We start from the raw sequence: 144,179 nt of genomic DNA on the forward strand, positions 1-144,179 counted from the left end.
GGTATGCTCAGTCTTTGTGATCCTCTCCGAAACATCCTTTCCTCAATATATAACCAAAGAGAAGGACTAAAAAAGAAAATGTTTTCTTTAAAGGAAAACCATGGGTTGAGGATATTGAGACTAAGAGAAATAAACCTTAAATGGAAGCTGAAGACCTTCTACTTCAAATGGAAAGGGAAAATAGCAAATATAAATGCTCTTCACAGAAGGATTCCACTAACTCTTTCCTCACCTTATATCCAGGAATTTGTCTCATGGGAATTTGGCAAGTCTGTATATATGTTCCAAACTGGAAAAGGGTACATCGGAAATTACATTTTTGTATTCAGTTTTGCTCATATTTTCATGTGGGTAGTTTAAGAAATGTTTTCACTTGGTTCCTGTAGTTCATTAAGAAATCACATGCAAGAAGTGAAAAGATATATGACTTTTAGGTGATAAGATTCCTAAGGACTCAACTAACACCACAAGTAAATTCAGATTATCCAGTCTACATATCAAATCAGAGATGCTACTCACATGCAGGAGAAGATCATAAAGTTACAGGCCTTCTTATGGGATAAACACTGCCTAGATATTAAGAAGTGCCTGTGGGTATTGCCAATTTTGCTACAACCACAAAATAAATCTTTCTCAGTAAATGTGAAAAAGGAGTAGGTAGTTGATGATTCTCTCTGTAGTGCGTTAAGGCTAAAATAAAAGAACAACATTGTTTGAGGAGAGTTCAAATAGCTTAGGGAGAGACATTATTTTCAGTTCAGTTCAGTCGCTCAGTCGTGTCCGACTCTTTGTGAACCCATGAACTGCAGCACACCAGGCCTCCCTGTCCATCACCAACTGTGAGAGTTTACTCAAACTCATGGCCATTGAATCAGTGATTCCATCCAACCATCTCATCCTCTGTCATCCCCTTCTCCTCCTGCCCTCAGGGTCTTTTCAAATGAGTCAGCTCTTTGCATCAGGTGGCCAAAGTACTGGAGTTTCAGCTTCAGCATCAGTCTTTCCAATGAACACTCAAGACCCGTCTCCTTTAGGATGGACTGATCGGATGTCCTTGCAGTCCAAGGGGCTCTCAAGAGTCTTCTCCAACATCACAGTTCAAAAGCATCAATTCTTCGGTGCTCAGCTTTCTTTATAGTCCAAAACTCTCATCCGTTCATGACTATTGGAAAAACCATAGCCTTGACTAGATGGGCCTTTGCTGACAAAGTAATGTCTCTGCTTTTCAATATGCTGTCTAGGTTGGTCATAACTTTCCTTCCAAGGAGTAAGCGTCTTTTAATTTCATGGCTGTAGTCACCATCTGCAGTGATTTTGGAGCCCAGAAAAATAAAGTCAGCCACTGTTTCCACTGTTTCCCCATCTATTTGCCATGAAGTGATGTGACCAGATGCCATGATCTCAGTTTTCTGAATGTTGAGCTTTAAGCCAACTTTTTCACTCTCCTCTTTCACTTTCAAGAGGCCCTTTAGGTCTTCTTCACTTTCTGCCATAAGGGTGGTGTCATCTGCATATCTGAGGTTATTGATATTTCTCCCGGCAATCTTGATTCCACATTGTGCTTCATTTTAATATTGGTTAATTGATCACATGTGAAAAAAATATCTTCACATTGATAATTTTCTAATGTTACAGGTCCTGACTAAACATCTCCTAATGTAATTCCTTTACTTTTCTTTTAGAATTGCAAATGGGAATGAGAAAAAATATTTGGATAATATAATAAGATTTATGTAATGATATAAGAAAAATGATAATAAGGAATATGTGGAAATTATTCTGCTGTAACAGGTTAAAAGCATACATTTTAACAAGATTGAACTTTTGCATTAAGGTAATAAAGTGTCACCCAAATTAAAGTGATATAAAAGGCAGCAAGAAGGCCCCTTCCATCCAGATAAAATTGCTCCACTATTAGAATTGCTCTGATACATGAAATTCCAGTGTTATCAGTCCTTTCCTTTCTTATAATGTCTTGCTTGTAGTTTTTACCACAAATTTTCCTCAGGACAGGTAGCAAAACCCTCACATGATTTTTCTGATGACACATGAAGAAATAGTTATCGATAAGAATCGATAAAACAGGAAAATCAATTTATAGCAACCTAATTCACTTACTTGAAATTTTCTCTAGGGCTTTTAGACAGGGATAGTCATAAGAAAGTTATCTCATCACGGAAAACTCCAGCACTTTTGAACAGATATTTTTATATCAAATTTGCCTCTTTGATTATCACTATGTCCAAGGGTATGGACATGGCCACAAAGGAAAAATGGGCAAGGCCAAGAAAAGATTAGAATCTTAATTTCCTGATATGTGTCATGATGGCAGTTAGAGGAACAGGGTGTGAATGTCAGGGTTGGGTTTCCAGGGAAGCTGACTTGACATAGAAGTTGTCATTGGGGAAGTTTCCTAGGGGGTGCTTTAGGGATCAACATCCATGGTAGGCAGAATAAAGATACAGAATTGGGTAAAGAGGAAGCCTGAACTATACTGCAGTACCAGAAAGTCCTCTGCCAGCCCTGCAGTGACCTCTGGACCTGAGATGACCCTGGACCAGACCCTGGACTCTGGACCAGAGTTGTCTGGATTTGGGTTTGGGGCCTGTGGATATAGGCTATTCCTGGAATGGGGTTTGACCTTGGGTCAAGTTCTCTTCAGCTGAGTTAAGCTTTCTGAAAGGGGTTACAAACCAAGGACTGCCAGTCAAAAACCTTTCCAGCATCTGGGGCAGAAATTCTTCAGTCCTGATGGCGATCTGCGTGGCAAAATACAGCTTCTACAACAAAAATGTGCTGCTTTCTTCACGTTTAGACACGTTATTGATTGATGACCCTAGACCGAAATGTCACTTTCACTCTTTTATGTTTTCCATACCATCTATACTTCAATAGGCTCCTCTGTTTTCCTGTTCCTTTCCTCCTCCCCAAGTCTACCTACTGCCATTTTAAATGTGTTTATTCATTGTTATCTTGTGTGCCAAATACTTGCCTAAACCATTTGAAAGTATATAGGGAAGATAAAATCATTTTTAAAGGACAATAATATCCTGTTCATATTTTCTCTTTGTGGCTTGCAATGTGCTTTTTTTTATCCTAAATAAGACCGTAGGATGTCACTGTATCCTGAGTATTCATTTCAGTTATCCTCATCTTACGTTCAGAAACATATCTGCATGTTTCTACATAACTGTAGCCATAATCCTGCTACTATTTAGTAGTTAATGGGAGTATTCAAGTATCCGCTCCTTATGACAGAACTGTGAGTGCTTACTTCATTATGCTGTTTTAGAGAGAAATACATGCTGTTTACTCATTACTGAATGTAAATAGAACTGGTAAGCTTTCTTTCAACAAACCCCTGTCTTGGATTGTCTGAGAAAACATAATATCCAGAATGTAATACAAGAACTTTTCATTTTATATGTAACTGACTCACTGATACTCTGAAAAACATGAAGTTTTACTGTGAGAAATTTTAAAACAGTAAATATCAAAAACTGAATTCTCATTTTCAGTATTGTGTATCAGAATTTTAGAGGTGCATGAGTAATTAAACAGTCAATTCTATTACAGATTTATCACAGATTCTTTGGTTGACTGTCATGATCTGTAACACAGTTATAAAACTGTATTTCAAAGACCACTCCCTGGTGAGTTTTCCTGATGGAACACTGATTCTGACAAGTTCTTGATGCATATTCTGAAAACACTGTTTTTCAACTTCCCCTGACACTATCATTTTTATAAGAATGACTCACTCAATCTTACTATTCAGAACTCAATCTTATATGAGTTCACCAGACTCAATTCTAAACTATGTCATCCCTCCATTATATTGTGACATGGGCTCCTGCATACCCCTCACATCCCAGGTGAATATTAAGAATATAAGCTAGTTATTGGTATAGTTGCTTCTGTTTGTCCTGTCTGCAGAGCTGTAAGCTACATCAAGAACTAAGTGTGACACTCACCCACTGTAGCCCCAGGGCCCAGGAAAGGGCCAGGCATATAGGAGGCAGTTCTTAGTACCTATAGGATGACTACATGAATGTCAGCTAACTTCTCAATGCGGGGTTTATCAAATCCATATTCACTAAAATTTTGAAAATAAATTACAACTCTTGCCCTTATTCTTCAAGAAATGGATAACATTCATATGATATCTACACTTTCTGTATTTAATCAGTTGTTATTCTTTTCTTCCCTTCACCTAACAACTACTTATTTGATACATATTTGCCAAACTCTGGGTATATAATGGTGAGAGAAACAGACTACCCTCAGTCTCAAGGATATCATAGCCCACGGGGAGAACCAACAGTAATCAAGTATTTACATAAACATCCCTGCCCAGAGTATTATGAGCATCAAGCAAACACACTCACAAAAACTATTAGGGAACCAAGAGTGTGTAAACAGCACATGAACTTAACTGGAAAAAAGCATCTGAGCTGGGATTTGAAGGTGAATTAAGGTATAGGGGTAATGTCTACCCAAGCATTTTGTTGTATATAGGTCTTGGAGCAAACACCACTGTTACCAGCTGATGATGATGGATCAGATTGGGAGGGTCAGGTGAAGATCAGTCACCCAGTCTCTGAAACTTACAGGAAAATGACCTAGTGATGTGTAGACTGCTATGGGTTGTGCCCTTTCAGAAGGACCCTGCTCCTTCTTTATGCTTCCAGGTTATGAGGTTAGCATGAGAGTGGTTTGTTCCTGAGAGAGAAGACGACAAAATAATCTCAGAACAATTGAGTTGAAGTACGTAACTCAGATGGAGAAGCATCTGCCTGCAGCGCAGGAGACCCAGTTTCAATCCCTGGTTTGGGAAGACCCCCTGTAGAAGGATGTGGCAACCCACCTCAGTATTCTTGCCTGGAGAATTTCATGGACAGAGGAGCCTGGCGGTCTGCAGTCCATGGGGCTGCAAAGAGTTGGACACGACTGAGCTAACACACACACACACACACACATGTGTTCCATGGAATGCTGGAAATGCTATCCGCCAGCATATTGAGTCCCCAGTCATGTAAGAAATTGAGTTCAGATAAACCAGCTTCAGAGAGGAAGAACCTTATCTGCAAGGTAGCTTGTGGCCAAGCAAACCAGGTACATCACCAGAGTTGATCATTAAACAATCCTGCTTTCCTCAAGGCAGAGGTAAGGGGTAGCAGACTATAAGGCAGGAAAAAGGACAGGTACCTGAAGATGTAAAAGAAGTCTGGGGTAGCTGGAGCAGAGATCATCAGAGAGTTCTTAATTATGCTTCATACAAAAGGCCACATGAAGTTATTTTGGGCTCCGAAATCACTGCAGACAGTGACTGCAGCCACGAGATTAAAAGACTCTTGTTCCCTGGAAGAAAAGCCGTGACAAACTAAGATGCATATTACAAAGCAGAGACATCACTTTGCCGACAAAGGTCCATGTGGTCAAAGCTGTGGTTTTCCCAGCAGTCATGTACAGATGTGAGAGTTAACCATAAGGAAGGCTGAGCACCAAAGAACTGATGATTTTGAACTGTAGTGCTGGAGAAGACTCTTGAGAGTCCCTTGGACAGCACAGAGATCAAACCAGTCAATCCTAAAGGAAATCAACCTGAATATTCACTGGAAGGACTGATGCTGAGGCTCCAATACTTTAGTCACCTGATGTGAAGAGCCGACAGCTGCAGGGAGCATGCTCAGCCATATTTATACCTTCAGAGAGGTAAGCCAGGGATTTCTGGATCACTTACAAAAGTAGATGTGTTCTCAATTGTATTCTTGATTAAAGGCTGGTGTGCATTATAAACATTGACCATCACATAAAGGAAATAGTTCTGGAACATCCCACCGTGACGTGCTTCTGTTTCTTCTCACTCTGTTATAGTTTCACTGTGACCCTGCCACTGATTCAGCCCTCTTCTCTCCATCCCTGGACATAGCCTGAGGCTTTTTTCTCCAGCTTTTTATTTCAATCTCTAATGCCCAGCTTCCCCAGATATTCATACTGCTCCTGGTAGACATTATATAACTTGGATGACAAATACTTTTCATCCTGAGTACTGAACTTTATAGATCAGTAAGGGATCCCTGGAGTACTGTGGTGAAGCATCATTTATCTGTGTTGTAAGCTACCGTGGGACTGATAGCAAAATGCACTGATGTTCATTATGATGTTAGCTACACATGGTAAACAGGGTGGGAAAGGAATGACAATTTCTTCTGGATAAGTTCCATCATATGTAGAGAGGAATTAACATGGGCTTTGGCATTAGACCTAAAATTCTGCTTTATGGAATGATGGGTGGAAAAATTCTTAAAAGCTCTTAGGTTGAGGAAACCTAAAAAACATTTTATTACATATAAAATAAGTCTTAGAAGCACCATGTAGCTAACAAGAGAATGAAAGATCTTTGAGAAGACGAAAATCTGCTTGGTAAATGAATAAAGCCTGTGGTGATGCTTTTGCACAGTGGGAATTAGCTGATTCAGAGGAGGTAGTGAGGAGTCATTGTATCATTTATTAGGACAATCTCTCAAACAGGGAGATACTGCCTCAAGTCCCTGGACTACTTCAAATAGCACAAATTACAGATTTTATCCAGTATCAAGTTGTACTAATAATGTCATAAATATAGGAAGACAGCAGAGCAGGAAGTAGCAACACAGGCCTGCAGGTTCTTTCTCAACACACTGGTGTGCTCTCTCAATAGATCGGATTAATTAATATCTGAGGTCTCCACGTTACAGATGTGATAATATCTTTTACACATAAGAGAACAGTCTTAGTGGCAGTATGTCACTGTTTTATACAAGAAGTCCCCTACATACCAATGAGGAATGAGTTCCACTCTGAGAGTGCATCTGAAAGTCTAATTTGTAAGCCCAACAAAGTTAGCCTAGGTACCCAACTAGCATCATCAACTACATAGTATTGTACTGTAATAGGCTGATACTACTTTTCACACAAGTAATACATAACAAACACACACACACACTAAAGAAAACATTTTTAATCTTACAGTATGGTACCTTGAAAAGTATAGTAGCACTGCATAATAGCTGGCATACAGGGGCTGGCATCAAAACAGGAAAGACGAGTTATTGACTAGAGGAGGGAGAGAAGGTGGGAGATGATAGAGCTGAAGGATCATCAGCAACAGGAGACGGAGGGCAAGCTGCAGCTACACTCGTGCCTAACCTAGACAGCATGTTAAAAAGCAGAGACGTTACTTTGCCAACAAAGGTCCGTCTGGTCAAGGCTATGGTTTTTCCAGTGGTCATGTATGGATGTGAGAGTGGACTGTGAAGAAAGCTGAGCACTGAAAAATTAATGCTTTTGAACTGTGGTGTTGGAGAAGACTCTTGAGAGTCCTTTGGACTGCAAGGAGATCCAACCAGTCCATCCTAAAGGAGATCAGTCCTGGGTGTTCATTGGAAGGACTGATGCTGAAGCTGAAACTCCAGCACTTTGGCCACCTCATGCGAAGAGTTGACTCATTGGAAGAGACCCTGATGCTGGGAGGGATTGGGGGCAGGAGGAGAAGGGGATGACAGAGGATGAGATGGCTGGATGGAATCACCGACTCGATGGACAGGAGTTTGGGTAAACTCCGGGAGTTGGTGATGGACAGGGAGGCCTGGAGTGCTGCGGTTCATGGAGTCGCAAAGAGTCGGACACGACTGAGCGACTGAACTGAACTGACTGAATGTTGATGGCACAGGCTCTGGTGACTTGCTGGATTCAGTTCTATCTACCCTCTTAAAAAAATGATCTGATGCTGTCTAGGTGTAACTCTTTTCTTGTCACCGATGGCATTCTAGGCTTGAAGTTAAGATCCTGTTCTACTTTATGCTATCCAGTACTACAAAGCACACCAAAGCACAACCCTTGAGGAGAACACACGTAGGTGACCATGTACGCCAGACACACGAACTCACTTATGTGACTGGACATGTGAACTCACGTTCACACCTATGAAAGATTGCAACTTGAAGGTTGGTATGTAGGGGGCTTACTCTACTGTGATCGTACACATTACTTGGCATTTTTCATGACCCATAAATGTACAGATTCCTTATGTGTTTGCCATAAATAACCTAGACAGACCAGTTACATAGTATAGAACTAGAACAGAAATGCCATTAGTGTAGGTGTTTGCCAGGAGGACTATTATTAGCATATTTTAAACATTTATCTGGGTCAGTTTCCTTTTCCCGTTCCCGGGAGCAACTTCTTAGTAAAGGGAGAAACTAGATTCCAAGCCAGCTGCTAACCATTTCCTTCCCATATTCTAACATTTCTTATAGGTGGTAACATAATTAGAAATGTTTCTCTGCTCCAAGATAATAAAATTATCTCTTTTTTTTCATTTAAACATTTGTGCCATCTGCAAATCGTTTTTCATATAAAAGGTTGAATCTAAATGTATTAGACTTGCATACTACTCAAGTATTCTAATATTACTGTGTGTGTTAGTCACTCACTTGTGTCTGACTCTTTGCTACCCCATGGACTGTAGTCTGCCAGGCTCTTCTCTCCAGGGAATTCTCTAGGCAAGAATACTGGAGTGGGTTTCCATTCTAATATTATTAGCTGCATACTAATTTGCAGATAAAAATTCATTATCATCTGTCCCCTATAAAAAAATATAACACCTAGTACACATTCAGGATTAAAGCATTATGCTTTACTTCTAGAAAAACTTGAATTTTCTGAAATTCTGAAATTTTTAATTTGCTTTAGTGATTAATAAAGAATTTTTGTCTTAATGATATAGTATGGCTTTTTTTCATTTCTAAAAATTATTTAAATAAGATATCTTCTTAATATTTATCTTAAAGGACAAGTCCCAATGTTGCTTGCTAGGATTTTTAATATTTCTCCTCATAGTAGGTCAATTTTAATAGTATAAGCCATTTAATCTTCTTTTCCAGTATGTGCTTGTTGTGTCACTTTATTTTTCCTTTTTAGAAGTGAAGTCGCTCAGTCGTGTCCGACTTTTTGCGACCCCATGGACTGGAGCCTACAAGGTTTCTCCATCCGTGGTATTTTCCAGGCAAGAGTACTGGAGTGGGTTGCCATTTCAAATCCAAATTATATTTGAGTTTAGCTTTTGCTTATATTTTTACATTCTTTCTTCTTTTATACAACTGATATTTTCCTAAGGCTCTGACTCTGCCTCAATTATCTATTATCTATTGTATACAAATATCAGATATTTTGAGATTAAATAGCTGGAGTGGGAATAGTAGTCAGAGAATTGCATCTCATCCTATAAATTTCAAACTTAACTCATACTTTAACTCTCATTCTAGACATAGAGTGAAGGTTGCTCAGTTGTGCCCAACTCTTTGTGAGCCCATGAACTGTACAGTCCACAGAATTCTCCAGGCCAGAATACTGGAGTGAGTAGCTGTTTCTTTCTCCTGGGGATCTTCCCAACCCAGGGGTCAAACCCAGGTCTCCCACATTGCAAGCGAATTCTTTACCATCTGAGCCACCAGACATAAAAGGGGTGGGCAAAATGGGAATTCAAAGCAACTCTCGATTTACTTAATGACCTTATATTTAATTCATTGTAGTAAAAAGCACTTCAGTATGGCTTTTTCCTTTTTAAATGATCAAATCACATTACTTACAGTGCATATAATCAGATTGCTTACACTGATATTATTCCTTAAGTTCCTCTCTATCCCCTATTAGAGTAAAGAAATGAAGGAGTGAGAGAGATAAGAGAAATAGATTAGGGAAAGAAGTTAATATTTGGTGAAAAATAGGTAGGGTTGTCTAATAAATGTTAAATAAGTCTAATAAATAATAGAAATATGGGTACGATATTGAACAATAATTATTTTTAATTTAAAAGGATATGAAGAATGGCTTTATAGATTGGATGAAAATTATAAAATATAATAATTCTCAGATACTTGAATATTCATTTTTCAAATTAGATGTTGACCCTAATCTTTTTGAAAAACTTGAAAAAACAATTACATATCATGATGTCTATAATAACACATATTTTTATTTTTAATTATTGAGGACATATCCATGTGCTCAAACAACTACAAAAGTCAGTTACAATTTAAATACTTCTTTTCATTTTAAAGAAATCATCTACATTTCTAAGTTCTAATAGCTGTATTTACAGAAGGAGTTATTCCTTCCATTTGGAGGTTATATGGAAGTGTCAAGACAGGTATAAGAAACAGTAGGAATTCCCAGAAAATTTTTTCATTTGCTTTTCCTTTAAATTATAAAATGATTAAAATGAACTGAATATGGGAGAATAATGAAATTCAAAGTTATGTCTACATCACCTTGAAAGTGTTTCACACTAAGTTGCAGGCATCATTATATTTCAACAATAAATACTTCTACAATTTCAACAATAAATACTTCTCTCAAAAATGAGATCTCCTTTACATAATCGTGAAATGATTATCAGGTTTAACAAAAGAAGCAATAATTCTCCAATTATATCTAATATCCAATCTGTATTCATATCTTCTCAATGTTCTCCAATATCATTTACAGCTGGGTGAATAGATAATTACCTATTCAATGGCATGATTTTGGTTGTCATGGGTCTTAAAGCTTTCTAAATCTTAAAAGAGTCTTCCCTTTGAGGAATCAGTGCCTTGCTGAAGAGACAGGATATTTGTTCTGTAGATATTTCTTACCTTCTGTGTTGATCTGATTGTCTTTTCACTGTAGCATTTGACATTTCAACCACCTTTTATTACTGGAAAAATAGATGTTGTACTTAAAGGCTTAAGTAGATTTAGGTTAAGATAATGTTGGCAAGATGACTTAAGAGATGCTGCTGTATACCATAGATTGCATCACATTAGGAATCCCATCACACTGTCTTGCCCGAATGTTAGTGATGCTGAGATTCATCTCTGACTTGAAATAGTGACAGTTATTGCTCTCAATACAAATGTACGTTCATTCTTTCTATAGCCCATAGCCTGAAGGATTATACTTAGACATCTTGAGTTTGCCATCAATAGTTTGCCTAATGTTTTATGGATGCATTGAAGATCCTACCCATCTCAATATTTTAAGGTCAAAAAAAAATTTTGGAAAATTAGAAATATATTATCACTCTATATTCACTGCTGTTCTTCAGTAAAGAAGATATTTTTCTCATTTATTGCATGATTTTAACTGCAAAAATACTTCCTATAATAAAGTCAAGATTAATGCATGATTTTCCCCTTATTAATTTTCAGAGAGAGTGGGTCATGCCTAACAATGGCAATTAAATATTTATTGTTGCTGTCTGCTCACCTTTCACTTCCTCTTTTTGAACATTATTATAGACATGACTTTTCATGTATTTAGTGTGTTTCAAGGTAGTGAATTATTCCTCTAGTAGTTTTTAAATTGGCCATACGCTGGCTGCTACGTCTCTTTAGCATCATATGTTTGTTCATTTGCTTTTTGCCTTTCTCATAACAATATGTTTCTGGCCCTTCTCACATATTCCTTATTGAGAACTCCAGGCTGCTAGTTCTCCAAGAAGTCCTGACCCTTCTTTGTAAAAAATGTGGTTTATTGACATTTAGGGATGAGGGTTTATTGTCAATGAGTATTACTGCTTCTAAACTCTTTTGATACAGTAGGAAATTTGAAAAATAACTTCCAGTTTGAATTTACCATTTCAGGGTTTTAATTTTTATTATTTTGTTGTATATGTATATCTATTTTCATACACATCAGAAATTTCATTTTAAAAACTTTAGTATGATGATTTGTTGTTTATACAACATACAGAGAAGAGTTTCAAATGACTATACAAATACTACATTAAGAGTAGGACTACTGAGAGAAACATATTTCAGCATATCTTCAAGCACTGTATTTACTTACATTATCATCTGTTTATTTAAATTTTTGGATCTAGACACATTATTAAAGCATATATTTTCAAAAGTGTGCTTGCTTAAAATATAAACTATAAATCATCTAGTTAAACTATTTCTAAAACTTCATAGTCACAGATATATTTTTCTGAATCACTTTTCAACTCAGCCACCAAAGTCTGTATTCCGTTCTATACTGTCCTGTTAGTCAACAAATTGTCAGTAAAGCAGCATTTCTTTATACACTGCATGTGCTAATCTGGATTTTTCTTCCAAGTGGCTAGTACCTATTTTGGTACCTTATTGTTTAAATAAACTAAATCTTTTTATTCAAATTGAGCAGAAAGTTTTTGACAAGCTGATGCCCACAGTTTAAAAAGAGAGCCCTGATGAATATATGAATTGGTCCCATTACTCTATTAGAGCTCTAGAAGTCTTCAACTATGCACTAAACTCAACAATTACTTGCCTTCAGTTGTACTATTTGGTGTGCACCCCCACATGTTCATTACCACCTCCACATATCACTCTATTCAGATAATAAAAACAAAAACCATTAACAGGTAAGTAGGTAAAGATAATAAGGGTATGACCAACTCCTGATCCAACAGAAAGATATCATTATGTGAAGAATACAGTCTGATTTCAGAGAGGTAAGAAAAAAAATGCTTACTTTGAAATATGAGATAAGAAATCACCAAATGTCATCCATATAAGAATGAATAAAAGGATCTCTTTTCTCATGTTCGTTGTCAAACTGATTTCTATGACCTTGAGAGATAAGTAAACATGTTTAGTGCTGTTTCAATTTGATTTTATCTTATCAATAGTAAATCTGAGCATTGTTTTCATGTGTTTGAAGACTATTATCATTTCTACAAAAAACCCAGAAACTGGGCAGAAGACCTAAACAGATATTTCTCCAAAGAAGACAAACAGATGGCCAATAAACACATGAAATGATGCTCAACATTGCTCATTAATAGACAAATGCAAATCAAAACTACAATTAAGTATTACCTCATACTAGTCAGAATGGTCATCATCAAAAAAAAAAAAACAAAAAACTACAAACAATTAAATATTAGAGAGGATGTGGAGAAAAGGGAGCCCTACTGCACTTTCGGTAGGAATGCAAATTGATACAGCCTCTATGGAGAACATTATGGAGATTCCTTTAAAAACTACCGTACGACCCAGAAATCCCACTACTGGGCATACACTCTGAGAAAACCACAACTCAAAAAGACACATGTACCCCATTGTTTATTGCAGCACTATTTACAATGGCCAAGATATGAAAGCAATCTAGATGTCCATCGACAGATGAATGGATAAAGAAGATGTGGTACAGTGGAATGTATACACAATGGAATATTACTCAGCCATCAAAAGGAACAAATATGAACCAGCTGAACTGAGGTAGATGAACTCAGAACCTATTATAGTGAAGGAAAACAAACATTATATATTAACACATATATATGGAATTTGGAAAAATGAGCCTATTTACAGGAAAAGAATGGAGACAGAGACATGGAGAACAGGCTTGTGGACACAGTGGGGGAAGGAGAGGGTGGGGTGAGTTGAGAAAGTAGCATTGACATAAACAAACTACCATGTGTAAAATAGCTAGCTAGCAGGAAGCTGTCATATAACACAGGGAGCCCAGCCGGGTGCTCTGTGACAACCTAGAGGGGTGGGATGTGGGGGGGTGGGAAGGAAGCTCAAGGGGGAGCTTCCTTATACATGTGTATAATGGGCTTCATATATGTGTGTGTGTGTGTGTGTCTGTGTGTGTATGTGTGTGTGTGTATATAAAATGTGTGTGTGTGTCCATCTGTGTGTATAGTGATGACTGATTTCTGTTGCTATATGGCAGAAACCAATACAACATTGTAAAGCAGTTGTATCCTCCAATTAAAAATTTTTTATAGTAAAGACTTTTTGGCATTTCTTTAATGATAAATAAAATTTTTTATGTATGTCTTTGTATCATGCACTTGAACTATTTTTTGGTAATTGATTTCAAAGAGATTTTAATGAGTTTGTGAGATTAACCTCTTGCCTGTCATATAAGTAATAATTATTTTCCCACAATTTCATCTTTTGATCTGCTTATGACATTTTTTCTATAAAGATCTTTTAATTTTACAATCAAAGCGATTACCATCTTCTTGTACTGCTTCTTAAATTTGAATGCTAAAAATGTTTTTCCACTTTTAAGGTTATAAAAGTGAACCAATGTTGTTCTAATAATGGCATGATTTATATTGATATATCTAAATCTCTGACCCATGTGGAAATGATGACAAAGTAAAATGTGACATAACAGTTTACAAGTAGCTACCCAGTTGATCTAACAGCATTTATTAAAAAATGTACTTTTTTCTCTCGTTGATGTGAAATACCATGTCTACTGCATATTGATTCCCTTATGTACTGGATTTTCTATATGGATTTTATATTTATCTCCACTAATCTTCCCATATGTCTGAACCAAATATAGTAATTTTATTTCTGAAGCTTTATCTTATGTTTTAGTATGTGGTAATAGCTTTTGTATTGACTCTTTTTGGTTTTCCTTCTTTATAAAATAGAAATCTCTTAACAGAGTTAGTTTTACCTCTTTATACTTGTTCTACATCTAATTTCTGTCTCCGGTCTAATCTCATTGACTATCTCCAGTACGTTTAATTTTGTATATTTCAAATATTACAAAATACATGAGTCCATATTAAACAAGCCTACAGATTGATAAATTAATATAACCCACCTATTTAATCACCACTCATGTAGTAAGAATGTTTCACACATCCTCTGGTTGATATTAATGTACCCACATGGGCTTTCTACTGACCAATTTTTGTATTAAAAGTTTCATATAGAATACTGTATATTTCATGTCTTGAGTTTCTATTTGACTGTTTCTTATAACATCTACTTTGTTCCTCATTATGGTCATGCTTTCCTTTTGATGTTTGAATATATAAAGCATACATATAAACATTTTAAAGATCACGTCTGCAAATTCCAACATCTTTGAGACTCCAAAAGGACATGATTTCCTATGTCTTGATATGTCTAGTAATTTTTCATTTGATGCTGGACTTGGTGATGTTACATTATTCAATGCCTGGACCCTGTTGTCTCACTTTAAAGACTGAAGTCTTTGCTCTGGTAGGTAGTTACTGACAAATGAGCTTGATAATTTTGGGACTTGTTTTCAGGCTTTAAAAAGGGATGATCTAGAGCAGACTTGTTCATTAGTGAGTTCAACCTCTTTACTATGGTGAAATTCTGGAGTCTCCACTGAATACTCTGTGCATTCAACAAAGTCTACTTTGACTGGTGAAACTCAAGCTGCCACCTTTCTGAGACTCTTCATAATTATTGGCTTCCTCAGAAAGTTTTCTTTCTCTGGGAGTATTTCTTTGCTTGCACCTCTGGAGCTGTACCATATAAGCATACATACTGATGTTCATACAAAGCCCGAAGTGGTCTCCTATGCAGATTTTTAACACTCTATCTTTGCAAGATTCTCTCCTCTCTCATTCTGACGTGCAAATTCCAGTCACTTTAGGCTCACCAAACTCAAATCTGTTGGATTCTCTTTGAGGTCCCTCTCCTGTTTACTGTCCAGAAATTGCCTGAAGGAAAAAATTCAGAGCAATTGTAGAGCTGACCTCATTTCTCTGTCCCCTCTTTCCTCAAAAATAATAGCCCTCTGCTGCCCAATGTCCAATACCTGAGAAAAATTATATTATGTATGTTTTGCAGTTTTTAAATTATTTATGGTAGAATGGTCATTCTAGACTTGTTATTTCAAAATTCTTAGAAGCAGATCTCTAATGAACATTTTTTGTTGTTTTATAGCAACATATTTCCTGATTCTTTATTGCTCTGTACTGTTTCAAATTCAGCAATAAACTCTGAGATAAAAGCCTAGCAGAAAAACTAGCTGACTTCTGTGAGAATGTGTTTTCCCTGAATCTTGCTACATTTTTGCGTATGTTGTAATTTCATTTTTATTGTTGATGCTTGAGTGTGTTTTTCCTGTACTATCCTTTAGAGATTTATTCTGGTTGGAGGGAGCAAGAGTTTCTACGGTTTTCCATGTTTCCTTAAAGAACGTTTTCTGTTTCTATAAAATAGAATATTTCACTAATACACTTCACTTTTTGTTGTTGTTGTTACTTTCTCTATTTTATTTTAGACAGGCCCTCACTGCTGTGCTGTGCTTAGGTGCTCAGTTGTATCCAACTCTTTGTGACCCCACGGACTGTAGCCCACCAGGCTCCTCTGTCCACGGGGATTCTCCAGGCAAGAATACTGGAACGGGGTGCCATGCCCTCCTCCAGGGGATCTTCCCAACCCAGGGGTCGAACCCAGGTCTCCTGCATTGCAAATGGATTCTTTTACCATCTGAGGCACCAGGGAAGCCGAAGAATACTGAAGTGGGTAGCCTCTCTCTTCTTCAGGGGATCTTCCCGATGCAGGAATTGAACCAGGGTCTCCTGCATTGCAGGTGGGTTCTTACCAGCTGAGCTATCAGGGAAGCCAACAAGGACGCTTAGTTCTAGTTATTTTCTTTCACTGTTTTAAAAAGCAAAGACTTCCTTATCCATTTGTCTGCTGATGGGCATCTAGGTTGTTTCCATGTCCTGTCTATTATAAACAGTGCTGCGATGAACATTGGGGTGTACGTGTCTCTTTCAGATCTGGTTTCCTCAGTGTGTATGCCCAGAAGTGGGATTGCTGGGTCATATGGCAGTTCTATTTCCAGTTTTTTAAGAAATCTCCACACTGTTCTCCATCGTGGCTGTACTAGTTTGCATTCCCACCAACAGTGTAAGAGGGTTCCCTTTTCTCCACACCCTCTCCAGCATTTATTGCTTGTAGACTTTTGGATAGCAGCCATTCTGACTGGCGTGTAATGGTACCTCATTGAGCTTTTGATTTGCATTTCTCTGATAATGAGTGATGTTGAGCATCTTTTCATGTGTTTTTTAGCCATCTGTATGTCTTCTTTGGAGAAATGTCTGTTTAGTTCTTTGGCCCATTTTTTGATTGGGTCATTTATTTTTCTGGAATGGAATATTACTCAGCCATTAAAAAGAATTCATTTGAATCAGTTCTAGTGAGATGGATGAAACTGGAGCCCATTATACAGAGTGAAGTAAGCTAGAAAGATAAAGATCAATACAGTATACTAACGCATATATGTGGAATTTAGAAAGATGGTAACGATAACCCTATATGCAAAACAGAAAAAGAGACACAGATGTACAGAACAGACTTTTGGACTCTGTGGGAGAAGGCGAGGGTGGGATGTTTCAAAAGAACAGCATCAAAACATGTATATTATCTAGGGTGAAACAGATCACCAGCCCAGGTTGGATGCATGAGACAAGTGCTCGGGCCTGGTGCACTGGGAAGACCCAGAGGGATCGGGTAGAGAGGGAGGTGGGAGGGGGGATTGGGATGGGGAATACATGTAAATCCATGGCTGATTCATGTCAATGTATGACAAAAACCACTAGAATATTGTAAAGTAATTAACCTCCAACTAATAAAAATAAATGGAAAAAAAAAAAAAAAGCAAAGACTTCCCAAGGGAAATCCACTGTGTCAACACATTTTTCTTTTCATTTGTCCACTGTGATTGCTCTGAAGTATGTTTTCTCAGAGACAGGCAGATGAGTTCCCATTGTGAATGGGGTCTTCTTCCTCTGGGGAGAAACCTTTGCTGGAGTTATCTGGACTCTCCTACTCTTAAGATCTGGCAGCTCTCTAATTCTCCTGTGCATCTACCTTCAGAAATATGGCACCTCTGTGGGTACTGGTCCTGATTCTGCTGATCACAGGTATTTATTTTTTCCCTTAAATGTAAGTTGAGGTTTACACTTTTCTCGTTCGTCTAGTTACTGCATACAGATGAGCTTCCCAGGTGGTGCTACTGGTAAAGAACCTGCCTGTCAATGCAGGAGATGTAACTAAGTAAGAGATGTGGGTACATTTGTCTAGTTACTGCATACAGGTAGGTTTATGTATATTTTTTAATTTTTTTTGCATAGTATGACTTTTGGAAGGGTGTGAGGATAATTTGATCTAGGCTAACGTCTTTATTCTAGAACAAACCAGAAGACCCACTCCATAGAATCTAATGTGGCCACAGAAAAAACTAGGCCTCAGTAAGGATAGGTGGGTTCTAAGAGACTCAACATAGTATATTGATATGGCTTAAGCTTGAGTTTGCCTGGATAGGTGGGGTAGAGGAGAAAGCTGGTTAGAGAAGACCAACAGATTCTCCCATGGGAGTGCAATAACATCAAATATGATGTAGCTCCATTTATAAGCTCCAATCATATATCTATAGTTGGTATCCAGCAAGGATATGGCATTAGGTGTAAGGCTGGAGTCATATAAAGAGATTATACTAGGTTCCTTGGAAGAATAGGATGCAGTGATCAAGGAAGAAGTTTAGTTCTGTAAAATAAGTCAAGATAGAAAATTGAAGAAATAGAAGGAAAAAATAGGTACTTAATGTGTTATACATGTTTGGTACTCTAGCAAAAGAGACTGGAATAGGGTGTACTTTTAAAGTATTCCCTGGCACCCTGTATACTAGTTTTGTTTAACAAAGCATTTCAATTCCTAGACATTAAGCAATGAGGTTGAAGGTCTTCAGCCTGTATCTCTATTCCTGAACCTTGTGCATGACTGATCTGCAGACAGGAAACACTTCTATTGCTATTAATGTGAAACTACTGATTTTTGAATATTTGTATGTCTAAAGGTTGTAACTGTACTAACACTACACATAAAGAAGGTATGAGAAACATAGTGTACCCAGTACCAAACCACTGGTAAATGCCCCCTCGTGTGTGCCTCTAAGGCTGCTGCGGCTGCGGCTGCTGCTGAGTCGCTCAGTCGTGTCCGACTCTGTGCGACCCCATAGACGGCAGCCCACCAGGCTCCCCCGTCCCTGGGATTCTCCAGGCAAGAACGCTGGAGTGGGTTGCCATTTCCTTCTCCAATGCATGGAAGTGAAAAGTGAAAGTGAAGTCGCTCAGTCGTGTCCGACTCTTCGCGACCCCATGGACTGCAGCCTACCAGGCTCCTCCGTCCATGGGATTTTCCAGGCAAGAGGACTGGAGTGGGGTGCCATTGCCTTCTCCAGACTCTAAAGATAATGCCCTTAATTTCTACATTTGACTCTCTCCAGGCAGACAATAGCAATTGTTTTTTAGTCCTACAAGCCAGTACTATGGAATTACCAAGGTGACATAAATTCTTAAGAGTGACCATGCGTCCTCTTCTCAGAAAGGTTTTTTTTCCTTTTAATGGTGGTACACCATGATGGCAATCATAGAAAAATTTTTTAAAAGTCTGAAATGAAATACATTGACACAGGAAAAGGCAGAGTTTGGGGAGATAAGATGAATCAAGAAAGCAGAAACATAAATTAGATAGTAGGTTTATGAACGTGCTTTTCCTTTAAAATAGAGATAAATACAATAGAAATATATTTTAGTGTTGTATATGAATTTGTTTTTAAAACTTCCATTTTTACAACCAAATAGTTTATACCTTTCAATAAACTAAACAGTTAACTGTCCCTTTTCTGCTTCTAGGCACTTCTGGAGTTTGGAATTTGGCACCACATGGTTTCATAGGTAGTATCCTCAATAAAGTTCACATGATGTTTTCATAAGTTGCTACTATTTGGTAATAAAAATTAATCTTATTTTATTTGGAAGGTATGTGTTGAAATTTAACATTGTATTTTAAACTGCCCACATTCTCCTTCACTTCTAGTTCAGCTAAACTAAGGAAAGTCAGAGCAGCGATCACATTAAATTTAAGCAGGAAAAGAATGTACTACTTTTAGATATAACCATACAGATTCCTATCAGTAATTAGCTATTAATTTTTGAGTGTTTATATCTACAGTTTCTTTATACAAAATGTGTTTGGTACTCAACAACAAAATTACGCCTAAGTGGTAACTGTTTTATAAAAAGCAAAGAAACATAGCTTTGGTAAATATGAAAAAATAAATGCATGTAAATAAGGCAATTTTCTCTTTTCCAAAATGATTATCTTAAACATCTATTGTTTGACATAATAGAGTCTCTTAGCTAATAGCAGTATAATGCAGGTTTAATGGATGTCATTTTTCAGGCATTTAGATTTTTAATTGCTTTCCTTTCAGCCTCATTAGCACAATGGCAACTCTTTAGTCATTTCAATTTTAGGTAAAAAATAAAATTTTTTTCTGCAACTTTTTTTCTGGTTTCAAGAAAATGTGCTATTAAATAAACATGTCACAGAAATTCAGGTTATCTATACATAGCAACAAATTTAAGAGTGGCTGAAATAGGCATCCATCATTTGGCTTTTCTAACACTTCTTGCCCATAATCTAATAAAATTAATACTGTTTTACTCCAGAAATTACCTCTTTTGTAGCTCCATCTCTTCCAGAGAGCGTGTCTATCATAATGTCTGGGTCAGCCCCGTAATTCTACTAAAGGTGTGGTTGTCAAAGGTCATGACATCCAGAAAAATAATCAAAGCAGTCCAGAAACTTAGCCCCTGAGGTATTAGGACTATATAAGTGTTATCTGGTTGACAGCCATCTTCTCTAACTGTATATAAGACTCTCTCTCTACACAGAAATATGCAAACAGTTTTTGGAAATAGGGTGAATATTACATTGTTTGGCATGTTAACTGTGCCACATTTTTACTTAGGTTGTTAACTGCTGTACTTCCCAGTTACGTGTCACTATAGCTCTGATTTTGACTTTGGTAACTAGCTCTGGTTAGTTTTCAGGCACAGTGAGTCAAAATAAATTTTCATTAATTCAATCATTTCAGTGAAGTAGCTCAAGAAATCATAATGTGCAGTAGTGGAATCACTGACTAATAGCCTCAAGATGTCAAGGTTGGACGAAAGGCTCCTGTGACTGAGTACACACCGCAGATTTCTCAGGAAGTGACAACATTACAGAAAGTTGGTGAACATATGTCTGAATTCCTCTGCTCTCCTCTGATTATAAAGTATTGCTAGGTTGATCCTTTGAAAGAAAATTCATCAACTTACTGACCAATGAACTCATTCAAAAAAATTGCATGCAAGAAAAAGACAAATTGCTTATTTGTATAAATTACTTCCTAGCTAATTCCTCCTAAATGGATGTTATCTTCAGGTCCCAGAGGCCATCATTGCAGATGTTAAAAAAAAAAAAAAAAAAACACCTCTTTGGGAGCCATAGAAAATTGCTTTATAGGCTGCTGCCATAGCTTTCAACTTGGAAAGCTGTTGTCCTGAAAAGCAAATGTGACTTTCCATAAGAGCTGTTTCATTATACAGAGTCTGCAAGAAGTAAACCGGCATAAATCCAGGTGAGAAGACAAGGCAAAAAAGAAAGAATAAACCTTAAAGCTATGAGCTATAGTTAGCAAACTTCATAGAAGACAGGGAATAATTCAATCCAGGGCAAACTGAAGAATATTTAAGACAGTGTGGCAATGGTAAATATGACAAAAATAAGTATATATAAATTTAAAAATTTAATCTTTCCCAAACTTACAGTTTATCTTTTGCAAGTGGTAAGGATAAATTAATGAAAAATTTAACATCTCTAACAACAACTATTAACCAATTTTATATTACCACAAACAACTGAAATCTTTTTGAAGTAGACTGAATAAAGTATAATAAATGGGACAATTTTAGAAAGTCAACTATTGATGAGTAACCTAGTGTTACTAGGTTTATCTTTTCATTAAAAATTTTTCCTTTTAAAAAAATGTCTATATGTGATACAGTTTATGTTTATAACAGTGAATTAAATTATATAATTCTAAGTAGAAATATTGCTGGGAGAAATATCAACTTTAGATTTGCATATGAAACTACCCTGATGGCAGAAAGCAAAGAGGAACTAAAGAGCCTCTTGATGAAAGTGAAAGAAAGAGGAGAGTGGGAAAAGCTGGCTTAAAACTCATTAAAAAACTAAGTTTGTGGCATCTGGTCCCATCACTTCTTGACAAATAGAAGGGGTAAAAGCAGAAACTGTGGCAGGTTTTGTTTTCTTGAATTACAAAATTACTGCAGAGAGTGGCTGCAATCATGAAATTAAAAGATGCTTGCTCCTTTTAAAAGAAGAAAAGCTATGACAAACCTAAACAGCATATTTAAAAGCAGAGACATCACTTTGTCCACAAAGGTCCATATAGTCAAAGCTATGGTTTTTCCAGTAGTCATGTACAGATGAGTTGAACCATAAAGAAAGCTGAGTGCTGAATGGATGATCTTGAATTCTGGTGCTGGAGAAGACCCTTGAGATTCTCTGGGACAACAAGGAGATCAAACCAGTCAATCCTAAAGGAAATCAATTCTGAATACTCATTGGAGGGACCAATGTTGAAGCTATAATACTTGGGCCACCTAACGTGAAGAGCTGACTCACAGGAAAAGAGCCTGGTGCTGGGAAATCCTGAGGGCAGGAAGAGAACGGGGTGACAGAGAATGAGATGGTTGGGTGGTATCCCCAACTCAATGGACATGAGTTTGAGCAAACTCTGGGAGATAGTGAAGGACAGGGAAGCCTGGCATTCTACAGTCTATGGGGTTGCAAAGAGTCAGACATAACTTAGTGACAGAACAATGACAAAATAGAAACATAAACACATTATAAAATATATGGCAAATATCTATGGTTTTCCTTATGTTTTTCAAGAATAAACCAACCCTATCCCTTTTGACAGTGCCAAACACACTTCCTACTTAGAGTGCCAGTTTTAGAAAACACTGCAAGTATTTTCTCCTTTCTTTATGGAGAACTAGATAGGCCTTTTGTCAGCTCTGAGACCCAGATATGTCTTTCTCAAGAACCTGGGAGCCGACTCTTCGAAATGTAAATATCAAAAGATACCACCTCTATACCCCAGTTTCTGTGAGAGAGTAGGAACCTCATCTTTGCTTCAAGTTCCAAAGCTACTTTCTGTCATAAAGATATGAGATGTTATTTTTCTTCTGTATTAAGCCAATAAGCTAATATAGATGGTCATTCCAAATATTAGGTAAAGTCAGGATGAGCTACATGTGACAAATGATGCTGTCAAGTCCTCTTACTCAAGGACTAGTTGTATATCTTGAACATAAATATTTAATGTGTCTTCTCTGCTGGGCTGTATAAGGAAGTGAGATTCCTTTGTTTTTGCATCAGTAAAGTGGGTGCCAGTGATAGGCATTACATTGTGGTTTAATGCTTATTCCATAATACAAGTGGTTTCTATCTCCTCTGTGGATGGCTTTCTGGTTTGGAGTAGTGTTTTCAATTAAATTTCCCAACAGTGCATACACACACACATCTTGTATTTAGTATGTTTACAAATTAGCCTTGCATTCCTTTTAATTATTTAAATCCTTAATATGAACAACTCTTTTCAATACTTCTATTTGCTCTGATATAATTTAGGGAAATTCTCCTTGATGCTTTCTAAACTAAGACCTTTATGTCATCTTCATCCTGATGATACCTGGGGAACCTTCCAGAAGCAGAGCACTATGGCTAGTCATACAGGGTTAAGTCATGTGTTGGCTCGTTATGCAGTCTGTTTATCAAATTATAAGCTTGGCAAGGCTTTAACCTTGTTCACTCACTCCACCGTTATATGTCTTTGCCAAAGAATGATGAGAATCATCTGCCTCAACCTCTTTTAGATGTTTGCTTTTTAAGGTTGTATACTTTTAAAACTGTTTTGTCTTGCTACTGGTGAATTCTTTGCTTACCTTTAATATTTTTAATCATTTGGTTATGTGATGAGAGATAGATATTAGTGATACTACCTCTTTTTCCTGTCATCATTTTGGTGTCTCTCTGTAATTTATTGTGTTCTCTATACTTTCTACATGAAGATTAAGGAGAGAAAATAATTTCTTCTCCTGGATTACACTAATTCCTTAAAAGAAAAAACCAAAACAAGCAAACAAACAAACAAAGAAAACTCTGCTTTTTCTCTCTGATAGAGCTGAGCCAACTCAACAGAAGAACAAGTGTCAATCAGACAGATGATGTATTTTATGCAAATTCCTCATCCCTGAACTGGCTGTTACTCCTTTTAAATGAGGCCATTTCTTCAGCAAATAAAATACTCCTTGTTACATTGTGCTGTGCTTATTTGCTCAGTCATGTTTGACTCTTTGTGACCCCATGGACCATAGCTTGCCATGCTCCTCTGTCCATGGGGATTCTCCAGGCAGGATACTGGAGTGGATTGCCATGCCCTCCTCCCTTGTTACATTGGCCCCTAATTCTCCTATAATTATGTACAATGAGACCACATCCTTTTATGGGGGCACATTCCGTAGTCTCTAGTGGTGCCTAGATCAGCACACATCACTGCGTGTAATGGAGAGACTGGGGGTGTGGGTTGGGGAATGTGTATACTAATTGTAGGCCTTTCACAGTAAATTTTTCCTTATGTCCACATTTTCTGTCTACGCCCTTTACATGACAAAGATCAAACACCTTAATTTAAAAAACAACACAAGTACACATTTTTAAAAACAATGTCCTCACTATGCTTAATGTCCTATGCTACAAGTAATTATAGAGCCTGACAGCACATAGCTATCATTCTACACATCAACAGGTAAGAGGTACCATACAACTTCAGAGAGAAAAGATTACTTAAAGTCAAAGGAGGAATCATTTCAAAACTTTTGAAACCAACCTTATTTACTTCAAAGATATTCTGCATTGTCAATATCTTATTCTGGGCTGGTTGGTGATTTCAAAAAAAAAAAAAAAAGTAAAATAATTGGTCCTTTGGAGAAAGTCAAGACCAAATCATTTGTAAAGAAGTACTTTTCTTCATATCTGACATTTATGACTTGAGCTAGGGAGCCAGAGTCCCCAACTATTAGTTCCAAAGTTACAAATGGATATTTGGAGGTATATATTTCTGTATATCTAGAAGATTACAGATACCAAGGAAACATTTCATGCAAAGATGGGCACAATAAAGGATAGAAATGGTTTGGACCTAACAGAAGCAGAAGATATTAAGAAGAGGAGGCAAGAATACACAGAAGAACTATACAAAAAAACATCTTCATGACCCAGATAAATATGAGATATGATCACTTACCTAGAGCCAGATATCCTGGAGTGTGAAGTCAAGTGGGCATTAGCAAGTATCACTATGAACAAAGCTAGTGGAGGTGAAGGAATTCCAGTTGAACTATTTCAAATCCTAAAAGATGATGCTCTGCTACACTCAATATGCCAGCAAATTTGGAAAACTCAGCAGTGGCCACAGGACTGGAAAAGGTCAGTTTTCATTCCAATCCCAGAGAAGCAATGCCAAAGAATAATCAAAATACCACACAATTGCACTCATTTCACAAGATAGCAAGGTAATGCTCAAAATCCTTCAAGCTAGGCTTCAACAATACATGAACCGAGAACTTCCAGATGTAAAAGCTGGATTTAGAAAATACAGCGGAACCAAAGATCAAGTTGCAAACATCCGCTGGGTCATAGAAAAATCAAGGAATTCCAGCAAACCATCTATTTTCTGCTTTATTGACTATCCTAAAGCCTTTGACTGTATACATCACATCAAGCTGTGGAAAATTCTTAAAGAAATGGGAATACAGACCACCTTACCTGCTTCCTGATAAATCTGTATGCCAGTCAAAAAATAACAGTTAGAACCAGACATGGAACAATGGACTGGTTCCAAATTGGGAAAGCAGTACATCAAGGCTGTATATTGTCACCCTGCTTATTTAACTTACATGCAGAGTACATCATGCGAAATGCCAGACTGGATGAAAAACAAGCTAGAATCAAGATTGCTGGGAGAAATGTCAATAACCTCAGATATGCAGATGACACCACCCTTATGGCAGAAAGTGAAGAGGAACTAAAGAGCCTCTTAATGAAAGTGAAAGAAAGAGGAGAGTGAAAAAGCTGGCTTAAAACTCAATATTCAAAAAACTAAGATCATGGCATCTGGTCCCATCACTTCATGGCAAATAGATAGGGAAAAAAGGAAATAGTGACAGATTTTATTTTCTTGGGTTCCAAAATCAATGCTGACAGTGACTGTAGCCATAAAACTTTGCTAACAAAGGTTCATATAGTCAAATCTATGGTTTTTCCAGTAGTCATGTACAAACATAGTGCTGAAAAGACTCTTCAGACTCTTTTGGACAGCAAGGAGATCAAAGCTGTCAACTCTAAAGGAAATAAGTCCTGACTATTCATTGGAAGGACTGATGCTATGGCTGAAGCTCCAATACTTAGGCCACCTGATGCAAAGAGTCAACTCATCGGAAAAGGCCCTGGTGCTGGGAAATATTGAAGGCAGGAGCAGAAGGGGGCAATAGAGGATGAGATGTTTGACTGGTATCATTGACTCAATGGACATGAGTTTGAGCAAGCTCTGGGAGATAGTAAAAGACAGGGAAGTCTGGTGTGCTACATATAGTTCATGGGGTTGCAAAGAGTCAGACACAACTGAGTGACTGAACTGAACACTACACATTACTATTTCTTATGACGAACTTAAAATTTCAGTCAAATAATTATCCTGGAAAAATACAAATGCAAATAATATATCATAAATGTCAAGTTAGATTTGATTAATCACTTTAAAATCAAAATAAGGGACAAAAATCTGACCTTGCTAGAGTCAGGTCACCTTTTTCACATATCTCCTGTCCCTCAAAATTTCTTCAACCTCACTATAGGGATGCAGTGGAAATATGGGAGTTATGTGTCTCTATTTCATACTAACTTTTTTAACCTAAAGATGTTCTGCTGTTCATTCATTCACTAATTCAATAAACATTGATCAAGCAGTAATTTAACCAGGTATGCGCTGAGTATACAATGGTGAACTCAGAAAATATGTCTTACAGTTTAATGGGAGAGACAGGTCTTAGTCAATGCAACAAATAAATATATAATTTAAATTTGTTTTAAAAAAATCTTTGGAAGAAAGCCAAAAATACCCAGCAGTTATAGAGAAGCCTGGAGGAACAGATTTGGATGTGGGTCAGTGATGGTTTCTCTTTAGAAGAGATTTTGAGACTGTAAGAATCACTGAAAATGATGGAAGAATGGCAGAGATACTGGTGTGTATGAAAGGATGGATACAGGAAGAGAATAAAACAAACTTGTCTAGACTAAGTGAAGAAGAGAGGAGCAGAAGACTCTGTAGGAGAGGTGGACTGGGGTCAGAAAGTGCCTTAAATACTGTATACTGAAAATAATACATAATACCACTTAGCTGCTAGTATAAGTTAAATATCTATAAACCCATGAATTTTTGTCCCCTCTCTGTTCTTGTTAAACACTTGCTGCCTGTCTCAAACTATTCTTGGAAGCTCAAGTTTCAAAGGTTTCTTTCCTAAGAGCCTGTATTCCCCAATCAGTAACCCGTTTTCCCAGGCCTTCTCTGGTGTCTTAATTCAATCTATTTCAAATTAGACCAGTCCTATATAATCTCCTTTGAATTTAGGGGAAAAAGTTAATTTGATGAGGTAATATATGCTAAAATGTAAACAGTTGAAAATAACCCAAAATGTCATAATCCCTGAAGATTTCCATTTATGATGCTTTTAAAAGTGCTAACACAAAGAGCTGAGGGATGTGAGAATTGCCACAAATTGTCAAGGGACAAATGAAGGCGATATCCTACCTGAGAAAAGTTTTATCTTAACAGAATGACATCCATGGCCATCTTCTATCCCTAAATGTGTGTGACCAGTGACATTTTAACAAAGAACATTTTAAGTAAAATATACTGCCTAAGTAACATTTTTCCAGAATCAAGAATCAAATAAAATTTTTAGGTCTAGGGATTAGGAACAAATGTCTTTTAGTTTTACTTCTTCTCCAGGGCAAATACACTGAAGTATACAAAAAGTAAAATAGTAAAATATTTACAATATTTTAAATTGCGCAGGCCAAAGTATACAAGTCATGAAAAATATCTTTCTCAAAATTCATTGTCTGTAAAAGATGCCTTCTGTGTGGGGTGGTTAGTATAGGAATACATTGCTAGATTCCAATACTTGTGAAATACTGAAAATATTAATAGGGATTCTTAGCAATTTTAATATTTTTAAAAGTAAATAGAAACTGAATAATGACTTACTTTATAATTTAGTGAGGTAATAAAACTATAAGACAGGAATTCCCATGTTTTTTCCTGAAACCAAATATATTTATTTTTCTATCAATATTTTCCCTTCCATTTTAAACATCAACCCCTTTTTTCCTACCTTTTCAATTCCTTTCTTTTAGTAATTTGTCTCTCTTTTCTATTACTAATTTCTCTTTCTATATGGTCATCTCTGTCCTTCACATCTCTTTCTAGCAAATTCTGCCAATTTTTACAATCCAGTTTGGTGTAAGTCTTCATCATTCTACTAAAACTGCTCTACTTTGATGCCCTTATCTAGTGGAATGGATTTATGCACCTCCTGACTGCTAACTCAAAACTCATATATTCAATGGCTTACCTGGGATCTACACATGAATATTAAGTAAGTGCCTATGTGCTAAGTCATTTCAGTCATGTACAACTCTTTGCAACCCCATGGACTATAGCCCACCAGGCTCCACTGTCCATGGAATTCTCCAGACAGGAATACTGGAGTGGGTTGCCATACCCTTCTCCAGGGGATCTTTCCAACCCAGGATTAAATAAGTACCTCCAATTTAAGATTTTAAAAAGAATTATTGTTGAAAAAAACAAAGTGAAATGACAATTAAGAAAATCACTTTCAGTGCAGTCTTCAAGATATAATTAAAAAGATATGAAGCCAAAACTAGAAATTTTAACAATTTCCTTTGGTGATAATGATGAACATCAAAATTTAAAAGCAATAAACTGCAATTTGATGTATAAATTCATTTTCATTGCATTTTATTATATTCAAGCCAAACATATTTAAGAATTTATTTACTATAAAATCACACTTAAACTACATCAAGAGATCTAATTTATATTTGTATTCCTTGAAATAAATGTTTCTTCTATTTACAAATGAGGTGAAGCCATTTCTGTGTATGTGTGTATATATTTACATATATAAATACATATATTTATACATATGCAAATACAAGTGTATAAAGTTATTTTGAAGGTATTCAAACTTATATTAGCTTCAGAGGCCATTATTATTATTATTTTTAGTAAGAGGATACTTTCTATTTGACCATTTGACCCAGATTCTTCTAGCTGGAAAAATAAAATTTCTACTTGTGTTACTTACTTCCTCATACAGTACTGTTGATGTATACACAATTTTTTTTTGTATTTTGCCTGTGAATATAGGATGTAAATTTAGTTCTATATACAGTAAGGAAAGATAAGTGACATTATAAAAAAAATATGGTCTTTAGTAAGGAGAAAAGTACAGGATATTAATGTATTTACCAAGATAATAAATTTAATAGGTACATTATTATTGGTCATGGGAGTAATGATCATAACTCGAGTAATGAATGATAATAAAATACAAAATATTTGATAAACTCAAGCCATACTAATGCTCAGTATTTTAAAATCTATATTTAAATTATATGCAGTTAGAGAGGCAAACAAGCATATTTACAAGAGTCTCCAATCAAAAAATGGTAGAAGACCTAAACAGCCATTTTTCTAAGGAAGAGGCAAGTGAAAAGATGCACAATATCACAAATTATTAGAGAAATATATATCAAAACTACAGTGAGATATCATCTCATATTGGTCAGAATGGCCATCATCAAAAAATCTACAAAAAATAAGTGCTGGATGGGGTGTGAGGAAAAGGGGATCCTCATTTGTATTCATGGGAATGTAAACTGATACAGCCACTAGATAGAACAGTATGAAGGTTCCTTAAAAAACTAAAAATAGAACTCCTTAATGACTCAGCCATCTGATTACTGGGCCTATAACATAAGTGATACATTGTCTGGATATTTATTTTATCTCCTAAAGTATACTTGAAAAAAAAAAAACTATTATTTTAGAGCAGTTTCAGACTCACAGCAAAATTAAAGGGAAAAGGACAGAGATTTCCATATACTTCTTGCCTCCACACATGCAGAGCTTTCTCCATTACCAACATCCTCAGTCAGAGTGGTAAGTACATTGGTTAAAATGGATGAACCTACATCGACACATTATAATCAGGCAAAGTTGATAGTCTACCTTAAGTTTCACCCTTGGTGCTGTACATTGCATGTTTGGACAAAGGTAGAGTGACATATATCCATCACTATTATATCATAGAGTATTTTTGCTAAGCTAAAAATCCTCTGTTTTTGTATTTATCCCTCTTTGCTTCCTATAATGAATCACATATTGGTACGAGGAGTTTCTTGGGTCAATTCTCTTGGATTTTTTGCAGAGAAGATCATGTCATCTGTGAATAAAGATGATTTTATTTTTTCCTTCCATATCTGTATATTATGTATTTCTTTTTGAGTCTCACTGTATTAGATAATACTTACGGTATAATGTTGAAAAGGAGTCATGAGAAGGAATATCTTGCCTTGTCCCTGGTTCAAGTGGGAAAATTTCAAGTTTCTCACCTTAAAATGTGACATATATGTCATTTTTGTATATATTCTTTATCAAGTTGAAAGGTTTCTCTCTATTCACAGTTAGTACTGACAAAGTGTTGGGTTTTTTCAAAATATCTTTCTGTATATATTGATACTAGTATCTGATTTTTGTTTAGTAGTCTGATGATATGATGGGCTACATTTATATTTTTTCTTTATATAAGATTTGGGTAACTAGGAATTCCACAAAAATTTTGGATATTAATGACTGGTGATACTGGTTTTTGTTTCATTTTCCTTTCAGTTCTATATTTTCTTTTAATAAACAACTTTGACTTGAATGTATAGCAAATATTTCAATCATTTCTTCATAGTTTCATGCCTTTGTCTTAAGAAAGTTGCTGTTCAACTTAAAGTGTTCAGAACTATATTTGATAAATTAGTTTTATATATGTATATATCTATATAAATATTGTTTGGCTACTTTAAAAAGTTTTTTTTTAATTGTTTTTGTTGCAAGCAGTGTTATAAACTATGGTGAGTTTGGGTATTTGAGTGTTACCAACTTCTTAAAATAAATTTTGTAGCTTCCAATGTTATTGTCAAAATTCAAATGTGTGTGATGTGATGTGAAGTCACTCAGTCATGTCCGACTCTTTGCGACCCTGTGGACGGTAGCCTACCAGGCTTCTCCATCCATGGGATTCTCCAGGCAAGAATACTGGAGTGGGTTACCATTTCCTTCTCCAGGGGATCTTCCCAACCCAGGGATCGAACCCGGGTCTCCCGCATTGGAGGCAGATGCTTTAACCTCTGAGCCACCAGGGAAGCCAAAATTCAAATAGTATATATAATACGTGAAGTTCGTATTCCCTCAAAGTTGGAAGTCTAACTGATAATATTTGGGTTGTGGTTTAAGGAAAATAATCTGCTTCTGGAAAACTCAAGGTATTATTACAATGTAATGAGTCTGTACTTAGACTTTTAATGTTACTATTATAATTGCATGTATAATCTTTCAAATTACCTACTTGGTGATTTTAAATTATTAATATAAAATATTTAATTCCCACATCTGCTTATTAGAATATCCCTTTCAATTCTAATTATAATAATTTTTATTCTTTTCTGCACAGTAAATAATCAACCAAATAATAAGACAGCCTATAGAATGAGAGAAAATATTTGCAAAACATTTATCTAATAAGATGTTAATCTTTAAAACATATAAGAAACTCCTATAACTCAGTAGCAACAACATTTGTAAATCAATTAAAAAATGGACTAAGAACTTGAGAGTCATTACTTTAAGGAAGACATACAAAAAGACAATAAATATATGGGAAAATGTTTGACATCACTGATCATCATGGAAATGCAAATCAAAACCACAATGAGATACCACCTCTCATCTATCAGGATGGCTACTGTTAAAAAACAAAAGTCAAGTGTTGGAAGGATGTGAAGAAACTGGACCACCTGTGCACTGTTGGTGGAAACACAAAAAAGTGCAGCCTCTATGCAAAGCAGTGAGGACATTCTGCAAAAAATTAAAAATAGAACGACCACACATACTCCAGCAATCCCCCTTCTCAATATTTATCTAAAAGGATTGAATCAGGATTTTGAAGAGTTTTTAAGACTCTTACGTTCATTGCAGCACTATTCACAATAGCCAAGACATGAAAACATCTAAACGTCTATTGACAGATCAAGGGAAAAATGAAGTGTGATACAGATTCCAGTTGAAGATGGTAACACAAAAAGATCTTGAACTCACTTCCTTCCACAAACACACCAAATATGCTGCTACATAGGGACAGTTACCTCTGAAAAATCTTAAAAATTATTTGAGCCACTCGTATACTTCAGGCAAATGAGAAGGAAAAAAAAAAAACACATTTAAGCAGGTAGGAGAGGATGATACATAATCACCTGATAAACACCGACCCCAGCACAGTTGACACACACGTAGAGGAAACTCACCTTGGAGTTTCTCCGTGAGGAATGTAGAGTTTGGATCCCACATTGGGCACCACAACTTTTAAGAGTCTGCACCTGATAGAGGTAAGTCCCCCAAATTTCTAGCTTTGAAAACAAATGGGGCTTCTATCCCCAAGACCCACCAGGTTAGAGAGAACCAAGGTAGTAGTTCTTAGAGACAGCATGCTCATCCTCACTCCTACCAAGACAAAGCAAATAAGCAGAGTCGCACAAACTTTATGTAAAGTGGCTTATGTGCTTATCTATAAGCAATAAATGCACAGGCAGGCATCTAGTTTGACACATAACTAGGGGTCTACTGAGGATGGGGGTCAACCCAGTAGGGGTCAACTTCACACTCTTCGGCTGCTGTGGTCAAGCTTCAGATATTTCCTGAAAAGGTATATGTAACCTTCTCTGGTGCCCTGATATTTGTGACTGCTGTCTGGGTATTATCTCTAGATTTTTTAGCTCTCGTTGCCAGCAGAGCTCATGCTACAGGATCCCATAGGACTGTAACCAATGCAGGAAGAGTTTCTAAACAACTACTCCCCCTCAGTTCAGTTCAGTTCAGTCGCTCGGTTGTGTCCGACACTTTGCGACCCCATGAATAGCAGCACACCAGGCCTCCCTGTCCATCACCAACTCCTGGAGTCTACCCACACTCATGTCCATCGAGTCAGTGATGCCATCCAGCCATCTCATCCTCTGTCGTCCCTTTCTCCTCCTGCCCCAATCCCTCCCATTATCAGGGTCTTTTCCAATGAGTCAACTCTTCACATGAGGTGGTCAAAGTATTGGAGTTTCAGCTTCAGCATCAGTCCTTCCACTGAACACCCAGGACTGATCTCCTTTAGGATGGACTGGTTGGATCTCCTTGCAGTCCAAGGGACTCTCAAGAGTCTTCTCCAACACCACAGTTCAAAAGCATCAATTCTTCGATGTTCAGCTTTCTTCACAGTCCAACTCTCACATCCATACATGACCACTGGAAAAACCATATCCTTGACTAGATGGACCTTTGATGGCAAAGTAATGTCTCTGCTTTTTAATATGCTATCTAGGTTGGTTATAACTTTCCTTCCAAGGAGTAAGCGTCTTTTAATTTCATGGCTGCAATCACCATCTGCAGTGATTTTGGAGCCCCCAAAAATAGTCTGACACTGTTTCCACTGTTTCTCCATCTATTTCCCATGAAGTGATGGGACCAGATGCCATGATCTTAGTTTTCTGAATGTTGAGCTTTAAGCCAACTTTTTCACTCTCCTCTTTCACTTTCATCAAGAGGCTCTTTAGTTCCTCTTCACTTTCTGCCTCATAAGAGGCAATAATCCCTAGGTGCCTTTGGAGCTCCTCTCAGGGGACAGAGGCTGGTGGACACAATGTTGCCTTCTCCTTTTGCCCCTGCAGTTTACCAGTGTATCCCAGAAAGAAGCTTCTATCCTTGTCAGACACCATGAGCTTTGTGGCTGCTGCCAGGGGACAACACTAGATCAGCTAGTTCTGGTGGCGTCCACACACCCACACAGGTGTCACAGGATTGTAACTAACAAGGAAAGAGTCATTAAAGTGCTACCACCCTCAGTTCAGTTCAGTTGCTCAGTCGTGTCTGACTCCTTGTGACCATATGGACTGCAGCACGCCAGGCTTCCCTGTCCACCACCATCTCCCAGAACTTGCTCAAACTCATGTCCATTGAGTCGGTGATGTCATCCACCCACCTCATTCTCTGTTGTCCCCTTATCCTCATGCTTTCAACATCAGCAGGGCACCACCCTCCAGACACAGCAAGAAGCAGTGGACCCAAGAGCCCAATCTTTCTGAGAAAGAGGCCTATTAGCCTATCTTCATAGATGCTCTTTTGGAGCAGGCCTCTGATTAAACACACATCTGAGGGCTAATGGGAACCTTTTCCAGAGATCATGGACAGGCAAGAGCTACCTTTGGCTCTCCTATGTAGCACTCCAGAGCCCCACTATGTCCTAAAGGGAGGCTTTAATATGTGTCAGGGGCCTCAGTTTGTATATCTGGTTCCCTGACTTAAAAGGCTTTCACTTAGAGGAAACCCCGTGATCATCTGGCTCTTGTGACTAGTGGGTTTCTCAGATTTGACACCAAAACTCAAGGCAACAAAAGCAAAAATAAACAAATAGGACAAGATCTACACTTGATCTTAGCCAAAAGACCAAGAAGCAATGCTGGGCAAGATTGAAGGCAGGTGGAGAAGGTGACAACAGAGGATGAGATGGTTGGATAGCATCACTGACTTGATGGACATGAATTTGATCAAGTTCCAGGAGATAATGAAGGACAGGGAAGCCTGGCGTGCTGCAGTCCATGGGGTCTCAAAGAGTCAGACACAACAGAGTGACTGAACTGACTGAGGACAAGATGAAACTAAAATGCTTCTGCGCAGCCAAGGAATCCATCAACAAAATGAAAAGGAAACATAATAAACAGGAGAAAATATCTGAAAACATTATATTTGATAAGGGGTTAATATCCAAAATATATAAAAGACTCATACAACTCCACAGCAAAAATCAAGGTGAAAGTCATTCAGTCATGTTCGACTCCTTGCAACCCTATAGACTGTAGCTGCCAGGCTCCTCTGTCCATGGAATTCTGCAGGTAAGAATACTGGAGTGGGTAGCCATTCTCTTCTCCAGAGGATCTTCCCAACCCAGGAGTCAAATCTGGGTCTCCAGCACTGCAGGTAGATTTTTTTTTTTTTTTTTTTTTTTACCATCTGAACCATAAGGGATCAAAAAGTGTGACTGAAAAATGGACTATGGACCTGAATAGACATTTTCCCAAAGCAGACATACAAATGGCTAACAGGTACATATAAAGTGCTGACCATCACTAATAATGAGGGAAATACAGATTAAAATAGTGATATTGCCTCATACCTATCAGAATGGCTATCATGAAAAAGAAATAGCAAGAGTTGGTAAGAATGTAGAGAAAAGGGAATCCTCATTCATTGTTCATGGAATGTAATTGGTGCAGCCAGTATGGAAAAGAGTATTTTTCAGATAATTTTAAAAAAAAGTACCATATGATTCAGCAATTTTGTTTCTGGGGTTTTATTTGTAGAAAAAGAAAACACTAACTTGAAAAGGTATATGCACTCCCATGTTCACTGGAGCATTATTTACAATAGCCAAGATGTGCACACAACCTTAGTGTCCATCAGTGGATGTGTGGATAAAGTACATATGAGACACACACACACACAAACACACACACACAGTGGAATAATATTCAGTCGTGAAAAAGAAGGAAATCTACCATTCATGGCAACACTGTCCTTGAGGATGCTAAGTGAAATGTCAGACAGAGAAAGACTAATACTGTATGATTTCACTTATATGTGAAATCTGAAACAAAAATAAGAGCAAAGAGTTCATAATTACAGAGAGCATATTGGAGCTTGCCAGAGACTGGGGTTTGGGTGTGGACAAAATGGGTTAACAAGATCAGAAGGCAGAAATTACCTTATCAAATAAGTAAGTTAAGGGGATGTCACATATAGCAAGGTGACTGTTTTAAATACTGTATCCCATATTTGAAGGTTGTTAAGATAGAAAATCACTGCAGATGGTGATTGCAGTCATGAAATTAAAAGATGCTTACTCCTTGGAAGGAAAGTTATGATCAACCTAGATAGCATATTAAAAAGCAGAGACATTACTTTGCCATCAAAGGTCCATCTAGTCAAGGATATGGTTTTTCCAGTGGTCATATATGGATGTGAGAGTTGGACTGTGAAGAAAGCTGAACATCGAAGAATTGATGCTTTTGAACTGTGGTGTTGGAGAAGACTCTTGAGAGTCCCTTGGACAGCGAGGAGATCCAACCAGTCCATCCTAAAGGAGATCAGTCCTGGGTGTTCATTGGAAGGACTGATGCTGAAGCTGAAGCTCCAGTACTTTGACCACCTCATGTGAAGAGTTGACTCATTGGAAAAGACCCTGATGCTGGGAGGGATTGGGGGCAGGAGGAGAAAGGGATGACAGAGGATGAGATGGCTGGATGGCATCACCGACTCGATGGGCATGAGTTTGAGTAAACTCCGGGAGTTAGTGATGGACAGGGAAGCCTGGTGTGCTGTGATTCATGGGGTCACAAAGAGTTGGACACGACTGAGGGACTGGACTGAACTGAACTGAAGATAGGAAATCTTCTATTTACAGAAAAACTTTTTATAACAAAACATGGTGACAAATGTTAATTAAATTTATTGTACAAATGTTTAATTATTATGCTGGGTACTCAAAACTAACATAAGATTTATTTATTATTTCAAGTTTCTAAGTTGTGTCCAACTCTCTGCAACCCCATGGACTACACAGGTCATGGAATTCTTCCAGACAGAATACTGGAGTGGTTAGCTGTTACCTTCTCCAGTGGATTTTCCCAACCCAGGGATTGAACCCAGGTCTCCCACATCGCAGGCAGATACTTTACCAGCTGAGCCACAAAGGAAGCTCAAGAGTACTGGAGTGGGTAGCCTATCCCTTCTCTAGTGGATCTTCCCAACGCAGGGACGAAACTGGGGTCTCCTGCATTGCAAGTGGATTATTTTTACCAGCTGAACTACCAGAGAAGACAAAATTTTTTAATTATTATGCTGGATACTTGAAACTAACATAATATTATATGTCAATTATATGTGAATACAAAGAACGTGATAAATAAGTGAAATGAAACACTATTCCACCTCAGAAAAAAAGGAAATTACTAAAAAAAAAAAAAAAAGGAAATTACTGCAACATAGGTAAATTTTGAGAACATTACACTAAGTGAAACGAACCAGTCACAGAAAGATAAATACTGCATGATTATACTTATATGAGACATCTAAAACAGTCAAATTCATGAAATTATAGTGGGGCATGGTGGTTGTCAGGGACTGGGAAATGAGGGAATTGAGGAGTTCCTAAGGAGGTGGATATAAAGTTGTGGTTAAGCAAGATGAGTAAGTTTCAGTAACCTGGTGTACAACAATGTACATATAGTTAATAATACTATATTGCATATATACAAATTTATTAGGATGGTAGATTTCAAGCTACATGCTCTTCCTATAATAAAATAAAATTTTAAAAAATTGCTACTTAAAAATTAAGTGAGAAAAATCTGATGAATTAAACCTTGCCTAAAATAAATTAAGAAACCAAATATTCTTATTCTATTTTTTCTCTTATGAAATTTTCTATATATTTTACTATTTTACGAAGGTGTATTTTGGAAAATTCAGTCATATAGTTTAAAAATATACCTTTTTTTCTCCATTATATTTGCCTTTCAGTGTAATGAATATTTCCATAATTCTATAATTGCAATTTTAAAATTCTTTAATTTGTCAAGTTTATATTCTTTGTTTCATAAACATAGATTTAAAAGCATACACCACTGTGTCATAATCATTTTAATATTTTACAAATATTCAATCATTGCATTGACTTAGTAATTTGTTCATTAGGTATATATAACACTTGTATCCATTTGTGTTATCATTATATACATACTTGAAAGAAAGGTATGCCCTGTAGAGAACAAAATTTAACATGTAACTATTATTTTAAAATATACTACCCATAATTCTCTGCATTTTCTGTAATAATTTGCCAAATATTAACATCAATAATACTATGTTTAGAAATTCTCTTTTCTCTGATTTTATATAGGAAATTACATCTGGATAATATTATTTTAGTGAAAGTTTCGTGATTTAGCATCCTCCTTGATTTTAATTACTGCTACTTTAATTACTCATATAATTAAACTTGTTTGTGTTTTACTGTCACACTTTATAATTTTGCCATGTATTATTCTTTGTTACTAATCCTAGGACCAGATCTAGTAATGGAATTTCCTGATACATCTTTTCATATATATTCCTTTTTTTAGTGTGTGCATTACAAATTATCATAAAATTAGACATTTTCTGAATCAAGTTGGAGAAAATGTTAAAAAAGAGAATAAAACGTTTAGCTAAGACAGATATATTAATACTTTGCTTTAAATTCCCACCAGGTTCCAAGCATTTTTTAAACTGACTTCTGGTTCTTTTTCAGTATTATTTTATCCTTTCTTTCATTTAAGAATAATTCTATACTGTCTTATTGATTTGTTCTTTACATCGAAGATAAATATTATTTGAAAATTCTATGAATACATTATGTTGCATTTACACTGCACATCTGAGATCCATTAGAATATCATGCTGACTTGATTTCAAACTTTATCCACTGCCATTACGGCCCATATTCTATTCTGAGCAGCCCCCAACTTTTTCTGTTTTTTAATACTAGCTTCCTAAGCATTCCTGCTGATTTTACCTTTTCTCAGCAGCATGAAGAATCCTTTTAAAGCCAAAGTCAAATCAAATCACTTCCCTATTTGGAATTCTGTAATACTTTTCTTATCAATCAGTCAGTAGTGACGTCCAAGGCCTTGCACTGTGTGACTGCACAGTTCCACCTCTGATTTACCTTCTTACGAGCCACATCTCTAACTCGATTCTAGCCAAACTGGTCTCCTTGATGTACCTTGAACATAACAGACAAGTCTCTGTATCTCTGCACTGACTGCTCCTGCTGCTCTAAAATTCTCTTCTCACAGGAAGCTTCACTCCCTCACTGCCTGCATCCTCGGTCCAGACCCTAGAGGGAGCCTGACACGAAGAGCAGATGCCTGAGAAGCCTTACCCCTGAGACCCAGACAATAAAGACTGGCTATACTGCCTTTCTTCCTGACATCTCTCCACTTGGCTGTATATATGTGTGTGTTTATGTGAAAGTGGCTTAGGCGTGTCTGACTCTGCGATCTCATGGACTATACAGTCCATGGAATTCTCCAGGCCAGAGTACTAAAGTGGGCAGCCAGTTCCTTCTCCAGGGAATCTTCCCGACGCAGGGATCTGAACCTGGCACTCTCACATTAGCAGTAGATTCTTTCCCACCTGAGCCATCAGGGAAGCCTGTTTGCCGGGTAAGCACAAAAAGACTGCTGAGAGGGGAGTGAGTACAAAGTGAAGTTGCCCAGTTGTGTCTGACTCTTTGTGACCCCAAGGACTTCAGCCTACCAGGCTCCTCTATCCAGGGAATTTTCCAGGCAAGAGTACTGGAGTACTGGAAAGGTGGCCATTTCCTTCTCCAGGGGATCTTCTCAACCCAGGGATTGGACCCAAGTCTCCCGCATTGTGGGCAGACAATTTACCATCTGAGCTACCAGGGAAGCCTGGTACAAGTGTGAAGAAAAGAGAGGGGAACAAGTGTGAAGAAAAGCACCCTCCAGGGTACAGGTCAATCAGGATGGCCTAAAACCAGACAGAAAGTATGAAAAGGCAAAAAGATATGACACTGAAAGAGGAATCCCTCAGGTTGGTAGGTGTCCAATATGTTACTGGAGAAGAGTGGAGAAAGAACTCCAGAAAGAATGAAGAGATAGAGCCAAAGCAAAAACAACACCCAGTTGTGGATATGACTGGTGATGGAAGTAAAGTCTGATGATGTAAAGAAAAATATTGCATAGGAACCTGGAAGTTTAGGTTCATGAATCAAGGTAAGTTAGAAGTGGGCAAACAGGAGATGGCAAGAGTGAACATCAACATTTTAGGAATCAGTGAACCAAAATATACTGCAATGGGCGAATTTAATTCAGATGCCCATTATACATACTACTGTGGGCAAGAATCCCTTAGAAGAAATGGAGTAGCCATCATAGTCAACAACAGAGTCTGAAATGTAGTACTTGGGTGCAATCTCAAAAACAACAGAATGATCTCTGTTTGTTTCCAAGGGAAACAATTCAATATCACAGTAATACAAGTCTATGCCCAACCAATAATCCTGAAGATGCTAAAATTGAACAGTTCTATGAAGACCTACAAAACTTTCTAGAACTAGGACCTCAAAAAGATGTCCTTTTCATCATAGGGGACTGGAATGGAAAACTAGGAAGTCAAAAGATACCTGGAATAACAGGGAAATTTGGCCTTGGAGTACAAAATGAAGCAGTGCAAAAGCTAACAGAGTTTTGCCAAGAGAATGCACTGGTCATAGCAAATACCCTCTTTCAACAACATAAGAAAAGACTCTACACATGGACATCACCAGACAATCAATACTGAAATCAGATTGATTATATTCTTGGCAGCCAAAGATAGTAAAGCTCTATAGAGTCTGAAAAAATAAGACCAGGAGTTGACTATGGCTCAGATCATGAACTCCTTATTTCCAAATTCAGACTTAAATTGAAGAAAGTAGGGCAAACCACTACACCATTCAGGTATGGCCTAAATCAAATCCCTTACGACTATACAGTAAGTAAGTAAGTGTTAGTCACTCAGTCATGCCCAATTCTTTGCGATCCCATGGACTGCAGCCCACCAGGTTCCTCTATCCATGAGATTTTCCAGGCAAGGATACTGGAGTGGGTTGCCATTTCCTTCTCCAGGGGATTTTCCCAACCCAGGGATCAAACCTGGGTCTCCTGAATTGCAGGCAGATTCTTTACCAACTGAGCTACAAGGGAAGCCTATACAGTGGAAGTGACAAATAGATTCAAGGGATTAGGTCTGATAGACAAAGTGCATGAGGAACTATAGATGGAGGTTCATGACATTGTAGAGGAGGCAGTGATCAAGACCATCTCAAAGAAAAAGAAGTGCAAAAAGGCAAAATGGTTGATTACTGGAAATTATGGAAAACATTTAGGCAAATGCTGCAGAAGATTATGACTTATAAACTATATTTGTCTGGGAAAAGAGTCACATATATATATAATCCAAAAGATCTGCAATCCCTCCTCTCAAAAAAGATTGATATAGCATATCTTAATAAAATACAAGTGCACATATAGACTATTTTCTTTTCAATTTTCAAAGTAAAAAATAAAACACAGTATAACCTCCATGGCTTGTTTCACTGAAAATTATATTTCTGCACTCTTGGAATTCTGTTCAACTTCTTTTAGTGTCTGTTTCATTCAAGATTCACGCTGGATCATGTTGCAAGGGAAAGCTATACTGAACTTTTCTATGTCAAACTTTATGCTTCTGCTTTCTAAACAGACATAAACTGCTAAAATGGCTTTTTTATTTCATAGTTTCTAATTACCACTTCCTCTACAATGTTCATAGTAAGGCAAGAGTTAGAATCTATCAGGTTTTCAATGATGATCTGGTCTCTGAGTTACAGGGGACTAATATAGTCATAACTTTTTCCACTTTGTTTCTAAAAAAGCAATTTATCTTATCCACACATTTCACATGAATGATGCTAAGAAGATACTTTTGTTCAAAAAGTAAGAAGTAAAAATGACAGGTTTTGATATGAGTTGTTTATGTACAATGGGAAAACCATTTACTGAATGTAAACTTTGTTGAAACTTGAGGCAAGTTTTAAGTTTATGGAAGTTGTCTTGGTTGTGATGCTTCAAGTTTAAAATATTAATGTCCAAGGCAATGATGCTATTTGAGTATTTAAATTCTCGCATCATGATCAAAAAACTAGTGTACCATTTTAAGTCTGGTTGTAGTAGGCTGCAGTTACAGGGGTGTTGGAAAAGATGTCAAAATGTGAAGTAGTGGCACACTCCAGGGGACAGCTGTGTGATGAGTTAATCTCATATTGGCAAAAGTTGAGCAATGGTTCAAGCCATCTTCATTTTTTTTTTTAATGTTCTTATCCTTAATTTACAGGTTCATCTCAAAGCCTACCTAGCCAGATTTTCAATTTTATCTGTTTCTTCACTTTCAACATCTGGAGTTATTGACCTTGAGACATTCCCACCTATTTAAATGACGTCATTAACCTTTGTGTATCATAATTTGAAGAAGCTAAGAAGAGCCTAATGTAAAATCATATGAGGACTGGAAATTAATTCTGTTTAAGTGGAATAGTAAGTGTGTGCATGTTTATCTTTATACCATTATTCTACTTCTACATTATGCAGTTCTATCTACCTATTTATCTAAGATGTTCTGTCAACCCAATTTTTCAAACAATCCTGTCCCAAATATCTTTTTGAACACATGCTATTTTGTATGTGCAGGTCTTGAAGCATTTTATTTTCTTTTCAAATGGGTTTGTTCCAAACCATCTTGCCATGCTAACACATGTTAACTGATACAGTAGTTCTCCTCTACCCATAGTTTTCTTTCAGTTACTTGTCAACTGTGGTTCAAAAATATTAAATAGAAAATTCAAGAAATAAACAATTCATAAATTTTAAGTTGCATATGATTCTGAGCAGCAAGGTGAAGTCTGTCCAGCGCTGTCCCACATGGTAGCTGAAATATCCCTTTGTTCAACTTATTCATGCCGTGTATACTCCCTGACCATTAGCGTAGGAAAAAATAGCATATATAGTGTTTGGTACTGTCTGTGGTTTTGAACATCCACTGTGAGTCTTGGAACATATCCCCTGTGGATAAGGGGGGCTGATGTATATGTGTTAGCAGATGATTTACTAGAAATAATTACTGACTTCCAGAAGAATGACAATTGTTCTATTGCCTCAAAGAGACAATGTATAACCTTATGTTACATCTAAAATATCAGAATCATAATTAATATGTATATATATAAAGAACAAATATTCCATGTAATTTTAGAGAGAAACATATCAAAATTTTGAGTAGAAACCATCAGGCTCCCTTAAAAATAAAATGTAAAACTTGTGGATTTGTTTATAGTTTTAAAAGCCTACAGTTAAGTATTTTACCTACATGCTTACAATTTACCATTCACTGGGTTACTTTTCAAATATGCAATGATTAATGTTTTGTTTTTTACTTCAAAGATCACTTACTCTGGTGGGAGAAACAAACTGACACTAAAAGATAATTACAATTCAATTTCAAAAGCAATACAAAAAGAGGTCAATGAAAATGAGTTTACCAACTTGAGGGACTCAAGGAAATTTCACAGAATAGATGAACTTGGGCTAAGAGGATCAAAGAAGACTTGGAAGTCAACAGTCAGAAAAATCAGAAAAGGTAATTCCAGATAAACACATGGAGTTTTGAAAGAACAAGACTTGAATAATCAAAAGTCTATAGGTCATAAAGACATTATATTAACGCATATATATGGAATTTAGAAAGATGGTAACGATGACACTATACACAAGACAGCAAAAGAGACACAGATTTAAAGAACAGACTTTTGGATTCTGTGGGAGAAGGCGAGGGTGGGATGATTTGAGAGAATAGCATTGAAGCATGTATATTATCATATGTGAAACAGATCGCCAGTCCAGGTTTGACGCATGATACAGGGTGCTCGGGGCTGGTGCACTGGGATGACCCTGAGGGATGGGATGGGGAGGGAGGTGGGAGGGGGGTTCAGGATGGGCGACACATGTACACCCATGGCTGATTCATGTCAATGTATGGCAAAAACCACCACAATATTGTAAAGTAATTAGCCTCCAATTAAAATAAATTTAAAAAAGAAAGAAAAAAAGAAGTCTATAGTTCATAAGGACTGAAGAAGAGAATGGATGGAGGAATTTAAAGGAACCTGTTAAAACTTCTACTAGTGACAATCCACAGTAGTGATGTTGATATCTTAATAATTCTAAAGTTTATTTATAAATTTTGCTTCATATCATGTGATGTGGTTTTCAGTTAGATGCCCTATATTAAGTAAGGAAATATCTCTTTATTCTTTAGTTCAGTTCAGTTCAGTTGCTCAGTCATGTCCGACTCTTTGCAGCCCCACAGACTGCAGCATGCCAGGCCACCCTGTCCATCACTGACTCAAACTTATGGAGCTTACTCAAACTTATGTCCATTGAGTCAGTCGGTGATGCCATCCAACCTTCTCATCCTCTGTCATCCACATTCTCCTCCCACGTTCAATCTTTCCCAGCATCAGGGTCTTTTCAAATAAGTCAGCTCTTCCCATCAGATGGCCAAAATATTAGAGTTTCAGCTTCAGCATCAGAACTTCCAATGAATATTCAGGACTGATCTCCTTTAGGATGGACTGGTTGGATCTCCTTGCAGTCCAAGGGACTCTCAAGAGTCTTCCCCAACACCACAGTTCAAAAGAATCAATTCTTCAGTGCTCAGCTTTCTTTATAGTCCAACTCTCACATGCATACATGACTACTGGAAAAACCATAGCTTTGACTAGATGGACCTTTGTTGGCAAAGTGATGTCTCTGCTTTTTAATATGCTGTCTAGGTTTGTCATAGCTTTTCTTCCAAGGAGCAAGTGTCTTAACTTCATGGCTGCAATCACCATCTGAAGCAATTTTGGAGCCCTCCAAAATAAAGTCTCTCACTGTTTCCATCGCTTCCCCATCTATTTGCCATGAATTTATGGGACTGGATGCCATGATCTTAGTTTTCTGAATGTTGAGCTTTAAGACAACTTTTCACTCTCCTCTTTCACTTAAATTGCTAATATTTTTAAAAATTCAGAAGTTATCAAATTTTTCTTAAGCATCTATCAAGAAGACAATATGAATTTTCTCCTCCTTACTGTATCATGAGTTATTTAAATGGATATATAGAGATTGTTATGAAAACAAGCTAAATATCCCTCAACAGAGGAATGGATAAAGAAGATGTGGTACATATATATAATGCACTATGACTTAGCCATTGAAAAGGATGAAACTGAGCCATTTACAGCAATATGGATAGACCTAGACACTATCATACTAATATATGTATGGTAGACTATCATACTATCATCTTTCTGGCATTAAGTCATAAAGAGAAAGACATATTTAATATCACTTATATGTGGAATCTAAAAAAATGACATAAATGGAACTATCTACAAAACTGAAAGAAACTCATAGACATAGAAAAGAAACTAACTTAGAGTCACCAAGAACAAAAATGGGAGAGGAGGGATAAATTAGTAGTTTGAGATTAACATATACACACACTACTCTGTATAAAACAGATAATCAACACTCTTATTTTATAACACAGAGAACTATACTCAATATTTTGTAATAATCTATAAGGGAAAATAATCTGAAAAAATAGACATATATGTATGTATAACTGAATCACTGTGCTGTACACCTCAAATTTACACAGTACTGTAAATCAACTACACTCCAAAAAGTAAATAATAATGAAGATTTCTGTGCTAACCCTTATTATATTCCTGAGATAAAATATATTAATTCATAATTTTTTGTTATTGTTGCAAAAACATGTATTTCTATATGCAGGCATTTATTTACAACTGGTCATCACTGCTCACAAATCAAATTTATGCAAACTTTTAATTTTTCTAACGAATTGTGTCTGATCCTAGAAGAGGCAAAGAAAGCAATGTGGAAGCAGATCCTCCATCCCTAGCTGTACCAGCAGGTACCATGTGAACCAGAAAAGAAGCTCCCAGACAAGGCCTCTCCAAATTGCTGACTCACAACATCACCAATACATAATATGGTGGCTTAAAGCCACCATAAATCCAGGGTTAGAGGATAGCTTTGTTACATAACAATAGAGAGCTGAACACTGACTTACCTCTGTAAAGCTTCATTCTTGACAAGTAAATCAGAAACTTACCTTAAGTATTTGCGGTCCCCTTGACATTGATCCATAGTTCATCTTGCAAAGACGTCATCATATACACTCATCTAGCTCTATATTGTTGTTTGTTGGGGGGAGGGATTTTTTTCACACTCTTTAAAAATTTTCTATATTGTTGCATATTATGTTTCCAACTCTATTCTGAGTTAATACTACTGAAATATAAGCTCTTTATTTTCAAATTAATAAGTAGAAAATATTATGCTGAAAAAGGAAAGTATGCAGTACTTACCATTACTGGCTCACTTTCATTTTCAAGTAAAGAATTTCCTTTGTTCTTACTGTCGGGCCAAAAGGTGTCTTCGTCTTTACTGAGTGATGTAAGGTGAACAGTTATCATCCTGAGAAGTCAAAAAATGAATAAATGAATTTACATACAGAAATGCAGATTTTTATCAATTTATCATCTTTTCCCCTTTCTATAGATTTGTAACCTTTGTTATAAATGCTCAAATATACCACATAGACAGTTAAAAGAGTTAGCATAGAAATCACAAAAATTTTGAAGTGTACATTTTGTTATACACATGCACACACATGCTCACATACACACACAAATAAGTAAGAAAAGGGGAAAATTATAAAAGATAAAATGTATCATTCATTGAAGTAAATGAAAAAATTCATGAAGACAGAACAATCAGAAAAACATATGCCTAACAAAATACAAAAACTGTAAAGCAAAAAATAGACCAAATAAAAGGGAGCACTGTAATAGATATTTAGAAAATCATAGCTTTGATTAAGGCCTCCAATTAAAATAAATAAATTTATATAAAAAAGAATATCTATATCTATATTAACATATCTATATTTCCTTTTCTCATTTTGGGATACGTGTCCCCAGAGGACATTTGAAAATATCTGGAGATATTTGCAGATGTCACAACTTAGATTGTTATATGTTCTTGGCAAACATCAAGAATGCTGCTGAATATCCCACAATATACAGGGCAACACATAATTATGCAGCTCAAAATGTTAATATGCCTCTATCAAGAATCTCTGATATCCATCTCAGTATGTCTCTGTGTCTATCTATACCTGTACCTATATATTTGACATCCAGAGGCCCCTAGACACAATCAGTGGTAAAGGTTAATGGAAGACTATAGATATGCAATACAAGAAGGATCATCAAGAACTCAAATCTGTCTGAATGATAGCTTAGGTACACCAAGTGTGGAATCCATATTAATTTGTTGAAACGATGACTGAAAGCAGGAATATTATTAAACACATAGGTGACTCAGACAGTAAAGAATCACCTGCAGTGCTGGAGATCTGGGTTTGATCCCTGGGTTAGAAAGATCCCTTGGAGGAGGGCATGGCAACCCACTCCAGTATTCTTGCCTGGAGAATCCTCCATGGGCAGGGGAGCCTGGCAGACTACAGTCCACAGGGTCACAAAGAGTAGGACACAACTGAGTGACTAAACACACAGCACATCATGGAGGACAACAAATCACTGTCGTGATCAGTGGAGGGAAAAAAAAAAGGACTATAGGACCCAGGTATATGTTTTAATTTGATGTGTTTCTACACTTGAATTTTAATAGAGCTCTCCTTTTGTCTATTTCTTATTTTTAAATTTTTTTTCAGTTTATTAAGATATAACTGACATACAGCACTGCATTGGTCCATAGCATACATGATTTGATACATGTGTAACTTGTGAAATGATTACACAATAAGCTTAGTTAACATGTATCACTTTACATAGTTACGTGACTTACTAATATCCAGTCTAGCACAGATGAAAGGATCTTGGTATTGCGGCACCACGGAGCATCTTCCTAACACTAGGCTACTTCCCTCTGACCGTCTCATTTATAAAAGAAAATACACGATATTGATCTGAAGATGAAACTTTCATTGGCCATTTTCTGTTTCCTATGCAACTAGACACAGAGATAAGGAGACAAAAGGGGACCTGTCTTGAGTAAGAGGTGCTTGTGTCAAAACCTTCTGATAACCCAAAGAAGAAGGAAGAGAATCAATGAGAGTAGAAGCAGGAGGGGGATGATGATGCAGAAGGAGATAAGACTAAGAAAAATGCCTCTTTCCTCTTTGTTCCTGCTTGAACACCATTTTTACACGAGCTGGCAAGACATTGTGTCCCTTGATGCCATAGTTGAAAAATTTAACCAAAAATAAATTATAGGCTGTTTATGTCACTGTTAGGTCATCTTTGTTACTTGCAGCCAAAAATATTTCCAACTAGCAACTGTTTTCAAGTGCTGATCACATATTATTATAAACATATTAAATTAGTTCATTAATTTCAAGATTTTAGGATGTATTCCTATTCAACTTTACTATGGCTTGTACCTTAACTTTTCAATATTTATGCACAATTTATTTACAGTTTTTGTTTTTGTTTTTCCTTAGAAATGATTCAATTCTATATTTGCTTCTTTGGTCAAAGTCAGCCTTGCCTATAATCCACACATTTTTGAATTGAAATAATTCTATGAATTTATTTAATAGATTATGATCTTATAGTTTTCTCTTTACCCTCTAAAAATTACTTAGGTAAGCACATATCTTTAAGTCTTCTTCACTTATGTTTTCATATTAGCCATATCAGCCATTTTGGCCAAGGTTTTTAACATGTAAAACATTATTTAAAAAATCATAGTTACCTTGGCTATAAAGTTCCACTTGCACATGCTGTGTTTGCATTTGAGCCCAATCTCTCTCTCTCTCTCCTACCTAATGCACATCTTAAGCAAGTGTAATAGATAACTTTTTCTTTAGCAATACCTTGTGCAGGACAGCTGAATTTTTGTATAAATTAAGCATAATTCAGTCTTTTCATTTTGTTTTTAAGCTAGGAATCACCTTTTGTTGTCAAAGGTTTCAACCGTACTCAAGGAATATTTTGAGAGAAGATGAGCTGTCAAAATGTTTAATCCTAAAATTTAAATATTTTTTATTCTTGCAGTGATCAAACCATGATAGCTGAAAAATAATAAAACATATCAAATGGATCATCATAAACTTATAAGTGGTTTTATTCTACTAAAGCCAATATTTAAATGAGTAGATGAGCATTATTGTTAAAGAAAAACTTGTTCCATGGTTAGTAAAGACAGTAGTGGCTTAGTCGCTAAGTCGTGTCTGACTCTTACAACCCCATGGACTGTAGCCTGCCAGGCTCCTCTGCCCATGGGATTCTCCAGGCAAGAATACTGGAGTGGGTTGCCATTTCCTTCTCCAGGGGATCTTCCCTACCCACGAATCGAACCCTAGTATCCTGCATTGCAGGCAGATTCTTTACCAACTGAGCTACAAGGGAAGCCCAACTAAAGACAGTAAGGAAAACTTTATTCAAGGTTCAACTCGAATGGAGATGTGCAGTAGGGGAGAGAGAATGGGCTCAACTCCAAAGACAAAAAGGAGAAGTTGGAATTTATAGCCAAGGAGTCAGAAAAAAGGAAATTAATAAGAAAAAAAAATATCATGAGTAAGAGGGCATTCTGGCTAAATAGAACTCATGGAATTCTTGAAGGTAGGCCAGGGTGATTAGGTATCACCTGGGGGTTGGTGGAGGAGGAGAAATTTGATCAGACATCCAGGATGATCGACATCAAGGGTAAGGATTTTTCTAAAATGACTTAGGTAGATTCTTACTCTAACTACTCATGCAGGCCCCAAAATGGATGAATGCTGAAGCTGAGTCCTAGAATTCTTAGAAGAGCTAATATAGAGTTTAGTCAGAGTTTCTGTCAATATGTGCAGCACATAGTTTATCTATTGAAAAGATATATACATATTTTTATAGGAGATCATTTACTTTTCAAAAATGTAACCATCATATGATGGTTTTTTGAGAAACTTTCTGCAATACAAATTAAGTTAGAACAGGATTTCTTTTGGGAGGATGGTTGTCCTCACAGCACAAATGTGGCTCATGAACAAACAGCATTGTATCACTTGGGGCTGCTTATTGAAATACTGACTTTCATATCCTGCTCTAGACATACTAAAATGAAATGCATACACTTAAAAGATATTCTCTGTTCAGGGCTCTGTGGTGACCTAAGTGGGGAGGAAATCCAAAAGGGAGGGAACATATGCTACATACAGGTGATTCACTTTGCTGGATGGTAGAAACCAACACAACAATGTAAAACAACTATTACCAATAAAAATTAAGAGAAAATTACACTAATTTTAAAAATTAATAAAAAAAAGAAAAAGATCTCTAGAAGATTCCTACACAGATCTAGGTTTGAAAAGAAACTCTTTAAGAAATCAATGAAGAAAATTTAGAAAAATATTATCTGAGCTCTGGTATAAGGAAAACAGTTTACCTGTGACCCTCATATTAGAAAGTCAGTGTTCTGCATGTAAGAGCCTTGGCCCACAACTTTGAAAATACGTAATTAACAACTATGTATATGTGCTATTTCTTAGTACAGTATATTTGATTAAAGAGATAATGTGATATTTGTGGTAGGTCCAGGCTCTAAGCAGATTTAATGAATCCAATTTCCTGGTTCCTTACTCCACTTAGTAAATAAATCATAGTATAATAAGAACAATCTCCAAGTTGACATTAGAAGTGTATAACTGAATATAATATTTGAGAGGGAAATTTCATGTTTTACAGAATGGTTTCATTTTCTGATAATGTAAGTTACCGTATGACTTCTACCTATTTGTTTCTAAATTAACTCAATATTTTATGTGTTGTGACTGGCAGATACATAATCATTTTTGTCCCATGTATATCCACTTTGGAAAAAATGTCATATGCTGAACTCAGTCCCCTTGTGGAAGTAGAAATGAACAGATTCAGGAGCATCTGGAAACCATGTCTCCCAAGTTATAGAAATGTCAGGTACCATCATTGGTTCCCCCATATTTTTCATTGAGAATATGAGAGATTACTACTAAGTATAATATATCCTTCCACTATACTAAAAAAAGAAAACCCTTAACTTAAGGGTTAAGACCTAAAGGTATATACAACTTGAATGCTTATAAATAGGTATTACATATTATATGTTAACTTAGCCAAAGTAAACAAACAAACACAATTCAGAAGCAAAACACACAAAGAAGCAAGGCTGGAGCTCCTCCAGGAATTGGAAAGCTATCAGGATAGTTCTCTGTCTCTCATCCCTGCTTGCATCCACATGAGGATTTTTTTTTCCCTGCATGTTGTTTTTATTTCCACTTATGGATGATGGTTTTTTCCTCACTCTGGCAGACCACAGCTTCCCTGGGACCACTGCATTTGCATGTTTAGAAGCTTACCATCATTGGGGGAGAGGAAATCCACATACTTTCCCTAGTGCCAGCTGGAAACAATGGAGGAACAACACAGGGTGACTTATCCACCACCATCCCCCCCCCCCCAAGCCTGGGGGATAAGGCATTACAGTTGATGGAATATGTGTCAAGGTCATTGCAACTCAGGAAAGTTTGTGACCTTGGTCAGAAACACCCAGCTGGTTTGTAGAATTTATCCCCCATGAAATAGGCACAGTCACTGTTATTGCCTGAGCTGTGCTTCACAATTCTCCCCCTTCCAAAATCATATGCTGAAGTCCTCAGAATATGACTGCAATTAAGTTAAAATGTGATCATTAGAGTGGGGCTTAATCTAATGTGACTGGTGTCCTGGTAAAGGAAATTAGAACATAGAGGAGAGAAGGAAAGCCATGTGAAAATCCCAGGAGAAGACAGCTTGGAGAGTGGCCTCAAAAGAATCGATCTCCCAACAATCTGATTTTGGATTTCTAGTCTCCAGAACTGTGAGGAAGTATATTTGTGTTGTTTAAGGCATTCAGTCTGTGGGACTTCTTTATGGCAGCTGGAGGAAACTAATATCATCATTCAAAGAAGGGAATCTGCTTCTATTGCAATGAACCCACCTTCCTTGATAGTAATAAACAGTGATTATCCCAGTAGATTCCATCATTACAACTACTCAACTACAGTATATGTCTATATGAAAGTATAATCAATTATAAAGCTTTTAAAATCTTATTACTTACCCTAAGAAATCACATAATTATTGGAATCCCTAAACATTACATAATAGAATGGGACAGACTAGAGATCTCTTCAAGAAAATTAGAGATACCAAGGGAACACTTCATGCAAAATGGGCACAATAAAGGACAGAAATGGTATGGACCTAATAGAAGCAGAAGAGGTGGCAAGAATCCACAGAAGAACTATACAAAAAAGATCTTAATGACCCAGATAACCACAATGGTGTGATCACTTACCTAGAGCCAGGCATCCTGGAGTGCAAAGTCAAGTGGACCATAGGAAGCATCACTACAAACAAAGCTAGTGGAGGTGATGGAATTCCAGTTGAGATATTTCAAATCCTAAAAGATGATGGTGGGAAAGTGCTGCACTCAATATGCCAGCAAATTTGGAAAACAGCAGTGGCCACAGGACTGCAAAGTTCAGTTTTCATTCTAATCCCAAAGAAAGGCAATGCCAAAGAATGTTCAAACTACCACACAATTGCATTCATCTCACATGCTAGCAAAGTAATGCTCAAAATTCTCCAAGCCAGGCTTCAGCAGTACATGAACCGAGGACTTCCCGATGTTCAAGTTGGATTTAGAAAAGGCAGAGGAACCAGAGATCAAATTGCCAACAAATGTTGGATCATCGAAAAAGCAAGAGAGTTCCAGAGAAACATCTATTTCTGCTTTATTGACTATGCCAAAGCCTTTGACTATGTGGATCACAACAAACTGTGGAAAATTCTTCAAGAAATTGGAATACCAGACCACCTGACCTGCATCCTGAGAAATCTGTATACAAGTCAAGAAGCAACCATTAGAACTGAACATGGAACAACAGACTGATTCTAAATTGGGAAAAGAGTACGTCAAGGCTGTATATTGTCATCTTGCTTATTTAACTTATATGCAGAGTACATCATGTGAAATGCTGGGCTGAATGAAGCACAAGCTGGAATCAAGATTGCTGGGAGAAATATCAATAACCTCAGATATGCAGATGACACCACCCTTATAGCAGAGAAAGAAGAAGAACTAAAGAGCTTCTTGGTGAAAGTGAAATAGGACAGTGAAAACTTTGGCTTAAAACTCAACATACAGAAAACTAAGATCATGGCATCTGGTCCCATCACTTCATGGCAAATAGATGGGGAAACAATGAAAACTGTGACTTTATTTTCTTGGGCTCCAAGATCACTGCAGATGGTGATCGCAGCCTTGAACTTAAAAGATGGTTGCTCCTTGGAAGAAAAGCTATGACTAACTTAGACAGCATATTAAAAAGCAGAGACATTACTTTGCCAACAAAGGTCTATCTAGTCAGAGCTATGGTTTTTCCAGTAGTCATGTATGGATGTGATAGTTGGACTAGAAAGAAAGCTGACTGCCAAAGAATTGAATCTTTTGAACTGTGGTGTTAGAGAAGACTCTTGAGAGTCCCTTGGACTGCAAGGAGATCCAACCAATCCATCCTAAAGGAACCCAGTCCTGAATATTAATTGGAAGGACTGATGTTGAGGCTGAAACTCCAATACTTTGGCCACCTGATGCGAAGAACTGACTCATTCGAAAAGACCGTGATGCTGGGATAGATTGAAGACCAGAGGAAAAGGGGATGACAGAGGATGAGATGGTTGGATGGCATCACTGACACGATGGGCATGAGTTTGAGTAAGCTCCAGGAGTTGGTGATGGACAGGGAGGCCTGGCGTGCTGCAGTCCATGAGGTCGTAAAGGGTCAGACGTGACTGAGCGACTGAACTGAACTGAAACATAGCCTGATCCATTCATCTTTTTCCACTGTTTGCACATTTGCATGTTATGTATTTTCTGTATTTTAAACTAATAAAATGCTTAATATATTTAATACAATAATTTTGTACTTCATTTAGCACATTAAAAATGACTTGCTCCAATCATCATTCCTCAGAATAAATGTAGTGACTTATTCTGGACCCAAGGAATTTTTCATATAGCTTTTCCTCACACCATCTAATCCTTTCTTAGTTCATAAAAATAGCCATCAAATGCAGTGTCAATTTCTCTTGATTCTAATGAAAAACAAAAAGAAATATATGTACATATATGAATTATATGAATAGAGAGCAAATACTGAGTATATTTTAAAGACAAGATATCTTTATATAGCTAAGACTAAAGTGTCATATGATTAACAGAAAACCTCCAAATCACATTAGAGTAAAATAAAAGACACAATATATTTTGCTTGGTGTTTCAAGAAAGATATATTATTCAATCAAATTTATTTCACAGGTTTATAAACATAAATATTTTTCCTTTGCTGTTATAATTAATTTGGAACATTATTATAAATTCTCCAAGAAAAAAGTTTGTGCCATTTTTTCTCTGATGAAGACATAAATGAGCTGTAAACAGTTATCTTTGTGGAGGAAAATGTCAAATTCTATACGTAAATAAGGAAAAGAAGTTTTTTTCCCTGTTGGTTTTACAATATCCAAAGTCTGATATTGAATTTGGGAAGAAGGAACTACAAATTTCAAACGACATCTAGAGTAATAAATGTCTCTCTCAAAACATATTTAAGAACATCAATAGGAATAATTTTTATTCAACACATTGCTACTCATAAACAAGTTATTTATACTGACTGTATTTAATGTCTCTGTTATAATGAAACATTATAATTTGGGGAAAACTGAGTATACCAAAGATCTCTCATAGAAGGATAAAGATTACTTTTTCTCTTAAAAGTCTTCATATGTGTCAATAGATTTGTATATACTCGGTATAATCTTTATACTCTAATGGAATCCCAGAAGCAATTACTGGTATTTGAAATCACATTTCTCTGTTTTAAAGCACATGTAAGCATGTAGGCAACATATTTGTCATGTGTACTTAACAGGAAAACAGATTCTTATTAATAAAAAATCAATCAAACCCCTTATATTTGTGATCATTATTTTCCCTTAAAAATCTCAATATACATTTAGTTAGATAACATAAAAGATAATCTGTAAAATGTATATATTATATTCATACTGGTGTAACTTTAAATAATGAAGATACTTTTGTTGTTCCCGGATGGGTATTTAGGGGAAACATATTTACTGTTATTTCTGCTATACTGAGTATCAGGGGAAATAAGTGGTGGTAGCATTTTATCTAAAGTTTTATCCTTTAAAAAGAAATAGCCATAAGCATAGCACAAAGTCAGGCTAGTGATTTTATCTGAAAGGCAGAACACACCTAAAGGAAAACTATTGATTAGAATCTGGAGACAAAGTAGAAAAGAGAAGTTTGGTGTCATCTTTTATTTTAGCCCACTGAATATTAGAACCACATCAGTCTGCCTCTAGACAGGAAAGACACGCCAAATTAAATCAGAATTTTAAACTCCAGTTTTATCTAATCTGGTTGTGAAAATAAGACTCAAAGTTCCATCATGCCAAATACACCACTTTAAGCAATTTGTTTCCTTATCATCTTTCTTCTGACATTTTATTATCTGACAGACCAAGAAACAACACCGGTTTCCTGTGGAGAGCTTAATTCACATCTGGTATCTTTTAGAAGGCTTCACTGACAGGAATAGCAATCATAATATGAAATCATTCACTTTTAATGACATCTTTAAATATCACATGATTTACTTGCACACAAATTAAAGTTCTGGGAGCAACATGTCACAATGACTTCAATACTTGTAGAGTTGAATTGCTTCCCAAGGCTTGAAGAGAAACTGAGTGATGTGAGACACATGTCCAACTTTATCTACAGTGCATCTGGACAGTCATCTGACTGCCCCTGGGAAAACATATGTAGTACAATAGCTTTCAAACTTTTCCATAAAAGGACAATTTAAGCAATAGGGACTTACTGAAGGAAATTCCCATGGGGAAGTTCAAACAGATTGAACACAGTGGGGCATAACTAGCTCATTCCATGCAACTTTCCCTGTTTCTTCTCTAAATTATTTTCAGGATCGCAGAAAATGTAGCCCTTTTATTTTTGTGACTATGGGAAATGTTTCAAGTTTATTGGGAAGGAAGTAGAATCTAGACCCTCTGTTCACATATCCCCTGAATTCAGGAAACTCATTTTAGGTGTCCCTGAGAACTTCTTCACCAAATGTCATTCTGCAGTCACGACACTGGAGGGAAACATAGGTCTGAATCTTGGCCAACTCTGATTAAGATATAAGAATCGAGATAATCAGGGTGGTCGGAAATTTTATGGGAGCCCATTTCTCTTGGTTTGGGGTTGGGTAGACATGTTCAGTACCACTCCCTCAGTGGAAAGGATCGCAAATCACAAGTTTCACCATGTGGCTGATGATTCATAAGCATTATTTTCTCCAGGGTGGTTCCCTGACTTGGTTTGTGGCTAATATTTTTTTGCTAAGAACACACTCTACTCTTTTCCATATTGCTAAAAGATTATAAAGAGATAGATATCCTCTGCCTTCACATATGTTTCTATATTGACAGGGAAATAGTAGGCTTAATTTTTAGTCCTAAAAAATTTCTGAATCTTTCTGCATCTCCAATTACTTGTAAAGGATGAGTAAAAATTCTACCTACCCCACAGATTTGTTTTGGAAAAATGTTAAAGTACTTGGAGAGGCAAGATCAAAACTAAAGGTAGGGAATTCGGGATAGAACCTGGGCACTAATAGGAGGAGAATCCTTTGGATCCTAGCAAAAGTCTCAATCAGTAAGAATTCAATCAGTGCTACTCACATTTGTTACACAAGAAACTAGTCATAAGGATCCAGACTAATTCAAAGTGATCTAAGAACTCGAGCTTTCCTTGAGTTTGGGAAGAGGAAACAGACTGACAAGGATATAGCCTAATTCTGCCCTGCCTTTCATCATTCAATTAAATATATGAATATATATGACTGAATCAGCTCTTACTTTGTTCATTATCAACTTAGAGAAATAATTTATGTACAGTATCTTTATATTGAACATTTTAATAAGTTTTAACAGTTATATATACCATTCGTGAAACCACCACCATAATTAAATATAGAATATTTCCATCACTGCCAAAGATTCCCAAGCCCCTTTGAATACCATTCCTCTCTTCACCTCTGATTACCAGTATTGATTTGCTTTTTTTTGTCATTGTAGATTATGTTGCTTTTTGTATAAATGGAATTATACATAAAGGCTCTGGTTTCCTTTTCTGAACATAATGATTTTAAGATTTATCTATGTTGCTGTATATTAGTAGGTCATTACTGTCGCTGCTAAGTAGCAGCATTCCACTGGACAGATATATTAAACATTGTCTGTTTATATACAGATAGACATAGTTTCTTTTTTTTTCCCCAGTTTTGAGCTACTGTAGGTAAAACTTCAATGAACATTTATGCACAAGTCTTTGAGTAGACATATGATTAAAGTTCTCTTGGGTAAATATTTGCCCACAAAATGCTTATGTGTTGTATATGCAACTTGTCACAAAACAGTCAAATGGTTTTCCAAAATAGTTATACATTTACAGACCCACGTCAGTGACAGTTTCTACTGATTCACATTCAGTCAAATATTTTGTTTTATCAATGATTTTAATTTTAGTCATTCTAAAAGTGTGTACTAGTATTACACTGTAGTTTTGTGTTCCTCAGATTAGCAGATTGAATATGCACTTCATTTTATCTACATATCATCCATTTATATGCCTTCTAATATGAAGTTTCTAATCATTTCACCCTTTTATTCATTTTGATATAATTGTTTCCATTAAATAAATTTTATTTTTCTAATTTTGAAAGTAATTTCTAATTTTACATGTAGAAAAAATGAAAAGGAATTAACAGAATAGAACATTAAAAAACAGAAAAAGAACATTAACATAATCCAGATATCCTGCATTCTTATCTCGGTAGCTGCTATACCTATTTTTTAATTAATTAATTTTTTAATTGAAGGATAATTGCTTTACACAATTTTGTTGTTTTCTGTCAAACCTCAGCATGAATGAGCCATAGGTATACATGCATTCCCTCCCATTTGACTACACTCCCATCTCCCTCCCCATCCCATATCTAGGCTGATACAGAGCCGTGTTTGAGTTTCCTGAGCCACACAGCAGATTCCCGTTGGCTATCTATTTTACAGATGGTAATGTAAGTTTCCATGTTACTCTTTCCCTACATCTCACCATCTCTTCAGCTCCCGCCATGTCCATAAGTCTATTCACTATGTCTGTTTCTCCACTGCTGCCCTGTAAATAAATCCTTCAGTACCATTTTTTTAGATTCTGTATATATGCTTTAGAATACAAAATTTACATTTCTCTTTCTGACTTGCTTCACTCTGTGTAGTAGGTTCTAGTTCCTCCACGTCATTAGAACTGATTCAAATGCATTCCTTTTCATGGTTGAGTAGTATTCTATTGTATATATGTACCATACTTCTTAATCCATTTATCTGTTGATGGACATCTAGGTTGCTTGCATGCTCTAGCTATTGAAAATAGTGCTGCAATGAACATTGCAGTATATGTGTCTTTTTCAATTTTAGTTTCCTCAGGGTATATGCCTAGGAGTGGGGATGCTGGGTCATATGGTGGTTTTATTCCTAGGTTTTAAGGAATCTCCATACCATCTTCCATACTGGTTGTGTCAATTTACATTCCCACCAACAGTGCAAGAGCATTCCCTTTTTGCCACACCCTCTCCAGCATTTATTGTTTGCAGATATTTTGATGACAGCCATTCTGACCGGTATGAGGTGATATTGTAGTTTTGATTTGCATTTCTCTAATAATGAGCAATGTTGAGCATCTTTTCATGTGTTTATTAGCCATCTGTATGTCTTCTTTGGAGAAATGTCTGTTTAGGTTTTTTTCCCACTTTTCAATTTGATTGTTTGTTTTTCTGATATTGAGTTGTATGAGCTGCTTGTATATTTTGGAAATCAATCCTTTGTCATTTGTTTCATTGCTATTATTTTCTCCCATTCTGAGGATTGTCTTTTAAGCTTGCTTGTAATTTCCTTTGCTGTGCAAAAGCTTTTAAGTTTAATCAGGTCCCATTTGTTTACTTTTGTTTTTATTTCCATTACACTAGGAGGTGGATCATAGAGGATCTTGCTTTGATTTCTGCCATCACGTGGTCTGCCTATGTTTTCCTCTAAGAGTTTTATAGTTTCTGGTCTTACATTTAGGTATTTAATCCATTTTGAGTTTATCTTTCTATATGGTGTTAGTAAGTGTTCTAATTTCATTATTTTACATGCAGCTGTCCAGTTTTCCCAGCATCATTTCTTGAAGAGGCTGTCCTTGCCCCATTGTATATTCTTGCCTCCTTTGTCAAAAATAAGGTACATGGGTTTATTTCTGTGTTTTCTATCTTGTTCCATTGGTCTATATTTCTGTTTTTGTGCCAGTACCATACTGCCTTGATGACTGTAGCTTTGTAGTATAATCTGAAGTAGGAAGGTTGATTCCTCCAACTCCATTCTTCTTTCTCAAGACTGCTTTGGCTATTTGGGGTCTTTTGTGTTTCCACATGAATAGTGAATTTTTTTGTTCTAATTCTATGAAAATGCCATTGGTAATTTGATAGGGATCGCATTGAATCTGTAGATTGTGTTTGAGAGTATAGTCATTTTCACAATATTTATTCTTCCTACCCAGGAACATGGAATATCTCTCCATCTGTTTACCTCATCTTTGAGTTCTTTCATTAATGTCTTATGATTTTCTGTGTACAGTTCTTTTGTCTCCTTAAGTAAGTTTATTCCTAGATATTTCATTCTTTTTGTTGCAATGGTGAATGGGATTGATGCCTTGATTTCTCTTTCTGATTTTTCATTGTTAGTATATAGAAATGCAAGTGATTTCTGTGTAACGATTTTGTATCCTGCAACTTGCTAAATTAACTGATTAGCTCTAACAATTCTCTGAAACTATCTTTAGGGTTTTCTATATCATCTGCAAACAGTGAGAGCTTTGCTTCTACTTTTCTGATCTGGATTCCTTTTATTTTCTTTTTCTTCTCTGATTGCTATAGCTAGGACTTCCAGAAATATGTTGAATAATAGTGGCAAAACTGGATACCTTTGTCTTGTTCCTGATCTTAGGGGGAATGCTTTTTCACCATTGAGAAAAATGTTTGCTGTAGGCTTATCATATATGGCCTTTACTATGTTGAGGTAGGTTCCTTCTTGGAACCTACCTGCACATTTTTGGAAGGGTTTTAATCATAAATGGGTGTTGAATTTTGTCAAAGGCTTTTTCTGCAACTATTGAGATTATCATATGGTTTTTATCTTTCAATTTGATAATATGGTGTATCACATTGATTGATTTCTCTATATTGAATAATACCTGTATCCCTGGAATAACCACAACTTGATCATGGTGTATGAGCTTTTTGATGTGTTGCTGAATTCTGTTTGCTAAAATTTTGTTGAGGATTTTTGCATCTATGTTCATCAGTGATATTGGCCTGTAGTTTTCTTTTTTTGTGTTGTCTCTCTGGTTTTGGTATCAGGGTAATGGTGGCCTCATAGGATGAATTTGGAAGTGTTCCTTTCTCTGCAGTTTTTTGAAAGAGTTTTAGAAGGATAGGCATTAACTCTTCTCTAAATGTTTGATAGAATTCTCCTGTGAAGCCATCTGGTCCTGGGCTTTTGTTTTTTGGGAAATTTTTCATCACAGCTTCAGTTTCAGTGCTTGTAATTGGGTTGTTCATAATTTGTATTTCCTCCTGATTCAGTCTTGGAAGATTGAACTTTTCTAAGAACCTGTGCAATTCTTCCAGGTTATCCATTTTATTGTCATTTAGTTGTTCATAATAGCCTCTTATAATCCTTTGTATTTCTGCATTGCCTGTTGTAACCCCTCCTTTTTCATTTCTAATTTTGTTGATTTGATTCTTAGCTCTTTTTTTCTTGATGAATCTGGCTAAAGGTTTGTCAATTTTGTTTATCTTCTCAAAAAACCAGCTTTTAGTTTTATTAATCTTCACTGCTGTTTCTATCATATCTTTTCCATTTATTTCTACCCTGATCTTTGTGATTTCTTTCCTTCTACTAATTTGCTGGTTTTTTGTCCTTCTTTTACCAGTTGTTTTAAGTGTAAAGTTAGGTTGTCTAGTTGATGTTTTTCTTGTTTCTTGAGGTAGGATATTATTGCTATGAACTTTGAATTGCTTTTGCTGCATCCCATAGGTTTTGAGTTGTCATGTTTTCATTGTCATTTGTTTCTAGAAATTTTTTGATTTTCCTTTTGATTTCTTCAAATGGAATATATATTTCCATCCTCTCACTTTCAGTCTATGTGTCTATAGGTCTTAAGTGGATTTCTTGTAGAGGGCATAGATATGGGTCTTGATTTTGTATCCATTCAGCCGGTCTGTGTCTTTTGGCTGGAGCACTTAATCCATTTACGTTTAAAATAATTATTGATATATATATGTTCCTATTGCTATTTTTTTAATTGTTTGGTGTTAATTTTGTAGATATTTTTCTTCTCTTATATTTCTTGACTATAATGTCCTTTTAACATTTGTTGTAAAGCTGGTTTGGTAGTGCTGAGTTCTCTTCACTTCTGCTTGTCTGAAAAGCTTTTTATTTCTCCATCAATTCTGAATGAGATCCTTGCCAGGTACAGTAATCTTGGTTGTAGATATTTTCCCTTTCAGTACTTTAAATATATCCTGCCATTCCCTTCTGGCCTACAGAGTTTCCGCTGAAAGATCAGCTGTTAAGCGTATGGGGTTTCCCTTGTATGTTACTTGCTGTTTCTCCCTTGCTGCTTTTAATGTTCTTTCTTTGTGTTTAGTCTTTGGTAGTTTGATTAGTATGTGTCTTGGTGTCTTTCTCCTTGGGTTTATCCTGTATGGGACTCTTTGTGCCTCTTGGACTTGATTTACTATTTTCTTTTCCATGTTGGGGAAGTTTTCAGCTATAATCTCTTCCAAAATTTTCTCTTCTTCTGGGATCCCTATAATTTGAATGTTGGTGTGTTTGATATTGTCCCAGAGGTCTCTGAGACTATCCTCCATTCTTTTCATTCTTTTTACTTCATTTGGCTCTTCAGTATTAATTTCCACCATTCTATTTTTCACTCACTGATTTGTTCTACTGCTTCAGATATTCTGCTATTGATTCCTTCTAGAGTGTTTTTAATTTCAGTAATTCTGTTGTCTTGGTATGTTTGTTCTTTAATTCTTCTAGGTCTTTGTTAATTGATTCTTGTATTTCCTCTATTCTGTTTTCAAGGTTTTGATCATCTTAACTATCATTATTCTGAATTCTTTTTCAGGTTGTTTGCCTATTTCCACTTCATTTATTTGGACTTCTGTGTTTCTAGTTTGTTCCTTCTGGCTTCCAAGTTGAATTCTTTCTTCCTTTTGGTTTCTACCCTCTGAGGGTTAGTCCAGGGTTTGTGTGAGCCTCTTATACGGTGAGATTTTTTGCTGAGTTTTTGTTTTTGTTGTTGTTTTGTTTTTCCTCTGATGGGCAAGGCTGACTGAGGTGGTAATCCTGTCTGCTGATGACTGGGTTTGTATTTTTGTTTTGTTTGTTGTTTAGATGAGGTGTCCTGCACAAGGTGCTACTACTGGTGGTTGGGTGATGCTGAGTCTTATATTCCAGTGGTTTCCTTTGCGTGTGTTCTCACTATTTGATACTCCCTAGAGTTAGTTCTCTGGTAGTCTAGGGTCTTGGAGCCAGTGTTTCCACTCCAAAGGCTCAAAGCCTCTGGATTCCACAAGTGGTTTGTTATGGCATTAAGTGAGACTAAAACAAATACCCCAAAATGAAAAACCAAAGATGAACTCCAGACAAATGGAAGTTACAAAATCAGGCAAATAATAATTAAAATAATGGAATATACACATATACATATACACCCATAAGCAAAATCAAAATAGTCCAACAAAAATAAAGTACAGTAGATTGACCCGGTGAAAAAGAAAATCAAAAAGTATATCTACCAGTTAAGAACAAAACTAACTAAAGCACAAACTGGAAAACCAAACTAAAGCAAGCTTCCAAGTGGGGAATAAAGCAATGAAAACAAAACTAACAAACATGTTGAGAGGAAAGGAAGAAAGAAAAGAAAGAAAGAATAGATATGCCAAGTTAAATAGAGGTAGATAAAGAAGATTTATATACGTTAAAGATTAGCTGCAAGGGGAAAACAACAGTAGGAAAAGCAAACAAATGAATAAATGTAGAAAAAATAATAGGTTTAAAAAATTAAAATTAAAAATAGAGAAAAGAATAAAAAAGGAAGAAGATAGGAAAAGAAAGAAAGAAAGGAAACCACAGAACTGCAAAAACTCAACATACAGGTAAAGGTTTACAACAAGAATAAAAAATGTGAAGCAACCTAGATGCCCATCAGCAGACGAATGGATAAGGAAGCTGTGGTACATATACACCATGGAATATTACTCAGCCATTAAAAGAATTCATTTGAATCAGTTCTAATGAGATGGATGAAACTGGAGCCCATTATACAGAGTGAAGTAAGCCAGAAAGATAAAGAACATTACAGCATACTAACACATATATATGGAATTTAGAAAGATGATAATGATAACCCTATAGGCAAAACAGAAAAAGAGACACAGATGTACAGAACAGACTTTTGGACTCTGTGGGAGAAGGCGAGGGTGGGATGTTTCAAGAGAACAGCATGTATATTATCTATAGTGAAACAGATCACCATCCCAGGTTGGATGCATGAGACAAGTGCTCGGGCCTGGTGCACTGGGAAGACCCAGAGGAATCGGGTGGAGTGGGAGGTGGGAGGGGGGATCGGGATGGGGAATACATGTAAATCCATGGGTGATTCATGTCAATGTATGACAAAACCCACTGCAATATTGTAAAGTAATTAGCCTCCAACTAATAAAAATAAATGAAAAAAAAAAAAAAATGTGAATGACCAAAAAAAAAAAAAAAAAGGCTCAAAAGCTTAATTAGATTTCATTAGATTTCATAGTGCCAATGAAATCAACAACTACAAGAGAGAGGGGAGTAGGGGGGGAAAAAAAAGAAAAAAAATCTGAAAGAATCTACAGATCGAGTCAAGACATAAGAACAATAAATGCTTTTCTTGAGTCACTGCTGGGAGTTACAGTCCACCTCACCTGCCTAGGATGCCCTCCAACACTGTGCTGGTCTCTGGACCTGCTGTGGGGGCAGCTCAGATTCTAATCTGGTCCTACTCCTGTGCATTTCTTGCCTCAATGTCCACAGAACTAGTGTGTTTTCTTTTGTGGGAGCTCTCAACGTCCTTTTATATATTCCATAGACACAGAGTCTGTCTAGTTGATCGTGTGGGTTTAACGGTTTAACCTGCAGCTTGTACAGCTGAGGGGAAGGTTATGGTTCTTCTTCCATAGCCACACCGCCCCTGGGTTTCAATTGTGGTTTTATTTCCACCTCTGCATGTGGGTTGTCCACTGAAGTTTGCTCCTAAGGCTGCCCTAGAGGACTTGGGTCTGCCCCAGAGAAGGCCCGGTATGGAAGTGGCATAGCTGCTTGGGTTGCAGGGGTTCTGGCAGCACCAGGTTCTCAGGGGAGTTGGTGGCTAGGAAAGCAGGAAATATAGTGCTCTAGAGGGGTAAGACAACCAGTATTAGCCAATACGCTCCAGTATTCTTGCCTGGAGAACCCCTATGACAGAAAAGCCTGGCAGGCCACAGTCCACAGGATCACAAAATCTGGAAATGACCTAAATGACCCTGCACGCATAGGCACAAGATGTTTTTTTGCCTGTGGCAGCTCTGCCCCAGTGAGGGTTAAGCATGAAGGTGTCACAGCTGCTTGGCTTGCGGGGACCCTGGTGGTGCTAAGTGTGCAGGACATGGACTGCCTCCACCACAGGAGTTATGGCCCTATCAGAGTCTTTTTTCAAGCTTCTAGTAACTGGTAATCCGAAGGCCTCTTTGGCCACTCTTCCCTCCAGATCCACCAGTTCAGTTACTTAGAGGGTTCCCTTGCCTGGGGTCCTTCTCTGTTGCTTAGCACGTCAGGCACATAGAGGGGTCCCCTTGGTTGGGGTCCTACTCTGTAGATTGATGCATTAGTCACTTAAAGGAGCACCCTGGGTGGGGTCCTACTCTGTAGTTCAATGTGTCAGGCATTTGATGGACCAGCCTCTCTATTGCTGCTGCTGATGCTCGTGTGAGGGGAGACAGAGAGTACGGTGATGGCTCCACCCCCTGGGCATGACTCAGCAGTATCATCTTGCTTCTACGGCTGCCTGGCTTTCCTGCACAGGCATTTCCCACCACAACCTCCTCCCTCACATCCCCTCGATCCATCTCGCCCTAGTCAACAGCAGCCCTTGCCCTGGGATTGCTCCACTATCCCTAAACTCTGGCTCCCAGCTGCTGGGCCTTCTCTGGGACCCGCATCCCTGTCTGGGGTATGTATGGCTGCAGCAAGGACTGTTTGATTCTCATTCCATTTAGGCTGTCGCAGATGAGCTGTTTCACCCACAGCCTTAAATGTTTCTCTTCTGATGCAAACAATTGCCCTGACGTGGGGATCAAACCGCTGCTTCAGCTCCCCCACTCACTGAGGTCAGGTCCAGTCCTACTAACACTCCTGTTTTTTCCCCCTAGTTCCTTCATCTTACTGAGTTTTTCATGGTTCTATATATTCTTTTCTGGCTGGTCAGTACTCCTGTCCGTTCTCAGCTGATGTTCTGCATGCACTTCTGTGTCTGAAGGTGTATTCCTAATGTATCCGTGGAGACATATGTACTCCACGTCCACTTACTCCTCTACCACCTGGTTCGGGCTCTCTCTCTCTCCCTTTTAAATTTTTTTTTTATGACCAAGAAAATATTGCTAACACCAAGGTGAAACATTTTTTTCTCTCATACATTTTTTTAAAGAGTTTTATAATCTTTGTTTTACATTTATGTCTATGATCTATTTCAAGGCAATTTTGTGTGTGGTGCGAATATAGTTGTAAAAACAAAATTTACTGAAAATACATTTGCCTCACTGCATTGGTTAATCATTAAAAGTTAGTTTACCATTTAAGGATGAGTATGTTTACTTTGGACTCTATCCTTCTTCAGTCATCCTACATTTTACCAAAATCACATTTCCTTTATCAATGTAGGTTTTAAGTCTTAACATTAGTTAGTGTAGGCCTTTCCATTTTGTTCTTTTTAAAAAATGTTTAGATGAATTATATTAGTTTGCTTTCATTTTCATATAAACTTTATAACCAACTTGTGATTATTTTTTTAAGAAAACACCAGAATATATTTATTATAAATGCATTGAATCTATCAGCCAATCTGAGGGAAGTTAGTATCTTGTCTTCTAATCCATGATCAGGTAATTCTAGATTTAGGCCTTTTTTCATAACTTCCAGAAATTGCTACAATTTTCATTTTATGGGATTATGTATTCCTTTTTAAATTAATTCCTAAATGTTATGATTTGGGGTACTATACTAAAAGATTAACTAAATACTCAACTTTAGGTACTGGCAGAGAAAAATAAAATTGACATTATTTACTTGGTCAAATTTGGTAAAATACATGATACTTCCTTTATAAGAACATCTGTTTCTTCTTCAAGTTTGGGAATTTTTCAGCCATAGTTTCATCAAATATATTTTTGATACACTACTCCTTTTTTCCTCTAGAACCCCTAAAATAAAGTAAATGTTGATATGCTGAATGCTGTCTCATAGACCCTTAAACTATTCTCAATTTTTAAAATGTTTTCCTTTTTTGCCATTCGCCGGTGGTGGGTTCCATTATTCTGTCTTCCAGACCACTTATATGTTCTTCTGCATCGCCAACTGTACTATTAAGTCCTTCAAGTATGTTTTTCATTTCCATAATTATGCCCTTCAGTTGTGACTTGTTCCTTTTTATATTTTCTAGTTCCTTGTTAATATTCTCACTGTGTTCATCTATTCTTTTCTCTAATGCAGTTAGTATTCTTATAACTAATGATTTGAATTGTTTAACCTGTAAATTGTTTATTTCCATTCATCAGCTGTTTAGGGGTTTTTCTCTTATTCTCTCAATTGAGATGCATTCCTCTATCATCTCATTTTGCTTAATTTCCTCTGTCTCTATGAAGCTAGGTGAAACAGTTACCTATTGTGTCTTGAAGGTGTGTCCTTACATAGAAGCTTTGCTATACAATCTGCAGGCCCCCAGTGGCTTTGGTGTGAGAGCTGGATTTGATGTGAATACACATCACACCTTTCTCAGAGTATGCTGGAAGCTATCACCTGGGTCGGGGCGAGGGCAGAGATGGAGGGGCCAGGATCAGAGCCAGGTGTGAGCCAAGGCTTATCTTCTGCTTAATGGCGGTCACCACCCTACTGAGGATGGGACTGGGTTCCAAGTTGCTGGAACAGAAGGCCTGGGAGTTGGGTTCAAGCTGGCTCCATGTGCTCTTCTTTCAAAGCACTGACACCCTCACTTTAGAGGAGAGAAGTACTGGAACAAGAAGGCCTAGTGCTCATGCTCAGCGTGAGTCAGGGGATCAGTCTGATATGGCCACAGGCAGAGACCCATGTGCTGCCCGTGTAAGAGCCAACAGTGGCTGCCTGCCACCCCCCCACCCATTCATATGCTTCGTCAGGTCTGAACAGAATGGAGCCCAGAAATAAACCCAGACACTTGTGATCAACTAATCTACAACAAAGGAGGCAAAAATATAAATGGAGGAAATAAAGTCTTTTAAAAAGTGGTGCTGGGAAAAGTATACAGCTACAGGAGAGTGGAACATTACCTGATACTACACACAAAATCAACTCAAAATGGATTAAACATCTATGTGTAAGACTAGAAACTATAAAATTCCTACAAGAGAACATAGAATATTCTTTGACTTAAAATGTATTGAATATTTTTGGATACATCTCCTAAGGCAAAGGAAATAAAAGCAAAAGCAAACAAATAGCACCTAATTAAACTTCAAAGCTTTTCAACAACAAAGGAAAAAACTGATAAAATGGAAGGACAACCTACTAACCTACTAAATGGGAAAAAATACTTGCAAATGGTAATACCAATTAATATCCAAAATATATATATTCATATAACTCAATATAAAAAAATCCAATTGATAAGCAGTCATAAGACCCGAATAGACATTTTTTGAAAGGAAAAACACAGATGGCAAACAGGCACATGAAAAGATGCTCAACATTGTTAATCAGAGAAATGCAAATCAAAACCACAATGAAATACACCTCACATCTGTCAGAATGGCTATTATCATAAAAAACACAAATAACAAATGTTTGCCAGGATGCAAGAAACCCTTGTACACTTCTGGAAGGCGTGTAAATTGGTCCAGCCACTATGGAAAACAATATGGAGGCTCCTCAAAAAACTACGATACAGTAATTCCATTCCTGAGTATATAGCCTAAGAAATCAAAAACACTAATTCAGAAAGATACATGCACTCCAACATTCATAAAAGCATTAGTTACAATAGCAGGAAGATGTGGAAGCAAGTTAAGTGTCCATCAACAGATAAATAAAGAAGATATGATACACAATACTACAATACTACTCAGCCATAAAACAGAATCAAAACTGTCATTTTTAGCAACATAGATAGACCTAGAGAATGGTATGCTTAGTGAAATAAGTCAGGCAGAGAAAGACAAATACTCTTTGTATCACTTATGTGTAGTATCTTAAAAGTAAATGTATGCAAGTGGAGAATAATCTACAAAAAATATTGACACTGTATTATACACCTGAAACTAATATTATAAATCAACTATACTTCAATTAAAAATATATGGCAGCATTTCCAGAAAAAAAATATTTTAGTAGTCAAATGGTTTCTAATCATTTGTTTTCAACCAAACTTAGCAAGGTACAGTTTCAATTCTCAACTGGTGAATCACTGAAGATAATTCTGTTGAGTGACCTCTAGGTGATATTTAACATACAAGTAGGGAGAAATTCAAAGAATTATTATAAACACCAGTTAATAATGAAACTCCAAATACCATTTACTTACAGTTGCAAGCAAATTTTCTCAGCACATATATTAGTTAAAATTAAAAATGAGTCACAGACAGGGTGGGATAGAATCTCTACCATTTGATATGCTGTTTCATTGTTTGACTGGTTTTGAAAGCTAACTGGAGAGATAGATTGTTGGTTTGACATCTGTTCTGACTTGCATTGATAAAGTTGGTTATGGTTTAAAAGTCTATCTGTGGTAGAACATATAAGATAGCAAAAAATAGGACCAGCTAGTGGTGAATTATGGACACTAGAAATACATCAATATCTCACCACAGAAGAGAAAGGTGTGGCAGAAATGACAAGTTCTGCTCGTCTGCAAGAATACTAAAACCCTTGGGGGAAGATCATTCCATAAGTGGAAAGACCTATCTGGGCCCATGTGGTAGAGGCTGTAGAAATTTCATCAATAACACCTCTGACTAGGAATCTGCTGTGAATGTTTCATTTTTTATTATCTTAAAATGATAATAAAAATATTTAGCTGTTACTCCTTAAAAGAAAAAGTCCCTATAACTTTCTCTCTACTAATATCCAGAGTAAAGTACTCTGTCCTCAGTTTGTATGATATCATGGACAAAGTGTCTCATTTGGTTTAATTTTGTACCTCACCACTCAACTACACATTGAATTTAATTGGGCTGAGGAGTTTCAAACCATTGGAGAATAAAGTTTTATTTATTTCCAATTAAAATGTGGCATCTATCCCATACAAGGATTCCCTTCCAATAGTAACTCATTAACTGAATTCTCAGTACAATTCCTTAACTTTATAATGAGTTTTGAGTTTCTGAAATACTTTCACCACACTTCTTAAAACTTAGGCTAGCTTTTTATTTTTTTTTAGTCTCAACTTTTATATAAAGCTCTCCTTATATCTGCTTCTCTCCTTATATCTTCTATCTCCTTGGAATGGTAAGAAGGAGTTTTGTGAGGATCACGAGGGAAAATACAGAAATATCCTTAAATAACTGACATTGGTTACAGTGTGCTTTCATTCCCAACATCAGTCCCCATTTGGTTTGGGTGTTTTAATTACCCTCATTCTCATGCTGTGGAATTCAAGGAGATGCCTTGGCAAACTTCAAATGTAGATCATTCCAGAGCAGTTCACTTCAGCACTGATTTTTTAAGCAAGTTTAGTCCTTCCTTAGACCTGTTCTCCAGTTGCTGGTATTACCCTATATTTTGCTGATGCATATTATTGTTTACATTTCTTATTACGACCATCCTTGGTTCCTCAACCTTGAGGCAGTAATGTATGTGTACATATTTGGAATCTGTATTACGTTTTATCTTTGGAGAACTTATGTTTTTTACTCTTTTCCCAGTCACATAGACACTGAACTAGTGTATGAAAGACCAATACCCTCACCTTGTATGGGGGTCTAGGCTTTAAAAATGGTTCTTTTGGAATCCAACTCCCTTGGCTTTAAAGAAGGGAAAAACTTCCTCTTATCTCTTATGTGGGAAACAATTCATCACTTTCCATGACAGAATTATTCTACAAATGGATACATCACTTATATCAAGTAGATCGAAAATGAGTGTTTGCAGAGCTGGCTCTCACACTGCTTATAAAGTCTTATGGAGAGGAAGCTGGCCACAACTTCTGGCAGGTATATGAACCTAAAAGGAAGGTTTTTGGTACCTTTTGTTACATGACAGCATGCCACTTACATGCTCGCGTGCACGTGCACACACACACACACACACATACACACAAATATCTCAGCAGCTCGGCCATATTCCCTAATACCTCACCAATTACAATTGAGGATGAACTAACAGTCTCAGATTGCTATTTTTTCTAACCAAGAAGGTAGAAGCCTGATTATCTACTCTGTCTGACGGGCACAGGATATATCAGAATATATGAAAAAATGAGATAGGTCTCAGTTATTAGATAAGTTATTTAAGTATGTTAAGGTAAACACTAACATGTCACAATTTTGCCTGTGATTTCATATTTTGTGTATAGACCAGCAGAATCATTTCTAAGAAGTACTTCACATCTTACTGAACACTAGAGATAAGGACTGTGATTCAAATCCTTCTAGTGCAATAGGATGTGCTCTAAAACACATTGTTTTCTATACCAATTTTTGAAAAACTTTTCTGAAATCTGATTCTTTCTGAGAAAGAAGTTAAAGAAAATCAAACAGAAGCAAAACGTAATATAAAGTTTATGGCGTTTATATTTTTAGCTGTGTCTGAAACATTTTTGTTCAAGTTTATCTGGGATATTTTTTGTTACTAGCTAAACCTCTCTGAACTTCAGACATATTTTTAACTTAAAATGCTAATTTTGAACTACTTTCAATTCATTTCATATGTTTCCCTATCCTTTCTGTTATCTTGAGCCACATTTGACAAAATTAAACATTACTTATTATAAAAATTCTTAAGAAACTGGGGATAAAAGAAACATATCATAATAAAGGCCTATATGTCAAGTGTACAACTAATATCAAACTTGACTATGAATGGTTAAAAGCTTTTCCTCTAGATTAAGAAGAATATAAGGGTGCCCATTCACACTATTCTGCCCATTCTTACTCCTATAATAAGGCAGGAAAAAGAAATAAAGTTAAATCAGAAAGGAAGAAGTAAAACTTTTTTTTTTTTTTGATGATACGATCTTATGCTTGGAAAAATCACAAAGACTTTTAGAATCAACAAATTCAGTAAAGTTGCAAGCTGCAAAATCAGTATACAAAAATCAATCATGTTTCTGTACATTAACAATAAAATATCTGAAAAAGCAGTTTAAGAGAATTCTTATCTCTAATAGCATTAAAACAATAAAATACTTATGAATAAATTAAACCAAAAAGGTGAAAGTTTTATACAGTAAAAATTTAAAAAATTTGATGAAAGAATTGAAGGATACAAAACAAAGGAGAAGATATCTTGTATTCATTCATGGATTGGAATTATTAATTTATTTAAATTTCCACACAGTTCCAAGTCATCTAAAAGAGTCAGTGCTTTTCCTATAAAAATTCCAACAGTATACTTCACAGACAGAAAACACAATACTAAAATTTGTATGAAGTATCTAGAACTCTGAATAGCCAATACAGTTCTGAGAAAGAAGAAGTAATCTGGAAGCACCACACTTCTTGATTTCAAACTGTACTACAAAGTACAGTTTCTGCACTTCCAAATAATAGCTGAATGATGAAGAACAAATGGGATTAAATTTACTGAACTCCAAACGGATTTTTTGATTATAAAATATAATACATATTTTGTAATATATTACTTGAAGAAATGTTGTAAAATGGTAGCTTTATTTTTAATAAACCTCTAAGAAATTAATAAGTGTACCTGCTAGTTATCCTAAATGCTTTCCCAAACAAGGGAAGTAATAAAAAAGTATAGCATTATAACTGTCATCAATTATCTCAAAAGAGTCTTTGTAAATTATAAGGGCTTGGAGTTAGGAAAAACAGAATTATCCTAATGTTATTTATAATTCAATATCCAAATATTTTCAATAACTTAACCATGAGATCAAAGATAATTATCCTGCCCTATTTATTTACAACATTATTTATTTAATGTTAGCATTATAAAAACTGTTTAATATAACATTTTAAAATTCTATGACTAGAAAGCAAAATTTGCAATTCTGGTAAGCTCATAAGGCAATAAATTCTAGTCATGAAAATAATCTTTGGCTGATTTTCAATGATTAAGAAATACACTTGAGTTTAAGAATTTGCCAAAATATAAGAAAGCAATTCACGTTAGTAATGAAAGCACACGCCAAAAATTTACACCCTATTTTCAATTGGACTTCAATTGAATTGAAAGATGAGAGCATCAAATTTTTTAAAAACTTGTAAATTTATGAATTCTTTATTTACCAACGTGTAAGCAAGTACTTTCCCAAGGCAATTATAAACAATGAAACAACATGCATATTTTATGAGTGAAGTATCAGCAACAGAAAAGTTAGCAAGGACTGGTCATGTTTTTACCTACATTTAAGAAGAGAAGAAATAACTCAGTTTTCTTTGAATATCCTTCAAAGGTTAACTCTCATTTGATATAATTAGAAAAGTGCTATGAATAATGATATCCTCAAGCTCCAATTATGTTCTGCAAATTAAAATTAGGTCAGATGTTAAACCAGATATGAACAGTCTAACAAGTTGGCTCAGAAATCTTGAAAATGAAGACTAATTTCATTAATTGTAGAAAACATCTGCTTTTAGAAAGAGAGATGATTCTTTTAGAAATAAGTGTTCCCCAAAGAGATAGAATTCTGAGAGGTAGAAATTTGATTTTAATTGATAACCAATGCAACATATTAAAATAGATGTGAGCAATGTTTTGGAGCACACTTTAATTTGAAGTATTCGTTCTTTGAAGTTACTTTTTAGTAAACTGCTTTAGTTCTGTTCCTTTTTCCCCATGACACGGTAAACTGACCTCTTATCATCTCGAAGCACATCTGCTTGAGTCTGTTATTTTAATTGGTGACTCCATGAACTAAGAAAACAAAGTACCATAATTAAATCAATCACTCTAAAGGGAGTAAAATGGTCACTTTTAGTTAGATTTGATATTTTTTGGCAATTTGAACCTTGAGGAAGATGGAATATATTTTACTTCTTAAATAGTTTAGCAGAGGACAAAAAGATGTGCAATATTGAGATATCATGGCATATTTCTGCTGATGTAAGCAAACGGAAATCTATATATCTTAATTTATACATGGGTAACCTAATGGGAAAGAGGGGGTTGCCAAGTTTGAAAATTAAAATTTTCAGAATCACATGTGTATGTTTACATATTTCACTATGGCATTGCTTTACAATTATACTTTTCCTAGCCACAAAAGCTCTACCAATTATTTGTATCCAATTGTTCAAGTCAGCAATTAGGGGTAGTCTCAGCTAAACCCACTCACTTGGCCACAGAAAGAAGCAGGTTGACTGTGACCAAGTGTGCCCCAGGCTTCTTGTCTAGCTTCACACCGGTACATTGTCTACTTCTGCCACATTCTGCATTAAAAACAAAAACAATAACAAAAACAGATCAGCATAGATTCAAGGGACAGAGAAATAAACTCTACCTCTTGATAGCACTGTAAGTTAACAGGAAAAAGACATGACTACAAGGTGAGGATAATCCTACAAGTGTATATGTAACTTATAGGTATATAGATAATTGTGTGTCAAAGAAAAATTACATTAGATGGCATTAAACAGCCAAGAATTTATTCCAGACTATTGCAACAGGAGAGAGAGATTACACTCAACTTCACTGAAACAAAAGACAGGACATATTTTAAGCACTGGAGTGAACTAGGATCCTGTTTGCTAAATGGTGTGTGCGTGCTAAGCCACTTCAGTTGTGTCTGACTCTTTGCAACCCCATGGACGGTAGCCTGCCAGGTTCCTCTGTCCATGGGATTCTCAAGGGAGGAATACTGGAGTAGGTTGTCATGTTCTGCCTCCAGGGTATTTTCTTGACACGGATGGAACCCGCATTTCCGGGGACTCCTACATTGCAGGTTGCTAAATAGTGCTCATTGGCTGATAGAAACTAGGCTTCCACCCGCCCCTTCAGACTAAGAGAGAGACACTATTTTTCTTGATGATTATATTTCAAAGCGATCGCTCCCAGTCCTTGAGTAAGACAGTCCTGAGACATAAGAACTGGCAAAAGTCTGGGAAAAGATTTACATTTCAAAGAGAGAGAAAGAATTTACAAGTCCAAGTTTTTTTTGAGAAACTCTTTTATCCAAAGCATTGGAGGTCTTCTGAATGAAAAATAAAAATCTCGTGCCCATCGAGTTGGTGATGCCATCCAGCCATCTCATCCTCTGTCGTCCCCTTCTCCTCCTGCCCCCAATCCCTCCCAGCATCAGGGTCTTTTCAGATGAGTCAGCTCTTCTCATCAGGTGGCCAAAAGTACTGGAGTTTCAGCTTCAACATCAGTCCCTCCAATGAACACCCAGGACTGATCTCCTTTAGGATGGACTGGTTGGATCTCCTTGCAGTCCAAGGGACTCTCAAGAGTCTTCTCCAACACCATACACTCAATCAATATGCTTACACGCTTAAAATGATCCTTATTTTTATTTCAAATAAAATGTAATGAGATCTTAGAGGAAAAAACATGGATTAAACACTTTAAACATTATTATTTCATCCTGTGTTTTCTGAGAAGCTTATTAAAAATAGATTTTCTTAAACATAGAAAATGGCACAGTAACCACTGCCTCGAAGAAATAAAAGTTTGAAACAAGAAGAATGAATTCAGAGGTCTTCAAACAAACAAACAAACAAACAAATACCCTGGAGGCAGAACATGACAACCTACTCCAGTATTCCTCCCTTGAGAATCCCATGGACAGTAAGGCTGTCGCCATCAATAGAAATTAAGGGATGTGTCAGGGTGGCATAGGAGAAAGGGATGACAGAGGATGAGATGGTTGGATGGCATCACCGACTCAATGGACATGGGTTTGGGTAAACTCTGGGAGTTGGTGATGGACAGGGAGGCCTGGAGTGCTACAGTTCATGGGGTGGCAAAGAGTTGGACATGACTGAGTGACTGAACTGAGCTGATTAATACAAATGCAAAGGAATGGCAGAATAACTGTAGATAGTGGCTTATAATGTGATTATAATGAAAAACACATACACGTGTCAACAAAATGCCTATTGATTAAAGGATTTACGGGCCTCAGAAAATACACACAAAATTATTTTTCTGTCAATGAAAAGGATAAAAAACAAATCTCAACCTATCTTCAAGGAAAGAAAAATTATAAGCAAATATGAGTTTCTTTGTAGAAAAGAAGTCAGAAGAACAGATACTCTACTATGATTTTATAAACCTGTGTAAGCTCATCATCAAAATTTGGGGAAATGAGATTTTTATTTTTCATTCAGAAGACCTCCAATGCTTTGGATAAAAGAGTTTCTCAAAAATGTAATGAGATCTTAGAGGAAAAACATGGATTAAACACTTTAAACATTATTATTTCATCCTGTGTTTTCTGAGAAGCTTATTAAAAATAGATTTTATTAAACATAGAAAATGGCACAGTAACCAGTGCCTCGAATAAATAAAAGTTTGAAACAAGAAGAATGAATTCAGAGGTCTTCAAACAGAAAAAAAAAAAAAAAAACAAAACACAAAACTTAATAAACAAAAGTGTGTGTAGTTCTTATTTTCCCCCTACTTCTATTTTTCTCATCTGTACATTTTGCTCAAGTTTCTAGTGTAAATTTATTTCATATATCAGGTGGAAAAATTAGCATTTTAACAGCAGTCAAAAGGAAATCAGGTACTTAAACTATTGTTCTGTTTTTGTAATTAAACTCTGGTCTAAACACAGTAAGACAGAAGAAGGGTAGTCCTCCACCACCCCTACCTTTGTTGAAGCCTCATTATGAGTGGGTAATGTGGAGTACTTCTCCATATTGGCTTATCCAAGTGACTTCTGTCAGCCAATGGATGGAATGTAAGTATCAGAGATTCAGTTCCAATCTTAGGCCTTAAGAGCCCTAGATAAGACCCTTTTATCTCTCTCATGCTATGGCAGTAGCATGCCCCTGGCTAATAAAATACTTCTATTGTAAGCCACTAAATTTTGGGTGGTTCAAAAACTAATAGTTTTTGAAAGATTAGTGAACTGAAACACAGAGTAAGCCAGAATATGGTAAAAGATCATCAAGCTTTATTTGAAAGAGACGCAGACTGAAATTATGGATTTGCCACTTACTCATTTTATGTATTTAGGCAGATGATTATGTTTATGAGGCAAACTCCATATTTCAGTGGGAATCATAATATTTGTAACACAGGTTTACAAGTTACTTCTAGTGCCTAAAACTCTTTTTTATGAGAAGTTGGCCCTCATAGATTGCCTGATTATTTCCAAAACCTTTGGAGACCCAAGCTCAAGCTGATGTATGGTGTTAACTCTCCCATTTCCTATCATAATAAGCATATATCCCCTGCTACCTAAATCCCATTCAGAAGTGTATAGTGATTGATGTCAATCTTTCAATCCCTCTCAGGACTCAGACCCAGCTGTCTATTTTTCCTTTTTAATTTGCTTCTGCCTATTGCAGACTTATGCCCAAATCGGAGTTTCACCACGGCAGGTTTGACTAATTGGGACTGGTTGTCCCAATTAACCTTCTTGTTATGTTGCCAATGAACCCCTTTAGATACTTATTTTCAAGAAAACCTTATATTACTACTACTATGAAAGAGAAAATACAATTTTAAAATTCCATCATGCTCAGAACACAATTTAAGTGATGCAGCATTGTTTAGAAATGGTCACCTCCACCACATTTGGAGTTGGCCAAATTCTACTAGGGATACTGCATATAGTTCTGACTGCTGGAACTTCAACCACGACATACAAAATGGAACTCATTCAGCGTACCATGAGAATAGTAAGCAAAGCCAAAACAAGCTTTATGGTAAATTACCTGGAGTGTAAAATGATGGTTTTAAGTATTTAAAGGAAGGTTGACAGGAGTAGAGTTATAGAATTGAGCCTGAAAGGTAACTCTAGGTCATTTATAGAGGTTACAAGGAGATAATTTTAGGCTATATATCACAATATACTTTCTAAAAGCTTTAACTGTTCAAAGATGGCTTGATTTGCCCTAAGGGAATGGGAGATTTCTATCCAATGGATCTAAGAATGCCATAATAGACACTTCACTGGGTGGTTTTGTGTATCTGTACGGGGTTTTACCAGGCAGTCTAAATAGCAGTTGTATACTAAGATGCAGTAGGTAGCCCAGCACTTATTTTCTTCCATCTAGTCCCTGTAAAGCATTTATGCTAACTAAACGCATCTTCTGTTGGATGTGAGGATGGGGAAAAGAACACTGGTGTGCAAAAATATGCACCAGTGACATACAACTATTGTTCAACTACTATGTTCTTTATTCTTGTAGTTAATCCATCTCAAGTCCCTAACCCATAAAAAAACAAAATAAAACAAACAAAAAACTCACCATTAAAAGTCTCATCTCTAGTTCAACCTTGTTTGGATAAATATTTATTAAATCACAAGGTAAAAATTCTACATATTAATTTTCTTGTCACAGCTATTAATCTCTGCAATATTTTTCTACAAGTTAGAGTTGGAATATAAGAAAACACCATGGGAAATTGTGCCCAGGCTGAGAAGTTTCTTTCTTGTCCTCTGTTTTCTCTGCAGGCTTCAAGGAGATGAAATTTTTCTCATAGATTAGCTGTGCTCCTAGATTTCACTTGTCAAGTACAAAGCTGGTAGAACCCAGGCTGTAATCCCTCCACAGAGGAGTCAAGTTCACCTCTTCTCTCCACTAGCTCCACCCTACTTCAACTCTAGCTCACTGTGCAGAACCTCTGAGTCTCATTCAGGTGCTCCATCTGTTCTGTGGATTAGCTCTGAATCCCTGACCTCTGCCACACAGTATTATCTCATCTATTAGCCCTTGCTACTGCTGCCCCACGGCAACCTCGGTAGCTGTCAACTCTCATCTGCCTTTCCCACTGGGAGGAGGAAGGAACTTTAGAACCTCAGTACAGTACAATGGGGCTACTTCTAGGACTCTCTAGATCTACTTTGCAGGGGCTACCACTATTTGTATGAGACTTTCTGTGGGATGGTCTCTATCAGAGTTCTGGAAAGGGAACAGGAGGGCACTATTCCCCTCTGTTCTAATTTTTTCCTTTCAACTTGAGATGTGGTAGGAGATTAATTAAAACCTCTTACCTCATTTCTGTCTCATTCCCCTGAAGATCCCTGATTATTGAGGGATAAATAAACCTTTTATTTATATCTTATAAGGAAGGAACTCACCTTAAGTTCTTTATATCAAAGGTTTATAATTAAGCATCAAGATCCTAGTCCAAAGCATGTGTACTATAAAAGGAGCAATTATAATTTAAAATGGGTAATAAATAACTTACCTGTGCAAAAAAAAATTCTATACTTTTATCTTATAATCTACATAGTAAATCAATAATGGATCCATTCTTATAGCCATTAGAGAGCTATGATCTCTCTACTTTGGCAGAAAGCCTTAGAGTAGCCATAGGTTTTAAAAGTATATATTTGGGGGAAAGTATTACTTATGGTAAAATATATACATACATTTAATATTTCAAGACATTCATCTCTTGTTTCTAGGAAGATGGACAGATGTACTTTTCTCCTTTATTCCTCCTAAATATGACTAACATCTTACTTATCATATATAAAACAAATATAAGGAAACTCCAAAAGATAGAGGACATGGCAGATTAGCTAGAAATGCCAAATTCCAAGGTACAACATTCAGGTGAATTCACTGGATTTTCTTTTTGCCTCATGTCCCCGGCTTAGAGCTAAAGAAACCATTAACTTGGAAATACCAAAAAATGGAGAGAAATAAAAAGTTGGAAGACTGTTCTCTTTAGTAGGAGACCAGAAAAAGGGACATGTGACAATACAGAAATCTTTTAAACATTAACTACTCTAGTCCATAGAACAGCACAGAAAAACAAGTGGCCCCACAAGCACCCCCTTGACTGACAAATGCTGAGCAAAGAATCTCGATTTTCACCATTGCAGGCCTGTAAACAATCCCCCCCCGTCCCCAGCCAACTTTCACTGGAGTGGTATCAGAGAAGGTCCAAATAGGGAGATGGAATTTCATCTTTTCCATGGAGTAATGATGCCCTCTTCTGCCTGAGGAGTCAGTGGAGACCACAAAGAAAGCCTGTACTTCTATTGCTCAGCAATAGTGAGGCATCTTACCTCTCACCCTTCAGTGGATTAAGAGGGGATCTAGTGGAGAGTCAGGGCTTTTATCTCTACCAAGTGTGAACACAGCTACCATACTTTCCCCCTGGTATCAGATGAAGCTATTCAGGGAGCAACAGTGACACATTTCTATTTCTCTCAACAAGAGATTTCTGAGTGAAGGCCAAATGGAAGCTGACACTTTCATACCCACCAAAAAGTAAGCTCTTCCTCCAAATGTCAACAAAGCTGAGTGAGGACACTGAATTCCTATACCTACTTTGCAATAATGAGGCTGTTACCATACCAGATTGGCATCACAGCAAGCCAACTGAAAGAGAAGGTTTAAATCCAGACTCTTAATATAATACTCTAAATATTCACATTGCAAAAGAAAATTATTTGTTATACCAAGAAATAGAAAGATCTCAAATTGGATGAAAATGGACAACAAATGAAAACACCCAAATGACAGAGATGTTAGAACTATTAGAGATTTTAAAGCAACCTCAAAAAATGCCTCACATACAATGATAAACACAATTGATGTAGATGTGAAAAAGAAAATGTCTCAAAAAGTTAACAAAGTATCAGCAAATAAATGGAAGATATAACTAACAATTATCAATAAATGAAAATTTCATAACTGAAAAAGACAGTGACAAGCAGCTCAATAGATGGGAAAACCAGTAGACTGAAGAGGATAGACAAAAGTATCAGTGAACTTGAAGACAGAACAATGGAAATTACTAAATCTGAAGAAAAGAGAAAAAATGGGCTAGAAAACCATGAACAAGGCCTAACGGAATTTATGAAGTATGAAAGAAAAAGAATGAATATTCATGCCATTAGTGTCCTGGAAGGTAAAGGAAAGAGAGGAGAACTAGAAAAGTGCATGAAGATATTATCACTGAACTGTAGCAATGAGTTTATCATTTGAATTTTTCAAAAGACACAAACTACAGATCTGGTAAGTTAGACAAACCCCAAACATAAAAATACCCCCCAAATACTTCGTAAGATACAACATAATTAAACTTTGGGAAACTAAAGACAAAAATATTGATGTAGTCAGAGAAGCAGCACTTTACTTATATGGAAAAATTATTAGAATGAAATATTCTCTTCATAAGAAACCATGTGGGCTAGAAAGAGGTGGCACAATACTTTTCAGCTGCTAAAAGAAACGAATGGTCAACCTAGATTCCCATACCCACTGAAAATATCTTTTGGGTATAAAGGAAGAATGGGGAATATTCTCAGATGAAGAAAAAGTAAGATGATTTTTTTTTCCCAGCCAATACACCCTACAACAGCAGAACACTTCTTTGTGAGAATTCATGGAACATATATGGATGAAAACCATATGCTAGGTCATAAAGAACACCTAAAATAAATTTAAAAGAAGTAAAAACGTATGCAGTATATTCTTCAACCAAAATGGAACTCAATAGCAGAAAAATACTAGGAAATTCTCCACTTAGAAATAAAACCATGTACTTGGAAGTATCCACAGTCAAGAAGGATGTTTTAAGGCAAATTAGAAAAATACACTGAACTAAATGAAAATAAAACATATGAAAATCTGTGGGATGCACACAGCCAAAGCATGGCTGAGGGAGGAATTATAACACTGACTGCATGCTTTAGAAAGGAGAGAAAATCTCAAATCAATAATCCAAGTTCCCACCTCAAGAAACTCAAAAAAGAACAAACTAAAACCAAAGCAAGCAGTCGAAACAATAGAGAGAAGAGCAGAATTCAATGAAATTGAAACCAGTAAAACAATAGAAAAAATCAATGAAACAGAGAGCAGTTTCTGAAAAATATCAGTACAGTTCATGAACTTCTATCAGGACCAAGAAAGAAAAAAGAGGTAGTACAAATTAACAATATCTGAAATGAAAAAGAGCTACTACAGACTTTATAGATATGAAAAGGATAATTATGGAATACTATTCCTGGTGGCTCAGAGGTTAAAGCATCTGCCTGCAATGCGGGAGACCTGGGTTTGATCCCTGGGTCGGGAAGATCCCCTGGAGAAGGAAATGGCAACCCACTCCAGTACTCTTGGCTGGAGAATCCCATGGACGGAGGAGCCTGGTGGGTTATAGTCCACGGGGTTGCAAAGAGTTGGACACGACTGAGCGACTTCACTACTTTCACTTTCATGAAGAAGTCCATGTAGATAAATTTGACAACTTAGATAGTTGACTACTTCCTCAAAAAATACAAACTACCACAAATCATACAACATGAAATAGGTAATATGACTATTGTGTTTCTATAGGTCCAGCTGTAACCAAACAGGACTCTAGGCTGTCCCAGAATAGACACCACCACCCAATGTGCTCCACCTTCCTTTAGTCTGAAGAAAAACTTTAACTTCCTAGGCCTTCCCTGAGTTATAAAGAATGAATTTAAATGAAAGAAGTGAGAAAATGCAGGAAAAAAGGAAACGAGTTTAATCAAGACGAAAAATAATAGTTTAGCCATTAAATAAGGTCAAGGAGTTTCAGTTCCTCCTCAAGGGCTATAGATGATATTTTGAGTCATGCCCTCTGAGCTATTTTGCAGATATTGAAACCCCCACCAAACAGAAGTTCACTGTACATTGCCTACAAGAATGTAGATCCCACACCGGTTAGAACCATAAAGTTGAAGATGTTAATTCCTGATTACCTCACCATCAACCAATCAGAATTTCCAAAATCTGATCACCAATTCATAACCCCTTCTCTCACCTTGTCTTTAAAAAACTTTCTCTGAAAGCCTTTGGGAAGTTCAGGTCTTTTAAACACCAGCTACCTAGACTCTTTTCTTGGTGCCCTGAAATAAATGCTGGGCACTTCTTCACCATAACCTGGTGTCAGTAGATGAGTTTTTTGCATGTTGGCAAGCAGACCTAGGTTTGGATTGGGAACACATCTAGTTTCACTGGAAAATTCTACCAAAAGTTTAAAGAAGAATCAACACTCAAACCACACAAACTCTTCTAGAAAACAAGAAGAGGGAATACTTCTAAATTAACTTTATGAACTTAGTTTTACTCTAATACCAAGTAAATATCTTTACCTTGATAGCAAACAAATGCAGTACAAAAAAAAAAAAAAAGAGAAAAATCACAAACCAGTATGTCCAGTGAATATATATATAAAAATCTTTAACAAAATGTTAACAAATTGATTTATCATTATATTAATAAAAAGAGTTCTACATCATGACCAAATGAAATTTATTCTAAGGATGCAAAACTGATTCAATATATAAAAGCCAAGCAATGAATCCACCGTATTTACAGACTAAGGGAACAAAAGTCACATGACTATATAAGTCAATGCAAAAAGCTTTGACAAAGTTCTTCACTCATTCACTATAGAAATTACTAAATTACTTAAAAAAAAAATAAAAGAAAGAAAGCCCAGGGAACTTCCTCAGCCTACAGTTAACAAGAAACCTATTGTTGGACTGCATTACTTTTCCTCTAAGATGAGAAGCAATGCAAAGATGTACACTATCACCATGCTTAACATACAAGTTCCAGTTGGTGTGATAAGAAAGAAAAGGTGTAAAGATCAGAAATGAAGATATAAAACTATTTTTCTTTTCAGATAACATGACTACTCAGAAAATCCCATAAGATTCATGATTAAATAATCAGAAACAAATCCAAAAAAAGAAAGAAAGGAAACCCTAGAGCTAATAAACAAGTTGAGCAAGGTCATCAGAAATAAAAAATTATGTTCATACAAAAACCTATACATAAATATTTATAAAAGCATTATTTGTAGTAGCCAAAATCTAGGGGAAAATGTAGATTTTTCCTAAGCAGATGATTTGTTAAATGAGCTATGATACACCCACACCATATAATACTATCCAGCAGTATAAACGAATATCCTGATACTTACAACAATGTGAAGGAATCACTAGGAAACAGTGAAACTGGTGGAAAATAACCATTCTCTAAAGATTACATACATAGAAGACTTGTAAAATGTAATCTTAGAAACAGAGAACAGATTAGTAGTTTCGAGAAGCTGGGAAAGGGAAGTAGATGTGTCTGTAAAAGGGCAATATAAAAGGACGCTATGGTAATGGAAATGTTCTGTATAACATGACTAGGTCCATGTTAGCCTCCTGACTGTGACGCTATGCTATCGTTCTGTAGGATGTTACTATTGGGGAAACCAGTTAAAGGGTAACATGATATAGCTGTATTATTTCCTATAACTGCAGATGAATCAAAATTTATGTCAAAAACAAAATTTTTATTTAAAAGAGAAAATATATCCATATTAAAATAAAAATTGCATTATTTATGTTATATTCAGAATAAATTTAGGGTGATTTTTAAAGCAATGCAATCAGATATATTGCTACATGGGGTAAATCTTCAAGTTGTATGCAAAGTATATAACCTAATTTTGTGTATTATTGAGGATTTAATTATTTTTTTATCATTGCAGGAGCTCAGTGTTAGGATTGTCATTAGAATGGGTGTGAAATTAAGGATTTGAAAATTTTAACTGGGCATTCTTCTAAATGTCATATTACTAGATGTATATAGAGCTAAAATAATTTAACAATTTATCCAAGAACTACTTTGATTATTCATTATGTTAAATTATAAAGAAAACACTAAAAACAAACATGAGTTGTGTACCCTTTTAATGTGGACCATGAAATATTGTTTCCTCTTTTCATTTCTAATTTATAATTTTAATGACCCTCTTCTAACAAACAAGAGAATCTCAAAGGATAAACTATGGAAGCAAAGCAACTATAGATAAGGATAATTGAATATGATCTTGTTAAATCTAATTATTATTAGACCAAATTTTCCTACTAAATTTATAGCTGATCATATAAAAGATTTGTAAGGCTTTATACTCTCACAGTTCATTAATAAGTTATCTAAAAGTAATTTAAGCTACTTTAAATTTATAAATAATCTGCTACACAAAGGAATTAATAAAAAGCTCAGAAAAGAGTGTTTATTAATTTTACATTTGCTAAAAGCAATTTATCAGAAGATTATAAGGCAAACTAAAACTTAAGTCCCATTATACTAATGTAATAAAGTTTGCCTTGTCATAAAAAATACTTAAGAGCTTTAGAAGTATCAAAACATATTGTATGCCTTTGGTAATATTAAAATACATTTGAGTACATTTAATATATCTTTTTTATATATTAATATTATATCTTCTAAATTAAAAGTACCCTGGTTTGAGAAAAGTTTATTCATTCTTCTTCTGTGATATTCTTTTTAGAAATCCAATTTAAAGAAATGTTCCAGATACTTGATTTCTTAGGCTCAATTTTTCCATAATTGAAACTAATTGACAATTGCTAACCATGTAATAAATATGATTTTGCCACCAACTTTACAAACAAAATATTATTAAATAGACTTTCTCCTTTTCTGAGCAAGGGCAGAGCTTGCTTTTCATGTCACCATTACTTAGAGAACTATAAATTTATTTTCATGATTTTTTCTTTCTAAAATATATTTTCTATCAAAGATGTTGATTAAAACAGGTGTAATGTGTTAAATTTTAAAGAGAAATAGACACACAGAAGGCATCTTGAATTTCAAACCTGTGTTTTTGATATCATTAAATTTATATTTAAGATGTCACATTAATTAAATTGATACTTTACTTAAAATAACAATATATGTATACCATTTATTTTATTAAGAAATACATAAGCTCCTGTTACATGCCAGGCTACATGACTGAGACACATCAATGAACGAAAAAATATCTCCTTTCTTCATGGAGCTTATACTCTAGGGAAAAAGAAAATCATGAATATGACTTAAAAGATTTTAGGGTGAACAAGATGGCAGAGTAGAAGGCAGAGGTCACGTTTTTCCATACTCATGCCAACTATTAACAGAGCAACTATCAGTGAGAATGACCTGACATACATGTAAATCCATGGCTGATTCATATCAATGTATGACAAAACCCACTGGAAAAAAAATAATAATAATAATAAAAATTAAAAAAAAAAAAAAAAGATTTGAAGAAGCAGTCACAGCGAAATGGGTAGGAGGGGCAGAGATGTATGGTCAAAAGCCATGTCCTTGGGTAGGCAACTTACAAATGGAAGGATAATCACTACTACAGAGATTCTCTCCATACTGGGCACCCCAGCCTGGAGGTCCTGCCCTGGCAGGATGAGTTCCCAGAAAATCTGGCTTTAAAGGCCAGTGGGACCTGCTTATGGAGAGCCAGAGGATTGGATGAAATAGACTATACTATTAAAGGGCACATGCTCCCAGACCCAGGACACAGAGTAATTTGAACAGAACCTGGGTCATACCCACTGGCTATTCTTGCCAGAGAATAGCAGAAAGCAACTGAGACTCCCCTTCGGAACACATATGGAGGCAGCACTCATTCGTGAGAGCTCATTCGATCAGGAAGACATCGGTGCTAGCAAGTGTCATTTTGCAGTGATCCATCTAGCCTATTAGCACCAGGGCCCAGGGGCTTACCTGCCTACCAGTGTGGTTCAACACTAACCCTGGGACTCTTAGACCATGGCCAACTGTGCCATAGAAAGAAATAAATGAAATAGAGACCAAAAACATGATTTAAAAGATGAAGAAAACTGAAAGCTTGTTTGTTTGAAAGGATAAATACAACTGATAAACCTGCATCCAGAGTCCTCAGAAGAGAAGAAAAGAGAGAGAGAACCCAACTCAATAAAATAAGAAATGAAAAAAGCAGAAGTTACAAACTGACACCACAGAAATACAAAGAGTCACAAGAAATTACTACGAATAATTATGCATCAGTAAAACAGACTTCCCTCATGGCTCAGACGGTAAAGCATCTGCCTACAATGTGGGAGACCTGGGTTTGATCCCTGGCTTGGGAAGATGCTCTGGAGAAGGCAATGGCAACCCACTCCAGTATTCTTGCCTGGAAAATCCCATGGACGGAGGAGCGTGGTAGGCTACAGTCCATGGGGTCACAGAGAGTCGGACGCGACTGAGTGACTTCACTTATAATAAGACAAACAACCTAGAAGTAATGTGGAAACTTTTATCTACAGCTGGTGAGAATAATCTAATCCAAGTGGCTGGTGAGAATAAGCTATTCCTAGTTCTGCATGAACTATGACACTTTTCAGTCTAGTTTTTTCTGGTGGTTCTCCTTTCTGGCTTCATCTCTTCTACCAAGTGGTGCTAGTGGTAAAGAACTCGCTTGCCAATGCGGGAGACATAAGAGATGTTGGTTTGATCCCTGGGTTGGGAAGATCCCCTGGAAAAAGGCATGGCAACCTACTCCAGTATTCTTGCCTAGAGAATCCCATGGACAGAGGGGCCTGGTGGGCTCCATGAGGTCACAAACAGTTGGACACAACTGAAGCATCTTAGCACACATGCACATCTGTGAGAGGAATCACTGGTTTCAAATCCTGTAAACACAAAAGTATGCTTATAACTCATATTCCTAGTTTGTATCCTATAAAATATTCATTCTTTATGATAGTGACAGATAAATTAAAACAAAGTTGGTGAAATATTGAGTAAACAAATGTGAAACAACTAAACAATCCTATAAGCAGTTACTTTGTTTTATTTATCAGTCTATGCAGATAAGGGAATAAGGTATATGTGGGAGAAGTTAAAAGAGGTCTAGCACGCTCTGTAATAAATAAGCAAGCTCACCACCATGAGACATAAGTAATAGAAAAAGAATAAAATCAGAATGGGTTTGCAAATAATGACTTTTCAAGGAATTTTAGAGGGGGGAATGAAGAGAAACATAATAGCTCCATGTGGAATAGAATTTGGAGATTTATATGGCTAAAGGGCCTTTTAGAACATGTTACAGCATAATGGGTCTCTAATTCTTTCCTTCATGTCTCCAATAAATTTTCACTGAAAGCATATACTACTTTTCAATGTTTTGAGTACGGATTTTTTTCTTCTTGCATAGTGATGAAATTTAAATTAAAAACTTAATCTCAAAGAAGTCTATATTTGTTTGAGTTACATGACATTAAACAGTAGAATCATACCAGTCTGTAATAAATGAGTGTATTACGAGTTTCCAAGAGGGGACTATATTGTGCAGCCTGTCTAAACTTACTTAATAACAAATCAAGGAAAATATTGTGAAATAACTTTTTAAGAGTTAGGTTGGGTGATACAGCTTCAAAAGGTGGACTCATTTAATAAAAATCCAGACTGTGTGTCAGCTTGGGCTGCGATACAGAAACCACACCATATACTGCGTGACTTAAACCAGAGAAAGCTGAAAGTGAAAGTAGTGAACAAGAAAGGTGCTCAGTTATGTCTAATTCTTTGCGACCCCACGGACTGTAGCCAGCCAGGCTCCTCTGTCCATGGGATTCTCTAGGCAAGAATACTGAAGCGGGTAGCCATTCCCTTCTCCAGGAGATCTTCCCAACCCAGGGATCAGTCTGAGCCACCAGGGAAGCCCCAGAAAGGTGAAGTGGGTTAAGTTATTCTCTTACACTTCTGGAGGCCGGAAGTCTGAGAGCAGGGTGCCAATGCATTCAGATGCTGGCAGGGACTGTTTTCTTGGCTGAAAGACAGGTGTCTTCTCACTGTGTGTTCACATGGCCTTTCCTTGTTGTGAGAGTGGAGAGAGGTATCACTCTTTTTCCCTCTTCTTATAAGTTCATTAATTCTATAGGATTAAGACCACTTCTGTAGGGTTTCAGTTTATCTTAGTTACTTTTTTTAAAACTCTATCTCCAAATATAGTCATAGTGTGGGTTGCAGTTCAACAGATGAATTTAGGAGGAATACAATTTAGTTCAGAGAAAGTACCATGAAAAGTACTATTTATGAAAATATAGACATTATTTATGATTGTTGCTCTATTTTATTTTTATATATACATCACTTAGCATATGTATGGGATTCACCAGATTGTAGTTATTAAAGTTTTTCAATGTTAGTTTAGTGATTTTTTCCTAGATAAATTTGAAATAAATCTATACTATTGATATTTTTAGCTATATATAGCTTCCCTGGTGGCTCAGTTGGCAATCTGCCTGCAATGCAGGAGACTCAGATTCAATATATGGGTTGGGAAGATCCCCTGGAGAAGGAAATGACAACCCACTCCAGTACTCTTGCCTGGAGAATTCTATGGATAGAGGAGACTGGTGGGTTACAATCCATGGGATCACAAAGATCAGACAGTAATGAGTGAGTGACACTTTTTCACTTTCACATACACACACAAAATGGAGTGTTATTCAACCATAAAACAACGAAATTTTGCAATATTCAACAACATGGATCAATTGACAGGCTATTATGCTAAGTGAAATAAGTCAGACAGAGAAAGACAAATACTCTATGTTATCACTTATATATGGAATTTAAAAGATAAAATACAAATATGTATAACAAAACAATAATAGACTCACAGATCCAGAGAACAAACCAGTGGTTACCAGTAGGGAGAAGAAATGGGGTTTGAGCAAGACAGGCATATGGAATTAAGAGATATAAATTACTATATACAAAATAAACAGCTAGGATATACTGCCCAGGACAGGAAAATAAAGCCATTACTTTGTAATAACTGAAAATGGAATATGACCTATAAAAATACTGAATCACTATCTTGTACACCTAAAACTAACATTGTAAATATCCTGTACTTCAATAAGAAAAGAAGGAATAATGTTCAAGCCTAGGTTTGAAGAGACTTTGTGCCTTTTACCCTCTTTGGATGTGGTGATCAAAGTCATAAATCAAAGACTCCTTGATAATAAAAGACCACGTGGAAAGAAAATTCAGGCTAACAAGCAGAACAGGTAGTAGATAACAGTAGTAGAAACACTTTGGAAATACAGGCAAATTTGAAAGACTTCATGACTAAATCTTCATTAGGAAATACAGGCCAAACTCCTGATCCATTAGCTCAAGAAAAAATTGAATGATTATTGTCTTAAGATATTTAAGATATACTATGTTAAGGGACAGTCTGTTATCCAGCAATAGATAAATAACACAGGAACTGGTAGTTAGCAGTGTAAGAAAACCTAAAAGACAACATAAAGCACTGGATTCTGGGATCAGGAAGAAGGAAAAGTCTGAGGAGGAGCATAACGATGAATAAATGGCAAATTCTTCTGGAAACAGCAAAAGGAAAAGTCTCAAAATAGGGCAACTGAGCTATGCTTTGGCAGAAAAGAAATGGCAAAATATATGACCTAGGATATGTTGGAAGTTAGAGAACTTATTTAATGAACTTTCTGATCTGGAAAAGGAGGTATCTAGCTAGAATGCTGACGGTCCCAATTGATTTCTTCCTGCTGAGTATGATAAGTTACTTTGAGGGAGAAACAAGTAAAGTAGAAATTATTCAGTGAATATGCAAAATTTCAAAGAAATATGAGGACTCAAGGCTGCATATGTGAGACAAGAAGAGACTTCCATTTCCAGTCTCTCTAGCCTTCAAAGATTTCTCAAATAAATGGTGTTAAGGTAAAGATCTCATCAAGGTTTTGGCTGCAAGAAAATTTGTTAAGAGTTCCAAATGACTTGAGACCTTGCTTATAGACCCCATTACCTGGACAAATGGCTTGAAAGAATCTTAAGAGTGTCGTTGTCCCACAGCAGGCTACTACATCCATAGAGGGATATAAGTCTCAGAAATAATTGTGGATGTCCTTTGTGGGACATAGAGATTCATCGAAAAATAAGTGTTTTTAAAAAAGTTGTTCTGGCCAAAGCACCAACACCACGGATGCTAAGGGCCTGAGACAGTTAAAAATGAAAAATAAGCTCTTAGCTACCAATTTATATGGGGATGAAGCAGGTAACAAAGGCTGCTTATTCCAAACATGGGACATTTATTACAGAAAAGACTCTCAGAAGGCTCAGCCAAGAGATGTGGAAAACAATGGATTAAGGGGATGACTCCAGGTAGCAGAATTAGGCCATGGTCAAAGAACATTCCCCTCCCCCCAAAAAAAGAACATTCCCTGGCTAACAAATAGGGGACCTGGGCACTTGTGCTCAGATGGACTTCAGTATTGTTATGAGCCAGTGACTCCTAAGATATCTTCCATTTCTGCTCTTGTTGAATACAGTTATTCTGTTCCTATCTCACCACTGTGCATGTGGTGAGGAGAAAGGGGTAATGATGAATAACATCTTTTTTAGTTTTCAGTGGCTGAAGTGAAGAAGAATCACATGGGCAAAGCTGCAACCCAGAAGCTTCCTTCACACCTGGACCATAAAGATCATAAAACTATGGTCTTCAGTTTAAATTCAGGTGCATGCTCTTTTGAGGAAGTACTTCTCAGAATAAAAGCTGATAAGAAAGAGGGAAACAAAATAGGGTAGAGTAAGGGGAAAGGAAATGGGTGGTCTTAGGTGACCTTATCCACCATCAATCCCTAGAAGTGTAACCACGTGACAGAATTGTCACATCTTGAGTGTTTCTCTACAAAAAGGGTCAGCAATGGACAGCCAACAGGCACAGGGACTGGGAAATGAGGATATCTTCCACAAAAATGGAACAAAAAAAAGGCACACAAAGTTTATAATCCAGATTAGACTCCTCCCATTTGTAAAGCTTGTATTGGGCTGGCCATAAAGTTCTTTTGGTTTTTCCCTAACGTCTTATGAACAAACCCAAATGAGTTTTTAAGTCAAACCATAGTATACATTAGTTATTAGAGATGTCATGTAGTAGTAATTCTTACTTTATAATTATAACTATAGGGTTTAGATATAATAGTTTAGAATCAAGTTTTTCTAGATTTGTATAAAATCCATTGGCCTTCTACAACCTGTTATATACATGAATTTTTTAAAAATGTTGATTGTGTGCCTAATATGTATAGGAAATTGCTACATGTTCAAAATGAAAAGTTGAATTAGACACAGTCCCTGCCAAATGAAAGTTCATGGTTTACTACCAGGGACTAATTTGAAAGCACATCATTGTAAAAATATTTTAAATTATCAAAAATGAACTGGTCAGGCTAGCAGAAAATTGAGCAGGCAAAAATATTATTGACCATTATATCAATATATCAACAAAAAACATTAGTTTTTTGAAACTACTTCACCAAATCCATGTTTATCTTGAAGTCAGAAAAGTATTATGAATAAGAGATTGTACTTCCATGATATACCACAAAATCATCCTACCACTAGTCATTGATTATGCTCAAAGCAAAATTAAGTTTGCTGAATAAATGCTGGGCCAACACTCAAAGGAGATGTTGGTATCTGGGATTCAGTGAACATTTTGAAATAAATAGATTAATAAATACTTGTTGACCACTTACTGTACAAATATTCTATTGCTGTGTAACAAATTGCCACAAGCTTAGTGACTTAAACAACATATATATATAACCCCACAGTTTCCATCATTTAGGAGTCCATGACACAAAGTTTCCCTCTGCCTGAAATGATACCATTCAGCTTTTACCCAGACTTAAGCTATCAGATTGTAGAAACTGATTGGATTGTTGAAAGAGATTGGAAAAAATATAGTATAAAAATATGGAGGTAGCAGATGATTACAAACACTATAAAACAAAGTGCATGCATGCTTGGCATCCTCACTAGAACTGAGATCCCATCACAGAGGCTCTGAACTACATGGGAAAAGGACACAAACTCATGGGAGTTTGAAGCTAGACAGCTTAGAGTTCAGTTCAGTTCAGTTGCTCAGTCATGTCTGACTCTTTGCGACCCTATGGACTGAAGCACGCATTCCCTGTCTACCACCAACTCCTAAAGTCTACTCAAACTCATGTCGATTGAGTCGGTGATGCCATCCAACCATCTCATCCTCTGTCATCCCCTTTTCCTCCTACCTTCAATCTTTCCCAACATCAGGGTCTTTTCAAATGAGTCAGTTCTTCGCATCAGGTGGCCAAAGTATTGGAATTTTAGCTTCAAAATCAGTCCTTCCAATGGATCTCCAAGACTGATTTCCTTTAGGATGGACTGGGTGGATCTCCTTGCCATCCAAGGGACTCTCAAGAGTCTTCTCCAGCACCACAGTTCAAAAGCATCAATTCTTCTGCGCTCAACTTTCCTTATAGTCCAACTCTCACATCCATACATGACTATTGGAGAAACCATAGCCTCGACTAGATGGACTTTTGTTGGCAAAGTAATATCTCTGTTTTTTAATATGCTGTCTAGGTTAGTCATAACTTTTCTTCCAAGGAGTAAGTGGCTTTTAATTTCATGGCTGCAGTCACCATATGCAGTGATTTTGGAGCCCAGAAAAATAAAGTCAGCTACTGTTTCCATTGCTTCCCCATCTATTTCCCATGAAATGATGGGACCAGATGCCATGATCTTAGTTTTCTGAATGTTGAGCTTTAAGCCAACTATTTCACTCTCATCTTTCACTTTCACCAAGAGGCTCTTTAGTTCTTCTTCTCATTCTGCCATAAAGGTGGTGTCATCTGCATATCTGAGGTGTTTGATATTTCTCTCAGCAATCTTGATTCTAGCTTGTGCTTCATCCAGCCCAGTATTTCTCATGATGTGTTCTGCATATAAGTTAAATAAGCAGGGTGACAATATGCATCCTGCATATAAGTTATATAAGCAGGGTGACAATATACAAAAAAAGTACATCCTTGACGTACTCCTTTTCCTATTTGGAACCAGTTTCTTGTTCCATGTCCAGTTCTAACTGTTGCTTCCTGACCTGCAAAAAGATATCTCAAGAGGCAGGTCAGGTGGTCTGGTATTCCCATCTCTTGAAGAATTTTCCACAGATTGTGGTGATCCACACAGTTAAAGGCTTTGTCATAGTCAACAAAGCAGAAATATATGTTTTTCTGGAACTCTCTTGCTTTTTTGATGCCCCCAACAGATGTTGGCAACTTCATCTCTGGTTCCTCTGCCTTTTCTAAAACCAGCTTAAACATCTGGAAGTTCACGGTTCACAAACTGTTGAAGACAGGCTTGGAGAATTTTGAGCATTACTTTACTAGCATGTGAGATGAGTGCAGTAGTGCGGTAGTTTGAACATTCTTTGTCATTGCTTTTCTTAGGGATTGGAATGAAAACTGAATTTTTCCAGTCCTGTGGCCACTGCTGAGTTTTCCAAATTTGCTGGCATACTGTGTGCAGCACTTTCACAGCATCATCTTTTAGGATGTGAAATAGCTGAACTGGAATTCCATCACCTCCACTAGCTTCTTTTGTATTGATGCTTCCTAAGGCCCACTTGACTTCACATTCCAAGATGTCAGGCTTTAGGTGAGTGATCTCACCATCATGATTATCTGGGTTGTGAAAATATTTTTTGCATAGTTCTTCTGTGTATTCTTGCCACTCTTCTTAATATCTTCTGCTTCTGTTAGGTCCATACCAATTCTGTCCTTTATTGAGCCCATCTTTGCATGAAATAGCCCTGGTTATCTCCAATTTTCTTGAAGAGATCTCTAGTCTTTCCCATTCTATTGTTTTCCTCTATTTCTTTGCATTGGTCACTGAGGAGGTCTTTCTTCTCTCTCCTTGCTATTCTCTGGAGCTCTGCATTCAAATGGGTATATCTTTCCTTTCCACCTTTGCTTTTCACTTTTCCTCTTGTCACAGCCATTTATAAGACCTCTTCAGACAGCCATTTTGCTTTTTTGCATTTCTTTTTCTTGGGGATGGTCTTGAGACCTGCCTCTTGTACAATGTCACAGACCTCCATCCATGGTTCATCACACACTGTATCAGACCCAGTCCCTTAAATCTCTTTGTTACTTCACTGTTTAATCGTAAGGAATTTGATTTAGGTCATAGCCAAATGGTCTAGTGGTTTTCCCAACTTTCTTCAGTTTAAGTCTCAATTTGTCAATGAGGAGTTCATGATCTGAGCCACAGTCAGCTCCCAGTCTTGTTTTTGCTGATGGTATAGAGCTTCTCCACCTTTGGCTGCAAAAAATATAATCAATCTGATTTCAGTGTTGACCATCTGGTGAAGTCCATGTGTAGTTTTCTCTTGTGTTGTTGGAAGAAGGTGTTTGCTATGACTATTGCGTTCTCTTGGCAAAACTCTGTTAGGCTTTGCCCTGCTTCATTTTGTACTCCAAGGCCAAATTTGCCTGTTACTCCCAGTGTTTCTTGACTTTCTACTTTTTCACACCAGTCTCCTATAATGCAAAGGACACCTTTTTTGGGTGTTAGTTATAGAAGGTCTTATAGGTCTTCATAGAACCATTCAACTTCAGCTTCTTCGGCATTACTGGTTGGGGCATAGGCTTGGATTACCATGATATTGAATGGTTTGCCTTAGAAATGAACAAAGATCTTTCTGTTGTTTTTGAGATTGCATCCAAGTAATGCAATTTGGACTCTTTGTTTACTATGATGGTTACTCCATTTCTTCTAAGGGATTCTTGCCCACAAAATAGATAGATATTAGATAGATAGTAGATATAATGGTGTTCTGAGTTATATACACCCATTCCAGTCCATTTTTTTTGCTGATTCCTAAAATGTCGATGTTCACTCTTACTGTCTCCTGTTTGACCATTTCCAGTTTGCCTTGATTCATGGCTCTAACGTTCTAGGTTCCTATGCGATATTGCTCTTTACAGCTTCGGACCTAGCTTCCATCACCAGTAACAGGCACAACTGGGTGTTGTTTTTGCTTTGGCTCCGTCTCTTTATTCTTTCTGCAGTTATTTCCCCACAGATCTCCAGTAGCATATTGAGCACCTACTGACCTGAGGAATTCATCTTTCAGTGTCCTATCTTTTTGACTTTTCATACTGTTCATGGGGTTCTCAAGGCAAGAATACTGAAGTGGTTTGCCATTCTGTTTTCCAGTGGACCACATTTTTGCAGAACTCTCCACCATGACCTGTCCATCTTGGGTGACCCTGCATGGCATGGCTCATAGTTTCATTGAGTTAGACAAGGTCTCTTGCTGGGAGCTTTGAGTGAGGGCCTTAGCATTTTATAGAATATTTTGATTCTATATTTATGAATCTTATATGACTTACAGTAGTAACTGTGAATGTTAACAACACAACATGGTCTGTATACTAACAAGGCCCTGATTCCTTCATAGTGATACCCTGTTCTGGGTATTCATTAAAATTTCTTGAGACATTTGAAAGACTTTATGCTTCTAGAAATTTTCACAGCTGTTTAAATTGAAAATTGTCTTAAAGTGAGTGAACTCTTCTGCTGTATTACACTAACTTTATGCACTAGTCTAAAAAGTAATCTGTATATAAATTTTAACTCCTTTAGTATCTATCATATATTAACCCTCATCCCTGTCATATCTTAAGAATACTTTTGAAGTGACCTTAAAATAAAATGTTGATAATATTAATGGAATTCTCTGACAGCATTTCCACCTACCCTTTTTGACATATTATGGAGACACTGATGACAATCAGGATGTAATTATCTAAAGCAGCAAGGGTTGCTGCTGGGCAGTCTACAATGTTTGATGATCAATCAGACAAAACTGGTATCAATTATGGAAACAATCATCTTGTGTTCATGGTTGTGAGAGCTGAAGAAGAACATCTTGTCCTTGGAAACATTATGGGCAAATGTTTCACAACTATGTTAAGCTCTTAGACTACCAAATTACTTTATAGAGGCTCACAATATTGTCATTTAAAACAGTTGTTAAGTGGTCCCATGCTTATATATACACAGACCTCTCCTTTGTCATTGAATGAACTATTTTTTCATGTTGATAATACTATTTTTATGCCAATAATACTTTTAAATCAATTTACCTGCAACATTAAAAAATAATCAGTAGTTAAAATTTTTCAATAATGTGGCCCAGTTTTTTAAATTAATGTTACAATGTGGCTTCCATTTTAGATTGTCACCTATCTGTTATGTAAAGTACTTAAGTAGGTGGGGTAAGGGGAGTTGGGAGGTTATAGCACTGATGTGTGTGGTATCATGACCAAAGTTATGACAATGGAGATAAAAGTTGTCAGACTGTGGAAATTTTTGGAGATAAAGTCAATTGGATTTCCTGACAGATTGAGTGTGAAATGTGAGACAAAAAGAACTGCCAAGGATATATTCCTGACTTTGGGCTTGACCAACTAAAAGGAGAGCATTTCTATTACCTGAGATAGAGAACACAGTAGAAGGAGATTTATGAGTAATATCAGGAATCCTTTGGTTTTGAAATATTTATTAAACTTTAGGACAGAGGTGAATGTTTTAATCAAGATAGAAAAGCACAAATCATAAGTGAGAGGACTGGGAAATATAACTGTATTAAAATACAAGCCCTGAATACAAAAAGTTATTTTCAAATATATGGGAGATTTGTATTTCTAAGGAAGTGTTATTGATTCAGTTCAAAATATCTGCTAGTATCTTTTGTGGTTTACTTATGAACCCATGTGTGATTCCTAAGTGTACTGTTGAACTGTAAATTTGGAACAATTTTTCAGATATATTTTCATGTATTTATTTCCAGTTTAATTCTGTTGCAGTCAGAAACATAATAGGAATTTGGATAGGTAAATTTTTTATCACCTTTAGTTTTACTCATTCACTGTCTCTGTAAAGGGTAACACCCTTTTTAATACCTATTACTTTCAGTCTTATTTTGTCTTTGATTATTCAAATTTTCCAAAGAGTAACTGATATAATGTAAGTGATTCTTACATTGCTAAAGTTAACTAGTGTTAGGTGACAAGCTTGTTGTGTTATTCAACTTACATCTATTTATTTCTTTTTGTTACCAACTTCTTGAAAAATTTTATAATAAAATACACCATAAAACAATATGCATATACACACAGCAAGTTATACAATACATTTAAATATAAAGAATAATGAACACACAAATATCTAAAATATGTTAAGAAACAGAATATTATCATTTCCTTTGAATTTACCTATACTCCTCTGCTCAACTTTCCTAGGAATATTGTGGAAAGAAGCAAGTGGGATCTTAGTGGAAACATTTTTCCCAAAGAAACATTTGTTCAGAAAAGTTCTTATATACTGGGACTATCCCTTTCTTACTGTATTTAGAAAATTTAGATGACCATATGAACAAGCCTGATCTAACTTTCTGGGAAAAGAGAAAAGAAACAGACAAGAAAAAGTACAAAAACCACAAGGATAAGATCCCTGGTGCCTTAGGCAATCAACCTCCAAACACATAGGAACGGCTGCTCTACGTTATCCAATTGGCTAAGCTACATGTTAGTTGACTTAAGATATAAGAGCTGGCCAGCAGATATCAGATAAGTTGGCCCATACCAGAAGAATGATCTAGCAATAATTGTAAGAAATCTTAATAATAAGGTCACCAAGTTTTGGGGGTGGTTTGTTATAGAGCAAAAATTTATTATGCAATGGATCACCAACAGCAGATGACAGGGCAGTAAAGTGACTGGAAAAGCTTTAAAGAAAGGCTTAAACCTTAGCTAGATCTTTAGCTCCAAGGAAATATGTATGAGGAGGAAGGCTCTTGAATAATTAACAAACAGCCTCAAGAAACATATTTCACCAGCTGCTACAAGAGAAAATCAATGTTCAGTTACTGTTAAAGAGAGATGTGACAACAGACTGTTGAGCAAATTTGGTACAGGAAGTCAAGTAAGAGAAGACTTATGTTCCCCATTTCTATATACATCCCTATTCTATCATCAAGTGATAGGTACAAAAAGGGAGACCAGAGTACCAATCAATGCCTTGACACTACAGCGACATCTCTAGACTGGCATTTGGGTAAGAAAAAAGAAGAAAGTACTTTGAGGCAACTTTGAGACTTTGTAATGTTACCTCTCTCAGTGGAATTTGCATTTAATTCAGGGGAAAATAAGTTTATCGGCAGGCTTCCCTGATAGCTCAGTTGGTAAAGAATCTGCCTGTAATGTAGGTGACCCCGGTTTGATTCCTGGGTTGGGAAGATACGCTGGAGAAGGGATAGGCTACCCACTCCAGTATTCTCAGGCTTCTCTTGTGGCTTAGCTGGTAAAGAATCTGCTTGCAATGCAGGAGATCTGGTTTCATTCCCTGGGTTGGGAAGATCCCCTGGAGAAGGGAAAGGCTACCTGCTCCAGTATTCTGGCCTGGAGAATTCCATGGACTGTGTAGTTCATGGGGTCACACAGAGTTGGACACAACTGAGCGACTTTCAATTCAATTCAGTTCTTAAAGGGTCATCTCAAGAGTTTTGTATTCAAAGGAATCCCTATTTGAGTGTGAAAACATCCCTAAATCTGTCTTTTCCGCAGTTATCGAAGTAAGTTCATCAAGACCAATAGATTTAATGTATCTGAAGGTTTCGTATTTTCCCTATGTCAGGGTACTTGGTAAGCATTGCTTCACAGAACAGACTGTGTGTAGGCAAGTTTTGAACTGAATACAACTTTCTTATAACCTCTGTAAATATATATATATATATTTACATATATAAATATTTACATATACAAACATTTACATATTACATATGTAAACAAATTACATATTTACAAACATTTACACACACACACACACACACACACACACACATGCATATACATACAAAAAATTCCACAAAATTGAGTTTGGAGACCACAGAGGCAGCTCTTGCTCCCTGCAATGATAATAGAGCCCAACAGGAAGAAGAAAGACTCTGGCAGGGACTCAGCTAATGAAAAGCTATGGATTCTGTTTACTACAACCCTCCCAGCTTTACCCTCTCTATAAAAATGTTCCCCTTCCCTTGCTATATGGGGACCTTACTTGGCTTGCCACAGTTGCAATACCTCTAACTGGAATTGTCTGATGATCTTAAATAAAGCCATCTTTGCTGGAGAAATACCAGGCAGTCTATTTGTTTCAAGTGAACATCTTTTAGTTAATTAGTAACAAGTATCCTCAAATGAGTAGGAAACCCAGTGTTATGGAAACTACCTTTATCTGAATAAAGTTATTTAAATACCTTTTTATAATAAAGCTATTTATTTACATATTTTATTATTTTTAATAATTTGTATTCAGATAACTCTCTTCTCACTTTTATTTTCTTTTCAACCCCTTGCCCCTCTTGAAAGATTTCCTAAAAGAAACAAAAGAAGGGGAAAATACTTCAAGGTAGACATACTTATACACAATAAAGATTTTTTTAATAAACTATGGGGATTATTTCATTTTGCTGATTTTTCAGAAGCAGAAGAAGTAGACATACCTTAAGTATCTTTTGTGAATTCTAAAACTGAAAGAATTTAGTGACTCCATTTTTCTGTCACAAGTGACACATCAGGCAAATGATACATTTTACTGTGTCAAACCTAAGGACAGCTGAATTCCACAAGTGTGTTCTTGAATACTTTTAAAATTTAATAACCTGATCGATGGGTTTCCCTGCTGCTTCAGAAGAATCTGCCTGCAGTGTAGGAGACCTGGGTTCAATCCCTAGGTTGGGAAGATCCCCTGGAGAAGAGAATGGCCACCCACTCCAGTATTCTTGCCTAGAGAATTCCATGGGAAGAGGAGCCTGGCGGGCTACAGTCCTTGGGGTCACAAAGAGCTGGACATGACTAAGTGACTAAACTTTCACTTTTTTTCAACCTGATCAATAGTATTAACACCTAATGCACATGGGTATATATATATATATATATATGTATATATATATATATATATATATTTATGAGAACATGAACCATTAACTAATTCATTCACTCAGACAATAAACAAATATTTTGTTCAAAACCAATTATGTTATGGAGTGAGAATTAAAAACTGACTGTGAGAAAAGCACTAGAATTCAGAATCCAGTGGATGACATAAACATAGAACTGTATCATTTCAAAACTTCAAACTGAAATGTTATACACAGATTTGAGATGTGAAGAGGTGGTAGATAATAAGATAGTATCAAATGGCTGGACACAATAGTCTGGTAGAAGCAAGGTAGACACTGGGAGATGAGTGGAGACCTATAGTTATGGGAAGATACATTCAGGGCTTAGAGACTTGTTTGACAGGACTAGAGTACACTGGCTAGTGAGGAAAAGATGGGTACTTAGGGAATTTTATGGGGTTGTTGCAAACAATTCCATCATGTGTCGATTTTTTTAAATGGTAAACATTTATTACATGATATAAAAATGGGGATGACCTGAATGCTAGAATAATGATAGGACTGCCACGAACTAGACTGAAATGAACATCAGATTTGAAAGAGAATCAACTAGAATGTTTGCGTTACATGTATTCCTTTATTTGCCACCCTGAATCTGACGCTATTCAGCATCACAATATAGTACTGATATCTGATGTATCAAACATTACAATACAAGATAATGTAGCAACATTGACATTTTGTTTTATAACCGCCTGCCATTTTCTCAACTCTATTTATGAAAAGGCCTCTTTAGAACATACTACAAGTTTCCCTTTACTCTAATTTTAACAGTGGGAAATATCAGAGTTGTTTAGTCTAACTGTGAGAATGAAATGATGGGATATGATACTTAAGAGGGAGCAATGATTACATAATGTCGACTAAAATATTTACGGTGTCCTGCCTTAATTGTCTTCTGGCAGAGGATTCTTCTCTAACTGCATACAAACAGATTGCAGACAGGCTGTAACCGATCTTTACTCTCCCTTGTCTAACCAACTAAGGAATCCAATTTCTTGGTTTGATTGAGCTTGCCAACAAGCATAAAAAGTCTTGGCAGTGTTTGTGAGAAAATACCTCAGTGGAATTCAGATGAGATGGCCTACAAACATTAAGTTTCATTTCATTAACAAGCAAAGTATGTATTAGGCTTTCAAAGAAACATACGATATATCCTAGTTAGAGATTTTTAGTTTGGGCTAATGGGTTCATTAAGGTTTTCACAAGGGCACTGTAGGGGATGTGGTTTAGAGGGTAATAACATGAACTCAAGAGCCAAGATGCTTAGATCTGAGTCATATCTTGTCCACTCATTTCCTCAGTGAAACTGGACTAGTTATTTAAACTGGACTAGTGAATATTTAATCACTATTTGCCTCCATTTTCTTATTTATAAAATGGAGTTAATAATATCCTAGGACTTCTAGGGAGATCAAATGAGTAAAAAAATCAAGGCCCCTAGAACAGTGTCTGACACAGTAAACACCATGTAAGTTGTATTAGTTATTTCTGTGTAATAACACTACTATAAACAAAGTAGTTTAAAATATATCTACATTAATTACATTTATCATTAAATTGATCATTTAAAAATGGTACAGACCTTTCAGAAACAGAAAAGATTAAGAAGAGGAGGCAAGAATACACAGAAATATACAAAAAAGATCTTCACGACCCAGATAATCATGATGGTGTGATCACTCACCCAGAGCCAGACATCCTGGAATGCAAAGTCAAGTGGGCCTTAGGAAGAATTACTACCAACATAGCTAGTGGAGGTGATAGAATCCCAGCTGAGCTATTTCAAATCCTACAAGATGATACACTTAAAATGCTGCATTCAATATGTCAGCAAATTTGAAAAACCTAGCAGTGGCCTCAGGACTGGAAAAGGTCAGTTTCACCCCAATCCCAAAGAAGGGGAGTGCTAAAGAATGTTCAAACTGAGGTACAATTGCACTTATTTTCCGTGCTAATAAGGTTATGCTCAAAATCCTTCATGCTAGGCTTCAGCAGTACTTGAATAGAGAACTTCCAGATGTACGGGGTTTGGAAAAGGCAGAGGAACCAGAGATCAAATTGCCAACATCTGTTGGGTCATAAACATCTACTTCTGCTTCATTAACTACATGGAAGTCTTTAACTGTGAAGATCATAACAGACTGTGGAAAATCCTTAGGAGATGGAATACCAGACCATCTTATCTATCTCCTGAGAAAAGTGTATATGGGACAAGAAGCAACAGTTATAACCTTGTATGGAACAACTGATTGGCTCAAAACTGGGAAAGCAGTAGGACAAGACCATATATTGTCACTCTGTTTATTTACCTTACATGCAGAGTACATCACGGGAAAGGCTGGGCTGGATGAGTCACAGCTGGAATCAAGACTGCCAGGAGAAATATCAACAACCTCAGACATGCAGACGACACCACCCTGATGGCAGAAAGTGAAGAGAAACTAAGGGGCCTCTTGATGAATGTGAAAGAGGAAAGTGAAAAAACTAGCTTAAAACTCAATGTTCAAAAAACTAAGATCATGGCATCTGGTGTCATCACTTCATGGCAAATAGAATGGGAAAAAGTGGAAGCAGTGACAGATTTTCTCTTCTTGGGCTCCTAAATCACTGCAGCTAGTGACTGCAGTCATGAAATTAGAAGACACTTGATTCTTGGAAGGCAAGTTATGATAAACCTAGATAGAATATTAAAAAGCATGGACATCACTTTGCCAATAAAGGTCTGTACAGTCAAAGATATGATTTTTTTCAGTAGTCATGTACGAATGTGAGAATTGGACCACAAAGAATTGGTGGTTTTCAATTGTGGGGATGGAGAAAACTCTTCAGAGTCCCTTGGACTGCTAGGGGATCAAACCAGTCAATCCTAAAGGAAATCAAGCTTGAATACTCATTTGAAGGACTGATGCTACCTGATGCAAACACCTGACTCATTGCAAAAGACCCTGAAGCTGGGAAAGATTGATGGCAAAAGGAGAAGAGGTTGGCACAAGATGAGATGGTTGGATAGCAACACCGACTCAGTTGACATGAACTTGGGCAAACTCCGGGACATAGTGAGGGACAGGGAGGCCTGGAATGCTGCAATCAACAGGGTTGCAAAGAGTTGGACACAACTTGGAAACTCAACAACAACATTAACTTGAGCAACAATCCAGGAAAAACTAGGTAGCCTAGCACCAAAATTGCCATATACTTTACCTTCATTTACATTTTATAAAATAAGATAAACATGAAGTGTGGTTCATTCATATATTAAAAAAATAAAAATACTTTGACTTTTACATTAAAATCTTTTAATTCTCAGATACCATAAGACTCCAGGCCAACTTTACTCTTAACATCCGTTAGACAATGTTTCTCTGAAGCATGTTCATAAAAAATAATGTTTCTCAAAATGTTTCACAGGAGTAAATATGCTTTAGGTCTAATCCTTTATTTCTAAAGGATTTATATCCTATCATTGAGAAAGCAGGTGATAATAAACATTAGTCAATCCATCTCTTATATTTAATTATCATATATCAGTGTGTAACACAAGCTCAAAGAAAGATACAATAATCCTCATTTACGTTAACAATTCTTCAGACAGCTTACTGTCAAATGTAGCATAATAATGCTATTATTAATTATTAATATTATTACTTTTATCATTATTGTTTTCAGTTATTGTCTAATACCTCATAATTTATATCATTATTTAATAAATAATTGCTTATGAATTCAGCTGTGGGGTGCAAATTAGAAGATAATATCCATTTTTAAAATGGGTATATTGTGATTCATTTAGAACTGAAGGAACAGATATTATCATGATCACTTAAAACTTTGTGGATCAAAGATTTTCCTTCACTCCTGTTGTTTTAGTCCCATGTTTCAGTTCAATGTGTGTCCAAAAGCTAAGTATATAAAGTTTCTCTCTGAGTGACAAATGATGGTCCTGATCAGGAATAGCCATTCCTGTGTTCTGCCTCCATATGGAAATTTAATAATCCTGTATGGACATGAATTTAAGACAAGCTCCCAAAGACAGCAAATTGAAGTTTTCCTTCCTTACCCTGGCATAAGGATCTATCTTAAATCAACAATACAGAATACTGTCATAGACAGCAGTTGTTTAAAAAAAAGAAAAAGAATTCCACTATGCATTGGCTGCAATCCAGCACTTTCTGAAAGCTCACTTTGGACTTTAGTATTAGTAAGAGATCAAGAGGGAATCTAAGTTAGTGTTTCCAAATGTGACTGTGAATCAGAAATAATGAGGGAGCTTATTAAAAATATGAACTCCTACATCCCAGATCAGACATACATAATCAAAATCTTCAGGAGAAGAAACAAAAACCTATTTATCTGAAACATTTTATAGGAGATTCAGAAAACATTACAGGTTAGGGGACAACTTATTGATAGAAGGATACTTACAAACTATAAAAGCCTTATAGTTAAGTAAAAAGAAAGCAAAACACCTGAGGAATTTATTCTTTGATTCCGGTGAAAAAAATCCTCAAAATAAGAATTTATACTTATGCCTTTGGCATTTCATGAAATATCCATTTGAGGAATATTTTTGCCTATTTTTGCAATTTCATAGTCACATATGCTACTAACTGTACCATCTAATATCTCTTGATAATTTAATTCAATGGCTCACATGAATGATTCAATATATAGCACATATAGGTAAAATATGAACACATTCTACAGCAACAAGACAAAACTCAGTCTGATGGTAAATGGATGGTGAGGCCACAGTACTATAACTGAAGAGGAAACAGAAAAACAAAATATTCAGAAACTAGGTATTATGTATGAGTTGTGTTTAAGCACCTGTACTGCAAAAGAGATGGACATGATTTAGCGACTAAACAACAACCATATAACCTTATCTGACACCAAGTATCTGGGACCAAGGTGTGGTCTCAGAATGAAAGCTAGGAAAAAAACAGCAGCAATGGGTTTCAATGAGCATAAAAGAGTGATATCCAGTGTAATGATATTGTTTAGAGAAATGAGCTATTGGAAAGCACTTTCTACTTTGCACTGGTATTTTATGTCTGGCCTAATACAGGAATCTTAAATTTTAGGTTAATAGCTATTGAAATCAAGTTGTGTTTACACATAGCATGGCATGTAACATTTAGGAAATGGGCCATGAATGTGGTTTGTATTTGAATAGAATATTTAATCTTTGAAAGGACAATACACCAGCTTCTTCAGGCAATACAAGCAATGAAATAAACTAGCAATCACTGTTGAAGTTAACCTTAACTGCTCTACAGAAGTTCTGAATTAGCATGTTACATGACCTGGCACATACAGAAACCTGTACTACAGTGACACACACCTAAAGCTGAGAATAAGACTGATGATGAATGAACCTTGTTCCAGTAAGAGCAACTGGTAACAGCCGTCTCAAAGAGGAATACCAGTTCTCCAACTTTCTAAAGAACACCCCATTAAGCCATAATCCATTGACCTGCTTGTTAATACTTAAAGGGAAATATGGGATCATTTTTTCCCCAAATCAATCAATCAAATACAAATAACTAGTTAATCCATTTGAAAATTTTACCACTTCTATTCATCCAAAACCTTGGCCACCTGATGTGAAGAGCAAACTCACTGGAAAAGACCCTGATACTGGAACAGACAGAAGGCAAAAGGAGAACAGCCAGAGGATGAGATGGTTAGATAGCATCACTGACTCAACGGACATGAATTTGAGCAAACTCTGGGAGATGGTGGAGGACAAACAAGCCTGCCGTGCTGCAGTCCATGGGGTCTCAAAGAGTCAGACACAACTTATCGAATGAAAAACAATGGTAATTCTTCCTTCATTTTACTTTTAATAATGGCCATGATTTTAAATACTTCAGTCTTTGGTATTGTATCTGATTCTTCTCCCATGTGGCAGAAGGTCAATCTGCCATATTAGTGCCTTTTTTTAACATAAGCATCCCAACTACTCATTATGTTGCTGTACATGGCATTTAACTGTACCAGATTAGTTCAGCATGTAGGAAACAAGATCCAAGAAAGAATATATACCCTTTTATTCTATGTTTGCTGAGATATACCTGACATTTCAGGTATACAACATGATACTTTGATACATGTATATATTGTAAAATGAACCTGTAAAAGATTAGTTAACACATCCATCTTCTCTTATAATTTTGGTATAAGATCTACTCTCTTATCTATTTTCAAGTATATAATACAATATTGTTAACTATAGTCATTATGTGGGGCTTTCTTTGGTAGCTCAGCTGGTAAAGAATCTGCCTGCAATGCAGGAGACCCTGGTTCAATTCCTGGGTCGGGAAGATCCCCTGGAAAAGAGATAGGCTACCCATTCCATATTCTTGGGCTTCCATGGTAGCTCAGACAGTAAAGAATCTGCCTGCAATGTGGGAGACCTGGGTTCGATCACTGGGTTGGGAAGATTCCCTGGAGGAGGGTATTGCAACCCACTGCAGTGTTCTTCCCTGGAGAATCCCCATGGACAGAGGAGCCTGGTGGGCTACAGTCCATGGGGTTGGAAAGCATCAGACACAACTGAACGACTAAGCACTGCACATAGTCATTATGTTGAATATAAGATCCCCATAACCTATTCATTTTATGTCAGAAGTTTATACCTTTAATGAATATCTTACCATTTTCCATACCTCAGCTCCTGACCGCCACTATTCTACTCTCTGCTTCTATGAGTTTGGGTTTTTTCCCCCAAGATATCACACATAAATGAGATAATATAGTTTTTTTCTCTTTGTCTTCACTCAAAATTATATCCTCAAATTCCATCTATGTTGTTGCAAATGTCAGGATTTCCTTTTTTAATGAGTGAATAATATTACTCCATTGTGAGTGGTAGTTGCTCAGTCATGCCTGACTCTTTGCAATCCCATGGACCGTAGCCTGTCAGGCCCCTCTGTTCATGGAATTTTCCAGGCAAGATTACTGGAGTGGGTTGCCATTTCCTTCTCCATTGTATGTATGAACATATATATGTACATTCCACTGTATGTATACACACATACACACACACACACACCACATTTACTTTTTCATGTGTCAATGAATACAGGATGTTCTCAAGTCTTCGCTGTTGTGAATAATGCTGCAATAAACCTAGGGGTACAGATATCGCTTCAAGATAGTGATTTCATTTCCATGAGATACATATGCTGGATTATATGGTAGTTGTTATTTTTTAATTTTTTGAGACACTTCCATATTGTTTTCCATAAGAGTTGTACCAATTCACATTCCCACTAACAGCGTTATAGGGTTCTCTTTAACCCACATCCTCAAAAGCATCTGTATTTCTTGTCTTTTAGGTAACAACCTTTCCAACAAGTATGAGGTGTGGTTTTGAATCTCCCATCATTAGAGAAATTGAGGATCTTTCCATGTATGTTTTGGCTATGTATATGCCTTCTTTGGGGAAAAAAAAAATTTATTCAGGTTTTCTCCCCATTTGAATTTTGTTTTGTTGTTTTGATTGAATTGTGTAAGTTTCTTATATATTTTAGATATTAACCTCTTATCTGATAAATGGTCTGCAGATATTTTCTCCCATTCCATATGTTGCCTCTACAGTCTGTTGATAGCTTCTTTGGCTCCGCAGAAACTTTCCAATTTTATGTGGCCCCATTTGTTTATTTTTGCTTGTTTCTTAAACTTTTGATGTCATTCCAAAAAATCATTGCCAAGACTATTATCAGGAACTTTTTCTCTGTCTATTTTCTTCTAAGCATTTATGGTTTCAGGTCTTATATTTAAATCTTTAATCCATTCTGGGTTATTTATGTAAGTAGTGTAAATGGGAGTTCAATTTTATCCTTTTGCATGTAAATATCCAGTTTTTCCAAACCCATTTACTAAAAGCCATTAAACTTCATTTCAAAGTGGCCATGGTTAGTCCTACGATATGAACAGGAACACTGAGGAGACAAGCAGAAAATGAGAGGCAAAATGTATCCTGCTTCCTATTCTTAACTACATTTTTTTTGCACAAGCTTGTCTGTGCTGAGATTTGGGGATTATTTGGGGATAACCTAAGGCTATCTTCTGTTCAAGATTTCTACTAGGGAAGATCTAATTGGATAGCTAGGGACTATCATTGGGGAAATCAAAGGCAAGGTTAATTTTAGTATCAATTGTAAACTGGATGGTGTACTAGGCAGAATGATTGTTCCTCTGCACCAAAGATGCCCATGTTCAAATTCCCAAAACTTGTGAATATGTTCCCTTACATGGTAAATGAGACTTTGCAATGCCATTATGTTAGGGTTTTGCCATGGGGGGATTATCCATGTAGGCCTAAGGTAATTTAAGATTCCTTATCAGAGAAAGAGAGAGAGACAGGAGCATCAGAGTGTGATATTCAAAGATGCTATCATGCTGGCTTTGAAGATGAGTAAGGAGCCTTAAGTTAAGGATTGTGGGAGACTTCTAGAAGATGGAAAAGTCAAGAAAAAGGTACCAGTGAATAGCCAGTATAAAAATTCATTCCAAATATTGTATTTAACATTGACATCTTCAAGATACTTTCATTAAAGACATGAATAAGAAAAGTGTGTTTTTCCAGTTTCAGTTATCTATTGTTACATGCTAAGCCACCATAAATAATTAGTGATGTAAAGTAACAACAATTGTATGTACATGGGATCTGTGACTTAGAAATGTGAACTGTACACAAGGGGGATTGACTCTCTCTGGCTCTGTGATACATAGGACTCCTTGAGAACCCACAAACTTCTGGAGACTGGAATCATCTGGTGGTGGCTTCTTTGTTCACATGTATATTAACAAAACTTAGCTCACCTGGGCCTGTCACCTGGCATGCCTACACATGGCCACTACATGTGGTTTGGGATTCCTCATAGCATCATAGCCTTATGGTACTAAAACTTGTTACACAGTAGATGAGGGAAGCCAGTGTTCCAGTGAATAAGACCTTCCACTGAAGGTCTTTTCTGATATAACCTAGAAAACCACATAGTATCACTTAGGTCATACTCTATTTATTGGTTAAAGAAGTCACAAATCCTATCCCAGTTCAGAGGAAAGTGACATCAGCTCCTACCTGGAAATGGAAGAAATGCAACCAAATACCAAATACTTCACAGCAACTTTTCAAAATCACAGTCACTTATTTTCAACGATGATTTGGAGGTACAAACCAGGCAAATAACATGAGAATAAGAAATAAGAATTTAAGAAAGGATGGAAAAATATGGTTTTTCCATACAAAGAGAATCTTAGGAAATATGAGAGTCTTTTTCAAATATAAGACATTTCAGCAAAGTGGCTAGATAAAAAAATCAAAATTTATAGATACATAAAACACAATTTCATCTCTTATTCTTAAAACCTGTAAATGGGGAGATGGCCCCGTTTACAATAGCAAAAATTTATCTACATGGTGAATATAAAAGTTATACCCTTATTTCCAAGGGTATACACATTTTAATTCAATATGGATTAATTAGCTAAATGTAAAAGGAACTTAAATAATAGAGGACAAAATCTTAATAATGTTCTAGCAGGAAGAGATTTTTTGATGAGTTACAAAAAAGCAAAGTCCTTTCATAGAGGAAAATAAATTTGACTGTAATGTTTATAAACTATAAAGAACATCAAGAATTTTATGAGAACAAAATGACAAGCAAATAAAGGAGCAAAAATAGGAAAGGCAATTCACTGGGAAAAAAAAAATCCACAAATGGCCAACACACATACGAAAGGAGATTTTATGTCACTAGTAATTAGAAAAATGCAAATTAAATCCATAGTGAGATATTCTCTCCTCAACATTAGTATGGCATGCTTACATAATTAAATAGATAAACAGAGAGTTAAGTAAATGTACATATATTAAGCTATAAAAACTTGGATAAATCCTACTATTACTGAAACTTTGCAATAAAATTCTCAAGTATTTTTATAATAATTTAATGTGCCAATGAAGTAAACAGATTTTCCCAAAGATACTCCCATAAAGGAATGTAAAAAAGAAGTTTTAGTATGAAGATATCAGGAACTATTTCATTCTTCATGATGTAAAAAATGAACTCACAAACAATGATGACTTAAGACACTTTGATTTATCTTATGCAATAGGAACTCTGGAAGTAGATTCTATCTGGGTTTAGTCTAGCCCATCAATGAAGTCAAGGGTGTAGCACTTTTTGCTTTTGTGTTCTACCATCCCGGCATGCATATTTTTCACTCTCACAGAAATAATACATGTGCCAGTGCTCGAAGGATCATATCCATACCAAAGGGAAAAAGGAATATCAAAGGAATGTGGCTAAGAGACAATGCTTCTGTACACTTAAGCTTGTTCTATTTATCCGGGGAAAAAAGGTTTTCTCAGAAACCCTGTGGCAAATCTCACTTATGATGCCCTGGGCAAAATCCAGTTGGAATTAGGCCAGGCAAATAAGTATTAGAGAAAGACACTGGGATAATTACTGTAATTGATGCTTTCCAACAGTGGTACTGGAGTAGACTCCTGAGAGTCCCTTGGACAGCAAGGAGATCAAACCAGTCAACCCTAAAGGAAATATACCCTGAATGTTCACTGGAAAGACTAGTGCTAAAGCTGAAGCTCCAATACCTTGGCCACCTGATGCAAAAAACTGACTCTTTGGAAAAGACCCTGACGCTAGGAGAAGATTGAGGGCAAGAGGAGAAGGGAGCTACAGAGGATGAGATGGTTGGATGGCATCACTGATTCAATGGACATGAGTTTGAGCAAACTCAGGGAGACAGTGAAGGACAGAAAAGCCCGGCATGCTGCAGTTTATGGGGTCACAGAGAGTCAGACACAACTTAGTGACTGAACAACAAGCTCACCCACAGCATCTGCTTACTGTAGTATGAGGTAGAAATTAAATTACCCATGTTGATATGCCAGGACTGATGAAATTAACTGGGTCACTTAAAAATCTCCATTTCTTTTGCACTATATTTCCTTTAACACTGAATATCTTTAAGACATTTAAATAAGAGTTTATGGGATCATATCAAAGAATATGGATCTCGCCTAGCCTGTCCCCACCCCTAAATCACAAAGTTTGAATGAAATAATACCACCTCCCAAGACAATCATATACTTTCCTCTGATGCTCAGTCAACAAATGTATAAAACATAAGACATACAGCTTAATTTTTGTTATAGTTTTTCTTCCTACATTAAGAAAATTAAAAAGCTACATGTTTATAATGGTATAATGTTTCTACCTTCTTCAGTATAATTAAACTGAATGCATTTCAATTAGATAGTTTAATTATATTTTGTGTATCAGTATTCTTTTAAAACTCAATCTGCAGGAAATAATTGAATTAAGGGTAGAAGGACAAGATTATATTATTAATTAATGAAGATACTTTTAGTACTTATGCACATCAAGAACTACAACCATATAGACTGAGGCAGTGATTTAACTTACAGAACTATGGTCTAAGTAATTTAGCAGTTTTCTTTATGAATTTTTTCTTTTCTAACATAACCTCAAAAATTAACCTAAATCTTACTATTCACTTCTGAGTTAGTTTTGAAATACTTCATCTTTTAATTATATACAAATATACAGAAGATCATTGAGGGCAAGATTTTATAAAAATTTGGGGGAATTTCATAGATACATAGCAAGAATAAAATTTATTAAATTATTCTCTATGTTTAGTCAAATTTGTCTTTTCCCCATTAACTCTGTGTATATTTATTTATTATTAGTATTATTTAGTATTTATTATTTAGTATTATTTATTTAATACTAAGCCTGAATGGCTTAGGGTTCACTTGCTCTTCTCCACTACACAAGAATCAACTTGCTCATTCAACTGTATTTCCCTTATAAGCAATTCTTTAATATGACAATGGTAGGGATTAGGAAATGTATAAAATGCTTGGAAATGGCTTTCACTCAGCAAATACACACAAAATACAATAGTTTGAGTGATGTGTATAGAGTAAAATATTCTGTGTATAGTCACTGATTATATTCATCAATAATCCCACAGCATCCCATGTTTCAATAAAGAGAAATAGGATCAATCAACTTCTTTATGACTTCTGTGGGATGTTGACAGTTTTGCTTTCTTTGCCCCTTTTTTCCATTCAAACAAATATTAAAATTGTCAAAATTATGTTTTATAGCTATACAGGTATAAAGATGAATATACTAACATTATATATAAAATACTGCTTGACCTAAAAGTTTGATATTTTCTTCTAACTTTGAACTAAATTAAAGCATTTTTGAGAGTTCCCATAAGTAATGAGCATCCTAGCCACAATGTCTAAAGGAAGAGTTGGCCCCAAGTCAATAAGTAAACCTACTTTTTCCTTGAAATACTTTCTATTTTAACAGAAATTATGATAAACAGAGGCTAGTTAGAAGTTATACCAAAACTTGATTTTGGCAAAAATGTCAAATCTTCAAAGTATTTCCCAGAATTGACCTGAAGTTGTAAAAATGAATGACTTGAAATCCATTCAATCTCCTGTATAACTATGACAGATAAGAAAATAGAAAATGTGGAAGTGTAAGTATGACACAGTAGAATGAAAATTGTTATGGATTTAGATATTCATAATGAAGATAACTGAATTCTAACTAATGAATAATTATATTTTTACCTACCAAAAAAATTCAGCCAATGAAAAATGAGAAACTGTGATTCCCTGAAAATGTGAATTTTATATTCCAATGGAAAATGATTATATATGCTACGAAGTTTTCACTTTTAGTAAAAAAGAACTTCTAACAGTAAAACTTACAGTAAAAAAACTTCTAACAGTAAAAGGCAAATAGAGTCAAATTGCCATTCTTGCAGAAAAAAATACCAAATAATATATGCCTTAAATAATGAGTTAAAAGAAAAGTAATTTATGATTTTTATGATGTACCATTACTGAACATGACCAAATCAACCAAAGTGTTCTATGAAAATAAGACTAGCATAATACATGTTGTGATACATGTTTATGCAATTCCCATTTGCTCTCATCTTAGAAATACTTGTTAGACAGACTATCATGTCTTCAAAATTGGGTTTTTAAAATATTGTTTTCTATTACATCTTCAGACTCCAGAAGAGTGCATGAAAAAGTAAAATATGTTAAATAAAATATTTGGCAAATGGATAAAAGCTTGGATTATTCCCCAACTTGACTTGTCCAGACTTGTGATTATATGGAAACTTTATTTACTAAACCAAGAGATAACAATTACTGTGCAAACCACTTGTTTTATGGGAAGCTGAGTATTATGATAGATGCTATTAACAAAACATTATAAGTACTTTACAAAATTTAAATAAACTAAAGGAATTAGCAAATATATTGCATACTAAATACCACTACAATTCTGATAGATCTGAAAAACTGTCAGTAATGGACTCAACCACATACTTTTTTGCTTAAAGATATATTTCTGAATAAAAGAGGAAATCAGACTATTTTGACATGACATATCAAGAGAGACACTGAACAGACAACCTCAAAGTAAGTGTTTGTGTATAGGTTTGTTTTCCAGGGCAATAGCTACCTAGCTAGATAATGGTAATATTCACTAAATTTATAAGGAACTAATTGCATCTGTATGATGCTTCTGATGTTTCAAAATGTCTGTGTAATGATCAGGAGCTTAAAAATATAGATGACTCTCTCTCTCTCTCTCTCTCTCTCTCTCTCTCTCTATATATATATATATATATATATATATACATACACACACACACACACACACACACAGGTATTTCCTGAGAAAATAAATCAGATATTCTAGATACCATGTGTATTATCCTATGTCAATCTTATATGTTTATGAAATATTTGACACTATGCCATATAATAATATTTGCAAAATTACCTTAAATGGGTTTGGAGAACGATTTTATAGATTGAAAACAGGTCCGAAATTCTTAAAGAAAGGGCAATGATATGTATCATTGAATGGGGTGTGGAGAATATCAAGGAGAAAGTTTTAAGGGCTAGTGTGAATGGTAATCTTCTTTAGTGTTAAATTAATGATCTTGAAAGGCAAGCAAAGGGCACATTAGAGGGATGCATGAGTGATAATAAATTGGCAGGTGTACAAAAGAGTAGAATAAACAGAGAAATAAATTGACCTAGAGAGGTTACAAATACAGTAATAAATATAAGAAAATGAAATTCCGCTTGGAGAAATGCAAATATGTCAGAAAAAATAATCACACCAAATAGCAGTATTCATAGAACTTTAAAGAAGAGCGCAAGTTAAAACTCAACAACTTTATAGGACAGCTAGTAAACTTAGAAAAGAATTGCATCTCTGTGTGAATGTTTAGATTTCATTATCTAAGAATATTCAACTCAGCTGCACCAGATTCTTCTCTAGAGCACTCTACATCCACGATTGTTCCCTAATAATAAGTTGTTGCCTGATCAGGAAGTTCTGTCCAGCTCTTTGCAGCTCCATGAACTGTAACCACCAGCCTCCTTGTTCATGGATTTCCAAGGCAAGAATACTGGAATAGGTTGCCATTTCCTTCTCCAGGGGATCTTCCTGACCCAGATATCGAACCCGTGTCTCCTGCATTGGCAGGTGAATTCTTTACTGCTGAACCACATAGGAAGCCCCTAATAATCAGCGCCTCTTAGCAAGTACATTAATTAGAATTAAAGGCTTGGGATCTAGGGCTTAAAACAAAATTAGGAAATATATATATATATTTATTATATTTATAATATAATATAATATAATATAATATAATATATATAATATTTATATATATATATACACACATATATATGTACAGAGAGAAAGAGAAAGAGGCAGTGTGTTAAATGTGCCAATTTTCCTGCTTAATAGTTATGTTTTCACTTATTTTTCCCAACAACATTTTATGTTCAAATGTAACAAAATAGAGCATCTGAAATTTCCATTTACTAGTTAACTCATAACTGACATTTCTATACTGAATGAAAGCACCATTTTTTAGACATATTTTTTGTTATTTGTCTCAGAACTCTTTACCCCACTCCATATTCTATAATTTCCCACCTACTTAGAAAATAGATATAAAGTGAATAAATGACATCTACTGAATATCTCCAAATGATATGTTAATCAGTAACAAATTTCCTTCTAAACTATTATATGAAGGTTAATGTTAGTAGTTAAATTATTTGATTATAAATCTCTCTTTCTAAAAGATAGGTAGTTACATAATCAAGACATTCTTCTTTCCTAAAGCTTGATCAATTTGAATTACTTTGTCCCATTTCTCAGAACTCCAAGGATTTAAGATGTCAAGTATTTTCCAGTGACTTGTACATATACAGACTTTTTGATCCACTAATTCAGAATTTCTCAAATATATAACAGATTCATATACATATATAAAATTATATATGAGTATATATACACACATATATATAAACACACATATATGTATATATATTTTTTCATATAGTTCTGTGATATTAACATTTGTAGAAATGTGTGTGTAGATTCTTATATATTAATCATACCTTCATTAAGTGGTTTAAAAAAATGTGATGGTCAAGCTCACTTTTTCCTCAAGCATATCATGCCCAAACAGTCCTTTATAAGTAAACTTTCTTAAAAATTGAAAAAAAAATGAACAGTAGAATGCACAAGTCAAGCGTATCATTCAATGAATTTTTGCAAAATGGAAAAACCTAACAAATAGAATCAGATCAAGAAACAAAACATAATAACATGTATTATTTATATATAATCATATATAATAATCACCTTCTTATAAAATCATTTAATTCATGACCTTCCCCACTATCATTACATGTAGCACCACAGAAAATTTTACCAGTTTTTGAATATAAAAATTCATATAATGCACTCTTTTGCTGTTGGATTAAAATAAAACTTTTTTAAATTAAACTTTTTATTTTGAGATAATATAAAGAGATCGGGATGGGGAATACATGTAACTCCATGGCTGATTCATGTCAATGTATGACAAAACCCACTGAAATGTTGTGAAGTAATTAGCCTCCAACTAATAAAAAATAAAAAAAAAAAAATCTCTAATGAATATAAATGCAGATATCCTCAACAAAATATTAACAAATCAAATTCAAATATATATATATATATATATAAAATCATACACCATGATCTAGTTTATTTCAGGGATGCAATAATTATTCCATATTCTCAAATAAACTGATGAAATACACATTAACAAGAGGAGAAATAATAATTACATGATCATCTCAATAAATGCAGGAAAAGTATTTGACAAAATTTAGCATTTATTCATGACAAAAACTGTCATCAAAGTTGGTAAAGATGAAACATTTCAACACAATAAAGGCCTTTTTATGACAAGCCCACAGTTAACAACATACTCAATGGTGAAAAGCTGAAAGCCTTTCCTCTAAAACCAGGAATAAGACAAGTATGTCTACACTTGTATTTAACATTTCATTGGAAATTCTAACCACAGAACTCAGACAAGGAAAAGAAACAAAAAAGCACTCAAACTGAAGGGAAAAAAAAAATAACCTTATCAGTATTTGCAGGTGACTTGATACTGTATATGGAAAATCCTAAAGATGACTTGATACTATATATGGAAAATCCTAAAGACTGCACCAAAAATAATTAGAACTAATAAATGAATTCAGTAAAGTTGCAGTGTACAAGATTAGAATACAGAAATCTGTTGCTTTTCCACATGTTAGTAATGAAGTAACAGAAATAGAAATCAAGGAAACCATTTCATCAAGGAATAAAGTACCTAGGTCCTAATTAGGACCTATACCTTGAAAACTAGAAAACAATGATGGAGGAATTTGAAAATGATACAAAGAAATGGAGTGATGTGTTGTTGGACTGTAAGAACTAATTAATATTGTAAAAAGAATTAATATTGCTAAAATGTTCATATATCCAAAGCAATATATAGATTTAATGCATCCCCTATCAATACTCATGACAGTTTCCACAGAACTACAACAAACAACCCTAAAATTTGATGATGCCACAAAAGCAATTGCCAAAGCAATCTTGAGAAAAATTGTTGAAGGCATCATACTCCCTGACTTCAGACTATACTACAAAGCTACAGTAATCAAAATAGCATATCACTGACACAAATAAGACTTACAGATCAATGAAAAAGGACAGCCCAGAAATAGGACCATGTGTCCATTGTCTATTTGTGACAAAGAAGCAAGAATATACAATGGAGAACAAATAGTTTATTCAATAAATGAAGTGGGGAAAACTGGAAAGCTACAGGTAAAACAATGAGATTAGAAAATTATTTCACACCACATAAAAAAATAAACTAAAAATTGATTAAACACCTAAATGTAAGACCTGAAACACTAAAATTTCTAGAAGTGAACATAGGCATAAAACTCTTTCACATAGTTTCTTTTTGGATTTGTCTTCAAAGGCAAAAAAAAAAAAAAGAAACAAGAAACAAATGGAACCTAATTAAGCTTAAAAAGATTTTTCACAGAATAAAACAAACAAAAAGAAACTGTCAAAATGTATTTATTTTAAGTACCTTCCCTCCACAGGTATCTTGTTTCTTATTCAGTATGTGGCATTCTTAAATGAACAGTTTCTTACTTTGAATAAAGTCTAAACATATAAAAAGGAGTTTCTCTGGTCGCAGAGACAGTAAAGAATCTTCCAGCAATGCAGGAGGCCTGGGTTGATCCCTGGGTTGGAAAGATGCCCTGGAGAAGGAAATGGCAACTCACTCTAGCATTCTTGCCTGGAAAATGCCATGGACAGAGAAGCCTGCTGGGGGTACAGTTCATGGGATTGCAAAGAGTTGGACACAGCTGAGATTCACACACACACACACACACACACACACACACACGTGTAAGTACTTATTACATAACCTTTTTGTGTGTGTTCAGAAATTCTTTGTCTAGTTCAAGGTCCTGGATCTTATAATTCTTTTTCCTTATATGTTTTATAAATTTATACTCCATCCTTTTATTAAGTAAATATTTTACCCACAGAGTACAGATTGAGAAATGTCAGTTTAAATTTCAGAGTTCTTTCCCTGTAATACATCCTCATCATGACCTTACTAACTTTTCCATGACAGATGAATTCATGGGTTTCCTTTTTCTTACAATTAGCACAGTTTCAGATGATTACACTATCCAAATTGTTCTCTTATTTGTGAAACAATATCTATACATAGAATAATGCCAAAGCTTTGGGCAATGATATCTGTTTAAGATCTTAATTGAATCAGAATTCTGATTGTTTAGACCTCATTCTGGACTCTGTAATTTTTTTTAATTGTGATTTTCATTTATGTCATTTTTGGCTTATATTTAGATCATGTTATCATGAAAGAAAGAGGGTGGAAAAATATGCATGTGCTCAAAGCTGTAAGAAGTAGTTTGGCATCATCCACAGAAGCTGTTATGCTGGGCCTCCAGCTGCTCACAGTGCCCACGCAGTAAAACCAAACCAATTATCATAATAGAGCTCAACTCCTGTTAGTATACTTTTTCTTAGAAATGAAATTAACTTGGAGAGATATAAGGGGGGAAAAGACAGTATTGATTTTAAAAAAAGCAGACCAACACAACATATGCATATATTCATGATTACAGTTAATATACATGAAGTGCTTTAATTTTATACATTGACTGTGTATATTGTTTGTCCAGAGACTGAGGCTAGGCATTCAAACCCCTAATTTTAAAACCCTCATTACTACAGTGTCTGATTAGAGGTGTTCTCTATTTCCTAAATGTAACATTGTCAAAGTTTGAGGAGTGTTTGGAAAGGGCAAAGCAATTTCAAGAATGCTATCAATAATATACTTCCTCAGCTGCATTCTGAGAAAAGTAGTAAAGCATAAGATGAAAGCATTAAATAAATAGAAATTTTACTTCATAATACTATTTCAGTACTTGTAACAAACATAAAGTTAATAAGGCAAAATATATTATAATCACTTTGATACACAATTTAGTATGTTTGGAATAAATACTAATTACAATATTAGCAATTATTGTACCTGTAATAATATACAATTGGCCCTGTGATGAACAGTGATAGTATTTAGAAGCTACTACATAGTGCATAATTACTATATGTGTTTACTATTTGCTATGCTACTAAGTCTTACACAGTAAGAGAATTTATTTCTATATTTTATTAAGATTATTTCTATCTTATGACCCCACTACTGGGCATATACCCTGAGAAAAACATAATTCAAAAGGACCCATGTACAGAGAGTTCACTGTAGACTATTTAACAATAGCCAGGACACAGAAACAACCTAAAATGCCCAAACACATATGAATGGATAAAAAAGATACGGTACATACATACATACAATGGAATATTACCCAGCCATAATGAGGAATGAAACTGGGTTAGTTGTAGAGATGTGGGTGGGCCTAGAGTCTATCACACAGAGAGAAGTCAGAAAAACAAATATTGTATATTTACGCGTATATGTTATATGTAGAAAAATGATACAGATGAACTCATTTGCAGGGCAGGAATAAAGACACAGATGTAGAGAACAAACATCTCCAAACAGGGGGCAAAAGGGAGGGTGGGACAAACCAGGAGAGTGGCAACGACATAATAACACCACCATGTGTAAATTAGATAGCTAGTGGGAAGCTGCTTTATGGTACAAGGAGCTCAGCTCAGTGCTCTGTTATAGCCTAGAGGGGCGAAATGGGTGAGAGGGGTTCCAGAAGGAGTGGATATATGTATACCTAGAGCTGATTCATACAGTTGTACAAGAGAAACAAATACAATACTGCAGAGCAATTATATTCCTATAAAAAAAGAAAATGAAACTGTAATATTATATCATTCAGTCCAGTTCAGTTCACTCACTCAGTCGTGTCTGATTCTTTGTGATCCCAGGGACTGCAGCATGTTGGGCTTCCCTGTCGATCACCAATTCTCAGAGTTTACTCAAAATCATGTCCATTGAGTTGGTGATGCCATTCAACCATCTCATCCTCTGTTATCCCCTTCTCCTCCTGCCTTCAGTCTTTCCCAACACGAGGGTCTTTCCCAATGAGTCAGTTCTTCACATCAGGTGGCCAAACTATTGGAGTTTCAGCTTGAACATCAGTCCTTCCAATGAATATTCAGGCCTGATTTACTTTAGGATGGACTGGCTGGATCTCCTTGCAGTCCAAGGGACTCTCCAGAGTCTTCTCCAACACCACAGTTCTAAAGCATCAATTCTTTGCCCCTCAGCTTTCTTTATAGTCCAACTCTCCCATCCATACATGACTACTGGAAAAACCATAGCTTTGACTAGATGGATCTTTGTTGGTAAAATAACGTCTCCACTTTTTAATATGCTATCTAGGTTGGTCATAGCTTTTATTCCAAGGAGCAACTGTCTTTTAATTTTATGGCTGCAGTCACCATCTGCAGTGATTTTGGAGCACAGAAAAATAAAGTCTGCCATTGTTTCCACTGTTTCCCCATCTACTTGACATGAAGTGATGGGACTGGATGCCATGACCTTAGTTTTCTGAATGTTGAGCTTTAAGCTAACTTTTTCACTCTCCTCTTTCACTTTCATCAAGAGACTCTTTAGTTCCTCTTCACTTTCTGCCATAAGGGTGGTATCATCTGCACATCTTAGGTTATTGATATTTCTCCCAGCAATCTTGATTCTAGCTTGCGCTTCATTCAGCCCAGCATTTTGCATGATGTGCTCTGCATATAATTTAAATAAGTAGGGTGACAATATACAGCCTTGACGTACTCCTTTCCTGATTTGGAACCAGTCTGTTGTTCCATGTCTGGTTCTAACTGTTGCTTCTTGACCTGCATACAGATTTCTCAGGAGGTAGGTAAGGTGATGTGTACTCCCATCCCTTGAAGAATTTTCCACAGTTTCTTGTGATCCACATAGTCAAAGGTTTTGGCATAAGTAGATGGTTTTCTGGAACACTCTTGGTTTTTTGATGATCCAACGGATGTTGGTAATTGGATCTCTGGTCCCTCTGCCTTTTCTAAATCCAGCTTGAACATCTGGAAGTTCATGTTTCATGTATTGTTGAAGCCTGGCTTGGAGAATTTTGAGCACTTCTTTGCTATTGTGTGAGATGAGTGCAATTGTGCAGTAGTTTGAGCATTCTTTGGGATTGGAATGAAAACTGACCTTTTCCAGTCCTGTGGCCACTGCTGAGTTTTCCAATTTGCTAGCATATTTAGTGCAACACTTTCACAGCATCATCTTTTAGGATCTGAAGTAGCTCACCTGAATTCCATCAACTCCACTAGCTTTGTTCATAGTGACACTTCGTAAGGTCCACTTGACTTCATTCCAGGATGTCTGGCTCTAGGTGAGTGATCACACCATTATGGTTATCTGGGTCATGAAGATACTTTTTGTATAGTTCTTTTGTGTATTCTTTCTACCTCTTCTTTAACATCTTCTGCTTCTATTAGGTCCACACCAATTCTGTCCTTTATTGTGCTCATCTTTGCATGATGTTCCTTGTATCTCTAATTTTCTTGAAGAAATCTCTAGCCTTTTCCATTCTCTTGTTTCCCTTTATTTCTTTGCACTGATTAATGAAGAAGGCTTTCTTATCTCTCCTTGCACTTCTTTGGAACTCTGCATTCAAATAGGCATATCTTTCCTTTTCCCCTTTGCCTTTAACTTCTCTACTTTTCTCAGCTATTTGTAAGGCCTCAGATAGCCATTTTGTCTTTTTGCATTTCTTTCTCTTGGGGATGGTCTTGAGACCTGCCTCCTGTACAACGTCACAAACCTCTGTCCTTACTTCTTCAGGCACTCTGTCTATGAGATGTTATTCCTTGAATCTATTTGTTACTTTCACTGTATAATCATAGGGGAAATAATTTAGGTCATACCAGAATGGTCTAGTGGTTCTCCCTACTTTCTTCAACTTAAGCCTGAATTTGGCAATAAGGAGTTCATGATCTGAGCCACTGTCAGCTTCCAGTCTCATTTTTGAGCTTCTCCATATTTGGCTGCAATGAATATAATCAATCTGATTTCAGTATTGACCATCTGTGATGTCCATGTGTAGTGTCTTCTCTTGTGTTTTTGGAAGAGGGTGTTTGCTATGACCTGTTTGTTCTCTTGGCAAAACTCTGTTAGCCTTTGTCCTGTTTTGTTTTACACTCCAAGGCCAAATTTGCCTATTACTCCAGGTCGCTCTTGACTTCCCACTTTTGCATTCCAGCCCCTATAAATAAAAGGACATCTTTTTTTTGGGTGCTAGTTCTAGAAGGTCTTGTAGGTCTTTATAGAACCATCCAAATTCAGCCTCTTCAGCATTACTGGTCAGGACAATCCACAGACTTGGATTACTGTGATATTGCATGGTTTGCCTCAGAAATGAACAGAGATCATTCTGTTGTTTTTGAGATTGTACCCAAGGACTGCATTTCAGACTCTTTCATTGACTTTGATGGCTACTCCATTCCTTCTAAGGTACTCTAGCCCACAGTAGTAGATATAACGGTCATCTGAGCTGAATTCATCCATTCCAGTCCATTTTATTTCACTGATTCCTAAAGTGTTGATGTTCACTCTTGCAATCTCCTGTCTGATCACTTCCAGTTTGCTTTGATTCATGGACCTAACATTCCACTTTCCTATGTAATATTGCTCTTTATAGCATTGGACTTTAACTTCTATCACCAGTCACATCCACAACTGGGTGTTTTTGCTTTGGCTCTATCTCTTCATTCTTTCTGGAGTTATTTCTCCACTGATCTCCAGTAACATATTGGGCACCTACCAACCTGGGGAGTTCATGTTTCAGCGTCCTATCTTTTTGCCTTTTCATACTGTTCATGGGGTTATCAAGGCAAGAATACTGGACTGGTTTGCCATTCCCTTCTCCAGTGGACCACATTTTGTCAGAATTCTCCACCATGACCCATCCGTCTTGGGTGGCCCTACATGGCATGTCTTGTCTTTTCATTGAGTTAAACAAGGCTGTGGTCCATGTGATCCATTTGGTTAGTTTCCTGTGATTGTGGAGTCTCCCTCTGATGGAAAAGGATAAGAGGCTTATGGAAGCTTCCTGATGGGAGAGACTGTTTGAGAGGAAACTGGGTCTTGTTCTGACGGGCGGGGCCATGCTCAGTAAATGTTTAATCCAATTTTCTCTTGGTAGGCAGGGTTGTGTTCCCTCCCTGCTCTTGACCTGAGGCCAAACTATGGTGGAGGTGATGAAGATAAGGTCCTTCCAAAGGTCCGGTGCATACACTGCTGCAGTGAGTGCCTCTGACATGTCAGCAGGCCACCACCGACCCATGCTTCCACCAGAGACTCCTGGACACTCCCAGGCAAGTCTGGGTCAGTCTCTTGTGGAGACACTGTTCTTTTCTCCTGTGTCTTGGTGTGAACAAGATTTTGTTTGCACATCCGAGAGTCTGTCTCCCCAGTCCTGTGTAAGTTCTGGTGGCTCTATGATGGGGTTAATGGCGACCTCCTCCAAGAAGGCTTATGCCACACCCAGGTCTGCTGCACCCAGAGACCCAGCCCCTGAGGCAGCCCACTGCTGACCCGTACCTCCACAGGAGACGCTCAAACACAGTTCTGGCTCAGTCTCTGGGTCCTGGTGTGTGCAAGGTTTGCTTGAACTCTCCAAGCGGCTCTGGTGGGCATGGGGTTTGCTTCTAAACACAATTCCACCCCTCCAACCATCTTGCTGGCGTTTCTCATTTGCTCTTAGACATGGAGTATCTTTTTTTGGTGGGATCCAACATTCTCCTGTCAACAGTTGTTGAGCAGCGAGTTGTAACTTTGGAGTTCTAGCAGGAGAAAATGAGCGCATTTCTTATATCACTCAACTGAATGGAAATAATCGCAAGTTTCTGTTGTCCTTTATTATTTCTAATGGTTCTTACAAGATCCACATATTTATCTGGATGACTTCCTCTTGGTTAGAGTAATATGATTTGTGTCTTGTTTTCAAGGATGGCAATGATTATGTTATGTAATATAGAAGAATATATTGTTTATAAATACAACAGGTTCTCTTATTACTGTCAGGGAAAGGTGTTGACAATATTTTGCCTTATTTATAATTAGTTCACATCAAACATATGAAATATGCAATAGGTCTTTCTATGTTGGATAAACCTAGTAGAAGATTAGAACAAAACAAAATACTTGGTATAAAATTTAATTAAGGCATTAAATTCTGTATCAAATAGATAATGAGGAAATCAAAGTGAAATTGTTTGACACAGGGCATCACTTTAATCCTAGCCTTAACACAAAGCATACATCCCACTCACACCCACCACACCATCACCAAGGCTGGCATTCACAAATATCTTTAACAGGCACTATAGGAGAAAGTTTTTCTAAACTTTTCAGGTACCCTGTATATGTTACAAAGGAGCAATCAATAATAGACCCCTTAATTGAACTCTCCAAACTTATAAACAAATGGGAAAACTTACACCTACTCTAGCACAGAACACTTTGCAAAAAAAAAAAATGGGGCTTATAATGATCTAATTGTTTAGAAAATCATTGTGAAAACTGTATAAATCATCTATCTCTAGCACTTTCATAGAAAGCTTCTAAGACAAAGCTTGTTTATTTCACTTAACAAAACAGTTAGACTTTCATCTTTTTTCTCCCTCTTTCTATTCTCTAAACACTTTCACCACTTGTTTCTTTAAAAATATATTCAGAATTACAGAGAACCTCAACTTATTAACTTAGTCACACAGCTTCCACCAGAATTGATTTTTAATATGTCCAGAGACTGTATTTTGGAAAGTATAGTGATTGTCTTAAACATACCACTGAAGAAAAACTAAACTTTGGCAAAGACTAATTCTAGAAAATCAGACACTGGATTTATGTGTTGCTTGTTCCAAAGCCACAATTTAGTGATTACTTAATAAAAAAGACTGCATTTGCTGGAACAGACTTTTCTTATGTATGCCTTTGGATTATAGTTTAATTATGTGCTACAAGCAGATGATGTTTCTATTATAGTTTATTAATTTAAGGGAAAGCCTAATTCTTTATTGTCTCTTAAAGCTTAAAAATTATTTCAACTGGCACATTATTTACCAGATGGTCAAGAAGTATCTCAAGTTGCTTTCTAAAAAATTTTTTGTGTAGTTCTTTTGAATTATTGAGAAAATTTTCAGTTATTCAAACATTTATATCATCTCTTGATAAATCTCTGATTATTCCAGCTCCATGGCATAAATAAAATGACAGTATACTTATTTAAAGTTGGCTACAAGATACTCTTCAGGCAGTCAATAAATGTTGAATGATTTTATAAAGTTTGTGTGACTTATTGAGTCAAACTGAAAACCACTTTCTATAAAATTTATGGTTTGCATTAAAAGAAATACACATATAAAACAAATGGAAAGTAATTTAAATATGAGTTTGACTGCTGTTGTTTGTTGTTCACTTGCTAAGTCATGTCCAGTTCTGCACAATCCTGAAAAAATTTAACACGAAAGAGTTTCTTGAGGAATTGTGATCTGATCAACTTTTCAAAAAGTCACATAGAGGTGATCAATCTGCCAGATTCACCCTAACTATAGAGTAAAGGTGCTGAAGGAGGCTTCATTAAGCTGTCCCTTCTATCATATTTTTTAACTACCAAATACCAAAAGATTCAGAAAATTGTATGCCTTTAGCTTCCGGCTTAGCAAGACATTGTTTAGACACATTACACACCTATAGCAAAACCAAAGTAAAATTAACATAGCCACTGCTCTATGCTTCACATGTTCCCTTTATCTTTCCATCCAGAGAAAACTCCATTCTAGGATGTCCTGATATCCAAGGTACTATACAGAGTACACCTACTGCTTTGTAAAATGGCATTTTGCAAGACTGTTGTTTGTTGCTATCTGCCAAGGACAGCATCAAGTGCTTTATATTTATCAGCTATTTAAACTTCATAATATCTCTAAGTTAAGTACTAGGCAACAAATTTCAGATTTAAAATGAGGCTTACTATCTAGCACCCTGTGCTCCAACTAATGGGTGTTAATTTGAAAAATTTAACATGTATAAACCCCCTTCAACTAACAAAATACTATTCATTCACTTGTCAGATTACTGACGTTTTAAATAATAGAGAAAAAAGAAAAGGGAAACATCACCAGATCAAAACTCTAAATGACACAATAAAAAAAATATATGCAAAAGTGCTACGATTAGATCTTTAATTTTCTGATTCACAGGAAACCTGTTATATACAGTGAAACAAATAAACAAATAAAAACCCTTGCATAATAATGTTCCAATTCTGATTCCATTGCTCTGTAACAAGCTGGCTTTGGCAAATCACCTAGCCTCTGTCGTCTTCAGTTTTCACATCTGTTTGATTAGCTTAATAACTATCTAAAATTTTGAGGACTGACCATAATCTAAATACAGAGATTGGCATAGGGTAGCTCTCTCATAAAGAACAAGAAATATGAATTTAAAAGTGTTTCTGTATTCTCAAGAGAGACAAAACAAAATACTCTTCTCCAAGAGTTATGTGAATGACCATTAAGGCCCATTTAACATATGCATATAGTTAGATAAGTAGATATAAACATAGATGATATAGACATTGGGAGCAAATATATTTTTATATTTCCTATAAAAGTAATAGGAAAAGAAATCATTACATATAAATAAAAATCAATCATATAATCAAAATGAAAATATTTAAATGGGAAAATATTATTTTAGGATTTAAATAAGAACTAGGGTTAGAGTCAGAATGTTAAAGCTGTATCTTAGAATATAAAGTCAAATAAATTAAAGCATAAAGTTTCTTGGAATATAAACAAAGAAAATGAATTTTAGAGACAATTAAAAATATTTAATGCAGCTGAGTTTAGAGATGGATGTAGAAAAGTACAGTGAAATATTTTCAGAACTATAGAGAAATGAAAAGCATGGCTGCCTTTAAAATGAAAAATAAAGAAAAAGACTTACTCAAAGTAACCCAAATGTTTATCTTTCTTGCTTGGCAAAAGTTGCTATATTTCTATGTTAGATGGGAAGAAAAATGAAAGACTGAATTTCACTTCTTATAAATAAAGAAAATATTTCAGTTGTTGACTCTCAAACTTCCTTTCCCCAAACAAGGCATTTCATTTCTTTCTTTGAATTTTGATATCTTTATGATTTTAATCGGGTTCAAGATAAATATTATACTTTTAAAATGTCAAAGCCCTTTGAAATCACTAGCCAATTTCTTACATAGTCAACTGCACTGACCTATATTATAATGATTATATTATTTACTTTGATTTAAAAATGAATTTCCTGTTAATGAAATTGAATGTCCCTGCTCTGTTTTTCCTGTGCTGGTTTAAAAAGTTATAGCTTGGTTACATGAACTACATCCATGAGGTTTTTACTACTTTAGCTCAGACCCATTGAATTCTTCTTTTCACAGAGTTTTATATCATGTGAAGATGATAAGTTCCTGTTTCTTCAGCTTGATGTGGGCTAGTGGTCACTATTTTTTCATTGATTTATCCAATCTACTTTTAAGCACCAATGTATTTACTTGGGCAGAATGTAGTTACTACAATAGGGAGAATGAATAAATAAAATTCAAATAAAACTCAAAGTCTATTTTAGCATTCATAAAGATTTCAAAGTAATAGATCCTTTTGGTAATGAACTACATTTTTCATAATATTCATGGGACAAAGTATTTTAACTATGAATTAATGGAGTCTTAAATAAGAGTCAGACACAAATAACAAAATGACTTCAGTAAGCCTTACTACCTTGGTATAGTAAGGACTTTAGATTTTCACAACTACTATTCCTACTTTTGTCACTTCAAAATGATAAATGAAAAGTTTGGACATCTCAAACTTTATGTATGTCATTCTATTTATGTCTGTTATATCTGTATTTTCCCTTATAAAACATTTTTATATAGATGACTCTTCTGTGATCTTTATAACGAGTTCATGAGGTAAACAGTTACTCTGTTTAAAGTGATAACATTGAAGCACAAAAACTTTCAATGGCTTGATAACATTCATGTAGCTAGAATCAACTGATGAGAATCAAATCAAATCTATATGTATATACACTTGCCTCCAAGAAGTATTTAGCTGATTCTCACAAATTCACATATGCCACAAATTCATTACCAGTCAGTTTAAAATATCTTCTAATTTCTATTGTGATATCATTAAAAAGTAATGGATTATTTAGAAGCATACTGTTTCATTTGTTAATGTTTGGAGGTTTTTAAATTATCTTTTTTACACTGATTTTTCACCCCTTCTACTGAGACCAAATGAACTGCTATCACTCCGGTTATTTGAAATATGTTCAAGCTTTCTCTATTCTCTACTATATAGTCAATATTTGTAATAATTATCATTTGTATTTCTTAAAAATAATGATATGGTGCAGTCACTGAATGGCCGTTATGTAAAGAATGTTAAACAAATTATTTAAATCTTCTTCTGCTCATCAAAAGATATTTGAGTGAAGAGGGACACCACACTGTAAAGAAATGTACAAGAAATATCATGTTTAATGAAGAACCATTAGAGCTTTCCCTTTAAAACTAGGATAAAGATATTATTATGTAAACTAGTGTTCAGACATTGCTGTTAGGTATGAGGCATAAGTAAAATAAGTAAAACATAAGAAGTTTAAGTTTGGAATTGAAATGTAAATGGAATTGGAACACCACCGTTATTATGGGCTTCCCTGGTAGCTTCAGATTGTAAAGAATCTGCCTGTAATGCAGGAGACCTGGGTTCAAGCCCTAGGTGGGAAAGATCCCCTGGAGAAAGGAATGGCTAACCACTCCAGTATTCCTGCCCACCAAATTCCTTGGACAGAAGAGATGGGTGGGCTACAGTTCATGAGGTTGCAAAGAGTTGGGCAGGATGGATGATTAACACTTTCACTTTCATCGCCATTATTACAGGTGACTTTCACCTGCACAGAAAGGATAGGAAAATGATAGCTACATAGTGTAACAATAATAGCTATGTAGTGTAGAGAAACAATGATAATTCCATGAAGAGCTTTGTACTAATGGGTTAGATATTTGGGGAAAAGTAAATTTATCTCACATCTTGTACTAGAATAAATACAGAAGCTGATTTAAATGTCAATTAGAAGGCTAGTGAGAAAGAGAGGAACATAAAAGATGATAGAGGAGACAATATAAAGATGCAGTTGTTATGATTTAAATCTACGAGTGGGCATGATCTTTTTTAAGTGTGACCCCCTAGAACACACAGAAAAGAAGATGAGTATATCTAACAAATTAAAAATAAGGTAAACATTTGTCATAAAGTTTCTAAAATTAATATCACTGTCTTGTACATGGATTTGGGGTCGGGGGAGAAGGTGGGATGAATGGAGTAGAGTATCATGGAAACATATATATTTACCATATGTAAAATAGATAGCCAGTGGGAATTTGCTGAATGACTCAGGGAACTGAAACCCAAATCAGGGCTCTGTGATCACCTAGAGAGATAGGATGGGGCTGGGGGTTGGACTTGGGAGGGAGGTTCAGGAGGGAGGGGACATATGTATACCTGTGGCTAACTGATGCTAATGTATGACAGAAACCAACACAATATTTAAAGCAATTACCCTTCAATTAAAAATAAATTAAGAGCAAAAAAGTTAACAGAAAAAAGGTTAATGTCCCTGTGTTCTCTGTATCAATTAGAAAACAGAAAATAAAACACCCAAATTATAAAGTGTTTCAAATATCTATTTTTTTCCTAATAAACTTCTAAATTCCATACAATTGTAACTGTTATAAGAAATTGACTAAATAAATCTCAGTTTTAAGGAGATGAAGTATATAAAAATTGCTCAGTAACTTTGAAAATGATTAAAAAAGAAGTAACATTTTTCTCTGCAATTAATTGAGATAGGCTATAAAATTTCATAGGCTTCCCCGATAGCTCAGCAGGTCAAGAATCTGCCTGAAATGCAGAAGACATAGGAGATGTGGGTTTGATCCCTGGGTCAGGAAGATATCTGGAGAAGGAAATGGCAACCCACTCCAGTATTCTTGCCTAGGAAATCCCATGGACAGAGAAGCCTGATGGGCTATAGTCCCATGAATCACAAAGAGTTGGATACAACTGAGCACACACACACATAAAACTTCAAGAATCAAGAGATATGCTAATACTTCTGGAAAAGACAAAATTACAAATGGCATTAAGGGAGAGTTTAGATAGATTCATACTATAACAGAATCACACATTGTCAAAAGGAAATACATAAACCAAATGCATATGTGTTAGTTGCTTAGTTACATCTGACTCTTTACAACCCCAAGGGCTATAACCCACCAGTCTCCTCTGTCTGTGGAATTCTGAAGGCAATAATACTGGAGTGGGTAGCCAATCTCTTCTCCAGGAGATCTTCCCAACCTAGGGGTTGAACCCTGGTCTCCTGCATTGCAGATAGATTCCTTATCATCTGAGCCACCCAGGGAAGCCCATATAAACTGAATAGAAGATGGTATTTTAAAAGGTCACTTTTTATAAGGACAAAAAGAAATTTTATATTATTTATTTGTTCAATCTGTGAATATATATTGGATGCCTTATAAATTCCAAGCTTTACCGTCTATCTGACACTGGAGATATATCCACGAATCGAAGCTATTAAAGAACTTACATTCTAGTGGAAAAAAACAGAAATTAAATAAATAAATATACGCTATATGACTTGGTGGTATGTACCACGAGAAAAAGTTTGCAAAGAGGCGGGGCAGTCATGATGATGTTAGTGGTGGCAGTAAGGCTGTGGCAGGGCTGAAGTTGGGATGGTGGAGAAGGCAGAGAAGCTAGTGGTGGTGGAGGTGACTGTTGTCTTGGGGAGGTGGGGAGGTGTTGATTAGATTGAGGTGTGTGGTTAACTCTTTTGTCAGTTGTTAGGGAAGACCGCCTGATAGGTGTCCTTTGAGCAGAGATAAAAGAAGGAAGTTAACAAGACAGAGTAAAGTATGACAGCAATCTAGTTGAGTTGTGCTTAGCGCTCATAAGGAACTGGAAGGAGGTTTGTGAGCCTGGAGGGAGAGGACAGAGGACACAAGAGTACTGAAGAGTCAGTCAAACACAGAGAAATGCAGTGAATTAGCAGATAGACAGCAGACACATGCAGGCATGCACATTTACGATTCTTGCCTGGAGAATTCCATGGAAAAAGGAACCTGGTAGGCTACAGTCCATGGGGTCACAAAGAGTTGGACACAGCAGACTGACTAACACTGTCATCTTTTTTTTTGTCACTTTCTTTTTATTCTTCTTCCAATTTATATCAAATCCTTGAAACACTGAATCTTCAAATCCTCAATTTTCTATTTCTAACACATTCTTTTATTTCAAGAAAAAAGATTATGGAACATGCACTAACACAATCGTATTTTTTTTTTAAATGCTAAATCCCTCAATTTTAACAGCTTAGTCAATTTCAAAGGCATGAATTTGTGTCAAATCCTAGTAATTCTTTAAATAAATGATACATTTCTTGGTACTTTTATTCAATATTCATTTTAAATAAATCTAGAGAAAGCTAACAATGGCTCATGAGTCAGTAACTGGCTTAGGCCACATATTTATGTGGAATAAGTCAGATTTACATAAGTAAGCTCAAATTTCTGGCTCAGAATTGTATTTGATTAAATGGAACAGTGCATATTTAAACAAGCAATTTTTAAATAGGATTTTTGGTGACTCTACTAAGACTCTGACACTAATGGTTTTCTCTATATCAGTCCATTTGGTAGCTGAGATAAGTCGATTTTATTTGGACTTGTTTTAAATTGATCTGCAATTTAGTCCAATTGAAGACCATGTAAAAGACAACAAATTTAAAGTTCTTAGGCTGAAAACTACCTTGATGAGAATTCTATAAGACAAATGTTATTCCCCATTCCTCTGCCTGATATTTTGGCACCCCACTCCAGTACTCTTGCCTGGAAAATCCCATGGATGGAGGAGCCTGGTAGGCTGCAGTCCATGGGGTCGCTAAGAGTTGGACATGACTGAGCACTTCACTTTCACTTTTCACTTTCAAACATTGGAGAAGGAAATGGCAACCCACTCCAGTGTTCTTGCCTAGAGAATCCCAGGGACGGGGGAGCCTGGTGGGCTGCCGTCGATGGGGTCGCACAGAGTCGGAAACGACTGAAGTGACTCAGCAGCAGCAACTGTCTGATATTAGGTCATTTATGGAAAAGATATATGGTTCTGAATCCACATTTCAGCAGACAAGCTCTGGTTAACCTTTTAATATCTGGCAAGCAGCATGAGGCATGTTCTTAACAATAGGAATAATAACATTTGAAATATACAGATATTACATTAATAATACATTAATGCATTCTCATCATGAAATTAAAAAAAAATAGAAATAATACTGAAATACTCTTTTGAGATCTACTAATCCACCAACCCCTTAGCCAGGCTAACCTATGTTATCAGTTTTTTTTTTTTTAATATACTTCCAGACATTATTTTATGTATTTGCATACAGTATAAATACCTGACACATATATGATTGAATGCATCTCTGGTTGATTTGGGACTATACATCAACCTAGTATGAGTATGAACTGACAATTATTTCAAGTTTCTTTAACTTTTTAAGGTTGCTTTAAATATATTTTCCATCAGCAGACGAATGGATAAGGAAGCTATGGTACATATACACAATGGAATATTACTCAGCCATTAAAAAGAATACATTTAAATCAGTTCTAATGAGATGGATGAAACTGGAGCCCGTTAGACAGAGTGAAGTAAGCCAGAAAGATAAACATGAATACAGTATACTAACGCATATATATGGAATTTAAAAAGATGGTAATGATAACCCTATATGCAAAACAGAAAAAGAGACACAGATGTACAGAACAGAGTTTTGGACTCTGTGGGAGAAGGCGAGGGTGGGATGTTCTGAGAGAATAGCATTGAAACAAGTATACTATCAAGTGTGAAACAGATCACCAGCCCAGGTTGGATGCATGAGACAAGTGCTCAGGGATGGTGCACTGGGAAGACCCAGAGGGATGGGATGGGGAGGGAGGTGGGAGGGGGGGATTGGGATGGGGAAGACATGGAAATCCATGGCTGATTCATGTCAATGTATGGCAAAAACCACTACAATATTGTAAAGCAATTAGCCTCCAACTAATAAAAATAAATGAAAATATATATATATATATACTTTCTGCTTTTAACATTTATATAGGCAGTCTATATAAAATAGTGAGTTACAAAGCAGAAACAAAGATAAAAATATACTACAGGACTACTATTTTGTGTGAGTCTAAAATGTAAGTTTATTATATCTTAATTGGTTTTAAAAGTAATGCCAATGTCAACATCAAATATCAAGTTCCTTATACATACTTGAGCTTCACAAGAACAAGTACCATTTCTGTTCACCTATGTAAAAATAGCACCAGGTACATTAACTGTGATACTAGTATAAACTCGAGTCACTGCATGTTTGAATGAATGCACTGCAAAAAATTGTTATAAATCAAATGATGTGGAAAATTACTTAGAATACCTTAAATGTCAAACTTCCCTTGGTGAAATAATGTCAAAATAGTATCTATAGGAAAAAATCTATTGGCTCTATAGCTCAAAACAGATTGACAACACTAATGATGTATAAATTTCTTCCCCTTAAGGTAGATTTGGCCATGTGCCAGAGTCATCACTTAGACAAATGATATCCTATTCACATCATCATCATTAGCAGTGGTAGTACTATTATTTTTATTTCTGGCTGCTATTGCATTACTGTGGTTCAGTTTTTCAGTCACATTTGCTTTAGGACCTTGGTTTCTTAAACTGTGTACAATTTCTACTCTATTATATGAATAGCCATTTTTGGAACACAAAAATATCAAAAATAAAAATAGTTAACCAGTGTTATTATTTCATGAGTAAGATAGCACTGATCTAATTAACTTGTAATGAAAAGTGATTAGGATATTGTTCAGTATATTAATGTACTTTTCTCTTTTGCACTTCTATGTGTATGTTTTCCATACTCAGCACTCCAAAATGATATAGCAGTTTAATCACACTACACTCAACACTGAAAACAGAGATTCTTTATCATCCTATTTCAATTTGATCCTCCTTAAAAGCCACTATCCAATAAACAGTTTTGTTTTTTTTTTTGTAAAGCTGTTTTACATTCAATATCTGTTGACAACTACATTCCCAGTCTTTGGCAAACATAGCAGGTTTTACTCCCAAACCTCAAGATACTTTACTGCAATTCAGTCAAGGATACTTAAGGGCTTTACACAGCTCTTCACTCATCTCAAAGATGTCAGACTTTCAGTTATCCAAACAACTGCATCAAAATACCTAGCCAAATGAGGTAGATATTTCCTACAAAGTCCAAAAGCCAAATAAATGTTTGCTGCTTTTTGACATCAACTTTTCTTTCAGTATTGAAGGGATAATCCAATAGACTCCAGACTTTCACTGGCCCAGGAAGTTCAGTAAACTGATAAACCCTTTTATTTTTTGTAGGGTTTCCCTTCGTCATCTCCATTCTCTAGGCATGTGTTTTACCAGGTCATTTAGTTCAGTTCATTGCTCGTGTCCAACTCTTTGTGACCCCATGGACTGCAGCACGCCAGGCTTCCCTGTCCATCACCAACTCTTGGAGCTTACTCTAACTCATGTCCATAGAGTCGATGATGCCATCCAACCATCTCATCCTCTGTCATCCCCTTCTTCTCCTGCCTTTATTCTTTCCCAGCATCAGGGTCTTTTCCAATGAGTCAGTTCTTCGTATCAATTAGTGAAAGGCACTCAGTCGTGTCTGACTCTTTGCAACCCCATGGACTGTATAGTCCATGTATAGTATAGTATAGAAATCTATAGTATAGATTTCTCCAGGCAAGAATGCTGGAGTGGGTTGCCATGCCCTCCTCCAGGGGATCTTCCCAACCCAGGGATAGAACCCAGCTCTCCTGTACTGCAGGTGGGTTCTTTACCAGCTGAGCCACAGGGAAGCCTGAGAATACTGGAGTATGTAGTCTATCCCTTCTCCAGCAGGTCTTCCCAACTCAGGAATCAAACTGGGGTCTCCTGCATTGCAGATAGATTCTTTACCAACTGAGCTGCCTGGAAAGCCCTCTAAAAAGTCATTTAGGATACCTGCAATTTTTACCTCCAATTTTTATTAGCATGTCAGAGTGATCTCCTTTGGGATAGTGGCAGAAAAAGGCTTATGTTGATTAAATCTTGTCTAAAAAGGATATTGGACAGTTGAAAAGCCACACACTGACAAACGCCCATTACAATTTATCTGTTCTTCACCATTTTAATTTCACTTCCATAGCCCCTGGCACCTTGATCTGTCCAGGAAGAAAATCACATAGCCATAAATAGGGATTCAAAATTAATATTAACATTTCAGGTAGCCCCTTTACAAAGAGACTTTACTTTTACTATTAATGTTCTTCCCAAGAACCCTCTAGCAGCCCTATGTGAAATGGCACTTAGCTTCATTTTGAAACTTTCTATCTATCATTGCCCCTGTGGGCCTTTGTATAAACTTGGCTTTAGTTTTGAAAACACTCACATAATTATAGTTGTATCTGAGCATTTTAACCTTCTCTGGTATTTCCTGTTCTCAATAACATTTAAATCACATCATTATGAAATGTATTTATGAAAGGTGATTACTTAGAAAGGATTAGTGAAATATTGCTAATACTTCAGAACTAATAAGCTCTCATTAATTAAAATAACTATATAGCCCCTAAGTATTGATTCAATAGCTAAGAAGGAGCATCTTTACAAAATACCTTGAGGTCCATATATTCCAAATATTCCCATTCATAAGCATTTCTAATTTTCATCTCCTTGTCAAAGAATTAGCACTGAAAATATATTTTAACAAAATATGGATTAGTTGTGTAGGTTTTTGAACTTTATCAAATGGCATTTTATTGACCACAATGAGAAACCATCTCACATCTTCAGATGGCATGATAAAAGACAATAAATAACAAACGTTGGCGAGAATGTAGAGAAAAGGGAACCTTTTTGCAACATTGTAGAGAATGTAAATTAGTGCAACCATTATGGGGGGCAGAACAGAAAGGAAGTTAGTTCAGAAAATTAAAAATAGAACTACTATAGGATCCAGTAATTCCATTTCTGGGTATTTTTTCAAAAAAAATAAAATGGTAATTTGAAAGGATACATGCATTTCTGTGTTCATTACAGCATTATCCACAATAACCATGATATGAAAGCTATCCAAGTGTCCATGGATAGACGAATAAAATGAAGTGGTAACTATATGACACACAAACACATATATACACATAGACACACATGATGCAACATTAGCATAATAGAATAAAATCTTGCCATTTGTAACAACATGGATGAACCTAATGGGCATTATGCTAGGATAAGTAAGTCAGACAGAGAAAGACAAACATCATATGATTTCACTTATGTGGAATCTAAAAGCAAAACAAATGAACAAATATAAGACAAAAACAGAGAACTAACAGATAGCAGAAGGGAGGGGAGAGGGGTAAAGAATGAAATAGGTGAGGCAATTAAGAAGTACAAACTTCCAGTTACAAAATAAATGAGTCATCGGGCTGAAATACATAGCATGGGAAATATGCTCAACAATAATGTAATATCTTTGTACCATGACCAATGGTAATCAGACTTACAATGATCAGTTTGTAATGTAGAGAGATGTCAGATCACTATGCTGTGCACCAGGAACTAACATAGTATTGCGGACCAATTACACTTCAGAAATCAAACCAGCCACCAGCTCACAGAGTGGTTACCAGAGGTAGGGTGTCAGGGGAAGGGGAGCTGGGTGTGATATGAAAGCTCAAAATACATGTTTAGTTGCCCAAAAGAACAGACTTCCAGTTACCAGATAAAGAAATACTAGTGATATAATATAATTAACACTCTTGTTTTCTGAATGTTGAGCTTTAAGCCAATGATAATGTTCATTAAACTTACTGTGATTATCATTTCACATGTAATGCATGTAAGTAAAATCATTATGCTGTGCTCCTGAAACTTATACACTGCTGTATGTCAATTATATCTTAATAAAACTGGAAGAAAACAAAAATGCATATTGTATGCATTTTTATGATTTGTTTTGATACTTAAAATTATGTGACTGAGATTCATGATTCTTGATGCATGTACCAATAGGTCACATTTTTCCAATTGTTCAGAAGTGAACTGACTTATATCATACTTTATTCTGCCACTCTCCTGTGGATGGACACTATTTATTTTTAAGTAAAATAGCATCACTTTTGCAAAGAGTATTGCTATGAGTGTTCTTGTAACTGAACAGTCAGCATAAATATAAACGCGTGTATAGAGGTATCAACATTATAACATTTTAGATGAATTTTCTGGTTGACATTTTAGTTAATTTTTGATGGTCGTGTTGTTTCTCCATTTTTATTGCAGACAGCATGATGCCTCTTGCTCCCATCCTCTGTTGCAGTTTAAGACAGTTAGTCCGTCCTGTTTTTCTTTGAGGGGACTTGTTCCTCTCCAATTCAGCTTATGTCATTGTTTGAAAATTCAGTTCTCTTATGATTTCAGGAGAAGTTATAAATTGTTTATTTGGCTTTTTCTCATGGTTAGAGAGGTAACAACATTCAGTTTTATACATTCTGAACAAAAAGTTTTAGCTCTATTATTAGATTTTAACAGAATAAAAATATTTGAGGTATAATTTTAAGATATAGGTACGATCAACCATAAAGACTTGTGATTAAACTAGAATTCAGGATAGTGGTGTCTGGAAGTTTTTTCTTTGTTTGTGTTTTATTTATTTTTAAAAGGTGAAAAGTCTGAGCCTAAAATGTCTTTAAGGAAAGGTGAGTTTTATACCCAGGGTTAATAAATTTGGTGGTGTGTCCAAATCTCTTAACAGTATTATTCCCTATAGTTTTAAATTCATCCATTTTTATATATCTGCAATGGTTCTACCTCAAAATAAATAGGAAAAAAATTTCTATTTGATAATTAGATGATCATTTTAAGATCATCTATTATAATATCATTATAAGATCATTATAAGAGTTACCTGGAGTAACAGGCAAATTTTGCCTTGGAGTACAAAATGAAGCAGGGCAAAGGATAACAGGGTTTTGCCAAGAGAACACACTGGTCATAGCAAACATCCTCTTCAAACAATAGAAGAGACAACTCTACACATGGACATCACCAGATGGTCAATACAGAAATCAGACTGATTATATTCTTTGTAGCCAAAGATGGAGAAGCTCTATTCAGTCGGCAAAAACAAGACCGGAAGTTGACTGTGGCTCAGCTCATGAACTCATTGCCAAATTCAGGCTTAAATTGAAGAAAGTGGGGAAAACCACTAGACCATTCGGGTAGACCTAAAGCAAATCCCTTACGATTATACAGTGGAAGCGACAAATAGATTCAAGGGTTTAGATCTGATAGACAGAGTGCCTGAAGAACTATGGACAAAGGTTTGTGACATTGTACAGGAGGCAGTGATCAAGACCACCCCCAAGAAAAATACATGCAAAAAGGCAAAATGGCTGTCTGAGGAGGCCTTGCAAATAGCCGAGAAAAGAAGAGAAGCTAAAGGAAATAGAGAAAAGGAAAGATATACTCATTTGAATGCAGAGTTCCAAAGAATAAGAAGGAGAGATAAAAAAGTCTTCCTAAGTGATCAATGCAAAAAAAAATAAAAAAATAGAGGAAAACAATAGAATAGGTAAGGCCAGATATCTCTTCAAGAAAATTAGAGATACCAAGGGAACATTTCATGCAAAGATGGGCACAATAAAGGACAGAAATTGTATGGACCTAACAGAAGCAGAAGATATTAAGAAAAGGGACAAGAATACACAGAAGAACTATACAAAAATGATCTCATGACCCAGATAACCACAATGGTGTGATCACTCACCTAGAGCCAGACATCCTGGAATGTGAAGTCAAGTGGGCCTTAGGAAGCATCACTACAAACAAAGCTAGTGGAGGTAATGGAACTCCAGCTGAGCTATTTCAAATCCTAAAAGATGATGCTATAAAATTGCTGCGCTCATTATGCCAGCAAATTTGGAAAACTCAGCAGTGACTACAGGACTGGAAAAGGTCAGTCAGTTTTCATTCCAATCCCAAAGAAAGGCAATGCCAAATAATATTCAAACAACCATACAATGGCACTCATTTCACAAAGAAGAGAAGCTAATGACAAAGGACAAAATGAAAGATATACCCATCTGAATGCAGAGTAATGCTAAAAATTTGCCAGGCCAGGCTTCAACAATAAGTGAATCAAGAACTTCCCGATATTCAGTTGGATTTAGAAAAGACACAGGTACCAGAGATCAAATAGCTAACATATGTTGGATAATAGAAAAAGCAAGAGAGTTTAAAAAAAAAAAACACATTTACTTCTGCTTTATTGACTACACCAAAGCCTTTGACTGTGTGGATCACAACAAACTGGAAAATTCTTAAAGAGATGGGAATGCCAGACCACCTGACCTGCCTCCTGAGAAATCTGTACGTGGGTCAAGAAGCAAGTAAGAACCAGACATGGAAAAATGGATTGGTTCCAAATAGGGAAAGGAGTATGTCAAGGATGTATATTGTCGCCCTGCTTATTTAACTTATATGCAGAGTACATCATGAGAAATGCCGGACTTGATGAAGCACAAGCTGGAATCAAGATTGCCAGGAGAAATATCAATAACCTCAGATATGCAGATGGCACCACCCTTATGGCAGAAAGTCAAGAGGAACTAAAGAGCCTCTTGATGAAAGTGAAAGAGGAGAGTGAAAAAGTTGGCTTAAAGCTCAACATTCAAAAACAAAGATCATTACATCTGGTCCCATGACGTCATGGAAAATAGATGGGGATACAACGGAAACAGTGACAGACTTTATTTTCTTGGCTCCAAAATCACTGCAGATGGTGACTGCAGCCATGAAATTAAAAGATGCTTGCTCCTTGGAAGAAAAGTTATGACCAACCTAGACAGCATATTAAAAAGCAGAAACATTACTTTACCAACAAAGGTCCATCTAGCCCAAGCCATGGTATTTTCAGTAGTCATGTATGGATATGAGAGTTGGACTACAGAGAAAGTTGAGCACTGAAAAATTGATCCTTTTGAACTGTGGTGTTGGAGAAGACTCTTGAGAGTCACTTGGACTGCAAGGAGATCCAACCAGTCAATCCTAAAGAAACTCAGTCCTAAATATTCATTGGATGGACTGATGCTAAAGCTGAAGCTTCAATATTTTGGCCATCTGATGCAAAGTACTGACTCACTGGATAAGACCCTGATACTGGGAAAGACGCTGATGCTAGGAATGATTGAAGGCAGGAGAGAAGAGGACAACAGAGGATGAGATAGTTGGATGGCATCACCAATTCACTGGACATGAGTTTGAGCAAGCTCCTGGAGCTAGTGATTGTCTGGGAAGCCTGGCATGCTGTAGTCCATGGGGTCGCAAAGAGTTGGACACAACTTAGTGACTGAACTGAACTGAACTGATAATTGTGCCTTAGTCCTTATTTTTATTACCATTTTAGATTGTGAGTCAAAAAGAGGCAAATTTTGTGTATTACTAATTATTATATCCCAACAGCAATGTCTTTTGAATGTTTCTTGATATATTGATAAACAAAAAGTCATTTCATGTGGTATATTTTCTAAACTTTTCAGGCAAGGTGATTTCATTTCTAATTTAAGAAGTTGTTTTTTAATTTTTTTTTAATATATATAAGTAGGAAAATTCCAGCTCTAGAAAATTTTCTACTCTTATTCCATTACAAGGCTATTAAGAATTATAATGGCAGTGATTTACCTGTACACTCTGTTTCTGTAAAATGCCAAGTTGCTGGAGTTATTCTATTAATTATTATTATGTCCTGATGTCCTGGTGATCCCCTGAGAAATGAACTTCCGTATAATTTAATCCCTTAACTTTCTGCTGAAAACATTTAGACTGCTGGAAATGGAAAATTACCAAATGTCACTCCAGTAGTTGTAGCCTTTAATTAGTATTTTGCATAAAAGCAATTTATCATCAGAAAATAGTTTTTCACACAGGATCATCACCATGAATAGCTGTATCATAGGGTTTCTAACTTTGTAAGGAAAATACATTTTAGAAAGTTATGAGTAAGTGTGTGTGTGCTCAGTCATGTCTGACTCTTTGTGACCCCATGGACTGTAACCTGCTAGGCTCCTCTGTCCATGGAATTTTCCACTTCCAGGCAAGAATACTAGAGTGGGTTACCATTTCCTACTCAAGGGTATCTTCCTGACCAAGGATCAAACCCATGCCTCTTACATCTCCTGCATTAGGCAGGTAGGTTGTTTACCATTAGGACCACCTGTGAAGCCCCTTTAGTCATCATCGTTTAGTTGCTAAGTTATGTCCAACTCTTGCGATTCCATGGACTGTGGCCTGCCAGGTTCCTCTGTCCATGGAATTCTCCAGGCAAGAATACTGGAGAGGGTTGCCATTTCCTTCTCCAGGGGATCTTCCCAACCCAGAATCAAATGGGAATCTCCTGAATTGCAGGAGGATTTTTCACCAGATGAGCTACCAGGGAAGACCTGAGTAAGAGGTTTAAGAGGTATGATTATATAGAGGTATAAGAGATATGAGTAAGAGGTATAAGTAAATTTGATATGCAAGCTTGAAAGAAGTACTTCATTGTAGATAAAGATAAGTTCAGTATGAAGTTCAGTGGAGTTAATGTCAGTGATGTAAATATTCACTGATTTTGCAACCAGTGTAAGAAATAAACCCTAGACAATATTATTATCAGAAAACTAGATATTAAGTCAATAAACTTAGGTATTTAATACTTGGTTTAGCATTTCCTTATAAACCTGAGTTTCCATTGTCTTTCCAAATAAATAACAGTAGTGATAGGCAAAACTCAAAAAAGATTCCTGTCCCTATTCAGGGTTTGAAAGACTCATTACTGTCAAGATGTCATTTCTTCCAAATATTATCTATAGATTCAATGCTATTCCAATAAAATCTCAGCAAATTATCTGTGGATAACAACAAAGTATCCTAAAGTTTGAGGGGCAAAAGTTCCAGAATAGCCAACACAATATTAAAGGACATAAACTAAGTTGGAAGACTGGTATCATGCTACTTCGACACTTGCTATAAAGCTACAATAACCAAATAGTGGGATATTAGCAAAGTAATAGACATGTAGATCAATGGAAAAGAATAGAGAGCCCAGAAATGGAACAATATAAATATAATTTCAGATAAACAGATTTTTGACAAAGGAGCAAAGGCAATAAAATAGAGCAACAGTAGTCCTTTCAATAGGATATGGGAAATATCTCTATACTTTCCCCCCAAATGTGCTGTGAACCTAAAACTACTCTAAAATATAAAGTCTATTTTAAAAAAATATATAGATTCTTGCAGCCATAGAGCATAAAATCAATGCTTCCTTTTAAACCATGTTTATACTGTGATTTACACCTGAGATATTTAAGCAGATTGCTGAATAAAGGAGAATTGGGATAATAGGGTGTTTTCATATACAGTCAACCCTTAGTGTCCATGGGGTTTCAGATGCGCTGGTGTACATCAAAATCTGCAGGTGCTCAAGTCCCTTATACAAAATGCCACAGTACAATTGGTTCTCCATATTTGTGGGCTTCAGGTTTTATGTCCTGTGGATTCAACAGATTTGGGAAGGAAATTTTGATTGGTGACTGGTTGAATCCATGGATATGAAACCTGCCAATACAGAGAACTGATTGTATTTTATTGAAAAACATCCATATGTAAGGATACCCACACAATTCAAATGCATGTAGTTCAAGGGTCAACTGTATCTATAAATAAATAGACAGGACTAAAAATAAACAGACCTTGGCTATAAATAAACAGAATTGAAGTAGAAACAAAATGAATTTTTTTTAAAAAAAAAACCTATAAAATTTACTACTGGGATCATATACAAAATACAATATATTTGTGATTAGGAAATTAATTGAAAATACAAAATTATAGGCAGACCTGGAGGTACTAGATTGATGAACCTTGGGTCTGCATGCAGTCAGTAGAAGATCATGCAGAGTAAAGATCAGAAAGTAGAGGTTGGAGAAATAGATCAAGCCTCAGAGTTTGAAGCCAATTTAAGAAGGAAAATTAGCCTTGCTTAAGAAAGAAACTAAAAATACCACAAAATCTGAAAAAAAAAAATCAACATCAATAGTTCTGAATGAACTTCAGTATATTGAGGAAGATTGGAGAAGAGCCAGGCTTTTTTTCAGAGCCAAGATCTAAGCTAAAGTCTCTAGTGGCCCTTGACTGTACCAGTGAAAGCCCTCAGCAAGAGAGTTACTTCAAATTGCCATTGAGAGGCAGCGGCAGAGAAAGAGACAGATTATGAAGGGTGGAGGGGCATAAAAGGTCCCTAAACCAAGTGTTGTTGCTGCTGTTAATATGAAAGGTAAATCAAGTCATCTTGAAAGGTCTGACTGCCCTGGAAAGTCTTGTTAAAGTAAGGCAGTGTTTTAAATCAGTTCCTCAAACTACTAAATTCTTTCTGTTAATTTCCATCAATTGATTACTATATTCCACAGAAGACAAAATAGTTTATTCCACATCATATTAGTCGAAGGGGGAATTCTAAGGGTAATGGAAAA

The 144,179-nt window shown here is 36.0% G+C and overlaps 1 non-coding gene across 1 annotated transcript; it reads right to left on the reverse strand.

The window, feature by feature from the left end:
- Nucleotides 1-31,214: 31,214 nt before the first annotated feature.
- On the reverse strand, nt 31,215-31,286 carry TRNAW-CCA (transfer RNA tryptophan (anticodon CCA)). Its single transcript has one exon. It is a non-coding gene; the product is annotated as a tRNA-Trp (tRNA).
- Nucleotides 31,287-144,179: the final 112,893 nt, after the last annotated feature.

Source organism: Dama dama, chromosome 9 (assembly GCF_033118175.1).
Source record: "Dama dama isolate Ldn47 chromosome 9, ASM3311817v1, whole genome shotgun sequence".
In the NCBI taxonomy this organism is placed as follows: Eukaryota; Metazoa; Chordata; class Mammalia; order Artiodactyla; family Cervidae; genus Dama; species Dama dama.